A 144,179-nucleotide genomic window follows, 5' to 3' on the forward strand; every position below is an offset into this window, starting at 1 on the left:
TTAAAACGAAAGAATTAACCAACTGAAGACCCACTTACCTTATACAAGATTTCACGGCGGAGAGGAGAAAGAAGAAGACTGAAGAAGGCTCTGGGGAAATTATCTCCTTTCCCAAGTGATTAATACCCTTTATAAATGGAAAATAAAAATCTTCCTTGAAAAATGACCATAATACCCTTATTACTTTCAAACTTTGTTATTAAATCCAACATCAACACTTTTCATTTAAGTCACCAACTTTTAGTCTTTTCTGAAATTAGTCACTAAATTTACCAAAATTCTATTTTGGTCATTGACCCGACTTTTGGGATGTTACAAATCTCCCCTCCTTTAAAAGAATATTCGTCCTCGAATTTTCACTGCACACACAATAAGAACATATCGTCTAATGTTCTTATGTTGTTTCATTACTTAATCTTTTCGTTATTTAATTCTTCAACTACCTTTTTCCTTTATACATCCTATCATGTCAATTATCATATTACCAGTAGCATCAATTCTTATCACTCAAATTCATAAATCAATCAAATTCCTTATCAATCTTTAATTGCCTTGCAATAATAACTAACTTTTATTCCATCATCACTTAATTACTTCATAAACTTCCTTAATACATATTAATCATTCCTTATTTATCTGACTAAGTCTGCTTGACCAAACATAGTCTTTATCATATCTGATTCTTTAAACTTTATCATTTCATTTCCTTATTCCATTATTCCTTTATTTCGTCAAAATCAAAATTTCCTTATACACAAATCATATCTTTTCTTTCATGCTCACGTGCTCTTTTCCTATCACTTATGCTTATCTCTGATTACTGATCTTTATAACCTCTTCGTAACTTTGATAATTAACACTCTTTGCACAAATCTTATTCTTTGTAAAGTCCTTGTTCGCATCACAATACACATATCCTTAACTTCCTTCAAACATATTAATCCTTATCTCTTTCACTATATCACATTTACATAATCAAATACATAACCATTTACAAATTTACACCATACTCTGTTAGCTTAACCTGACATCATCTTTAATCTTTTAACTACATCATCACTCAACCTTGTCAGTCCGCAACAGTTCTTCCAATCATATACACTCTTTCCGGTTGAAATTAGCTCAGTATTAATGTATTTAATTCATTCAACTCACATTCTTACTCCTTCATAATGCAAGTTTCCTAAATTCAAACTCAAGCATTTCAACTTCCTTTATCTTATAAACCAATCATCAATGTACCCATTCTTAAACTCTTGTAAAACAATACTTATATCACTTGATCCTTTTTAAAATAATTTAACTTTACCTATTTTCTAGCAGAACTTTTAATCCAACTTTCTCTTCTAACTTAATTTCATATTCATTCTTAACTCCTTATTTAATCTTCCAGTACCAGACTCTACTATTCAAGTGTATATGTCTTTCATCAAATTTGATCATTTGATATGGAATACACGAATTCAAACCGTGTATGTAATTGAAAATCATAATCTCTGTCTCTCTTCAATAGTGTTTGATTTTTTGTGAGATACGAATTCTCTTAATCCTTCTGAGATCTCTCTAGATCTTTAACACAATTCATCACTTCTTGGAAAGAACAATTTTAACACCAATAATATTCTTTTAATCTAGGCACAAGCCCTCCATACTTCACTTACATACATCATTTTCCTTTAAATAACTTAACAATAATTTCTTCGACTTATCAAACTATATTCATTTCCTTACACGTTACGATTTCTCCTGTTTCCAAACTCAAACAATCTAACTTTCTCTGTCTTATAAACTGATTGTTGATATATTGATTCTTAAACTTTTCTATTACTCTTTAACTTTCCTTAAACATATGAATCCTTACCTTCTTCACTATGTCACATTATTATGATCAAAATATACAATTGTATTCAGATTCACATCATCTTTGGTTATCTTATACTAACAATATCTCAAAATCTTATAATTCTAATACATTTTTCATCACATAATCTTGTTAGCCAATGATAACTTTCCTCATCTAGAATGCAAACCCTTATCGTATTCATATTCTTGCTTAAACATAATATTATCCCTTTTGTCTCAAATTCATAAACTCTATCTCCATATCTCTTATACTCTTGTCACTGATGCATATATTCTTGAACTCTTATACAAATACTCACCACATCCTTTGATCTGTTTAACATTCTTATGGTGACACTTGTTCACCATATTTTATCTTATCCACATACTAACAAAACTAATCCATATTGCTTTACCGATTCAAAATAATAAAGATCTTCTATCATAATTTTAATATGATTTCAACTTTCTGAAATTAACCTTTAATCTTATAAGACACTTTCTGAGGTTTCCGCTCTTCATCTTGCCTGGCCAGGGGCAGGTGAATTACTATCACCATCAGATTTGTCACTATCGATTTACTTTACTTTGACAATTTCTATAATCAGTTCCTACTATATCATACAAATCTTATTCTATTAGCAAGACAACATACTCCTTACACTATCAGATCAGAAATTTTCACTTTTAGTTGACATGTACACATTTTTAAACCTCATTAGACTTCGGTTTAAGCCTAGAATCGGCTAAACCTTAGCTCTGATACCATTAAATGTAACACCCTCAACCCGTATCCGACCTGGATCCGAGTCCTAGGTGTCACATTGATTTTTCAAAACATTTTCCTTTACAGGTGGATAAAAATTCAACTCACTATTCGATAAAATTAATATTTTTCATTAATTGACATAGCTTGGTTTAAAAAAAACATATCAGAGCTTATACTATTCAAATCTTTATACTATATTCCAACTACATTCTAATAAACATAATACATATATTTAATATGTTTCTGATCCGATATTCGTAAGGAAGATGATGACCTGTCTTGCTCCTCTTAGCTTCTCTCTTCTCGCTTCTGTAACCTATGTGTGAAACAATCACACGCTAAGTCTATGACATAGTGAGGCTTATAAAACATATAATATAAACTAAACTTCTAACAATGCATATGAATAATTAATGCTATTATAACATACATCTTCATGTACACTTCATAAAATGAATACATATATACACAAACCTTATAATATCACATATGAGTTTTACTATTTCATATTCTTATAATCATTTACTTTACACTACTTAGCTTAAATCACATTCTACTATCTTCATTTAAATTGTTTACATACCTTATTCTTAATCCTGTAATTTTGATCGCAATCCTACATATCTTATCTCTCCTTTCTATATATTTCTATTTAACATTTCACCCATAAATTCTCGTTACATATTCTAATATCCTAATTTCTTATATTATCTGAATTCATTCCTCACCAAATCTTCATTTAATAAACATACATTTGCATAACTTATTGTCATTTGATTCCTCTGGTATTCTCATATGATTTCTTAGATTCTTATACTAAATTTCATACCCCTTACTAATTTAGCAAGGTTAGTTCACAGTTCTATTTTAAACGTATATATCTTCCTACACAACTTATCTAATATTCTTTTATACTTATTTATATACCTTTTTCCTCAATTAATATATTATATACTTTGTTTCAATTCTCATTAATCATATAGTTCACCACTTCATTATCTATGTATATATATACGTATATAGCGTTCACTAGATTTCTCATGAAATTACTTCTAACATATCATATAATTATATTATATTCACTTACATTCCCATATACCATATCAACATATTTCACATAGAACATATCATATATGCAATAAATGAAACTCATCCATTCACATACAAATGTTCAATCACATATGATAATTATGTTAAGTTTCTGTATATTATTTCTTTATTGACCCATGTACATCTTGGAGAACTAAAGATATGTGAGTTCATTGAGGTTGTGCACTGATGTTGTCACCACACCTCGAATAAATTCCCACTAGGGGCACTGTATATATTTATCCCAAAGGACCACTATGTCCCGAAGGACCACTATGTCCCGAAGGACCACTATGTCCCGAAAGACCACTGATTTGTCCCAAAGGACCACTATGTCTCGAATGACCACTCCTTAAGAACCATACACATAATGCAATGGACCAAAAAAGTGTATCGAAGTACCACATATATATTCCACAGAATTACATATATATCTCGAAGGACCACGTAAAACCCTCGAATCTTGGCATGTCAACTATACCTCTAGCTCTCATGCCACATAACATGGGCATCATTATTATGTTTACCATATATTCACATAGCCATATCACATAAACATAGGTTCTTATCATATCACTCATATCATATGGCTTATCTCTTGAAATCTTGCAATCATATCACTTATACTCTCATAAATCATATCTACCTGGCTTATTATATATATGTTCACATGCTTTAGATTACTTCAACTTCCATATATCCATTCAATTCATTATCACATGATTGATATCTTAATCACATAACAATAACATACATTCACACATATCATACCACATATACAATAATATATCACAATTATGCCCATATCAATAACATGCTTATATGTATCCTATTATAGGAAATAGACTTTTCGCAAGTCTTATTTCCATTCATCATAATATACCAACTAATACGCACTCACCTTAGCCTTACCTACTTTGACTCGATCCTAATCTTTCGATTATTCCGGAACAAGATTACGTTCTAAATCTACATAGTAATACATTGATACATATCAGTATACGGATTGATATATTCTAAACTATCACTCCCTATGCTAAAAAGAAAGCTATTTTGATCTTTTAATGAAGGTATGCATCGATGCACTACACCATGTATCGATGCATCCCTTGACGGGTACATCGATGCACTATCTATGCATCGGTACATAAATCCCATTCGATGTTTGTATTTTAAGGGGGTGCATCGATGCACTAATTGCATTCTAAGTTCATTTATTTGAGAGTGCATCGATGCACATTGAAGATGCATCGATGCACAACACCCATAAATTCCATTTTATGCACGAAATTCATTCTCTTTTTATCTCAACTCTTTATCTTTCACCTCCATTAATATTCCTAACTTTCATACACACACATAAACTCATTTCTACTCAATAATCACTTCTTTAAACTCAACATCCTATCCTTTATATGGCATTCAATAATTACACTCAATTTCCAACATGTTCTAAATCTAATTCTAACACTTCATATTCCTTAATTTAAGCATCAACAAGTCAAATTCATCTTCAAACTCTATTAACTCCTTCTATTTCAAATATTCACTTAAAAATCATTTTTCTTAATTTCTCATAACTTGTTAATCTTTGAGTTTTAAGCCACCTAAAGCTTTCCTTAATCTTTCTTAACATCCCAAGAATCAAAACAAGCTTTAAAACGAAAGAATTAACCAACTGAAGACCCACTTACCTTATACAAGATTTCACGGCGGAGAGAGGAGAAAGAAGAAGACTGAAGAAGGCTCTGGGGAAATTATCTCCTTTCCCAAGTGATTAATACCCTTTATAAATGGAAAATAAAAATCTTCCTTGAAAAATGACCATAATACCCTTATTACTTTCAAACTTTGTTATTAAATCCAACATCAACACTTTTCATTTAAGTCACCAACTTTTAGTCTTTTCTGAAATTAGTCACTAAATTTACCAAAATTCTATTTTGGTCATTGACCCGACTTTTGGGATGTTACAAATCTCCCCTCCTTTAAAAGAATATTCGTCCTCGAATTTTCACTGCACACACAATAAGAACATATCGTCTAATGTTCTTATGTTGTTTCATTTACTTAATCTTTTCGTTATTTAATTCTTCAACTACCTTTTTCCTTTATACATCCTTATCATGTCAATTATCATATTACCAGTAGCATCAATTCTTATCACTCAAATTCATAAATCAATCAAATTCCTTATCAATCTTTAATTGCCTTGCAATAATAACTAACTTTTATTCCATCATCACTTAATTACTTCATAAACTTCCTTAATACATATTAATCATTCCTTATTTATCTGACTAAGTCTGCTTGACCAAACATAGTCTTTATCATATCTGATTCTTTAAACTTTATCATTTCATTTCCTTATTCCATTATTCCTTTATTTCGTCAAAATCAAAATTTCCTTATACACAAATCATATCTTTTCTTTCATGCTCACGTGCTCTTTTCCTATCACTTATGCTTATCTCTGATTACTGATCTTTATAACCTCTTCGTAACTTTGATAATTAACACTCTTTGCACAAATCTTATTCTTTGTAAAGTCCTTGTTCGCATCACAATACACATATCCTTAACTTCCTTCAAACATATTAATCCTTATCTCTTTCACTATATCACATTTACATAATCAAATACATAACCATTTACAAATTTACACCATACTCTGTTAGCTTAACCTGACATCATCTTTAATCTTTTAACTACATCATCACTCAACCTTGTCAGTCCGCAACAGTTCTTCCAATCATATACACTCTTTCCGGTTGAAATTAGCTCAGTATTAATGTATTTAATTCATTCAACTCACATTCTTACTCCTTCATAATGCAAGTTTCCTAAATTCAAACTCAAGCATTTCAACTTCCTTTATCTTATAAACCAATCATCAATGTACCCATTCTTAAACTCTTGTAAAACAATACTTATATCACTTGATCCTTTTTAAAATAATTTAACTTTACCTATTTTCTAGCAGAACTTTTAATCCAACTTTCTCTTCTAACTTAATTTCATATTCATTCTTAACTCCTTATTTAATCTTCCAGTACCAGACTCTACTATTCAAGTGTATATGTCTTTCATCAAATTTGATCATTTGATATGGAATACACGAATTCAAACCGTGTATGTAATTGAAAATCATAATCTCTGTCTCTCTTCAATAGTGTTGATTTTTTGTGAGATACGAATTCTCTTAATCCTTCTGAGATCTCTCTAGATCTTTAACACAATTCATCACTTCTTGGAAAGAACAATTTTAACACCAATAATATTCTTTTAATCTAGGCACAAGCCCTCCATACTTCACTTACATACATCATTTTCCTTTAAATAACTTAACAATAATTTCTTCGACTTATCAAACTATATTCATTTCCTTACACGTTACGATTTCTCTGTTTCCAAACTCAAACAATCTAACTTTCTCTGTCTTATAAACTGATTGTTGATATATTGATTCTTAAACTTTTCTATTACTCTTTAACTTTCCTTAAACATATGAATCCTTACCTTCTTCACTATGTCACATTATTATGATCAAAATATACAATTGTATTCAGATTCACATCATCTTTGGTTATCTTATACTAACAATATCTCAAAATCTTATAATTCTAATACATTTTTCATCACATAATCTTGTTAGCCAATGATAACTTTCCTCATCTAGAATGCAAACCCTTATCGTATTCATATTCTTGCTTAAACATAATATTATCCCTTTTGTCTCAAATTCATAAACTCTATCTCCATATCTCTTATACTCTTGTCACTGATGCATATATTCTTGAACTCTTATACAAATACTCTCACCACATCCTTTGATCTGTTTAACATTCTTATGGTGACACTTGTTCACCATATTTTATCTTATCCACATACTAACAAAACTAATCCATATTGCTTTACCGATTCAAAATAATAAAGATCTTCTATCATAATTTTAATATGATTTCAACTTTCTGAAATTAACCTTTAATCTTATAAGACACTTTCTGAGGTTTCCGCTCTTCATCTTGCCTGGCCAGGGCAGGTGAATTACTATCACCATCAGATTTGTCACTATCGATTTACTTTACTTTGACAATTTCTATAATCAGTTCCTACTATATCATACAAATCTTATTCTATTAGCAAGACAACATACTCCTTACACTATCAGATCAGAAATTTTCACTTTTAGTTGACATGTACACATTTTTAAACCTCATTAGACTTCGGTTTAAGCCTAGAATCGGCTAAACCTTAGCTCTGATACCATTAAATGTAACACCCTCAACCCGTATCCGACCTGGATCCGAGTCCTAGGTGTCACATTGATTTTTCAAAACATTTTCCTTTACAGGTGGATAAAAATTCAACTCACTATTCGATAAAATTAATATTTTTCATTAATTGACATAGCTTGGTTTAAAAAAAACATATCAGAGCTTATACTATTCAAATCTTTATACTATATTCCAACTACATTCTAATAAACATAATACATATATTTAATATGTTTCTGATCCGATATTCGTAAGGAAGATGATGACCTGTCTTGCTCCTCTTAGCTTCTCTTCTCGCTTCTGTAACCTATGTGTGAAACAATCACACGCTAAGTCTATGACATAGTGAGGCTTATAAAACATATAATATAAACTAAACTTCTAACAATGCATATGAATAATTAATGCTATTATAACATACATCTTCATGTACACTTCATAAAATGAATACATATATACACAAACCTTATAATATCACATATGAGTTTTACTATTTCATATTCTTATAATCATTTACTTTACACTACTTAGCTTAAATCACATTCTACTATCTTCATTTAAATTGTTTACATACCTATTAATCCTGTAATTTTGATCGCAATCCTACATATCTTATATCTCCTTCTATATATTTCTATTTAACATTTCACCCATAAATTCTCGTTACATATTCTAATATCCTAATTTCTTATATTATCTGAATTCATTCCTCACCAAATCTTCATTTAATAAACATACATTTGCATAACTTATTGTCATTTGATTCCTCTGGTATTCTCATATGATTTCTTAGATTCTTATACTAAATTTCATACCCCTTACTAATTTAGCAAGGTTAGTTCACAGTTCTATTTTAAACGTATATATCTTCCTACACAACTTATCTAATATTCTTTTATACTTATTTATATACCTTTTTCCTCAATTAATATATTATATACTTTGTTTCAATTCTCATTAATCATATAGTTCACCACTTCATTATCTATGTATATATATACGTATATAGCGTTCACTAGATTTCTCATGAAATTACTTCTAACATATCATATAATTATATTATATTCACTTACATTCCCATATACCATATCAACATATTTCACATAGAACATATCATATATGCAATAAATGAAACTCATCCATTCACATACAAATGTTCAATCACATATGATAATTATGATAAGTTTCTGTATATTATTTCTTTATTGACCCATGTACATCTTGGAGAACTAAAGATATGTGAGTTCATTGAGGTTGTGCACTGATGTTGTCACCACAGCTCGAATAAATTCCCACTAGGGGCACTGTATATTTATCCCAAAGGACCACTATGTCCCGAAGGACCACTATGTCCCGAAGGACCACTATGTCCCGAAAGACCACTGATTTGTCCCAAAGGACCATATGTCTCGAATGACCACTCCTTAAGAACCATACACATAATGCAATGGACCAAAAAAGTGTATCGAAGTACCACATATATATTCCACAGAATTACATATATATCTCGAAGGACCACGTAAAACCCTCGAATCTTGGCATGTCAACTATACCTCTAGCTCTCATGCCACATAACATGGGCATCATTATTATGTTTACCATATATTCACATAGCCATATCACATAAACATAGGTTCTTATCATATCACTCATATCATATGGCTTATCTCTTGAAATCTTGCAATCATATCACTTATACTCTCATAAATCATATCTACCTGGCTTATCTTATATACATATGTTCACATGCTTTAGATTACTTCAACTTCCATATATCCATTCAATTCATTATCACATGATTGATATCTTAATCACATAACAATAACATACATTCACACAGATCATACCACATATACAATAATATATCACAATTATGCCCATATCAATAACATGCTTATATGTATCCTATTATAGGAAATAGACTTTTCGCAAGTCTTATTTCCATTCATCATAATATACCAACTAATACGCACTCACCTTAGCCTTACCTACTTTGACTCGATCCTAATCTTTCGATTATTCCGGAACAAGATTACGTTCTAAATCTACATAGTAATACATTGATACATATCAGTATACGGATTGATATATTCTAAACTATCACTCCCTATGCTAAAAAGAAAGCTATTTTGATCTTTTAATGAAGGTATGCATCGATGCACTACACCATGTATCGATGCATCCCTTGACGGGTACATCGATGCACTATCTATGCATCGGTACATAAATCCCATTCGATGTTTGTATTTTAAGGGGGTGCATCGATGCACTAATTGCATTCTAAGTTCATTTATTTGAGAGTGCATCGATGCACATTGAAGATGCATCGATGCACAACACCCATAAATTCCATTTTATGCACGAAATTCATTCTCTTTTTATCTCAACTCTTTATCTTTCACCTCCATTAATATTCCTAACTTTCATACACACACATAAACTCATTTCTACTCAATAATCACTTCTTTAAACTCAACATCCTATCCTTTATATGGCATTCAATAATTACACTCAATTTCCAACATGTTCTAAATCTAATTCTAACACTTCATATTCCTTAATTTAAGCATCAACAAGTCAAATTCATCTTCAAACTCTATTAACTCCTTCTATTTCAAATATTCACTTAAAAATCATTTTTCTTAATTTCTCATAACTTGTTAATCTTTGAGTTTTAAGCCACCTAAAGCTTTCCTTAATCTTTCTTAACATCCCAAGAATCAAAACAAGCTTTAAAACGAAAGAATTAACCAACTGAAGACCCACTTACCTTATACAAGATTTCACGGCGGAGAGGAGAAAGAAGAAGACTGAAGAAGGCTCTGGGGAAATTATCTCCTTTCCCAAGTGATTAATACCCTTTATAAATGGAAAATAAAAATCTTCCTTGAAAAATGACCATAATACCCTTATTACTTTCAAACTTTGTTATTAAATCCAACATCAACACTTTTCATTTAAGTCACCAACTTTTAGTCTTTTCTGAAATTAGTCACTAAATTTACCAAATTCTATTTTGGTCATTGACCCGACTTTTGGGATGTTACAAATCTCCTCCTTTAAAAGAATATTCGTCCTCGAATTTTCACTGCACACACAATAAGAACATATCGTCTAATGTTCTGTTGTTTCATTTACTTAATCTTTTCGTTATTTAATTCTTCAACTACCTTTTTCCTTTATACATCCTTATCATGTCAATTATCATATTACCAGTAGCATCAATTCTTATCACTCAAATTCATAAATCAATCAAATTCCTTATCAATCTTTAATTGCCTTGCAATAATAACTAACTTTTATTCCATCATCACTTAATTACTTCATAAACTTCCTTAATACATATTAATCATTCCTTATTTATCTGACTAAGTCTGCTTGACCAAACATAGTCTTTATCATATCTGATTCTTTAAACTTTATCATTTCATTTCCTTATTCCATTATTCCTTTATTTCGTCAAAATCAAAATTTCCTTATACACAAATCATATCTTTTCTTTCATGCTCACGTGCTCTTTTCCTATCACTTATGCTTATCTCTGATTACTGATCTTTATAACCTCTTCGTAACTTTGATAATTAACACTCTTTGCACAAATCTTATTCTTTGTAAAGTCCTTGTTCGCATCACAATACACATATCCTTAACTTCCTTCAAACATATTAATCCTTATCTCTTTCACTATATCACATTTACATAATCAAATACATAACCATTTACAAATTTACACCATACTCTGTTAGCTTAACCTGACATCATCTTTACCGCAACAGTTCTTCCAATCATATACACTCTTTCCGGTTGAAATTAGCTCAGTATTAATGTATTTAATTCATTCAACTCACATTCTTACTCCTTCACAATGCAATTTTCCTAAATTCAAACTCAAACATTTCAACTTCCTTTATCTTATAAACCAATCATCAATGTACCCATTCTTAAACTCTTGTAAAACAGTACTTATATCACTTGATCCTTTTTAAAATAATTTAACTTTACCTATTTTCTAGCAGAACTTTTAATCCAACTTTCTCTTCTAACTTAATTTCATATTCATTCTTAACTCCTTATTTAATCTTCCAGTACCAGACTCTACTATTCAAGTGTATATGTCTTTCATCAAATTTGATCATTTGATATGGAATACACGAATTCAAACCGTGTATGTAATTGAAAATCATAATCTCTGTCTCTCTTCAATAGTGTTGATTTTTTGTGAGATACGAATTCTCTTAATCCTTCTGAGATCTCTCTAGATCTTTAACACAATTCATCACTTCTTGGAAAGAACAATTTTAACACCAATAATATTCTTTTAATCTAGGCACAAGCCCTCCATACTTCACTTACATACATCATTTTCCTTTAAATAACTTAACAATAATTTCTTCGACTTATCAAACTATATTCATTTCCTTACACGTTACGATTTCTCTGTTTCCAAACTCAAACAATCTAACTTTCTCTGTCTTATAAACTGATTGTTGATAAATTGATTCTTAAACTTTTCTATTACTCTTTAACTTTCCTTAAACATATGAATCCTTACCTTCTTCACTATGTCACATTATTATGATCAAAATATACAATTGTATTCAGATTCACATCATTTGGTTACTTATACTAACATATCTCAAAATTATAATTCCAATACATTTTTCATCACATAATCTTGTTAGCCAATGATAACTTTCCTCATCTAGAATGCAAACCCTTATCGTATTCATATTCTTGCTTAAACATAATATTATCCCTTTTGTCTCAAATTCATAAACTCTATCTCCATATCTCTTATACTCTTGTCACTGATGCATATATTCTTGAACTCTTATACAAATACTCACCACATCCTTTGATCTGTTTAACATTCTTATGGTGACACTTGTTCACCATATTTTATCTTATCCACATACTAACAAAACTAATCCATATTGCTTTACCGATTCAAAATAATAAAGATCTTCTATTTTAATATGATTTCAACTTTCTGAAATTAACCTTTAATCTTATAAGACACTTTCTGAGGTTTCCGCTCTTCATCTTGCCTGGCCAGGGCAGGTGAATTACTATCACCATCAGATTTGTCACTATCGATTTACTTTACTTTGACAATTTCTATAATCAGTTCCTACTATCATACAAATTATTCTATTAGCAAGACAACATACTCCTTACACTATCAGATCAGAAATTTTCACTTTTAGTTGACATGTACACATTTTTAAACCTCATTAGACTTCGGTTTAAGCCTAGAATCGGCTAAACCTTATCTCTGATACCATTAAATGTAACACCCTCAACCCGTATCCGACCTGGATCCGAGTCCTAGGTGTCACATTGATTTTTCAAAACATTTTCCTTTACAGGTGGATAAAAATTCAACTCACTATTCGATAAAATTAATATTTTTCATTAATTGACATAACTGGGTTTTACAAAACATATCATAACTTATACTATTCAAATCTTTATACTACATGCCAATTACATTCTAATAAACATAATACATATATTTAATATGTTTCTGATCCGATATTCTTAAGGAAGATGCTGACCTATCTTGCTCCTCTTAACTTCTCTTCTCGCTTCTGTAACCTACGTGTGAAATAATCACACGCTAAGTCTATGACATAGCGAGGCTTATAAAACATATAATATAAACTAAACTTCTAACAATGCATATGAATAATTAATGCTATTATAACATACATCTTCATGTACACTTCATAAAATGAATACATACATACACAAACCTTATAATATCACATATGAGTTTTACTATTTCATATTCTTATAATCATTTACTTTACACTACTTAGCTTATATCATATTCTATTATTTTCATTTAAATCGTTTACTTACCTTATTCTTAATCCTGTAATTTTGATCGCAATCCTACATATCTTATCCCTCCTTTCTATATGTTTCTATTTAACATTTCACCCATAAATTCTCGTTACATATTCTAATATCCTAATTTTTTATATTCTCTTAATTCATTCCTCACCAAATCATCATTTAATAAACATACATTTGCATAACTTATTCTCATTTGATTCCTCTGGTATTCTCATATGATTTCTTAGATTCTTATACTAAATTTCTTATCTCTTACTAATTTAGCAAGGTTAGTTCACAGTTCTATTTTAAACGTATATACCTTCCTACACAACTTATCTAATATTCTTTTATACTTATTTATATACCTTTTCCTCAATTAATATACTATATGCTTTGTCTCAATTCTCATTAATCATATAGTTCACCACTTCATTATCTATGTATATATATATGTATATAGCGTTCACTAGATTTCTCATGAAATTACTTCTAACATATCATATAATTATATTATATTCACTTACATTCCCATATACCATATCAACATATTTCACATAGAACATATCATATATGCAATAAATGAAACTCATACATTCTCATCCAAATGTTCAATCACATATGACAATTATGTTAAGTTTCTGTATATTATTTCTTTATTGACCCATGTACATCTTGGAGAACTAAAGATGTGTGAGTTCATTGAGGTTATGCATTGATGTTGTCACCACAACTCGAATAAATTCCCATTAGGGGCACTGTATATTTGTCCCGAAAGACCACTATGTCCCGAAAGACCACTATGTTCCGAAGGACCACTATGTCCCCGAAGGACCACTCCTTAAGAACCATACACATAATACAATGGACCAAATAAGTGTACCGAAGTACCACATATATGTTCCACAAAATTACATATATGTCCCGAAGGACCACGTAGAACCCTCGACTCTTTGCATGCCAACTATACCTCTAGCTCTCATGTCACATAACATGGGCATCATTATTATGTTTACCATATATTCACATAGCCATATCACATAAACATAGGTTCTTATCATATCACTCATATCATATGGCTTATCTCTTGAAATCTTGCAATCATATCACTTATACTCTCATAAATCATATCTACATGGCTTATCTTATATACATATGTTCACATACTTTAGCTTACTTCACCTTCCATATATCCATTCAATTCATTATCACATGATTTGATATCTTAATCACATAACAATAACACACATTCACATATATCATACCACATATACAATAATATATCACAATTATGCCCATATCAATAACATGCTTATATGCATGCTATTATAGGAAATAGACTTGTCGCAAGTCTTATTTCCATTCATCATAATATATCAACTAATACGCACTCACCTTAGCCTTGCTCGCGTTGACTCGATCATAATCTTTCGATTGTTCTGGAACAAGATTACGTTCTAAATCTACATAGTAATACATTGATACATATCAGCATATGAATTGATATATTCTAAACTATCACTCCTTAGGCTAAAAAGAAAGCTATTTTGATCTTTTAATGAAGGTATGCATCGATGCACTACACCATGTATCGATGCATCCCCTGACAGGTGCATCGATGCACTATCTATGCATCGGTACATAAATCTCATTCAATGTTTGTATTTTAAGGGTGTGCATCGATGCACTCCTTATGCATCGATGCACTCCTTATGCATCGATGCACTAATTGAATTTGATGTTCATTTATTTGAGAGTGCATCGATGCACATTAAAGATTCATCGATGCACACAACCCAGAAATTCCATTTTATACACGAAATTCACTCTCTTTTCATCTTAACTCTTCATCTTTCACCTTCTTTAATATTCCTAACTTTCATATACACACTTAAACTTATTTTTACTCAATAATCACTTCTTTAAACTCAACATCCTAACCTTTATATGGCATTCAAGAATTACACTCAATTTCCAACATGTTCTAAATCTAATTCTAACACTTCATATTTCTTAATTTAACTATCGACAAGTCAAATTCATCTTCAAACTCTATTAACTCCTTCTATTTCAAATATTCACTTAAAAACTCATTTTTCTTAATTTCTCATAACTTGTTAATCTTTGAATTTTAAGCCACCTAAAGCTTTCCTTAATCTTTCTTAACATCCCAAGAATCAAATCAAGCTTTAAAACGAAAGAATTAACCAACTGAAGACCCACTTACCTTATACAAGATTTCACGGTGGAGAGGAGAAAGAAGAAGGCTCTGGAGAAATTATCTCATTTCCCACGTGCTTAATACCCTTTATAAAGGGAAAATAAAAATCTTCCCTGAAAAATGATCATAATACCCTTATTACTTTCAAACTTTGTTATTAAATCCAACATCAACACTTTTCATTTAAGTCCCCAACTTCAAGTCTTTTCTGAAATTAGTCACTAAATTTACCAAAATTCTATTTTGGTCATTGACCCGACTTTTGGGATGTTACATTTAACATATTATTTTTTTATTATTATAAATTATTATTATTATTATTTACAAACTTTGGAACCATTACTCGGACCCAATTACATGAAACCCTAGCCCAACACCTAAACTAACATAATATAACCCTAACCCTAATTTGCCTCTTCAGCTTTCGCCCAAGCCAATGTCGTCACCGTCCAGTATCTTTTCACCTTCTAACCGTGCCAATCAGAGAAGCTGCAATTAAGCTGAAGCCACCAAACTGGATCTCATCAAATACAAGGCAATTAAATGGCCTCACCTACTCGATTGGGAGGCCATCCCCTGCGTGGTTGGTTTCCATCATCAACAACCATGCACAGTGGATATCAGAAACAAGTGGGATTAGATGCTTTTTATTGTAAAAAATAGCATAAAATCTTTGTACAAAATCGGGTATAAAACCCAGACAAAGAAAAGCTCGAAGGAACTTCTTTTTCCCCCCTCATTTTTGAAAAGCAATATAAAGAAAAAAAGTTGAAGGTAAAAAGCTTTCTTTTTTTATTTTCTAGCATATTTCGAATATAAAAAAATATAGTAATAAAAAGGAAAGTGAAAACCTTTACCAGTTTTTGTGGGTCTCGTCAGAGTTGTGGCTACGCCGGAGTAGGGAAGTCGAGAGTTCGGGTCTTAGTTTAGGGGTATTTAGTCCTTATTTAAGCTTTTTTTTTGCTCTAACTTTGGTTTAGGGGAGTAGATCGGGGTGTTTAGATTTTTTGGGGGTTTTTTAGGAACTTCGACCATCGTGAGCGTTGGCTGGAGTGGTGGTTAGAGCAGTGGTGTAGGTTTCCAATGGGGTCACCAGTGATAGGGAGAAGAGAGAGTTAAGAAAAATGAGAGATTTTTTTGGGGGTTTATTATTTACAAATGAAAAAAAAAGAAAGATGTGTTATATAGTGAAATTTTAGGGGCTAATTTGGCTTTAATCCCTCTAACTCTGTCGTGTATTTATGTTTTGGTCATGTGTAGTGTCTGTTTTGCAATTATGTTTGATGTTTGTGGCCTTAGCTTGTAATAAATCCATTTTTGGGTTGTTGTTTTTTTCGATTTAATAGTCGAGGATAATCATGCTTTAGTCCCTATGATTTTAGCGTGTTTTTACATTTAGATCATTGTCCTAAATCTTATCATTTATGTTTAATTTCAATTTATTTCAATTTATTTCAATTTATTTCAATTTATTTCAATTTAGTCACTGTAAGCTTATTATTATATTTCGGGTAAATTACTGTTTATGGCTATTAATTTCACGTTCACTACGTTTTGGTCCTTACCACTAATATCAGTTCAAAATGCTTATTTAGGATTTTAATTTCTAATATTAATTCTATATTCGAATGTATCAGTATTTCAGTTGGTTTGTTTTCATGAAATACAATGGTATTGACCCATGTTTGCCTTTTTGTTTTTTTATCTTTATTTAGTACCCGTTTGTTTCAAGTTTATAGATTTACTAATTTAATATTTTTAGTCTTTATATTTTTCAATTTGTATTCCTAAAGTGTGTAAAAAAATTAAATTCTAAATATATAGTACATATTAATATATATTGTATATATTTTTATATATGCATATTTTAAATATTATTTTCAACATTTTAGAAATTTCATGAGATTCTGTGTTAATTATTCGACTAACCTATGGATGACCTTTAAATACCTAGAGTGCCCTTTCGAGGGTTATTCGAATAAAATGATGTTAATGTTATTTTTTTTATTTACGTATATTTATTATATATCGAGTCAATTAGTTATATTTTAATCGTTTTAAATAAATCTTTCATTTATATATTTTATTTTTGACACGATTATCTTGATAAGTAAATATTTATTATGTATTTTATTTACTTTAGCATGTTACTTTTTCCATTAGTTTATTTATCTATTCGTTATTTCATATGAATATCTATTTTATTTTATATACGTGTCATTTGTTATTATTGCACCCATAAATTATGCATTCGATTACTCGTTCTCCAGAAGAATGCAAGGCAATGTTGTCATGTGACATGAGTTAACAAAATTACGCCAACATAACTGGATTTTAATTTTTTGTTAATTCACGTAGCAAGAGGACATCCTTTTTAAATAAAATCGAGTGTATTAAACCTTTTATCGAGTTAAATATTTTGAAAAAATGAATTCACTCATTTTAAAAATGGTCATTGAAATAAAAAGGATAGTAATTTAAATATTGAGTTCAAATTTGTAAAATTTCACCATTTTCGATGACGTATAATCGAGAGGTACTAATCTTGGACGTTGTGGGGTGCTTATCCTTCCCCATGCGCAACCGACTCTTGAATCCTTAAAAATAAATTTCTGATTAAAAGCATATCAATTTTCATCTTAAAATGATTTTATTAAAATTGCTTTTTGAAAGACGTTTTTGGGTATTCGACCTACCTAACCAAAAGGTCGATGACAACTCTAATTTTAAATCAAAAATCACAATTTCTCAAAAATAAAGTCATAATTATTTCCAATAAAAAATATTTCGAGGTTATAACACTTGTGTGTTACGATTTGGCCCGATTTGGTGGCTTTTTGAATGGATTCTTTTCTTGTTCGCCGACACGTGATCTTCACGTGTCACATTTGGCCATTTGGTGATCTTCGAGTTTTTGGAACATTCTGGGATTAAATCTGGCTGTTGGATTGGGTCAGATCTAACGGATCAAACCTGCCTGCTCGAGTTTCATGAAACTTAGGGTTTTCATAACCCTAACTATCTTGATCTCCACCGTTGGTTTCTCCCCTAATCTAATGGCTAATATGTGTGCGACGCTAACATTATCTTTGGAAACCCTAAGGTGATGAGTCAGGCACATTAAGCTTCTTGGCGGGCCTACTTATTGGATCTTTGACTTTTGTCGAATCTTGGGCCATGATTTGAAGTTGGACCGCACCTTGAAAACAAAAATAAAAGAGAAAAATAAATATATAAAATAAAGTAAATGAAATAATATATATAATATATATTTTCCAAAAAATCTAATACATTTTTTAAAATATATTATATATTTTTTAAAAAATACAAATTATATATTTTTCGAAAACTATATAATACTATATATTAAAAAAACTATATTATATGTATATATATATATTCAAAAAATTATATTATATATATTTTTAAAAAACTATATATTATATATATGTTTCAAAAACAATATATATATATATATATATATATATATATAATATTATTATTATATTTTCTAAGAACCACATATTATCATAATATAAATATTGTAAATATAAAAACCTATAAATAACCCTGTACGAAAAAAGGTGTATACAAATTCAAGAAAAAAAATTAAAATTAACAAATGCATCTAATTATAAGTTATTTTTTATCATTTAACTATGGAATATTACATAGTTGTCACTCAAATGTTTGAATTTATTTTTTGTTACCCAATTAATTAATACAAAAATAATATAATGATTTTTAAAGTTGATATAATAATATTTTTTTTAATTTGGTATACTATATTATTTTAGTCTTAATCATAAAAGAGTTAATTCTCGTCTCAGCATCTGCACTATATCAATTTAATCCAAAAAATTCAAATTATTTCCTTTGAATAAAGAGTTCATATTGGTTGTAAACACTTAAAGTGGTGGCGGTTGACGTTGACAAGTAAACGACTATCGAACCATATAAGCTTTCTTTCACCCACATCAGTAAATGTTAATATCAAGTGATCGATTTATTATAAATCGATAATATTAATGATAAAATAATTAGTTTTGAAACTTTATTGGAGAAAAAAATTTGCTCAAATATTATTAATCATTTGTGTAATTTAGCCAACGCTTTTTATCTCTATAGAAAAATTTTCAATTTAGTAACGTGTTGGGCCAACGATTTGATTACAGAAAGGCCCAAGGCAATGGTAACATTAGTACACGGTGGAGCAACACGAGAAAGAAGAAAACCCCAAAACCCCATCGTTTCCCCTTGACTTAGACGTCGTTACCAGGAAGCCTCCCATTTCCTTGCTGAAAATTCAAGCAATGAGTTACGTGCAGGAAGCTCGTGAGAATCACATTAAAAAAAAAGTTGAAGAAGGTAAGATTCGATCCCCTAAAAGAGGAGAAAAAAGAACTAAAACCATTTCTCATCAAACCCCTGTTTTTGTTTTTGTACGTTTTTTTTCATGAAGAAAAGGAAGCTTTGGTTATAATTGTGAATTGTGTTAATTTGGGTTTGTTCAGCTTTGAGGAGCAAGATGAAGCGGAAGGCACTAAAAGAATGTGATCAGTACACTTCGAAGTATGCGCAATGTGCTGCTGGGAAGACTATTTCTATTGTACGGCAATGTCGTAAACAAGCTAAAGAATTGAACAACTGTCTTCGTCAATTGTAAGTTATTTACTCTTCTCACACACACATTTTGAATGATTTATCTTGAAGTTATTTTCTTAAATTTTCCCGTCTCTGTAGTGGTATTAACTCCCTTTTCTTTTTCTTTGTACTGCGCTTTGTGCCTTGACAAGTTTGGTTTAGAAATGTGATTGTTGACTTGCAGGTTTTATTGATAATTTGGGTTGTTGTTGATTGCACATCTATGTTAGCCCACTGTTTAGAAATGTGGTTTAGAATGTTGTTTAGGGTTATCGAAACAATGGGTTCCGTAGACACTCATTTTTGTCCGGAGTTATTGTGTTTTTTTATTATAGTTTGTAAAAATATTTTTGACAAAATATAATATATAATTTTTAGAAAATGATTTTCGAAAATTTATATATTATATAGTTTTTGAAAATATTTTGAAAATATATATAATATATAGTTTTAAAAACATTTTGAAACCGTTTATATATTATATAGTTTTTAAAACATTTTGAAAACATATATAGTATATAGTTTTAAAAACATTTTTTGTGAAATTATATAATATATAGTTTTAAAAATATTTTTTTTTGAAAACTTATATAATATTTTTAAAACGTTTTGAAAACTATGTAATATATAGTTTTGGAAATTTTTTTAAGTATAATATATAGTTTTCTAAAACATATTTTTGAAATATATATATTATATAGTTTATATCATATTATTTATTTTATTTTATTTTATTTTATTAATTTAATTTCATATATTTTTTTTTTAGGTCCAAAAACGGGTCTAGAAACGGGTCCAAATCCAGTCAGACGGGCCTGATCCAGCCCAGAGGTCAAATTAGGGTTCCAGCATATGTCACAGCGCCACACAACAGGGGACCGTTGGATCAACAAAGAGATCAACGGCCAACATAGCAAGGGAATTAGGGTTTGTTTAACCCACAAAGAGCTATCAGCCGCGGCCGATCTTGGACCGTTGGATCTGACCCAATCCAAAGGTCAAGATCAAATCAAGGTTATCAGAAGCCTGAACGCCACCACACACCGGTCACCGAGTTTTCCGGCCGAGGGGATCGGGACTGACCCATCCCGAAATCCCCGACCAACCAACCACGATCCCGAGATCGTCGAGACTCCCAACGGTCGGTGGGGGTTATAAAAACCCACGACCAACACAGTACAGGGGGGAGAGGTCCAAAATACATCATCAACAGTACACACAGAACCCATCAGGGATCGAACCAGTACCAAACCACAAGCAAACCAAAATCAAGTCCCACAAAAAACTGAGGATCAAGACCCACGACGAACACAGTAAACATCAACCATCACACTACGAACCGAGAACCCACAACTACAGAGAGATATCAACAGTACCCAACATTGGACAGAAAACAAAGCAAATATCAAATATATAAACTCAAAGGCCGAAGCCCCAACAGAAAATCTAAGCAAGTAAAAAACCGAGGCAAAGCAAAGCAAAGCAAATCGAAGAACCACCAGGAAGGCGACGATTTCTCGCCCCAAAGGGTAAGGATTGAGGCTTTCAAGGCTAGATCTACTCCGATCTAGTGTCGTTTTCACTGTTTCGAGGCCAGATTCGACATCGGGGGGTTGAGAGGAGGCTATCGGTTGTGTTTGGGTTAGTTCCGGTCACCGGCGCCTCCGTGCGCCGCCGCTTGCAGTCGCGGCTCCGCCACCGTTTCCTCTCTCCGACGAGGGAGGGGAGAGAGAGTTATGAACTCTCCTTTTTTCTTTCTGGAGTGAAGAAGAAAATGAAGAGAGTAAAGGAAGTGGGCCTCGTTTGGATTTAAGTACTAGAACCAAAACGGTGCCGTTTTGGCACCAGATGAAACGGCGCCGTTTTAAGAGGGGCCATTGTGCAATTATGGGATTGTTAAATTCCCTCCGCCGTCCCTAATGGTTTGAATCGCATTTCAATCTAGTCACCATTTGTAATTTTGACCCTGAATTTGTAATTCAATTAATTTGGTCACTATTTATTTTTATTTTTTTTGTGAATTGGCTCCTAACTTTTTACTCTCTTTTTTTTTGCAGTCCATTTTAATACCAATTTAGCCCGTCAATTCCATTTTTTTTTTGGTCCCCCTAAGTCTCATTTTATTTTATCGCTATTATTATTAGTATTTTCCTTCATATTTTTTTTATTTATTACTTTTAAACTTTACCCTTTCTTTCCCTTTTACTAATTTTAATTTTATCTATCATATTTTTCTATCCTCTTTGACTTATTTATTTTTCACTTATTTTTTTTCTCCCCTTTCTTTGGACTTGTTATTATTTTTTCGATTCATTTAATATTTTTTTGTTTTTTTTCTAACAATTTTGTTTCTTCTTTTAGAAGAATTTCAACCGATCAAAGGTAAGTAATTCGAATCGAGTTTTTTAAATTTAAATTTAAATTTTTCAATTTTCGCATTTAAAGACAACCGGAAAATTAATTGGTACCGAAAGGGCGGTTCAAGAGTGCTAATCCTTCCTTGACCGTAACCGACTCCCGAACCCGACACGTTTCCGGTACAACGCAGATCAGGTAAGATGGTGTCCGACCCACCTAAATTTATTTTAAAATGGTCGGTGGCGACTATAACCCGTTGAATCCAAGTTGAAGCCCAATTCCGGGCCCACCCGAAAGACGGTTCCAACAGCTTGGCGACTCCGCTGGGGACCAGGTAAGTGAGTCAGGCCGAAATTAATTTTTGGTTGTTTTTTTTATGTGAAAATGTTAAATTTTAATTTTAATTTATTTATTCGATTCCAATTATTTATCTTTGATTATTTGTTTCAAAAATAGTTGTACTGATGTTTTTTAATGATTTCAGATTTTTTTCAAAATTGTCATCTTTAAGCTCTAAACCCGAGCTCCAAACCCGTTTTAAGTGGGGGTGAAAGCGACGCATTCGTGTGAATTTATTCACCGCATATGCCTAGCAAGTAGCCTTCGGGATTCATATACCTTATGTCTTCGTGTGAGTTTATTCACCGTGCGGGCATAAAGGAATGTTTCCTCTCGAGTTTAACTTAGTCTACACAAGCCTGTGATGGGTTTAGGACTAAGGGTCTGGTAAGCCCAAGGGGGCACCAGCAAGGAGAACTCGGGTACCGTGTTTTAGAACCTAAACTGGGAGACTTTGAAGGAGTTAGAGCCCACCCCAAAACCTCATTTCAAACCCTAGGATGCTGGAATTATTTCCTGCTTTACTTTCTGTTCAAAGCATGTGAACTAGAAATTTATGCGGTTAGGACTTGTTCAAAATCAACATGCGGGATCATGTCCGGGTAGGAATAGCATGTGGGGTAGATATCATGTGGGGGGGGACTTTTCATCTTCATTTTTTTTATTATCCTTATCTCACTAACTTTTTTTCTCCTTTCATTTATATTCTTTTGCATTTTTTTTGATCATTCGCATCATTAAAACGAGGTGTTGATCCACCAAAAATGTGTTTGTTAAACGTAGTATATTAATGGACAAAGGGGTTATAATACAACGAGATAAAAAGCTCAGAAGTCCAACCGGGATAAAGAATACTTAGAGGCAAAGGTTGCAGGGGCAAGACGAGGAAATGGTTGACCCGGAGAATCCTTTCAAAGGAGCTGGAACGGTTCGACAGGATGTTCAACCGGTGAAGAAGCGGAAGACGAATCAACTTGCCAGAGGCTGTGCGGGATCTATACCATCAAAAAGTTTTTTGTCTCTTCAGACGTAACATTTTTGTCCCCAATAAGGATTATTCAGAATAATAGGCACATTTTTCGGATCAATGCCTCGGACATTTCATGCTTCATGCATTTAAACATTTTGCATTTTGTTCATTTCTTTACATTCACATTAACTATCTTCACATTATTCATCAAAAAATGAGAACACTTCGACCCTATGACATATAAGGAGCTTTACCAACAGTTGTTCGACGCACATGTGGTGTCACCATATCCAGAGAAATCCATGAAGCCCCGTACCCCAGGTAGTATGATGAGAACGCTCATTACAGCGGAGTCCCAGGGCGCACTATCGAGAATTACTCCACAATCAAGAGAATGATACAGAAAATACGTAACAAGAATCGGATCGACTTCAACAACTTGGGGGCATCCAAGTGAGGAAGACCATTTCATCATTTGAGACATTTTTTGAATTTGTTTTTCATTTTTTTTTCTCAAGTTTTTGTAAGGACTTTTAAATAAATTTATGTTACTTTAAAGATGTTAAACAATGAATTACATTTGCAAACTTGCAATTCTTTGAATATCATATGAACTAAGAAACTCTGAAATGGTTCAAAATTACATATCTTTGACGAAGTAACATGATTTAAAACAAGGAATTTGACTTTACCCAGAATATACACTCAAACACCGTACACTGCTCTTGTAATTAACCAATATAACATTTTCCTTTCATAAGGTGCGGACAACATGGGGCATCCTTTTGCATATGACATTATTATACTTTTATTAAGCATTCAGTGATGATAATGATCTTCACAGATGGAATAGTCGAGTAAGTGAATCTAGTTTAGGTCAGTTGCTTGAAAATTGAACTCTAAAGATGAAATTTTTTACTTTCAACAAATACCTAGACTATAAAAGGTTCCTCTTGACAATCTTAAGAAATTAAATCCGTAAAACTGAGCTATTCCACTAAGGCAATCGGTTACAGAGGAAACTCGAAAGCCCTGGCTTTATGAATAGATTGTATTCAAACCATGACATTGCTCGGACACTTGGCAATTCGGTGTTTGCTCCACTGCTTTTGTCAGGCCGAAGACTTTGTGATGAGATGAACCCTTCAGTTAAACCTGATAAAAGTGATTATAATGTTAAGCTGTCCCTCTAAAGTAATTGGTTAAACGCCCCGACTTTATGGATTCAGCTAGCCAGACAATGGAAAATTAAATCAAATTTATCTGAGCAAGAAATTTTCGGTAATGTTGGACTAAGGGAGTTAAGGAACACCTGTTATAGTCGACTACACACGAGCACTCAAGAATTTCATTTTTAGACCGATATTTTTGCACTGCCTTCGTTAGAGGAGCCTACAAAGCTTGAACAAATGGAAGATTTCAGAGGACCGAAATAAAAGGTCTTGTAATTGATCATGCTAGTTGCGTCATTTTTTCCGCACCCAATTGAAATACCAAAGCATATTTCGATATTTAAAAAAATGATATTTTGGGTTACCAAAACCTTAGAAAGGAGGCTAACCTAAAGCCAACTCATCCATTTAAACATTTGTCAAAGATTTGTAAATCTGAAAGCATTAAAAGAGCTCTTGATTCCTTTGATATTTTTTGAACTCACATTTACAATTTGATTCAATTGCGAACAATATTTTACGACATTTTATCATGTCTCTCTCCTAAAACAAGAAAAAGGAGAAAAACATTTTCAAGCAGAACAGTCTCAGATATGAAATATCTGTAAAGCCAAAGCTCGTGAAGTAAATGGGGCACGATCCATTCCAAGGACTGGATTGACAGACAAAGCTCGAGACTCCATCAAGAAGATAACACATAATTCATTCATATTGCATGCATCTTAAACATACTTAGGTGCATCACATTCATCATTTTAGCATACACGTTTTTGCAGCTTTTAGAGTCAAGTTTTGACTTCAGGATGAAGGATACTAGATTCTCAAGCGCCTTCAAAGAAGGATGGTGGTTGATTAAATCTGCAGTAAGAAGCTACACCTCAACCGACTTGACATCTTAGAACCAATTTCAGATAGGTTCGAGAACCAGTTCAAAACAAATCCAGTTCGACACAAACTCAACCATGAGCACGAAGAAAATTGGACTCCAGACAACGCAAGTTCAACTTCACGACGAAGGGACCGCTGGTTGTCAATAAACAACTTCCCAATTTCAGAGCCAATTTCAACTTCACAGCGAAGGATATTGGACTCCAGACAACGCATGTTCAACTTCACGACGAAGGGACCGCTGGTTGTCAATAAACAACTTCTCAATTTCAGAGCCAATTTCAACTTCACAACGAATGATATTGGACTCCAGGCAACGCAAGTTCAACTTCACGACGAAGGGACCGCGGTTGTCAATAACCAACTTCTCAATTTCAGAGCCAATTTCAACTTCACAACGAAGGATATTGGACTTTAGACAACTTAAGTTCAACTTCATGACGAAGGGACCGTTGGTTGTCGATAAACAACTTCTCAATTTCAGAGCCAATTTCAACTTCACAACAAAGGATATTGGACTCCAGACAACGCAAGTTCAACTTCACGACGAAGGGACCGCGGTTGTCAATAACCAACTTCTCAATTTCAGAGTCAATTTCAACTTCACGACGAAGGATATTGGACTTTAGACAACGTAAGTTCAACTTCACGACGAAGGGACCGCTGGTTGTCAATAAACAACTTCTCAATTTCAGAGCCAATTTCAACTTCACAACGAAGGATATTGGACTCCAGACAACGCAAGTTCAACTTTACGACGAAGGGACCGCTGGTTGTCAATAACCAACTTCTCAGTTTCAGAGCCAATTTCAACTTCACAATGAAGGATATTGGACTCCAGACAACGTAAGTTCAACTTCACGATGAAGGGACCGCTGGTTGTCAATAAACAATTTCCCAATTTCAGAGCCAATTTCAACTTCACAACGAAGGATATTGGACTCCAGACAACGCGAGTTCAACTTCACGACGAAGGGACCGCTGGTTGTCAACAAACAATTTCCCAATTCCAGAGCCAATTTCAACTTCACGGTGGAGGATATTGGACTTGGAACAATACAACTTACTTGGATTTCAACTTCACGATGAAGGATATCCAATTCCAGGCTCAGCTTAACGACGAAGGGTCACCCGCGGTTTCAACTTCATGACGAAGGGAATCGTGCACACAAGCAGCATTAATCTCTAGATTGGATTTGAACTTCACGACGAGGGGTATCCAACTCAAAGAAGGAGTGTCTGCCAACAAAAGACCTTTGAGTTTGACTATGCTCATCTCAATGGCACATCATTTGCAGCATAGCTTAAGTCGAGAAGGGCTATCTGCCAAAGACCCCCGAGTTCGATTACACTCAGCTTCGAGGGCACATCATTTGCAGCACAACTTAAGTCGAGAAGGGTTATCTGCCAACCAAAGACCTTTGAGTTCGACAACGCTCAACTCAACGGTACATCATTTGCAGCATAGCTTAAGTCGAGAAGGGTTATCTGCCAAAGACCCTTGAGTTCGATTGCACTCAACTTCGAGGGCACATCATTTGCAGCATAGCTCAAGGCAAGAAGGGTTATATGTCAATAAAATTACCGAGTTCGATTCCATTCAGCTCGATGACACCTCAATCACACTACTGTCCGGTTGTAGTCGAGATTTTCAAGTCAAGGAAAAGACCTGGGTTAGCCGTGCCTTAGTGACAAGAAGCCATTTTCCGGCAGCATAGCTTAAGTCGAGAAAAACTATCTGTCAACAAAGACCTTTCGAGTTCGATTTCATTCAGCTCGAGGGCCTATCAACCACATGATGGAGTCAATGAACTACTTTCCAGTCGAATTTCCAACCAGAGTCTTTAAACCGAGGAAAAGACCGAGGCGGACTACAACGAGAAGCCACATCCCGATTCAAATCCCGAACTGCGGCTTCAATTCTATATCATTTCGAGATGGACTCGACTTCGCGACGGAGGAGCCATCCGCAACCCAATTCGACAGGGAGTTATTCCTAATTCAAATCAATTTTCAGCTCCACCGAGCGAAAATTTGTGTCATTTTATCTTTGTCCTATTTTTCATTCCACGAAAAAAGGACAAAGAGGGGCAGCTGTAGACTCATTTTCGCCCGGAGTTATGTTTTTTATTATAGTTTGTAAAAATGTTTTTGACAAAATATAATATAATTTTCAGAAAATGATTTTCGAAAATTTATATATATATAGTTTTTGAAAATATTTTGAAAATATATATAATATAGTTTTGAAAACATTTTGAAACCGTTATATATTATATAGTTTTTAAAACATTTTGAAAACATATAGTATAGTTTTAAAAACATTTTTTGTGAAATTATATAATATATAGTTTTAAACATTTTTTTTGAAAACTTATATATTTAAAACGTTTTGAAAACTATGTAATATATAGTTTTGGAAATTTGTTTAAGTATAATATATAGTTTTCTAAAACATATTTTTGAAATATATATATATAGTTTATCATTATTTATTTTATTTTTTTTATTAATTTAATTTAATTTCATATATTTTTTTTCAGGTCCAAAAACGGGTCTAGAAACGGGTCCAAATCCAGTCAGACGGGCCTGATCCAGCCCAGAGGTCAAATTAGGGTTCCAGCATATGTCACAGCGCCACACAACAGGGGACCGTTGGATCAACAAAGAGATCAACGGCCAACATAGCAAGGGAATTAGGGTTTGTTTAACCCACAAAGAGCTATCAGCCGCAGCCGATCTTGGACCGTTGGATCTGACCCAATCCAATGGTCAAGATCAAATCAAGGTTACCAGAAGCCTGAACGCCACCACACACCGGTCACCGAGATTTTCGGCCGAGGGGATCGGGACTGACCCATCCCGAAATCCCCGGCCAACCAACCACGATCCCGAGATCGTCGGGACTCCCAACGGCCGGTGGGGGTTATAAAAACCCATGACCAACACAGTACAGGGGGGAGAGGTCCAAAATACATCATCAACAGTACACACATAACCCATCAGGGATCGAACCAGTACCAAACCACAAGCAAACCAAAATCAAGTCCCACAAAAAACCGAGGATCAAGACCCACGACGAACACAGTAAACATCAACCATCACACTACGAACCGAGAACCCACAACTACAGAGAGATATCAACAGTACCCAACATCGGACAGAAAACAAAGCAAATATCAAATATAAACTCAAAGGCCGAAGCCCCAGCAAAAAATCTAAGCAAGTAAAAAACCGAGGCAAAGCAAAGCAAAGCAAATCGAAGAACCACCAGGAAGGCGACGATTTCTCGCCCCAAAGGGTAAGGATCGAGGCTTTCAAGGCTAGATCTACTCCGATCTAGTGTCGTTTTCACTGTTTCGAGGCCAGATTCGACATCGGGGGGTTGAGGGGAGGCTATCGGTTGTGTTTGGGTTAGTTCCGGTCACCGGCGCCTCCGTGCGCCGCCGCTTGCAGTCGCGGCTCCGCCACCGTTTCCTCTCTCCGACGAGGGAGGGGGAGAGAGTTCTGAACTCTCCTTTTTTCTTTCTGGAGTGAAGAAGAAAATGAAGAGAGTAAAGGAAGTGGGCCTCGTTTGGATTTAAGTACTAGAACCAAAACGGTGCCGTTTTGGCACCAGATGAAACGGCGCCGTTTTAAGAGGGGCCATTGTGCAATTATGGGATTATTAAATTCCCTCCGCCGTCCCTAATGGTTTGAATCGCATTTCAATCTAGTCACCATTTGTAATTTTGACCCTGAATTTGCAATTCAATTAATTTGGTCACTGTTTTTTTTTTGTGAATTGGCTCGTAACTTTTTACTCTCTTTTTTTTGCAATCCATTTTAATACCAATTTAGCCCGTCAATTCCATTTTTTTTAATTTTTTTTGGTCCCCCTAAGTCTCATTTTATTTTATCGCTATTATTATTAGTATTTTCCTTCATATTTTTTTTATTTATTACTTTTAAACTTTACCCTTTCTTTCCCTTTTACTAATTTTAATTTTATCTATCATATTTTTCTATCCTCTTTGACTTATTTATTTTTCACTTATTTTTTTCTCCCCTTTCTTTTGACTTGTTATTATTTTTTCGATTCATTTAATATTTTTTTTGTTTTTTTTCTAACATTTTTGTTTCTTCTTTTAGAAGAATTTCAACTGATCAAAGGTAAGTAATTCGAATCGAGTTTTTTAAATTTAAATTTAAATTTTTCAATTTTCGCATTTAAAGACAACCGGAAAATTAATTGGTACCGAAAGGGCGGTTTAAGAGTGCTAATCCTTCCTTGATCGTAACCGACTCCCGAACCCGACACGTTTCTGGTACAACGCAGATCAGGTAAGATGGTGTCCGACCCACCTAAATTTATTTTAAAATGGTCGGTGGCGACTCTAACCCGTTGAATCCAAGTTGAAGCCCAATTCCGGGCCCACCCGAAAGACGGTTCCAACAGGTTCCAAGATGTGCCATTTTACAATGCAAGCATTTTCAAATCCTTGCATAAGTTTTATGGAATATATCCTCTCTATTGACTGAGTTTGTTTGAAAATGCTATGAATTGTGCCAGAGGAAACTGCTTTTCTTAATGATAAGAAGCGAAGCTCCTTAGAAAATATAATTTCTTTGTTGTTTAGGTTGATATTTAAGGTTCGGCTCTTGCTTTCATCTTATTTGTTGTTTAGGTTGATATTTAAGGTTCGGCTCTTGCTTTCATCTTATAAGTCTAGTGACAAATTGGTTCCCATACAATTGTTTTAACCACCAGGATATTAATGGCTCATTATTGTTAATGAATATTATATGTTTATTGATATTACAGCATCTAGGTGGGAATGTTGACCTTGGACTTGGATGAGTGCAATCTCAAGTTCAACTGCACAGGCTTAGAGCTTGAATCTCAACTCGTTTCACACGTCTGATTCAAAATGTGGTATCATGATCTGAGATTATGGATGCTGCCATTAAAACATGCATTGCCTTCAAGAGAATGAAATATCTTAACTGAGGAACTCAATCCACTTTTGCTTGGTTCACAAGCTCGTCGTAGATTCATGCCTAGCATTAAGTTAAATGTTTAAAAGAATATTACTTAACAAATTTTTAATGATAATTATTTCGCACACCTTGAAAGCAAAATCAAACTTCAGGTTCTGGTTTTCAAATCTTCAAACTTTATCTATGCATAATTATCTTGCCCTATAGAAAGAAGATGTCTCATGGACATTTTCTTGTTTTTATGTCTGTTAATCGTCTGCTAGTTTAACTTATTTAAGCGATCCCTTTATTTGTAAATTTATTTGAATAAAACTTCAAGGTAATAATGCAAGGAACCTATGCAATTTTAGTAGGCTATTTGTAATACTCTAATCTACGCTTATTCTGATACCCCAAACTACATTAGACGTAAGAGTGAATGATAACACCCATATAAGAGATCAAGTCTCACAAAACAAATCACTCGAGTTTAAAGATTAAAACTTTTTCGGTCAGTGGCTTTCTGCCCAAAAGCTGTTTGACAGCTTATGCTTGGGCCCTGGGCACTAACTGAATGCCAATTGTTACGCTTTGCGCCCATGTCATAAGTGTCTTTTGTGTGACTTTGTTGTCATTGTCAATATGTGGCCGTAAGTCTAAGTGGCTGCCTGGGGGTGCACTGGACAAGTGGGAAATGAAAAAAAATATCCCAATTCCTCTAATCAGTGTAGTTGATAGAAATTAGGTTTCACATTTTCCATGTTTGTATGGAAAGTCATCATGATGTTAATTTAGAATGACAAGTGTTTATTTTCCTACCCTTTTTGTTGTTTTGGTTTCCGTTCTCTTTATCACTTAAAGTGCTTGTTGAGAAAATCAAATCCAGAAAAAATGCACATATATATGTGCCTGTTAATTTGATGATCAACAGGCACATGATGCAAATTATGAGGAAGGCTTGCTGTGCTCTGAATTTGACAAAAACTAAGTTTAACGTTTTTGTCTTGCAGCACCAATGATGCTGTGTTGGAAGAAATGAAGAAAGAATACATGCTTCATGAAAATCAGAAAGGAACTTCAAGAGTCTAAGCTCATTTCCCTTTCCAGTGCTGGGCTACAGAGCCTTGCAATCAAGTATTCGGCATACAACTTATTTGTTTTAATCCATATGGTTTCCCTGGAACTTGTATCTTCTGCATTGATTAAATGGTGGACCTATCTGGAACTGCAGCTTGAGATGATATCTCTAAAGCAAATGTTGTTTGTTAAGAGTAAATTATCTTCTGTGTTTGTTTCGTCCCATGCATTGTATATAACTGACTGGTCAGAGTCCGTTGTTGCCCATGGCCATCCATCATACTTAAATGCAAATATACAAGTTAAATAAATACTACTTTGGTTCTATAGAAAGAAAAAGGAAATGAATTTTGAGAATGGTTAGTATAACAAGAAAATAGGAAATAGAGAATAAAATTAAGGGTAATATATGCTTTAGGTCACTATAATTAGCATAATTTCTATGTAAGTCACTTTTTTTTATCAATGATCTTTTTATTATAAATAGATTGACTTATTTATGCTGCTTTAAAAGTTGTCTTAGTAGAATAAGGTGTTATATCTTTTTGGTAATGTTTAGGGTTTGATTATTAATATTGTGAATAGAATAAATTAAATTAGAAGGATAATATTTATAATGATTTCCCTAATATTCGATCTTCGATCTGGAATAATTAATTATATCAAATATCAATGAATATACCCATATATACATTTTTATATCTCATTTTAATACAAGTTTTTAACAAAATAATGTTAATAGTGGAAATTTATTGATATAATTTAATGAAATTAAAATCTTAACCTTCAAAAAATTATGAAATTGGTTTCATTTTAGAGCTCATTCAAAAGGTTTCATTTTAATTATGTATTGTTATGTGATCATAATTTTTAGTTATTATTTTTTCAACTATCTCATACTCAAAGAAAAGTAAGGGTTCAAATTCTGACAATTGTAAATGGAGTAAATTAAGTTTGGAGAGTTCTCCTTGCCTCTGTTGTACTCGATCTGGATTAGTCGATCAATAAATCAGATATCGAATGTTATATATATATATATAAAAGAAAGGTAGTTGGAGAAAATAAAATATGAGTTATATTTATGTTATAAAAATTTATCTAATGTATAAGTTATGTCCACTTTAATTTAGATAAATCTGTTTCTTGCAAGTTTACAAGTTATATTTAGGATTTATAATTTAGGGTTAAGGTTTTAATATTTAATTTTTAGGGTTCAAGTTCAAGGTTTATAATTTAGGGTTAAAATTTAAAGTTTATAGTTTGATATCACTTGAGCAAAGTCTCGAGTTCGAGTTATTGTGTATGTAGAAAATCCTTGTTAGAAGACTCACTCACCAAAGTTAGATGTGCGACACAGATCAGTCCAGATTAATTAAGACAAAACTTTAGAACTCGAAGGGCAACCAAAAAAAATAGAAAATTTAAGCAACTTGTATAGCAAATAGTACCACTTACTTCACCGATAAAAAACCTATAGTTATAATAATTGACTTATAAAAATTTTCGACTATATAACCCTTATAAAAGAGTTCTCTAATTAGATCATAATTGATCTTTTGAAAGTTGAACTAATCAAAACTATAGATAAGATAATAAATTAAATTTAAATAATACTTATTTGAGTTATTCAATTAAATAGATTTATATAATATAAGTTCAAACTAAATTATTTCGAAATATTTTCAATCTATTTAGGATATCATGATTTAGGTTATATTACATATAAGTTTTATTTAAGTTAAACCCTAAACCCTTATGTTATAAAGTTCAAATTATTTCTTAAGCATTTTTATTTAATTTTGAACTTAAATTTAAAATACATATAATAGACTGTGAATCAGGATATAAATTTTGAATTTTTTTATTTTCCTTTAAGTTTTTTTTTTTTTAAATTTAAAGGTAAATTGTCGTTAGAATCTTTTTAAATAATAGATTTATTATAGAGGGATGGAATTTATCCATTTGATAGTCGAGGGACTAAATTGATATAATATCTATAAAAATGACCTAGCAGGTGATTTTACCAAGATTAATCGTTTTTCATTCGCAGTATTCATGTTTCTTCTAGTTTATAATATGGACTATAGTTTGGAAGAACCGTCTTTTAATTCTTCTCGTTCAGGAAAAAGAACTGGAGTGGGTTTCCATTACTAGTTCCTGCATTGGCTTCCTTGTAAAAAATAATGGCGAGGAGGAATTACGTGAGAGAGAACGTTCCTCTCTCACGCTTCGGCGTCCTGGTAGCTCAGCTTGAGTCCATCGTTGCTTCCGCATCGCAGAAATCTCCTGATCCTCTTCTTTGCTTCGATCTCCTCTCCGATCTCCTATCCGCCCTTGATGACGAGCCCAAGGTCCTTTTTTCTCCGGATCTAACCTTTTGCTATTTCAGTACACAATTTAATTGCAGAATTTTATCTGCTTGTGTTCCTTTTTTAGTTAGTTGTTCTGTTTGTTTATTTGTTTTTTTTCAGTGAAGTTTAAGTCTTTTAAGATTTTATTTGCAATTTCTTAGGAAGCTGTGCATTTTAATTTGGTCAGAAGAGATTTAGTTATGGATATTTTTTTCTTGATATAAGTTGGAGGTCTCATTAAAACCCCTTCATGCTTTTCGGAATACTATCAAGTATCGAAAAAGAGAGGAAGGAGGACAAGAGTACCTCTGATTTCATTAGCACACAGCAAACATTATAAGAAAGGAATATTACAACAGCTTAAACCTCTCCTAAACCAGAAAACCCACTCCCTCTTAAGGATCTGGTAGGATTACCAAGATATACACCTCCCCCTACACGATCAACGCTTACTACCCTATCCCTTGCTTTGCCAGCTCGTCTGCTTTAGCATTTACACTCCTCTTAACCCATCGAAGCACAACTGCCCTTTCCATATGGATGCTGCAATGCCTGTTACCAACTCCGAGAAGGGAACAGACATAATATAGGGTCTTTTACCCAATCCACTGCTACCTTACTGTCACTCTCCACAATCAACCTATTCTTCTTGCTTACCTCTATTTCCATGAACATAGAGATGCCTTGTTTGATGGGTAATAATTCTGCCATGATAGAAGGTCCTTGCCCAACAGCCTTTGAGAAGGTGGCTAGGCAGAAACCACTCTGATTTCGAAACAATCCCCCGATACCTCCTCTTCCCCACGAATGTTCCGTAGCCCCGTCGATGTTGGCTTTAATAAAGCCCTGCGGTGGTGGTGACCATCTCACAAGAGTGCCGGTAGTTACTATCGAATTCTTAGCCAGAGAAGGGTCACTGACCAGACAGTGAAAAGATAATTCTGGCAATGGATGTAGCACCTTAAACCATGATACAAGATGGGTCTTTGCTAAGGAATAATTACAACACTGCATCTAGGTGGCAGTTTCGAAATATTATCTCATTCCTTACTTTCCATATAGACCAAATTACCGCAAACGGAATGAATTTCCAGATTGCACTTGACTTAGCAATCGCTTCATTATGCCAAGAGATTAGGAAGGAAGAAATCGTACCTGGGAACACTGTTAAGGTTTCCCAATAACTCATGATCCGATTCCAAACCACCCTGCAGCCTACAAAGAGATGGAAAACCGTCTCTGTTTCTTTCTTAAATAAAGGACAAACTGAGTCTGTTACATCCCTTACCCCTCGCTTCACTAATTCCGCTTTGACAGCGATTCTTCCGTTCACCACCTGCCAAAGAAAAACCTCCACCCTTGGGGGGGCAATTCCCATCCATATGAATTTGCTCCATTCAATCTGGTTGTTCCACTCCTTAGTGAGTGTGGCTCCAAATGATTTCACTGTGGATTGTGATTATTCAGATTCATATAGAGATAAATAACTTGCTTCGGTGATGTGTTTTTTACTTTTAAGTTCAATGTAAGCGTAGTAGAAGGTGTCTCATGTTTGCCTTCTAGAAATTTGTTCTCAGATTTGAGTTATGTTTGGAAGTTTATTTCTTTTGAGTGACGTTTTATTTTTAACTTGGAAATATTAAATTTCAGGAATCTATTTTGTTGTGGCAAAGAAAATGTGAGGATGCCTTATATTCCTTGCTTATTCTTGGTGCCAAACGTCCTGTGCGACACTTGGCATCCGTAGCAATGACAATGATGATATCAAAAGGAGATAGCATTTCAATATACTCAAGAGCAAGTAGTCTCCAAGGATTTCTTTCTGATGGGAGGCGGAGTGAGCCACAGAAAATTGCTGGTTAGTTGAAGCTGCAACTAACTGTACCGTGCTTATATCATGTGTTTTTTTTAGCTAGAAATGACAAATATACTGTGCTTTCATATAAATTCCTGGTTAGTTGAAGCTGCAACTAACTTTGTTGTGCTTATATCATGCCCTTTTTGACAACAATATTGCCTTTCTAAAAGAATACTTTTCAACAAGAACAAAAAAAGCTAGTATTGACAATACCTAAGAAATCAGAAAACAATCTTAAAATTCAACGAAGGAATAAGAATGTCACTGTTATTCTAATCCCAATTTAATAAGACAGTACTCCACTTTTTTAAAAGCTTTATAATTCATTTACATTTGTATAATATTGTTGCCGATAGGAAGCAATAAATTTAACGAGGCCTCCACTACCTATAAAAAAAAAAAATCCTGCTTTCCATAAAGCTCCTTTTGGACATGCCAACTTTTCATCAGATGTTTTAAATAGGTTATGTTTAGCATGCCTATTGTGATGTGGTTTTTTTTTTGATAGAAGATGAGGCCTCATAAAAACCTCCTTTTTACCCTCCATGTTATGAAAGTAACATGAAGGGTAATGAAAGGAGGAAAAGAGCACCTATAATTATATAAAACAGAAGAAAAGTACATTACCCACTCTTAAAACAAGATAAACCTTCCCAGAAAGCATAAGACTTAAAAACCACTATCAGCTGGAAAGCGTAGACACAAATTACATAATACTGAGAACAAAAACCTGCAGAAACAGAATGAAACATACACTCCAACTCCTCAAATACAAAGGCCTATTGTGATGTGGTTATCATCCAAAATGTTCATTATGCCTCCAACTGTACTTCAGTGTGGAGGGAGTGCCTAACGGCACCACAGGTCTTGAGTCTGGTAGGCCAAACATAGTGAACCTCTTTTGTTTTCAGTTTTTTTCTGAGTATTTTGTTTAATGATGAAAATACCCATGTTCATTGGGATTATACCATGAGAAGTGAATAAACCTGCCAGTGACAGGGTCGGTTTCTTTTTGAGTGCTTTGGTGTAGCGAGGATGATAGTCAATTTACTTAGAGGTGCCAAAATACTTGACTTCTGTCATTTGTATGTTTGTTTATATAACTTTCAGAACTTATATTGGATCTATATCATAAAATTTGAATACTAATGAAGAGATGCCCACTGACGCATTGAGTTTTGTGTGTATACTGTCTATTATATAAATATAGTATGTCTTTTGCTTCTGACGTTGCAATGTTCTTTACAACTTAATGTTCATAATCAATAAATTTTCTCATTGAAGGATTGCTTCTCATAGTCTTAAGATTTTTAGACTTTCAAATTGTTTCTTGTGTTATGAGCGTTTGTTTTAAATTTTGTAGGTGCTGCACAATGCTTGGGCAAGTTGTATCAACATTTTGGGAGAAGAATAACTTCGGGTTTGTTTGAAACAACTATCATTGCTACAAAACTGATGAAATTTCATGAGGTATATTTTTTTAATATGAATTCTTATTTATGTAATTTATTGAGGGTAAGTCCTAAAATTAATGTGAAAATACCAGAGAAATGATCGAAAGGGAATTTTCCATGTTTAATTGTTCTACAAAGTCGTTTCCCCCTAATATAGGCAAGACTTATATATCTTAAGTTGTATGTGCATATTGCATCATGCTTTTTTTTTTGCACGTCTAGCAATGTAGGGATTCTAGTGTCATGAATGTCCCCCCGTTTCCCTTAACAAAAACTAAGCAAAAGAAGTTGATATCTGTGGCCTATAGTGTTATTTTGGTGAAGAGAAACAATATCTTTAGGCAGTAAAGCCAAGATGTGTTTGGATGACATGGTTGCCGGAGTATATGTTAGTTAATTTTTGCTATATTGTTATCAAGAATTTGCTAGTTGAAATTTGGTTGGTGTTAATGTTATTACCACATTTATTCCTGTGGCTTTAATCTGTTTATATTGAATTTTAGGAGTTTGTGAGACAAGAGGCTTTGCTCATGCTTCAGAATGCTTTGGAAGGCTGTGGTGGTAGTGCTGCTGCTTCAGCATATACTGAGGCATTTCGTCTCATTACGAGATTTGGCATTGGAGACAGAGCATTTATTGTTAGAATAGCTTCGGCACGTTGTCTGAAGGCTATTGCCAACATAGGGGGACCTGGTCTAGGGGTTGGAGAACTTGACAGTTTAGCTACACAATGTGTCAAGGCAAGTGTTCTTCTTTGTCATCTTTTGCTCGTTGCATTTTTTCTTATTGTATTTTCTTGATCTCTTTGAAACTGGGGTTGTAAATATATGTGTTCTTTTTACTGCTGTTTTCACTAGGCTCTTGAGGATTCAATAACTTCTGTTCGGGATGCATTTGCTGAAGCTCTGGGCTCATTAGTTGCACTTGGAATGAATCCCGAGGCACAGGTAGGGATATGCCGGGTTTTGATTTTTATTTCCTATCTTCACTTTCGAGTTCATTTAAAGTATCATCATAACTCTTGCTAGGTTCAACCAAAGGGAAAAGGCCCTTTTCCTCCACTGAAGAAACTAGAAGGTGGTTTGCAGAGGCATCTGGTTTTACCCTTCACAAAAGGTATGCCCTTGTCTAGTTGGCTGTGATTCAGGCCGTGTTATTAGCCTTAGATTGTTTATCTTGCCAATTTTTATTTAAATAAATATTTTTGGGTTAGTTTAGTCTTGTTTAGATTCCAATATAGCACCCTTTGGTGTTTGAATATTTTGTTAAGGGTAATAACATTTTATGATTTAAGAGTTGCTGCTATGGTTGAGAAGCTTTGCAGCCTTTTTTTTATAGAAGTTGGAGGTCTCATTAAAAACTCCCTTCTTATTCGTCTACATACTAAGAAGTATGTTAACGAACATAGGAAGGAAGAAAAGAGTACCTCATATTTCATTGAATAAAACGCCTCATTACATATGAAAACACGAAATACCCTCAAACGAGGATAAAAGCCATTACAAAAAACATAATCACCTAAAGCTCTCACCTTCTCGACCACAAAAATCAAGAGGCAATCACCCTATACCTAAGATAAACCTCCATCAATAGGAAAACAACCCAACATTTAATGACATAACATACATAAAAACAACACCTAAAATCATTAAACCAAAAACATCCGCCTCTGAAGGGAACTCCACAAAAATACCATGTATCAAAATCACCAAAAAAATCAGCTCGATAAATTATCTTTAATGAACCAAAACCACACTACCTTCCCTTCAATCAATGTTTCCTTGAAATGGCGAGAGCGAGAGAACGAGAGAGCAGATATTCTGATGGCAAAGATGGAGAGGTTCTTGGAGGGGGTTCTTTGATAATCTTAGTAGGAGTGAGCAGAAGAACTTTAGGGGAACATTTTTTTTTTTTGATAGAAAGGCCCCATTAAAATCCTCCTTCAATCCCTCCATGTTATGAGAGTAACATGAAGGAACAACGAAGGAGGAAAAGAGAGCCAAGAAAACTTTTATTCATAATAACCAGATTACAAGCTTGAACAAACTCCTACACTTCCAACGGAAGAACATAAAACTTAACACAAACATCCAACAAAACAGGGAGGAACAATCCTGTTAAACACAACTATAACCAAAATCACCCTATCCCATCTTTAGCAAGTTTATCAGCTTCCCAGTTTGCCGCCCTTGAAGTATGCCTAAAAATAATATCCTTTCCAATCAAAAGTGAAATTATGTCCTTCACCAAGGATAGATGCAAATGAGGGGTTAGACCCGGATTCTGAATCCACTTCAGAGCGTTAGAAGAGTCTGATTCCAAGATAACTCTTTGATTTGCGACAAAATCCAACTCCTCCATAAGACAAATCCCTCTTTTGATAGCCAACAGCTCAGCCAAAATAGGAGGACCACCCCCTACTGCTTCAGAAAACCACTGAAGCAATAGACCTCTGCTATCTCGAAACAGACCACCAATACCTCCTTTTTCCCAACCCGAAACCATCGCTCCATCAACATTTAACTTTAGAAACCCCTCCGGTGGAGGAACCCAGCAAGCAGGTTGAGAGCAAACCTTTCTTGATCTACCAATCGAGTCAGCAATTTTCAAGTCACCTACTAGAGAATCTAGGGAATACCCACATCCTTGAATGAGCACTAAACCAGGAAGCCACTCTAAATCTAACAATGAAAGATAATCTGACCAAATCCAGCTTGCCTTTCTGAAAGATAATCTCATTTCTACATTTCCATACTTTAGGGGAACATTTTAGTTATCATGGAAAAGATATTAGGGTGTTTATTCCTTTTATTAACAACAGACCGAATTACAAGGATTGTACGTTTGCTTTTGTCCATTTTGCAAGCAAGAAGGATCTGTACAATGCGGTGGAGAAGATGAATAATGTCAGGATTGCCGAGAAAATTTCTGTATCAGTAGCTAAATATGACAAGTTATCTGAGACGAAGAGTCGTGAAGGGGCTAGTGTGGAGGGCTTCAAAAAGGTCGAAATAGGAGAGTTGAAGGGTAGAAGATTGACTTCTCCAGCACAAGGGAAAGAGAAAATGGAACAAATGAGCAAGTTCCTTGATGGAAGGACTTATAGAGACACTGTGGTTGGGGTGAAAAAAGTTCCAGAGGGTCATCAAATAAGCAGTCAAAGGAATACCAAGGAAGAGAAGAAATCTTTGGAAGTCTTTATCCCGATGGAAGAGAGATATGGTTGAAATCTTCACTTACTGGCATTTTGCAAAGATATTTTTGAAGTAGAATTTGTGCAGAAAGCCTTACGAAATGAGGCTTAAAGTAAGGTGATGAGTGGGGATATGCGAAGAATGCGTGTCTGGTAGTGTTTCAGTCAGTTGAAGAGAGAAGGATTGCAATGGAAGAAAAATGGGAAGCCCTGATGTTCTGGTTTGAAATATTGGAACCAGTGGTAGAGGAGGGGGGCATTCCATTAGCTTATTGTGCGATTTCAATGATTGGTGTCCCATTAAATTGTTGGTCGGTCCCATTCTTTCTAGCTTAGCATCCAGATGGGGCAGGTAGTAAAAATCCAAGATCAAACTGCACATAGAGTGGATTGCAGAGTGGCGCAGTTTACTAAGGGTTGAGAGTCCATATGACATTCCAGAACAGATCATCATCACTACGTATGGGAGAAAATTCATGATCAAATTAAAGTTGATGGTGCTGAGGATTTTTTTCCAGAATTAACAGATATAAAAATCCAAGATCAAACTGCACATAGAGTGGATTGCAGAGTGGCGCAGTTGTTACTAAGGTTGAGAGTCCATATGACATCCAGAACAGATCATCATCACTACGTATGGGAGAAAATTCATGATCAAAATTAAAGTTGATGGTGCTGAGGATTTTTTTCCAGAATTAACAGATATGGAGGTAGAAGAAGTTGCAGAGGAACCATGGGAGGAAAGCTCTTCGGAGTGGAGCAAGGAAGATGTGCAGAATAGGCAAGAAGAGCAGGTGGGAGTACAGAGTTGTCAGAACCCAGAATAGGATTGAGTGTTGGATTAGAAGTTCTCAACAAGGCAAAAACACAACTACCGAGGGAGGTTTGAATTTAAACATAGGTATGGAAGATACTTTTGTTTTGTGCAAAATGTGACAGAAGTAGGGGATGTCTCCATACAGCAGGAAAAGTCAGAAGAAGTTAATGAAGGGAGAGAAAATGGGATAAGTCTGGGAGGTGTTCCCATAGAGCATGAAAAAGTTTACTGCGGAAATGGGGTTATTAGGGGCCCGGATTACATTTGAGGAGTGGGCTGGATCAAGAGGAGGAAAGATAGCAAGGGATGTTGTTTTGAAACAGCAGAAATAATGTTGCCATTGTCAAACTCCAGTGCAGGTGGGGTAGTTTCCTTGTCTTCTTATAGAAATTCGGGGATTGTACCTGGGAGTAGAATGGGAAGGGGCAAATATAAACATGTTTATTCAAGATCTAGGTTGAGGGGAATAGGAGCGTTAGGTACAAGTTCGGAATATGAATAGAAATGAGGAGGGGGATGGGGGGCAGAGGCATTGGAGAGCTGGAATGTAAGTAAATGTTAGGGATTTCATTTAGAGGGGGGAAAAAAAGCTTTATGAACAAAGCAAATCATTGGTTAAGGGAGGAGCGCATGGGGGGAATTAAGGGGTGATGGATTTCAAGGTTGAATTTACTGTCTTGGAATGTTAGAGGTTTGGGTAGGAGGATTAAGGCTAGAGCTGTAAGGAGGGTTGTTAAGGAGAGAAAGCCTGTAATTTTATTCATTCAGGAATCAAAAATGGAAGTGTTGACTCCGCTGGTAGTGAGGAAAATGGGTGGTAATTTGTTGACAGCTTCGGCAGTTTCAGCAGCTGTAGGTTCTGCTGGAGGTCTGATTACTTTATGGAATGAAAAAGAGTGTAAGATTATAGAGGAAATCATTCATAGGAGGTTTGTAGTAGTTAAAGGTATTATTGATGGGTTACAAGGATCCTGTTGGTTCATAAATGTGTACGGTCTGAGTGTCGATTCAGAAAAGGAGGCGTTTTTTCGGGAGCTGTTATTTACTGGATTTGCCTTTGGTTGGAGGTCGATTTACATGGTGTAACAATATGGATATCCCAACTTATGAGAGGCTTGATCGATTCCTAGTGGATAAAAGATTTTTATCATTGTACCCTATGATAACTCAAAGACTCCTTGAAAGGTCTGTTTCAGATCATAACAGCATCTTGCTGGAAAATAGGGGCTGGAATTGGGGCCCTAAACCGTTCAAATTGTTTAATTATGTCTTGAAAGAAGATGGATTTTGTAGGATGATGGAGGGAGAACTGGTCAAGCTTTGTAATGTGGAGAATAGACAACCAATCTACAGTGTACTAAAAGGAGTGCAGGATGCAGTGAAGAATTGGTCTGGGAAGGGTTATCTTGAGATCCCCGGGAGAATAAATAGGTTGGAGAAAGAAATTCAGGAGATGGAACTCAATCTGCAACAAGGTCTCTCCATGGTGTCTATGAAGAACCTAGTGGAAGCAAAGAAAGAGCTGTGGGACTTGTATAAAAAAGATGAATTGATTTGGCTTCAAAAGTCAAGATTGAAGTGGAGTTTGAATGGGGATAAGAACACTAGATTTTTCCACCAGTGTGCAAGAGGTAGAGGAAGGAGAAATGGTATCAAATCCATCAAAGTAGATAATGAAGACATCTCAGATCCAAAATTAATTAAAGCTTCGGTGGTACACTTTTTCAAGGGGTTGTTTAATCAGGAAAATACATTGGAAGTTGAGGAGATGGACTTGGATTTTTTTACAGCTATCGAATCAGCATAGTATGGCACTCGAGAAGCCTTTTTTTGAAGAGGAAATTTGGGGTGTAATCGCTAATTCGGATTGTAATAAAGCACCTGGCCCGGATGGACTGAATTTAGGTTTTTTTAAGAAGTTTTGGTCAAGTCTGAAGGAAATTTTGCTGCTGTTTTTTAAAGATTTTTATGAGGGAAAGGAATGGGACATGGAAACCAATCATTCTTTCCTCTCTCTTATTCCCAAGAGGGACAATCCAGAAGGGGCTTGAAGACTTTAGGCCTATTAGTCTAGTTGGGGGTTTCTACAAAATTCTCTCAAAAGTTCTGGCTAGAAGGTTAAGCTTATGCATTAATGAAGTTATTAGTCCTTCACAGTTCGCTTTTATACCGAGGAGGCACATTTTAGATTGCTCGTTTATAGCAAATGAAGGCATTGATTGTTGGAGGAAAAAAGGATTGAAAGGAGTTGTTTTTAAGGTGGATTTCAAAAGAGCTTTTGATACTGTTGATTGGAGGATCTTGCTGAAAATAATGAGTAAAATGGGGTTTGGAGCTAGATGGAGTTCTTGGATGTACAAGTGTGTTTCAACAGCTTCCATTTCAGTTTTGGTAAATGGCACACCTACGGAGAAAATTCACATTACTAGAGGGCTAAGGCAGGGCTGCTCGTTATCCCCTTTGTTGTTCAATTTGGGAGGGGAATTGCTACATTAATGTTGGTAAAAGCAGTGAATAAGGGGTTGATTCAGCGCTGTTGTTCTTCATTTCACGTTTCAGAACTGTTTCTTGGTTTGAAACATCAGTTAAGGATGTTCATTTTCATTTTGATTCTTTGATGGGGGATTTAAAACTAGCTGATCAACATGTCAATCTGAATAAGAGGTATCTTCCTTCTTCTAGGTGGAGTCCTCCGATAGGGTTCTTAAAAGTTAATGTTGATGGTGCAATGGTCAAAGGTTGGGATAAGGGTGGAATAGGTGGCTTGACTAGAGATGGCAGAGGGATGGTGCTTGGATCTTTTTCAGAGAAGGTAGGGGGAGGTCCTCCCTTACACACTGAGCTTTTGGCGTTCAAGAGAGGGTTGATTCTTATTGAGGAAGTTGAAGCTGATCTCTTTTTCAAATCAGAGGATCATTTTGGAATCGGATTCTTCTAACGCTCTGAAATGGATTAATAATCCGAACCTTAGTACTACTTTGTTTCATTCCTTGGTAAGGGATATAGCTTCTACTGTGGAGAGGAAGGGTATCATCACAAGGCTCATCTCGAGAGCAGCAAATTGGGAAGCGGATGTATTAGCTAAAGCTGGTATAGGCTGAACTTACGTTTTGTGTAATGGTTAAGGTGTTATGCCTTGGTAGTTCCTTTTTAGGAGTTTCAGGGTGTGTTTTGTTTTCAGATTTATGGTTTTCTGTTTTGTAAGAAGTTGTTAGCTGTTGAGTAGTGGAGGTGTATTATTGTTCTAATTAATAAAAGTTAGAGGCACTCTTTTCCTCCTTCCAATGTCCTTCATGTTATGTTTGTAACATGTAGGATAAGAAGGGGGTTTTTAATGAGGCCTTATTTTATCAAAAAAAAAAAAAATCAATGTTTCCTTGCCACTTAATTCAGAACTCTTTTCTTTGTCTTGCATTTCTTATCATTGCTTCTTTCTCATGAACATGTCTTTTGAACTGTCAATTGTCTAACATCTCACATTTCTTACAAATTGATTATTTGCAGCAAGCGGTTCTCGGTCAAAGGAAATTCGAGTTGGCCTTACCTTATCTTGGGTGTTCTTTTTACAGGTACACCTATTCACAATTATTTTCTTGCTCCATCTCCCTTAAAATGCATGTCCTTTTGTCTTGGCTTTCAAAATTGCTCAACTAGAATGGACTAGCTTTTATCATCAGATAAGAAGTATGCCTAAAAAATTCCTATCTTAAGGGTTCTCAAATGATGATTTGAAGTAATAATTTATTTCTTTGAATTTATTCTTGCAGGCAATTCATTTGAAGTATCAGTATCTAGATACTGAGCTTCAAAATTATGCTTTGAACATTTTGGACTTGCTTTGTACGGATGCATCTTTTGATGCCCATGCAGTGGTATGTAGTTGAGGAAACTGGGTTTAATAGATTTTATGTTATTCTTTGTAATTATATCTAGAAAACGATATGCCTTGATTCTGATATAACTCATTATCATATCTCAAGATTCTTGTATTGGGTGATAAATTGGATCAGAAAAGCATTAGACAATAAGCAAAATCCAATTGAAAAATGCTAATGCCCTGTTTTACCTTTATTGTTTTCTCGTACACCCGATGTACTTATCTGTTATTCTGTTTGATATTTTCTTGTTTCTGAGTATGTATATATAACCAGAATTAAGTAATGCTTGTATATAGAGGTGCATTTGAGGGAAGATTTAAGCATGTTAAAGAAACTGTTGCAATATGTTATCACGTTTCACATCTGTTGTTTGTTATTTGTTTATCTATCCTTTTAATGCTTGTGCGAAATTCCTGTTTCAAATTTCTTTCGTTATGTTTTGAGGTTTGGTACTGGCACTCAATTTAGATAATCTGGTGTTGTATCACTTTTAAGCTTTTGGTAAATTTTGAAATTTCTTAGTGGAGTCTTCTTTCTTTGGAAATTCTTGTATTTTGTTCTGTAGGAATGGAATTATTAAAAGTTGAAGCATTGCTAAGTTTTGAATTGTGCTAAGTTTATCAAACAGAATTACGATGTGGTATTGTCATTTCCTTCAAAAGCTAAAGAATGTTTCCTGTTTTATGGAAGGCATGTGTTCTTTATATCCTACGTGTTGGTGTAACTGATCAAATGACAGAACCTTCTCAAAGGAGCTTTACAGTCTTCCTTGGAGAGCAGGTTTTGATTCGTATTCCGCCTCCTTTCTTCATGAAGTTTTCTTTTTTCTTTTTAATTTCCCATTAAGTTATTTATTTTTCATTTGTTTTGATGATGTGGGGGTTGCCGGGCACTTGCAGCTTCAATCTTCCGAAGCCAGCCCTTCAATGAAAATTGCTGCTTTGCGTACCCTGTCATACACTTTGAAAACTCTAGGAGAGGTACTCTTGTTAATGCGAAATTCTTCTTTCTTGTAGCATTTCTTTAAAAAAATTGTGTAATAAGTTTCTAACATATGGTTATCTAGTGCTCTTATGGGATGAAGTCTCCATGTTGATCATGATGTGTGCATATCTATTGTTTCAAAAGTTTTTAGTTTTAGTCATTCTATGTTCTACATCATACCTATGATTTAACTAACATATTTATGAAATCATAAAGTTTGGAGTTTAATTGCATTTTATGTATTCCTAACATTAGTTTAGTTGCTAACATGCTCTCATCGTCAAGTTCTCTAATCTTGTTTTGTCAAATAAGGTGTGGATTTTTGGAAAATGAAATTTACTATCATGAAGTACAGATATGGTCCATTTGGATACATTTTATTGATATAAATTGTGGGGATACATACAAATGAAAAGAACTAATTGTGTCATTTTTTCATGGACTCAACACTTTTGGTTAAAGTAACTTGTCCAACATAAAACATCGCTGACAAGCATGGAATTGGGTCAACTTCAGAAGGAATGCTAGAAATACAGCATGCCATCTGTAGACAAAACATCGTAGTTGGCAGTATATTTGACAATCAGAGAGAGCAATTGGGAAGGTAGGTGGGTTTCGGGATAAATCATTTTGGGCTTTGTCTCTTTTAGGTTTCAGCCAGGTTGATGGAGATCAGGTTGCAGGTTGATTTGGGTTGTGTTTTGCTCTCTTTTTTTTGATAGGATTAGAAGGCCTCATTAAAAACCTCCCTCATAGTTGTCTCTATTAAGGAGACAAGTAGCTGAAGGAGGAAAAGAGTGCCTTAGTATATTAATAACCAACAATTACATAAGAACCAAACATTACAAATAATTGCCAATTCAAAGAAACAACCAAAGAAACCAAAAGCACAGCTCCTAACAATATCCTCCACAGTCACTAACCAATTCCTGACTTAGCTAGACAATCAGCTTCCACATTCATACCTCTGCTGATATGCTTAATAATAACATTAAAGCACCACTGACTTCTGAATTTCTGAAATAAAATCAACAAGGTGAACCGGGCAAAGATCCGGGCTGTTGATCCACTTAACTGCAAGAAGCGAGTCACTTTCTAAAATAAGATTTCCTTTGTCCCTCCAAACTGAATCAAAAAACACATCTACCCCGGTTTTGATTGCATAAATCTCTGCAAGAATAGGAGAACAAGGTCCTAAGGCTGTAGAGAAGGAACCCAACTTGTTATTACCAGCATCTTTAAGAACTCCACCAATACCACTCTTTTTCCAGTCAAAGTTGACAGCCCCATCAACATTCATCTTAAAGTAACCGGAAGGAGGGGGACACCATTTTAATCTTGACAGTCGAAAGTTGTGTTTTGCTCTCTGATAAGCTCTTTGTTTAAGTTTGGCTTTGATTGTATGCTTATTATACTTTTGGTCCAGGCTTTTCTACTTAGTCAACGAATGGAGCCAATGTAGATTTGCTTTGGTTATTTAGTTAGTATTTGCTGTCATTTTGTTGTCCTCTGAAATTATTAGTTGGGCAAAGAAAAAAAAATCTAAAGCTAGTATGCTCGTCTGGGTGGTGCAGTTTAGCTGCTTAAATCTTATAACTATTAACATCAATGTATTTTCAGTCTTAGCCAATGTGGTTAAGTGGAAATAGATCATTTCTGGGCTGGGAAATTTTCTAGAGCTATATTTATCCAAGTTGCCTTTTTATGGTTGCTTATGGTAAGATGAAGGGAAATACAATAATATAAAAGAGCATCCTAATAGATTGCAGAAGACGTTTAATTTCCTCTCTAAAATGATTCTTTCGCTCAAGCTAACTATGAAGCTCTCAAAATGAAGTTGATTGAAATTTAATTGCTTTTATTCTATCTCTCCAGATTCGAGTAGATGGTAGCTACCTGTCGAAATTTGATTAAAATCTTTGCAATAAACTATGACAAGTGATACCTGATTTATTTGTTTTTAATGGGGTGCATAAATATGATAATATGCCCAATTCGTTTGGTTTGCATGTTGATTTGTGAAGAATGCTTACTTCTTGTATGATTTTGTAGTTGAGTAATTTGTTGATGAACAAAAATTTGACATGATAGAGTTTAAAAAATCTGCCACTAGTATGTATGGACATGTTAACATTGTGAATCCGATATTTCTTTATGTAGGTTCCACATGAATTCAAGGAGGTGTTTGATAACACAGTTGATGCAGCAATTTCTCATTCTTCCCAGCTTGTAAGCTCTTTATCACATCTCTTACATATTACAAAAGTTTAAACATATTTGATTTGCTTTCAGTGATTCTTATAAGTTATGAATTTGTACTTGGTTCTCTATGTTTGGATATCATTGAAATTGTTAGAAAGAGCATTCATCCATCTCTCGTGAAATTAAATAGAAATAGACATGCATACATATTGTAAAGAGACTTTCGCTTCGGCATTAAATTCATGCATGGGAAACTAAATTCTATTTTTGTGATATTTAGCATACTGTTCTAACCAGCTGCTCGTCATTTTTACAATGTATAACAACATTATTTATTATTTGGAAATTTATGGATAGGTACGTGTTGAGGCTGCTTTGACATTGCGTACATTGGCTGAGGTTGATCCCACTAGTGTTGGGAGTTTGATATCTTACGGAGTGACAATACTAAATGCTTTAAGGGAAAGTGTTTCCTTTGAAAAGGTAATTTAGTATTTTTGGTATTAAATCATCTGTTTTTGTGCTGTTTTGTTCTTCTGTGATTGCTGTTCACTAAATCATCTCAATCGCATGGTTTGAAATGTTTTGTAACCCCTTGTGGTTCATATAGTTTATTTATTTATTTGATAGAAAAGATAGGCCTCGTAAAAACCCCCTTCGTAACCGTCAAGCTACAAAGGTAGCTCAATGGACATTGGAAGGAGGAAAAGAGTGCCTTTTTTTTATAAGAAGTGGAGGCCTTGTTAAAAACCCCTTTCATGATTACTAGAACACCATGAGGCGTTCCAGAAATCAACGGAAGGAGGAAAAGAGTGCCTCAAATTTTATTAATTAAAAGAGTAATACAATGAATATGATTACAAATGGCTCATAATTTTGGAAATGAAGGTGAGATCGTAACTTTGTTTGTGCAAAACATACCACCTACATATCATTGGAGTGGGTTGAGATATCTATTCGGGAGGCATGGTGATGTGATGAGTTATTATATAACAAGGAAAAATGATAGAACATGAAAGCGCTTTGGCTTTGTTAGATTTTCCAACAGAGGTGACTCAGTTAGAGCAGTCCAAAGATTAAATGGTTTCTGGTTGGATATCGTTTATCAGTCAAAGAAGCTCAGTATGGAGCCAAGAATCAAATCTGGAAACTGAAATATCCTTCAACTTCCAGTGCTATAACCAGGGTAGAACAAGGAACAAACGTTAGTGGAGAAAGTCCGGAGGAACTTGCAAGGAGGAGGACTAGGCTAATTCAGGGGGATGTAGATGAGGAAGTTGTTCGAAAGCTCCAGATGTGCATCGTAGGAACGATGGCGACGGTATGCTCTTCGAGTCAGGTGGATGACAAATTACAAGCTGGTGGTCTAGGAGAAATTAAGTCCAAGTTCCTGGGAGGGAGAGATTTCTTATTGCAAATAGCTGATGAAGAATTATTCAGAACCTTGACATAGCAGAACTGGTTCATTTTAAATGAAGTTTTCTAGGAAGTTCAACCTTGGTCAGAATCTTACAGAGCATCGAAAAGAGTTACATGGATTAAACTGTTTGAATTCCGCTTCATTGCTGGAATCATAACACCTTTAAGAGGATTGCACAGCAATGGGGAGAATGTTTAGCGCTGGGAGAAAACTCATTTCAAGAATTGGGTTGCGAGGAGATGACTATTCTGATAGCAACTAGTAGGAAAGAATTAATTGATGAAGTGGTAGACTTGGAAGCAGGTAGAGACATTTTTAGAATTAGAGTAGTGGAAGTTCCCACAGTTAGAAGTGATTCTTTGTTTCGAAAGAGGGAAGAAAAAGGTGCCACTGTAGTCGATTCTGATTCACCGGCAGGAAGAAGCGTGGACTCATCGGAGGAGAAGAATTCCGAGAGGTGTTCTGAGGTAGAAGACAATCAATTATGTTGTATGGGGAACAGAGCTAAAGGTAGCTTCTTGTCGGGTGAGGATGTGGAGGAGCGGAACATAGGGGAAGAAATCATTATGGGTCTGAGGAATAATGCTGCTGGTCAGGGGAAGGTTCAAACAAAAATCGAGGAAGTGGTGGAACACGAGGAAGTGCTGGAAACGATGGAACACGAGGTTGTGCTAGAACACGCGGAGAGAGAGGCAGAAGATGACAACAGGAAAAGTTGTGAGTCTGCACGTGCTTATGAGGGATTGAAGGATTATTTTACAGATTTTCCCATGTTGGATGGTCGAGTAGAGTCAAAGGTGGTGGAGGATGTGATTAATGTGGGCCTTACAAATAAGTGCACATTCAAAAGTTCCAAGGGTGAGGCCAGGCAATACCAGAAAGCAAAGGAGGAGATTAATAATAAATATAGCTCTTTCCAAATATTTCAAGAGAATTTTACGACTCCCCAAAGGAAGACTAGAGGCTGCCGAAGCAAGAATTATCAGAGTAAGGTGCAACGCGAGGAAGGGGTGTCTGAACTTGAAGGCAAATCCCTATATGATTCTAAAGGCTCACAAGTGTTTTTGATCTCGGAACATTATGGAAGTGGAAGTATTGAAAGGTGTGTCACAATCCCTTTCTGTTGATTTTAGCTATTCTCAGAGGAAGTAGGTCGAGATAAGGTTCTTATCTTGGATCAAATGAGGGATGGGCTCAAATGTTTTATTTCTTCTGAACTAAGAAGGATTATTGGATGTTTAAGCGTGAGTTTGTGTTGATTCAAGAAACATTATGTTGTGAATAGTTTCAGGGGACTCGATTATTATTTTTGATATTGGAGTAGGAGGTTCGGATGGTCTCCGATGACATGACGAGCATTAAGGGGCAGAAAAGCGGAAAGAGTGTTTTCGAGTTTTGCTTTTTTGTACTCTTCGTGTGGAAGCTCATGGCTTTTGTGTTTGAATTTGGCTTCTATGGATTGAGTCAGCTGATTTTTTTGGCTTCTGTTATAGTTGTATTGTTTTGTGTTGTATTTCGGGTCAAGTTTTGGCTTTTTGTCTGGTTAGTCATATTAAAGTTGCTATAGCTAAGATGGTTTAGGCTGGGTTAGTGTTGTTGTGGAGGGGTGTTTTCGGCTGTTTTTGGTTTCCTGTCTATGTTGGGGGTGACTCTCTGGTTGTATCTATGTAATTTCTTATGTTTAATGAAATCTTAAGGCACTCTTTTCCTCCTTCCGCTGATTAAGGAGCTTCTCTACAAGCTCCTTTAATCAAGAAGGGGGTTTTTAACGAGGCCTTAAATTCCTATAAAAAAAAATGCATATGATTACAACCAAACTTTACCCCCATACAATATATATAAACCAAAAGACAAGAAAAAAGAAGATGAGGTTAGCGGGCTGGAAATGCTCCTCTCTGTCACTGGCAGGCAGGCTAGTTCTAATTAAATCAGTTCTAAGCTCACTCCCTATATACTTTTTGTCAATGTTCAAGGTTCCAGCTTCAGTTTACAAGACTCTAAATTCTATTATGTCAAATTTTTTATGGGGTGGTGGAGATGGGAAAAAGAAGATGCATTGGGTAAGCTGGTCCGACGTTTGTAAACCAAAAATTGAATGAGGCTTGGGGGTTCCTAATTTAAATGTGGTGAATAGGGCATTTTTGGAAAAGTGGGCTTGGAGGTTTGCTATTGAGAGGGAGGCGGTTTGGAGGGAAATGCTCTACATCAAATATAAATTGGACCCTTCCTTGATGCAGTTCGACAGTAAAGTTTCTCCTAAATTTTCTTGGATAAGGAGAGATATGGTGAGTAATCATTATAAAGCTGATTCGTTGGGCTGTAGTATCAGAGGTAAATATAGCTATAAAATTGGCAATGGGAGGAATATTCGGTTTTGGCTAGACAATTGGGCAATGGATCATCCTTTGATGGTATTGTTCCCTAGACTATTTTTTATTGCAGTGAATAAAGCAGGAAGATTATTTTAGTTTGGGGAGTTCAGTTCAGGGGGTTGGATTTGGAACGTTCAGCTGAGGAGAGAGTTGAATGACTGGGAATTTGAGCAATGGGCGAATTTGATGGCTGTTATCTCTGATTTTTCTATTTCTGCTGATGCCGCTGATGGACTGTTTTGGAAGGGGAATGGAGAAGGGGTTTTCACTGTGAAATCATGTGTCAATCTATCTTATTCGGGTTCTCCCGATTCGGAGGAAGCTAAATTTTGGAAGTCTAATGTTTGGAGGGGTCTGTTGCCTCCAAAAGTAGAGACTTTTCTTTGGCAAGTTATCTTAAAGAAGTTGGCAGTGAAGACAGCTCTGGTTAAGAGAGGTGTTCAGGGCATAAATGATACTTTGTGTTCTTTTTGTAATCTAGAAGAAGAGTCTTCATCGCATTTATTTTTTTCCTGTTCGGTTGTTTGGCCAATTTGGATGAAATTCTTGGGCTATTGGAATTTTCAGTTTGTTTTTCATGCAGATGCTAAAAAGATTCCTATTGGCTTGGAATGACTTAAAGACCAACTCTCTTATCTGGTCATTTATCCCTGGAGCTGTTTTATGTACAATTTGGAAGACTAGGAATTTTATAGTGTTTGAAGGAGGGGAAGCTGGATCGAGCAGAGATTTTCTTTCTAGCAAGGTGCAGGCTTGCTTCATGGTTTCTAGCTAAGGAAACTCATATTACTATTTCCAAGGATGATCTTATTGCTGACCCTTCCTTAGTGGATTCCTACTCGTCCCATTCTAATCGGATTTCAACCGTGTTTCCTTGGTCCCCTCCTCCAAAAGGTTTTATTAAACTTAATGTGGATGCGGCTACTTCGAGTGATTGGAAGAGGAGTGGTTTAGGTGGTATTTTGAAAGACATGTTTGGTTCGATTCTTGGCTCCTTCAAAGAGCCTGCTGGTCCGGGGTCCCCAACTTTAATGGAATTGAAGGCTATCCTAAAGGGTTTAGATTTTTATGAATCTATTTGTCATAGGTTTAAAGATTGATTATTGAGAGTGATAGTAAGGTGGCAGTTGGCTGGGTTAAGGATGTGGTCTCTTGTCCTGTTGTTTATGTTCAAATTGTTAAAGACATTATTCAAAAGCTTATTGTTTATGAAGGTTTTATTAGTTGGGTTAGTAGGACAGCCAATATAGAGGCGGATGTCCTAGCTAAGGCTGGTATTGGTTGAATTATGTTATGTTAAGGGCTGTTTCTTTCTGGTTTTGTATCTCTTGAGGGAGATTAGTTTGTATTACTTTGTTATATTTGAGTTTAATGAAATCCTAGGACACTCTTTTCCTCCTTGTGCGGATTAAGGAGCTATTTTTAAGTTCCGTTAATCACGAAGGGGGTTTTATTGAGGCCTTCTATTCCTATCAAAAAAAAAAAAAAAACAAAACCCAACCAAAACTCCCTATCTTAGCCAATTCCAGACTTTGCTAAAACGTCTGCCTCTAAGTTGGCCTAGCTATCCAACGAATAATACCCTCCAAGTTCTTGATTTTATCCACAATTTCTTTAGAAATTTAAGCATACATACTTGGGCATTTATCCAAATTCTTAATCCACTCCACACAATTTACTATCGCTCTCAATAATCAATTGTCCCTCAGAGCACCAGCTAGAAGATTCAAAGAAAATTAAGCCATATTTAATGGCCTTTAATTTCATTAAAGAAGGAGGACCCGAACCAGCAGCTTCTTGAAAGGATCCTAGCATTGTGCCGGAGTCATCTCTTAGAATCCCACCTAAACCGCTTGCCTTCCAATCACCTTGGACAACAACATCCACATTCAGCTTTAGAAATCCCACAGGGGAGGGGACCAGGAAATATGATTTGCTAGCTGACTTTTTAAAGCAAAGCATATATCTCCAAGAGATGGACCACCAATGAGGGAATCCATCGAAATGGGAATGTTAGTGAATTTTGCTAAGAACCAAGTTGCTAATATGAACCTTGTTGTGAAGAACAATTGAATCAGATCGAACATTCCCGTCTCGAAAACAATGGCATTCCTACATTTCCAAATCGTCCAAAAAATTACACCAGGAATAAAAGTCCAAATAGCCCAAGCTAAAAGAAAGCAGTATGCATTTTCATGTATGACAACTGATATCTTCCACAAATTCAGAAACCTATTCCATAATCACCAAGCAACAGTGCAAGAGAAGAATAAATGCGAGGACTCCATTTTCAACTTGCATAGAGGGCACAGTGGATCCAATATCCTAGGAACACATCTCTTTAATAATTCAACCCTTACAGCCAATTTTTGATGAACAACTTGCCACATGAAAGTCTCCACCCTTGGAGGCACTAACCTCTTCCAAAGGCAACCCTTCCAAAATTGATCTAGATCCAAATCAATGGAGCACGTTTTCATACAAGATCTAACTGAGTAAATACCATCCCCATTTCCTCTCCAAATTAGACCATCTCTCGAATTTTCCGAAAGACTTATATTATTAATTGTTACCAACAATTCGACCCATTGATCAAACTCCTAATCACTCAAATTCCTTCTCATCTCTACAAACCAAAACCAACTTGAAGTTCCAAATTCACCAAACTCCCTTAACCTTCCATTTTGATTAGTAGAAAGGGCCAAAAGGCTAGGGAAAACTTCTTTGAGGGGGATTCCATAACCCAAATGTCATGCGAAAAACGAATATTCTCACCATTTCCCGTTCTGATTCGAACTGGTTGCGAAATTTGGAACCAAAAGAATCATTTTTAAAATGATTATTCACCACCGATCTCCAAATCCAGGAAGCCTGAGCTGGTAAACTATTATTGAGTAGCAACGAACTTTGGTCTAAATTGCATTTGCTACAAATCAGCTTTCTCCACTCATAATCATTTTCATTTGCAAACTTCCAAGACCATTTCCGTAAAAGGGCTCTATTTATTAGGTTGAGATCCATCACTCCTAAACCTCCATTATCTTTAGATTTGCATACAGTCATCAAATTTACCAATGTATCTTACTCCTCTATGATCCTCCCCCCATAAGAATCTTGCCGTTATAGAATTAAGCTTCCTGATCACACTTGATGGGATCTTTAAAATTGACAAGAAATAAGTTGGGAAAGAACACAAAACAACTTTTAACAGAACCAGTTTTCCAACCAAAGAGAGAGATGCTGCCTTTCAATCAGCAAGTTTACTGTAAAAAAAAATAAGAGGGCTTATGACTCCGAATGGCCAATCCTTATGAAAGAGATGGGTTTTGGTGAGCGTTGGTGTTCGTGGATGTTAATGCGCTGACTTTTCAATCTTTCCTTCTAATGCCCTTCTTGATTGTATTATTTGTATACAGGGCTTTACTATCTTTTGCTTGACTTCCTTTGAGCTGATTCACTATTTAGTCGATGCTTTTCCTTGTAATATAAAGAAATAGTTTTAAATCTTGATACCCATCTTTCAGCCTAACTTAGAGTGGATGTTAAAGCACTGACTTTAAGCACTTATGTGATTAGAGGTCAGTAAGGGTATAGGCCTGTTTAAAGGGGCAAGTGTTGCAATAGCCACATTTTGACTACCCATCTAAATGGGGCTATAGTGTTGTTGTCACTTTTTTATTTTATTTTCTTATGTTTTTCACATGTTGTGAATGCTTTTGGGATGATTCTAAAACATAATGCAAGTATTTTTTTTTCCGTTGTGTTCAGGGAAGCAATTTGCAAGTTGAGCTTGATTCTTTGCACGGGCAAGCAACAGTTTTGGCTGCTTTAATTTCCATTTCACAAAAATTACCCCTTGGTTATCCAGCCAGGTAATATTCTTTTATAACAGTAAATTGTATTTGCCAAAATTCTGAAGTTATGCTTCTTGCGGCTAGGCCTTAGTAAACAACTGCAATCATAGTTTGGTTCCCACTCTTTTCGGTAAACTAAATGGAAAGTAAACTAACATGCTATTGTCCTTAGATTGCCCAAGGCAGTTCTTGAAGTTTCAAAGAAATTACTAACAGAATCTAGTAGAGATGCCATTACTGCGAAGATTGAAGAAGAAGCTGGATGGTTACTCTTATCATCGTTATTATCTTCCATGCCAAAGGAGGTATAGAGTTATTTCTTTTCCGGTCATATTCGTTACTTTTTTTCTATTCCTTTCTTAGATAAGAATATGTTGTAATTTTTTTGTAATGCTTATTAATATCTTACGAAGCTATTCTTGATACATCAGGAGCTTGAGGATCAGGTATTCGATATTCTTTCCATGTGGGCTGGTCTTTTCAATGGCAACCCTGAAGATGTAATTCGAGAAAGTGGAGATCTACAACCTATGATTCGGTAAGTCAGTTGATGGATGTTTTGCTGTATACTGGCTTATTTGTTTCTTATGATTAGTCAGACATCTTATGCCTGAGTTGTCTGTAATGGCTTTTATGATATGTTTCTCCCAATGCCTGAGTTGTCAAACTATCATTAGATAAAAGTAAGAAACTTGTTACAACACTAATGTTTTTGCTCCAATATACTTCATTACTCTGTCTTTAATGGATTTTATTTTTGACTTTGGTATACAGTTTTGGGAAATAATAATTTACCTATTTCTTTTACATTTAGAATTCATGTTTTTTGTTAAAACATGCCTTATTCTTTTACTATATATTCCATAAGAATTTACACTGATATATAGACATAGAGAGCCTAAGTTAGGAAACTCTAAACTAGGAGAGAGACTGATTCCCAGAATGTTTGTCCTAAAATAAAGTCTTAAAGTTAGGAGTTATAATCACTAACATATTTACTAAATCTCCAAAATCTCCTAGCTAACTAATATTCCTTAATTAGGAAACTGGAATCTGACACTCCCCGTCAAGTTGGGAAGTGGATAACATCCATTCTCAGTTTGCTTAATAACTTCTGAAAATTCTTTCCAGACAATCCTTTGGTAAGTATATCTGCCAGTTGATCATAAATGGACACATGGAGTGGATATTAGGCCACTGTCAAGCTTATCTTTTATAAAATGTATGTCAATTCCAATGTGCTTTGTACGGTCATGTTGCATTGGATTGTATGCAATAGTGATTGCAAATTTATTATCACAGTTTTATTGGACCTTCCCACTTGATTTTTAAATCTTCCAAAATAATTTTTAGTCATAATAACTTGCAAGTACCAAGTGCAATTGCCCTAAATTCAGTTTTTGCACTGGATCTGGTCATAATATTCTGTTTTTTACTCCTCCAAGTCACAAGGTTGCCTCCTAGGAAAGTGCAATAGCCCATCTGTCTGTATTTGGACTGAATCTTGGTGGGACATCTATATGAACTTCCAAACCTAGCTCTTGGGGTCTGTTTTAGTTCGTATAAAACCTTCTTTAGCCTGCATACCATCTGTCTGTATTTGGACTGAATCCTGATGGGACATCTATATAATCTTCCTCCTTAAGCTCACCTGTAAAAATGCATTTTAATGTCAAATTGTTATTTCCAGCCTTGATTAGCAGCTAATGATAACAAACATTCTTACAGTGTTCATTTTTGCAACAGGGGTAAAAATCTCAAGGTAGTATATTCTATACATTTGAGTGTACCCTTTAGCAACCAATCTTGCTTTGTACCTCTCCAAAGAACCATCTGATTTATATTTCACTATGAATACCCATCATCCCCTGGTTTCTTTCGTTTTGGTAATTCCACCAAGTCCCATGTCTTATTCTTTTCAAGTGCTTCCATTTCAACTTTCATGGCATTTTTCAATTCTCATCATTTAAAGCCTCGGATACAATTTTGGGAATGGAGATAGAGTTTAGGTTAGTAAAAAAGGCTTTATGGTTACGGGACAAATTTTTGTATGACATGAATAGGTACGTAGGATGTTTTGTGCAGGTTCTAGTTCCTTTTCTAATAGCAATGGGAAAATCATTGTCTCTTCGATCAAGATTCTCAGTAGTTTCAGTGATATTGTTATTATTGGGAGGTTTAGTAGTTGCCTCGGGTGGTATAGGAGTAGAGGATGATTGAAGCTGCACCGATGTCTTCTTTCTTGAATAAACCAGTAAAGGTCGTGTGGTGTCCTGAATCCCTCCTTGTGATTTAGGAGTATTAGGCTCTGTCTCAAGTTGTATGGTTGTGTTGGGTTAGCTGATTGGTTTGGGCTGGTTGATTGACAGGGAAGGATTGCTGGGCAGATGCTAGAAAATCGAGGAGAAAGAAGTCTTTGTCTTTATCTTATGTGAAAGAGATCTCCCCCTGAAGATAAGGACGAGTAAAGTAGTTCTATTCTTATGCAAAAGTGACATCAGCAGATACAAAGTGTTTTTTGTGGGAGGATGATAGCAATTGTATCCCTTTTGAGTGGAAGAATAACCAAGAAAGACACATTTGACTGCCTGTGGATCAAGATTCTCCTTTTTTTTTTTGAGAATGTAGATGGGCAAAGGCAACACAATCAAATATTTTAGGAGGAAGATTATTTGAGGCATTGAAATTAGGAAAAAACTTTGTTAAAACTTACATAGGGCTTTGAGACTCAAAAACCTTTGTGGGTAGTCTATTTATCATACGAGTAGCAGTTAAGACAACCTCCCCTAATATTTGGGGAACATTTTTCTGCAACAAAAAGGCCCTTGTGATAGCTAAAATGTGACCATTCTTTCTTTTATTTACACCGTTTTGTTGGGTTATGCTAGCACAAGATGTTAGAAATAAGGTAAAAGAAACTGATTGAAATAGTCTTTGGCATTGCCTGATCGAAACCTTTTAATTTAAGCACTAAATTAGGTTTTGATCATGTTGTACAAGGTTTGGAAGGTAGAGCTCACATCAGATTTTTGTTTTAGAAGTAATATTTGGACACACGGGTACAAGCATCAATAAAGGTTACAAACCACCGAGCCCTAGAAATATTTGAAATAGAAGATGGCCCCCAAACATCATTATGAATAAGAGTGAAAGAAGTAGAAGTTCTTTTATTGCTAAATGGAAAAGAGGTATGTTTGTGTTTTGCAAGTTCACGGACATCACAATGTAATTTTTTAACATTTAACCCTTTGAACAATCAAGGAAACGTAACTTTAAGGACTCTAAATTATGGATGACCAAGGTGAAGGTGATGGAGTCAAATTTAGTCTTGGTCTTAACAGATTCGGAAAGGAAAGACAAAAGTGAGAAATCCATAACACTAACTTGACTATTGAATTCTTCAAAATAGTATAGGCAATTTATTTTCTTAGCACGTACAATCATCCTTCTCGTACCTTGTTCTTGAAAACACATCGAGTGGGGTAAAAAACCACACTGCAGTTAGAATCTTTGGTAATCTTTTAAATTGATAGAAGATTTGTAAACAATTTTGGAACTGGAGGACAATTTTAAGGGTGAGGGTTTCGCTTACAACATCACCTTGACCAACCACTGTGATCACTGAACCATCAGCTACTGTTATCTTTCTATTACTAGAACAAGGTGTATATGAAATAAAGTTTTGTGAGGAGTGAGTCATGTGGTCTGTAGCTCCTGAGTCGATGACACAAGAACCTTTGTTGGGTATATCCGAGACTTAAGAAAATTGAGAAGAGGATATAGTTGAGAAAGCAAAACTGCAAGTACCTGTTGAAGAAGGTTTCTCGAATGATCCCAACAGATTCTTCAGCTTCTCAATCTCTTCTCTATTGAACTCAACAGGTGATTCTTGAGGATTACTTTCTCCATCCTACTGTGGTTGATTCCAAGTTTTTTTGGAAAACTTTTACAAGCTTAAGGACTGATTGGTGAGTGTGAAGAGGCTGCCAGAAAAGAGAGAAAAATATCCCATAATTGAGCCAAAAAAGGCTCTAATATCATGTTAAAACAAGCTTGATTCTTTTATTATATATTCCATAAGAATTTACACTGATACATATAGACATAGAGAGCCTAAGTTAGGAAACTCTAAACTAGGAAAGAGACCGATTCCCAGAATATTTGTCCTAAAATAAAGCCTTAAAGTTAGGAGTTATAATCACAACATATTTACAGAATCTCCTAGCTAACTAATATTACTTAATTAGGAAATTGGAATCCGACAATTTTCTATAATAATAGGGATTGTTTTTAGTATAATATTAGGGATTGTTTCATGAATAAGATAAGGGAGTGAAGTTTGTTCTTTTTTTTGATAGGAATGAGAGGCCTCATTAAAACCCCCCCTCATGATTAACGGACCACCAAATCGGTGTTCCTTAATCAGTGGAAGAGGGAAAAAAGTGCCTCAATTTATTAATAAAGCATACTCGTACAAATTTCTTAAAAAAATACACCTTAGACACCAACATAAGAAACAGACTCCCAGAACAAACTACTAAGAACCAAAACACAGACACAACTCATCCAATCCCTTGTTTAGCCAAAGAATATGCCTCCCAATTACAACTCCTAGGAATGTGCCTAACAATAATCTCCCTAGCCGAAATTAGAGATACAATTTTCCCAACCAAAGAACTAAAGAAAGGAGGGCTGTATTCGTCAACAAAATCCAGTCCACAGCTACTTTACAGTCACTCTCAATGATCAGTCTTCCCTCCTTAGCCCAAGCTGATGCGAGAAAAAAATCAATGCCTTTCTATATTGCTCTCAATTCTGCCAAAGGTGGAAGACAAGGGCCAACACTCTTCGAGAAAGACCCTAAAATATTACAACTAGAGTCCTTCAAAATGCCTCGAATAACACCCACTAGCCCATCACCTCTGACTGCCCCATCAACATTAAACTTAAAAAAATGAGTTGGAGGAGGAAGCCAACACTGAACGATTTTCCTTTTAACAGTAGGCGAGGGAAGCTTATCTGCAATAGTGGGATCCCCAATAAGAGAGTCAACTTGAATATTAACATTCGGGAACTTTTCTAGATACCATTTGACCAATCTGAATCTTGAAATGAAGAAAAGAGATGATCTGTCCAGCTTCATCTTATCAAACACCACCGAATTCCTAGTCTTCCAAATTGACCAGAAAACAACACCTGGAATAAATTTTCAGATTAAAGAATTCGCCCTTAAATCAGCCCAAGAACTCAACAGAGACGACATATCTTTAGGCAGAACTGTAGAGATATCCCATAGTCTGAAAAAACAATTCCATAAATTCCCTGTGACCGAGTAGGAAATAAATAAATGCTAGACAGTTTCTTCCTGATTTAAACATAACGGACATAGTAATACCTCTAATGCAACACCCCTTCTCTTCAACTCCGTTCTGACTGCCAATTTTGGTGGGAAACCTGCCAGATAAAAGTTTCAACTCTGGGAGGAGCGAGACCAGACCAAACCTCCTTACACCAATTAAACGTTCCACTAGACTTGAGGGAAAGAGTCGACCTGCAGGATTTGACCGAGAACAAGCCATCACCCTTCTCCGACCACAAAAGGAAGTCATCCACTGAGTCGGACATTATGATATTATCAAGCAGAGATATAAGTTGAATCCAGTGATCTAACTCCCAATCACATAAATTACGCCTTGTTTGAATGTTCCATACCCAACGACTATTCACAAAACAACCAAACTCCGACACCTTACCCCACGTATTAGTTGAAAGTGCATAAATCCTTGGAAATTGATTCTTTAGACTATCATCGTTAACCCAAATATCATTCCAGAAAGATATAGACTTGCCATTACCAACTTGAATCTTGGCATGAGCTCTTAACCCGTTTCCCACTTCATCTTCTTTCATAAAATTGTTAATGATACCTTTCCAAATCCACGAGTCCATAGGAGAAACTACTCTGTCAATTGAGAGGGATAAATTACTTACATTATGCTTGCTACATATCAATTTTTTCCATTGAGAATCTTTTTCATTCCCAAACTTCCAAACCCATTTACCAAGCAATGCTCTGTTTAAAAGATTCAAATCCACAACTCCCAATCCTCCCTCTTCCAGTGGTTGACAAACGATTTTCTAGCTCAACCAGTGAATACGATTGTGTGTAGTACTCTTCCCCCAAAGAAATCTGGCCATTAAAGTCTGAATCTTCTTGTTCACCTTAAACGGCATTTTGAACAAAGAAAGGAAAAAAATCGGAAGCGAGGACAAAACTGACTTCAGCAGCACCACTCTCCCTGCCATTGACAGAGAAATGGCTTTCCAACCTGATAGTTTCGAATGATATTTCTGGATTACCAGATCCCAAATAGCCTCAGAATTGTTCTTAGCACCTAACGGTAGGCCTAGGTACACCAAGGGAAAAGAACCTACAACACAACCAGCCATAGCAGCCCATTCATTTAAGATGACATTTTCTAGATTAATGCCATAAAGATGACTTTTCGAAAGATTTAGATAAAGCCCCGTCATTATATTGAAAATCCTCGGAACTCCTAATATTTAAAATTTGAGTAGAAGAATCTCGATAGAAAAGGATAAGGTCATCAGCAAATTGTAGGTGAGTTAATTGAAAGGGAGCAGAACACCCAATCGAAAACCCTTGAAAGAGACCCAAACTAGAAGCTTTAATCAACATAAGGTTCAGGAGTTCTCCAACTATATTGAACAAAAGAGGGGATAAACGGCATCCTTGTCGAAGTCCTTTAGCCATAGAAAATTCCTCTGTAGGTGAGCCATTCAACAGAATCCAGATTGATGCCGAAGAAAGACAAAACTCTATCCATGATACCCATCGCTCGCTAAATCCCATGACTCTCAATAATCTTAGAAGAATTGGCCATTCTATAGAATCATAAGCTCTCTTGAAATCAACTTTGAAAACGACCCCTCTCAACCCTTGTTTTCTCCATAAGTGAATGCCTTCATTCGCAAGAAAGGTACAGTCTAGCAACTGTCTCCCCGGTATAAAAGCAAACTGGGACGGCTGACAATATCCTTAATGACTGAAATAAGTCTCTTTGATAAAACTTTAGAGATTATTTTGTATAAACTACCCACAAGACTTATAGGACTGAAATCTTCAATGCAAGCCGAATTACTCTTCTTTGGGATCAAAGTGATAAATGAATGGTTAACCCCATGATCCCATTTCCTTCCACCATAGAAGTCATCCACAAACTTCAAAATTTTCACCTTTAGAATAGGCCAGAATTTCTTGTAGAATCCCATCGAAAACCCATCCGGCCCAGGTGCTTTGGCATTATCCGAGGAAAAAATGGCCTCCCTAACCTCATGCTTTGAAAACTTTACCTCCAGGCTGTTCCTTTGTTCCACACTGTTTTTTGCAAAAGAAAAATGCAAGTCTTCTACTTTCAGAGTATCCTTAGAATTATACATTTTTTTTAAATAATCTGAAACAAAGGACTTAATTCAGTCGGAATCAATTAGCTCCTCTCCCGCCACATTTAATGCAGAAATGTTATTGATTCTGCTCCTGTTCAAAGAACATAAATGAAAAAACCGGGTATTTCTGTCACCATCTTTGGGCCATTTCACCCTCGACTTCTGGCACCAAATACTCTCTTCAATCCTGTGCAATATCCACAGCTCCTTTCTGAAAAGCAAAAGTTGATCCCGTTCCTACGAAGAAATCCCTGTGCGTTGGGCCTTAAGCTCCAAATCGTTAATTTTGCTTTCTAATTTTGTAATGGCTTCTAAAAATCCCATATGACTTTTGCTAGGCCACTTTCTAATCATCTGTTTCGTCCCTTGCAAGATACTGTAAATTCCCTTTCTCCCTCTAACCAATTCGCAATCTGCAATAACATTTTGAACAACATCTACAAAACCATCTTCCTCTAACATGTAGTTAAAGAACCTGAAAGGCTTAGGGCCCCAATTTTTGCAGTCTTCATCCAACAGCGTCGGGTTATGATCAGAGAGGGACTTTGGAAGCATTCTTTGTAACAGTTTAGGAAAACCACTTAAAATACTGCCACTGACTAAGAACCGATCGAGTCTAACCCAAGTCAAAGCCTCCCTATTACTACACCAAGTAAAGCTGCCTCCTAAAAGTGGAAGATCTATTAGATTAGATTGTTGCAAAAAAAAAACCTAAACAGCTCCATTGAATGCCAATTCTGTGAAACTCCACATTTCACTTCTTGAACAAGATATGCATTGAAATCTCCCCCGATGCATATTGGAAAATTAATCCTGTGAACAAAACTCAGCAGTTCTATAAAAAACTCTTCTTTTTCAGCCTCTACTGCTGGTCCATGTACGTTTATAATTGCACACTCAAAATTTGACACCTTGAGTTTTCCTGATAACGCCACAAATCTGTTCTGATTAAATTGACTAGTTACTTCAAAAACATTCTCATTCCACAAACACAACAAACCTCCTGCAGACCCCTCTGCTCGTTGACAAGAGCCTCCCTTCAACAGGAATCCCCCTAAATTCCTAAGTAACCCATTCGAACATTTACTAAGTTTCGTCTCCTGCAAGAGCAAAATGGCCAGTTTAATTTGCTTTACCAGTCTGTACACTGCTCTCTTTTTCTCCCTTTTCCCTATACCCCTTATGTTCCAAGAAATAATTTTAAGATTTGACATTTAGTAGAAAAAACATAACACCCCTCAAAGAGAATAGAAAATTAATCCCTATCCCCCGCATACCCCTTCCTCTCCCTCTTAAAAATCTCTTCTTCTAATAACCCTTGACCCCGTATAAAAGTAATTCCCAACAGATAACACACTTCCCTTGTGGCAGCAACTTCAATCCTAGCATTCAAAGAGGAATGGGAAGACTTTGCAGACAAGCTAGCATCTACCAACGAATCCCCAACCCAACTTGAATTAACCCTCCTATAAACTCTGTCATGAAAACTGATCGACACTTCGCCCTCCGAGCTACCTGAGCGAAGTGGGGCGATTCTTAACTTCCTCCGATTAATAGAACTTCTAGCCCGAGGAAAAAACTGAATCCGAAGTCTATCTTTTAACAAATCAACAGACTTTAAAACCACGTTATTAGATAATGGGCTGCCTTGAATTCTAGACCCACTAACTTGGATAACATTTTTATGCCCCAAGGTGGCCTTCTCCGTGCTTAAACCCCTTTCTCTACCATCAATAAAATCCCCCCAACTTCCTGCTGACTTGGAATCCCACCACTTACTGTCTCCCCAGAGCATACATTCTCAACCCCAATATCATTAAAAACAACATTCCCATGCTCATTCCCATTGAAAATCGTACCACTCCCACGTGGATTATCCCGGAGCCATGCTTCCACCCTATTCAAAGATTTTGACAATGCCTGGATCCCCAGTTTCCCATCCTGACCATGAACGTCCTCCCCTTGACTCCCTTCGGAGGAGTTACCCTCCCAAGGATCCACTGATCCGACCTCTTCCACCACATCTTCAAGCACCGAAAAATAATCTTCAGTTCCATCCACCTTAATCATGATCTTAAACGACCTTCCCAATGTATTAACAGAGACATGGGGAGGAATATCGAATGGGCTTTCAATCCTCAACAGCAGCTGAGCCACTCTGCAATCCACTCTACTAGCTGTTTCCTCCTGAATCTTCACCAACTTACCCCATCTCGAAGCCAGACTAGTGAAAAATGGGATAGGCCAACAATTTAATGGGACCCCGATCAGAGAAACTGCACAATACTGTAATGGCACACACTTCTCATCCATAACAGGCTCCAACCTGTCAAACAAGAAAGACAAAGCCTCCCACTTTTCCTCCATCAATACACTCTTCTCCTCCACTGATCGGAAAACAACTAAACAAGCGTTTCTTGCGTACCCCCACCTAACCACATTGACATTGAAACCTTCAGTCCTTAGAGCCCTCTGCACAAAGTCTACTTCATAGCTCTCCTTACAAATGCCCGTTAAGGACGACCTCAGCCACGTCCTATCCTCCGTTGGGATGTAAGTGTCCAAAGGTTTCTTTTCCTCCTTCTCTATAGCTGTGCATTTTCTGGCCCTCTACTCTCAGTGTGATACCCTTCAGGTTAAACCCTGACACTTGTTCTCTATTAGGTACGACATCAGGCTGCACAACCTCCTTATACGATCTATTGTCCCTGAAGCTTTTTATCGACCGACTCTTCCTCCCAATACTTGAAGTATCCTGAATCCCCTGCTTTAACAACAATGACCTTTTCCCACGAACAAGCTCCCTCCTCTTTGCATTCTGGTACTTAGCTGCCCCTATATAGAGTCTTCTCCCATCGAACCACTTCCCATTGACAGACTGGATTGCTATCTTCCTACTTCTCTCCTCTGCGAATTGAACGAAGGCAAAAGTAGAGGACTTGTAATTTGATTTCTCTAAAAATCGAGGAATGAAAATTCTTAAAATCTGACCAGAAGGGCTAAAAAAATCCCTTAACACACGCCTAGAAACTCTCTTACTTAGGTTATCCACAAACACCGTCCATTCCTCACCGGGATAACCTTTGACACTCTCTCTCACTCTCTCTCTGACACTCTCTCTCATGTTTTTTTCTTAAAATGGATGAATTAAGTGAAGTTAGTTGTGACTGCCACAATGTTTTTGAGATGGGATAACAAGCCATGTGAGGGATTTCTTTTATCATGTACTTTGCCCCGTCATAAACATGTACGTTGCCCTGTCATAAACATGTTTAAGGTGCATTGTATTCATCACTTTTGATACATTAATAATTCATGTTATATAGATTTTGGCACATCCGTATATTCATGTTGTATTTGTGTTTTTTTTTTCATGTTGTGTATTGTTTTGGTCAACTATTGGTTATATTTTCCATTTCGTGTATGTATCATGTCCTATATTGCCAAAAGGTCCCTGGAGCCTATTGAATATCATGTCCTATACTCAATTCATGTGATATTTTCCATTCCGTGTATGTACATGTCCTATACTCAATTAGGCACACGCCTGCCACAGTGTTTTTGAGATGGGATTTCTTTTATAATGTACTTTGCCCTGTCATGAACATGTTTAAGGTGCTATATATTCATCACTTTTGATACATTAATAATTCATGCTATATAGATTTTGGCACATCCGTATATTCATGTTGTGTATTGTTTTGGTCAACTATTGGTTATATTTTCCATTTTGTGTATGTATCATGTCTTATATTGCCAAATTTACTTGGGCACATAAAGATAACAAGGGTGACTATTGCCAATTGGTATTAGGTTGGATTCCCATTAAAAAATTAACAAATAGAAAGAAAGAAAAAGAACTTGGGCCAACTTTGCTGGGTTATGGAATTTTTTGTTGTTCCATCACCTGTTTTCTCATGAATAATCTGAATGAACTTCATCACCTGTTTTCTCATGAATAATCTGAATGAACTTCATTCCATCATGTCTGCTTGTTCAGGATTTGCTGGGTCTCTCTTTTGTTTTGTTTCCTTTAGAGAATGAAAAGTGGATTCATTCAAATATTTTTAAATGATAGATTTTTTTAAAGGTAAATTATTATGTTTTTTCTTTTCCTATGGATAACCTTTCCTCCTCCTTTTCTAGTGTGTGGTCTGCAGCAGTTGATGCAATTACATCGTTCATACGATGCTACATTTCATCCAATTTGACAATTAGTGGGGTTTTACTTCAACCAGTGATGCTTTACCTTAATAGGTATGACCTAATATGCTACTTTTTTTCCCATCAAACCCCTCACCCCCGCATTTATCTGATTCTAGTCTAGCATATTATTTTAATATGGAAACAGATTGTTATTGCACAGTTATGGATATAGGAAAATAAAGTTAATATGCATTGCAATGCAGGGCTTTGTCCTATATCTCTCTGTTGGCTGAAAAAGAACTACCAGATATTAAGCCTGCAGTGGACATATTCATCATCAGAACATTAATGGGCTATCAATCTCTCCCTGATCCTATGGCTTATAAGAGTGACCATTCTCGAATTATACAATTGTGTACAATTCCCTATAGGTAATTATCACTCCTCTCTTATGTGATTTAACTTATTGTGTTTTTTTTAAATGATGAAAATTCAGATCTATTTTTCTGTTCAAAACATGAATGATTGATTTTTCTGCTTGCTTTGTTCTATGACAAAGAAATGCTTCTGGATGTGAGGAAAGCACATGCTTGATGTTCCTGTTAGACAAAAGAGATGCATGTTTGGGCCCTTGGATTCCTGGAAGGTGTGTGAATTTGGTCTTCTTGCTATATTTTTCATTTTGTAAGCTTTTTCGGATTTCGTATTATCTGTTTGTTAAGCTTCTCAACACCCTTTTAATGTTTTATCTAGCTCAGGGATATATAATTTTATGGCTATTTTTATCTAGCTCAGTTGATTTATTTCTTCAAGTATATAATTAAGAGTTTACCTACATGTGATTTGTCTTCTCTCAGGGATTGGTTTGAAGATGAACTTCGTGCTTTTCAAGGTGGAAAAGATGGACTCATGCCTTGTGTTTGGGATAATGAATTGTCGAGTTTTCCTCAGGTGATTGTTTTTTCGAGTGCCTTAGCTTTGATTGGGGAGGGTAGGACTGTGTGCTGAGATCATTTTGATAGGAGCGTAAAAAATATGCTATGTTTCCCTATGTTTCTATGAACTACAATCATCTGTATGTAATCCACGTGGTAAATACTTCTGGGAATGATCTTTAAATTTTAATTAACAGAATGGTTGGAAGTAAGTAGAAAACAACACCCATGGCTGGAGCTTCAAAAGAATTTACTAGTCCTTAAGACTTCCCTTTGCATTGGAAATCTGCACTCTCTCAAACCTACCTCCTTGCTTTGGTTTCCCAACTTTGCAGCAGAAAAAAATTTCTAGTTCATAATTATGCAATCCATATGATTATCTTTTCGATTATAACTTGAGAATCTTGATTACATATGTTCTCAGTTTTTGTTTTCAGGCTAATCTTTTACTTGTGTTGAGTTGTCGTACATCTTTCCTCCATCATCAATCAGTTAGTATTACTAAGATTTTTGGTGTTTTTATTTTAATTTTACTTTTGTGTAGCCGGAGACTATAAACAAGATGTTGGTGAATCAAATGCTTCTCTGCCTTGGAACTATATTTGCCGCTCAAGTAAGATGATACAGTGTTGTTTGATGTTTATTTTCCTTCTAGTGAAATTATTACCTTTTTTTGGTGTTTGATTTGTTTTACTTGAAATTCTGGTTATTCAAATTACTTCCACATAAATCGGTCCATCCAAATGGCAGAATAGCGCTGGTATGCTGTATCTTCTTGGAATGATGGAGCAGTGCCTAAAAGCTGGGAAAAAGCAACCATGGCATGCTGCAAGCATTACCAATATATGTGTGGGGTTACTTGCTGGCTTGAAGGTGCTTGCAATCCTTATGCATATTAAAAAAACTGTGTGGGTGTTTAACCTATGATATATTTATGAACCTCAGGCTTTGCTCGCTTTACGTTCACAATCATTGGAGTTGGAGATATTAAATTTGGCCCAAGCTATTTTTAAGGTACATCTCTTATAAAAAAAATAGTGATTTTTATTGAATAATTGAGCATAGTTCCATCTTGTCATGGCTTGTTTTGATTTGATAGGGTATACTAATTGAGGGGGACATTTGTGCATCACAACGTAGGGCATCATCAGAGGGTTTTGGCCTTTTAGCTCGCTTTGGAAATGATGTCTTTACAGCCAGGATGGTCAGCTTTTTTCATGTGTTTTTTTTCTTTGCATATTCTTTTGTCAAAGCCTTTGAGAATGAGATACTGGGAAAAATACATTTCATTTCATTTCATTTATTTTTTTCGCAATAAAAAAAAGGATTAGACTTAATTGACATCTAAGGCTCACTGTTGCCAGAGTTATATGATTTTGAGTTGTTTTATTTAGTTTGATTAGCTGATCGGTGTATTTTTGTTGATATGCAGACTCGATCGTTACTTGGGGAGCTAAATGGTATAACAGATTCTTATTATGCTGGCTCAATTGCTCTTTCCCTTGGATGTATTCATCGCAGGTGAATTATTATTATTATTTTTGATAGAAATAGGAGGCCTCATTAAAAACCTCCCTCATAGTTAGCTCTTGTGAAGAGGTAACTAGCGGAAGGAGGAAAAGAGTACCTCAATTTATAGATAAACCATAATTACATAAGAGTACACCTTAAAAAATACCCGAAATTAAACACAAAACATTATAACAATAAGACTGCACACATTTGTTTTAAAAGAATTTCAGGCCTCGTTAAAAACCCCCTTCTTGATTAATGGAGCTTATAGGAAAGCTCCTTAGTCAGTGGAAGGAGAAAAAGAGTGCCTTAGGATTTTATTGAACATAAGAATATACATAAGATACAACCTGGAACACACTCTTAACAGAAACAGATAAACACAAATCAACCTTAGGACCCATAAACATCAACACTAGTTCAGCCAATTCCTTCTTTAGCTAAGGCATCAGCCTCTAAATTGGCTGTCCTATTTACCCATCTAACAACACCTTCTAATGCATTAAGCCTATGAACAATGTCTTTAATCAAAAAAGCGTAAACATCAGGACATATTTCAACCTCCTTAACCCAATCCACTACTACCTTGCTGTCACTTTCAATAATCAAATGGTCTTGTATCCTTTCTCGAAAATCAACATAGAATATCAACCCCTTTTGAATAGCTTTTAATTCCATAAAGGTCAGAGGCCCCGGACCAGCAGATTCCTTGAAAGAGCCTAAGGTAATTCCTGAGAAATCCTTTAAAACTCCTCCTAATCCGCTCTTCTTCCAATCCTTAGTAGTAGCTGCATCTACATTAAGTTTTACAAAACCCATAAGAGGAGACCAAGGAAGAATAGATACAATCTGATTAGAATGGAGAGAACAAGAGTCCACTAAAGAGGGATCTGAAATAAGAGAATCCTTTAGAATAGGCACCCCTTTATTCTTTGCTAGGAACCAAGAAGCAAGCCTAAACCTTGCTAAGAAGAAAAATTCCTAATTTTCCAAGTGGTCCAAAGAACGACTCCTGGAATGAGAGACCAAATCAGAGAGTTAGTCTTCAAAGCATCCCAAGCAAGGAGAAAGCTTTTAGCATTAGTATGAAAAACAGACTTAATCTTCCAAAAATTGAGAAATTTATTCCAAATAGACCACACCACCGAACACGAGAAAAAAAGATGAGAGAGAGACTCTTCCTCCATCGTGCAAAGAGGGTATAACAAGTCTTCAATTCCTTGAATTCCTCTTTTAACAAGTTCTGTTTTAACAGCTAGCTTCCCTAGAACAACCTGCCACATAAAAGAATCTACTCTTGGTGGCAGCTGACCCCTCCAAATAATCTTTTTCCAATAATAGACCTCCTCCGATCCCAAAGAATCGGATGAACAACGATTAACACCAGATTTCACAGTGTATACCCCATCCCCAGAACCTTTCCAAATCATCCCATCAAATTTTTCCATAGATAGAGAAAAAGTCGAGATGACAGCCAACAAATTAGACCACTGCTCTAATTCCCAGTCATTTAAGTTCCTTCGAAACTGCACATCCCAAATCCATCCTGAAGAGCTATAATCCTCAAATTCAAACAATTTACATGTTTTGTTTGTGGAAATAGAAAAAATCTAGGGAAAATGAGCAAAAGAGAATAATCCAAAGCCCAAATGTCATGCCAAAACCTAATAAATTTGCCATCTCCAACTAAAAAAGAAAACATACTTCTCAACTTGGAGCCAATGGGGTCATCTTTCAAGTGGTTATTTACCACAGATCTCCAAATCCAAAAAACTTTATTTGGGATCTTACTGTCAAACATTAACAAAGAAGGATCCATATTATATGTTGAACAAATAAATTCCCTCCAAACAGACCCCCTTTCATTTGCATACCTCCAAGACCATTTTTCTAGAAGTCCTCTATTCATCAAGTTAAGATTCAAAACACCCAAGCCCCCCTCCATCTTTGATTTGCACACATTCGGCCAACTAACCTAGTAAATCTTATTTTTACCATTTCCCCTTCCCCATAAGAAATTGGACATAATTTAGTTGAGGGTTTTAAGAACCGAGGCTGGTATCTTAAATAATGATAAATAATAAGTAGGGAGCGAACATAGAACCAACTTAATCAAAACCAATCTCCCTGCTAAAGAAAGGGAGGAAGCCTTCCATCCTGCTAATTTTTTGGTAAAATTACTGACCACTGGATTCCAAATAACAACAGAATTCCTAGTAGCACCCAATGGAAGCCCTAGATAGTCAGAAGGAAAGCTACCAACTGAACATCCGATAGTGTTTGCCCACTCATGAACTTCCTCTTCATTCAAATTAACACCAAACAGTTTGCTTTTCTTCATGTTGAGCTGTAAACCCGAAATCACTTGAAACACTCGAAGCACCCTCTTCACGTTTAGAATCTGCATTTTCGAAGCACCGCAAAAGATAATGAGATCATCCGCAAATTGTAAATGAGATAGGTTGAAAGACCCCTCATCCCTTCCAATAACCAATCCAAAAAACATTCCCTGTGCGACAACCTTTAAAATTAGTAAGTTGAGAAGTTCGCCAATAAAATTAAATAACAAAGGGGATAAAGAACATCCCTGTCTAAGTCTCTTTGCCATTGTGAAATCTTCAGTAGGAACTCCATTAACTAAAACCGAAACTGAAGCCGTGGTTACACATTTTCTGATCCAACCTCTCCACCTGGAACCGAATCCTATTTTCTCCATTACTAGAAACAGAATATTCCAATCAACCGAATATGCTTTCTTGAAATCAGCTTTGAAAACACAGCCCTTAAGTCCATTTTTCCTCAAAAAATCGACTCCTTCATTAGCAATTAGAGAACAATCTAATATTTGTCGACTTGGGATAAAAGCAAATTGTGTAGGACTAATTAATTCTGAAATATAGCTCCTCAACCTCCTCGAAAGACACTTAGAGAGGATCTTATATAATCCACCAACTAAGTTAATAGGTCTAAAGTCATCAAGGTCACCACTGTTAGAGGCCTTAGGAATAAGAGTAATAAAGGTATGATTAATGCCATGTTCCAAGACTGCACACATTCAACCAATGCCCTCCTTAATCGCAGGTGAATTATCAAAATATTGCCACATAGAATGTTGTCCCCTTCACACTATATTCATATACTTAGTGTGGTTTTTATTTCAAATGAGTGTTTTAATGTCCGAGTTCTTTTTCTGAAAAGTGGGTTCTTAGCTTCTAACTGAAAAGAGAAAATAGTTGTAATATTAATTAGTTTAATATTAAATTATTGTACACAAAATATCTTTTGTATGATGGTTGAAGTTCAGAAACTGTCTTGCTTGTAACAAAACCATTTAACAAGTTGCATTTTCTGTGGTTTCGCTTCTTAAAAGCTGTGTTTTTTATTTCATTTATTGTTTGAAGTGGCATCCTTTATTAATCATACCATGGTGTTTTGCAACATTTCACTGTTTCTTCCATGCTGAATTTTAAATACAATGCCATAGTTAATCTTATATTACTATTTTTGATTATCTTCAATGATGGTTATGTGTTAGTTTGCAATAATCTTAAATATAGAGGGATGTATGTTCTTAATAATTTTTTTATCTTTGTTGTAGTGCTGGAGGGATGGCACTTGCAACCTTAGTGCCTGCAACCGTAAGCACAATATCTTTGCTTGCTAAAAGTTCAATCTCCGGCTTACAGATCTGGTCTTTGCATGGACTTCTTTTGACCATTGAAGCTGCCGGCTTGTCCTTTGTATCTCATGTACAGGTATTCGACTTCGTGATTCTTGAATCAAGTGAACCATGCCGATATTGGTGGGAGCCTTTGTGGTTTGGACTGTCTTTTACCCTTTTTTTTGGTTTCTCAGAGTTGGGTAGTTATATTTGTTGAGAGCCCGAACAAATGAAAATTTATGAAACTATTTTTGACATAAATTCTTATTGAAGCAATGAAATATTTTCAGAGCTAGCCTCTTGGATTAGTACAATGCATCGCACATAGAAAATTTCATCAGAAACATTTTTTCTACGTTGTTAAATCCACTTAAGTTGTTAGAATCAGACTAGACATGGAGGAGAATGTTAAGCTGTGTTATCCAAAATTGAGTAAATTAAAAATATACTATTATGGCCTTATATTTAGATCTGGTCTCCCAATGTATTACCAATTGTTTTTCAGTTGGACAAGTAGCAGTGGGTGTTAGGTATATATTTTCATTGATTCACAACTTTTCTCGCTCTTTCCACATTCTCTTCTTTCCCTATTAAAATACAGGCAACACTTGGCCTCGCGTTGGAGATTTTGTTGTCTGAAGAGAATGGGAGAGTTGACCTCCAACAAGGCGTGGGGCGTCTTATAAATGCAATTGTTGCTGTTCTTGGTCCTGAGCTTGCTCCTGGCAGCATTTTCTTTTCACGCTGCAAGGTATTTTCATCTTTGAATTTCCCTTTCAATAGGACATAGATTTGGTAAACTGCCATATCCTTGAATTAGAACTGTACATATTTGCATTCGTCCTTTTCATCTTGAAGTTACTATGGACATACTATCTCTTTTACAGTCTGTTGTTGCGGAGATTAGTTCCTCAGAAGAAACAGCTACACTACTTGAGTATGTCCTGAAAATTTTATTGTTTCTATGTTTGCTCTCTGTTTTTCTACCGTGCAACCTTTTCTTGGGTTGACTAGACATTTGGTAGAATTTTATATTCTACTTTCGCAATGGATGATACTTGAGAGCTTATTAATCTTTCAGGAGTGTTCGTTTCACACAACAACTTGTCCTTTTTGCTCCACAAGCTGTTTCAGTGCACTCCCATGTCCAAACTCTTCTGCTGACTCTGTCATCAAGACAGGTTTTTTCCTGTTTATTTTGATAGTTCTCAAGTAAATAGCTTAAGTTTTTGTCAAATCTGCTACTAAGCAGGTTTTCTTTGATACAGCCTGCGTTAAGGCATCTTGCAGTCTCCACCCTACGACATCTCATTGAGAAGTACCCTGTGAGTAGTGAAGTCATGAATCTTGTTTTTATATTCCCATTTGCTAATGCCTCATCTCTCTTATCGTCCCCCAACCCCGTTTGATAACTTCTGTTCATGGTATCCTTGCAGGTTTCTGTCATTGATGAACAAATAGAAGATAATCTGTTTCGAATGCTAGATGAAGAAACTGATTCAGAGTATGTGGAGGATAGCTCTCTGAATATTAATTTGATTTTTGACCATTAGAATGTTGAAATGACATGAATGGTAGAACCCATAGTTTTCTTATGTTCGTATCATGTTTATTTCCTTGTGTTTTCTCCTCCTTTGTTAGTATTCTCAACATGCGCTGTTGCTGTCTTTTCTCTGTCCACTTTTGCAATTATTAGTTGTGTTAAATATGGCTATGTTGTCTTTGCATGTCGAACATACATTTTGTATAATTGAATAGTTTAAGTTGATTTGAGATAGTTTAAATTGGTTTCCCGCCCATTTGATCTTTCCTCTACAATTTTTGAACGAGTTGGTTTCTTATGAACTTGGAACTTCAACATATGCTAGATGTCTTCCATACACGTGTTTCTGTTATTTTTCATCAATCCTATTAATGAAATTTTGTTATTCCCTTCGTGTAATGCATCTTTTTTCCTTCCAATATCATGCTGCTAGGCCAAGAATTCTTATATATCATTGTATATAACCATTGAATTTGCAATGAATTAGTTTTTCCCTTGAAGTAGAAAAAGGAATAGTTGGGCCATAAGAATGTACAAAAGAGAAAACAAAATATCAGTAGTAATGCTCTAGCTAGTGAATTTTGATTTCTCTTCAGTGTTCCAAGGTCTTTGGTATGAGGTGATCACACTGAATTCCAAGGTTCACCAAATTGGTGATTAGTTCATTATGTTTGATAGGACCTTGGTGATCCTATGCGACTCTAATCTTAGTTGACCAAGATTCTTCAGGTGATTGCCTTGAGAATATCTAAATCTCATCTGAGAGGGCAGGAAACTGGTGTTGATTTGTGAAATTAATTATGTAATCATTTTACTTCATAATATGTGCATAAAAAGTGTACTCCCTTTCCAAAGTTTCAGTTATTTTTATGTAGTAAACTTCAATTATTGATATGAAGTAAACTCTATCCCTTTCAAAACAATCAAATGTGCGTTTAGGCAACACTCCTCCCCACTTTATTTGTTTTTGTTTATATTCAATATTTTTAGCGTAATTCATTATGACCACTGTCTCAACTTTTCTGCATTTAGAACTATTGAAAGTTAATATGTAAAATTTTAACTTTCTAATGTAACTTCCTTCCAAATTCAACTTGACAATGAAAATTTCAAGGATGAAGAGATCGAGGGAACACGAAGAAGGAAAAATGAATGTCTAAATTAGGAATTACCAATTAGTCTTGAGAAAGAGTGTCAGAGAGAGAATGAGAGAAAGTCTCAAAGGTTATCAGTCCTCCGGTGAGGATTGGACGGTGTTTGTGGACAACCTGAGTAAGAGAGTCTCTAGGAGAACGGTTAGGGAAATTTTTCAACAATAGGGTAGTGTTCTGCGAGTCTACATTCCGAATGTTACTAACAAACCGAATTATAGAAACCATACTTTTGCTTTTATTCAGCTCGCGAAGGAGGAAGGTTTGAAGAAGGTGATTGCGAATGTAAATATTATTTGGATTGATGGGAAGAAAGTATCTATCAGGGTTGCTAAATATAAAAAATAGTGGTCTCGGCTAGCTGTTAGTAGCAAATCCAAAATGCAAGAAGATACGTTGAATAAGGGACTGAATTGGAGAAGAAAACCTGGAGAAGAGTCTTTGAGTCGATTGAGGGATGAAAGATCGTATAAGGATGCTTTAATCTGCAATGGCAGGCTGATGGAAGAACAGGTGAGGAAAAAGACTAGGGAGGAGCTTTCAAAAATAGAATCAGGGAAGAGGAACGTGTGGGAGATGCATATCCCTTCGAATGAATCGGATTGGGTGAAAAGATCCTTGACAGGGATTATTAAATTTCATTTTGATTTGGATCTAGTGCAGAAGGGTTTGGCCAGCGACAGTATTAAGGTTAAGCTAGCTAAGTGGGGATATGCATGGAACTCATGCATTATCACCTTTGATTTGATGGAAGAACTAGAGGAGATGTGGTCGAACAAAATGGAAGAATTATCCTTTTGGTTTGAATGGCTTGAACCTCTACTGAATGAGGAAGGTTTTCCTATGGCCTTCTGTTTGGTTGCACTAGTTGGTGTCCCTTTATTATGTTAGAATGTTCCTTTTATGGAAAAACTTGCTACAAGGTGGGGGAAGCTGATCTGTATCCATGATTCGACCGTTACAAAAGAGGACATGGCCGTTGCTAGTATCTTGTTGAGGGTGGCCAGCCCTTTCGATATATCGGAATCAATTACATTGGGATCATATGGGAGATCATTCAAAGTTAAAATTAATTTGGGGTCGGTTTTTAGAAAACAAAATGCTTTTTCAGCAATGTCTTCAGCGGTGGCTGACGATGGTGTATAGGGATGTTGCATCGTTAGAGGAGGAAGAAGACCAGATTTCAGGAGGGGTTGGTAGATCTGATAGGTTAGCTGAGGATGGTAGGTGTAGGGTGGACACATGGTTGGAAGGGGATGATGGTGCGGGTTTCTTTGATGGCAGTGGGAGACATCAATCAATGTGGCAGGTAGGAGAAGGTCAACCTAATGGAGATAGGGTGTCAGACTTTCCAGCAGATGGTTTGAATTTTAGAGGGGATTTTGAGGGCCAGCTGCAAACTTAATAAAATTGGGTTATGGGAATCAAATTGAATCTTGGGTGGAGTCACTAGGAGTTCTGCAGCAGACTTTTTGGTCGAAACAAAAATGGGGAAAGGTTCATTGGAGGCAGGTTTCAGTGGTTCAGAGGGAAGGAAAGTGCTAAGAAGGAGGTGTTCTTCATCCCCACAACCAAACAGATGATGTCCGAGCACAGCTGCTACCACTTTCTGTGATATAGTGTACAACAACAAGTCAAGTAGGAAAAACCTTAGAGGTGATTCGGAGAAGATATTTTCTGCAGTCGATGATTCGAGAGAAAATGAGGAGCTAGAATCAACTTGGCAGGTTAGTAATATGTTAGGTGTAACTTTTAAGGGAGGAAAACTAGTTTTTACTGAAAAGTTTTCGGATATGAATTCGAGTAGGAGTGAGAAGGGTGGGATCTAATCCAACATCTTTGATGAAGGTGTTTATTAATCAGTAATGGTAGGGGTATCTTGTGTAACTTGGAATATTAGGGGATTAGGAAGGAAGGAAAAGGTAAGGGCAGTGAAGAAGGTAGTATTAAATAAGAAACCATTGTTTCTTTTTGTGCAAGAAACGAAATTGGAGTTGGTTAATCAGTCTTTGAGAAGGAAGTTGGGGGGTAAGTACCTTGGTGGGTTTGTTGAGTCGCCGGCAGAAGGAGCATAAGGAGGTATACTCACCTTATGGGATGAGAACTGGTTCTTACCTCAGGTGCTGAAAATATCATTTAGGTTTGTAGCTTTGAAAGGTATAATCAAGGAAAGCAAAGAAGAAAAAGATGATGTGCAATAAACACAACGTTAGTACATTATCACTGTCAATTAGCAATGTAGTTTCACCTCAAGATTCTTGGATTTGGAAAATGATTGTGAACAATTATTTGAAAAATGATGACATTGGAGGATGTTTGAGGTCTCATACTAGGACTCAATTGAGAAATGTCAAGTTTATTTCGTTCTGGAATGATGTTTGGGTCAATGACTCACCCTTGAAGACTCAATTCCTCAGGATCTTTGCATTATCAAATAATAAAAGGGATAAGGTGGCAGATTTCGAAAGCTTTGATGTTAATGGCTGGGTGTGGAATGTTCAAACTAGAAGGAACTTATGTGATTGGGAATTGAACCAATGAGTCGAATTAATGTTAAAACTTAATTGTTTTGAGTTATCCGATTCAATGGAGGACTTTCTTTCTTGGTCTGGGAAGGGGGATGGTTTGTTCTCGGTTAAATCCTGCAGGTTGGCATTACCAAATAATTCGGGAGTTTGTTTTTCCTGGAAAAAGTGGGTTTGGTCAGGTTTGGCTCCTCCAAGAGTAGAAACCTTTCTTTGGCAAATTTCTCACCAAAAATTGGAAGTTAAAATGGAGCTGATGAAAAAGGGGCTCTTTTGGAAGATGTCCTATGTCCAATTTGTCGAAAGAAAGAAGAAACAATCCAGCATCTTTTTATTTCTTGTTCAGTTGCAAGGGACCTTTGGAACAAATTTTTGATGATGTGGGATATTTATACAGCTTTGCCTCATGATCCAATGGTTTTGTTAACTTCTTGGTCTGAATTAAAGACTAATTAGCACATATGGAAATTCATCCTGGGGGTAGTTCTTTGGTCTATTTGGAAAGCAAGGAATTCAATTGTGTTTGATAAGATGAGCCTAGATATAACCTCTCTTCTTCCTAATGAGGTTTAGGTTAGCTAAATGGTTTCTAGCTAAGTTTCCACAAGTCCAAATTCAAGTTGATTTGTTGGCAAGGGACCCCTCTCTTGTGGACAGCGTTTTTATTCAACATGTTAACAGAAGTTTGACACAATGTTGGCATCCGGCCCCAGCAAATTTTTACAAATTTAATGTTGATGGGGCTGTTAAGTATGATGGGTTGGCTGGTGGAATTGGAGGTATTTTGAGAGACTGTAGCAGTATCATTTTATCAACTTTTTCTATTAGTGTTGGTCCAGGCCCTCCTCCTTTGGCTGAGTTAAAAGCTATTAAGAAAGGCATTGACGTTTTTCTATCTTCAGAGTGGGCTGTGAGGGGAAGACTGATCTTGGAAAGTGACTGCAAATCTGCAGTGGACTGGATTTTATTGCCTAACTCGACTCCTATTTTCTTCAGATCCCTTGTTTTGGATATTGTGTCCTTAGTTTTCGAGAGGGCAGTTATTATTAAATTTATTCCAAGGGGCTGCAATTGGGAGACAGATAAATTGGCTGAGGAGGGGATCGGTTGATTGTAAAGCTTTTTTTCCTAGGGAGTGTTAAGGATTGTAGTTTTTTTCTGTTGCTCTTAATGTATTGGTGTATGTTATTGTAATAGTTAATCTATTCAATAAAATTAGGCACTCTTTTCCTCCTTCCGTTAGTTACTCCTTTTTGGAGTAATCTAAGAGGGAATTTTTTAACGAGGCCTACTATTCCTATAAAAAAATCAATGTGTACGGGCCTTCAGTTGAATCGGAAAAAGAGGCTTTTTTGGAGTAATTACTCAGTTAAATTACTACAGTGCAGTGTCCCTTATGTGTAGGAGGTGATTTTAATGCTTATTTATCGCATGATGAGAAGATTGGGAAATCACAGAATGCAAACTCAATCAGGTTGTTTAGGGATCTTTTGTTTCAAGCAAATTTATTGGATCTATCGTTGGTTGGAGGGAGGTTCACATGGGGTAACAATAGGGAAATTCCTTCTTTTGTGAGACTGAATCGGTTTCTAGTTACGAACAATTTTTTTAAGGCTATTTCCAGACATTATACAAGTATTATTACCAAAATCCCTTTCGGATCATAATGAAGTGGCGTTGGAATCTAACAAGTTAAATTGGGGTCCCAAGCCATTCAGACTTTTTAGTTATATTATGGAAGAGGAGGGGTTTAAAGACGTTGTTGAAAGGAAAATTAAAGATTTGAAGAAAAGTAAGAGGCCGAGTATTGAAGTACTAATTAAAGAAACTAAGGAAGTGATCAAAAAGTGGTCTAATGAAAGCAAAATGCAATTACCGAGATTGATAAATAGAAAGGAGAAGTCAATTTCGAACCAAGAAGCACAAATACAATAAGGGAATTCAATGGTTTCGAAGATGGATATTGCAAAAGAAAAGAGTGAATTATGGGCCTTGTACAAAAAGGAGGAATTAATTTGGTTCCAAAAATCAAGAGCGAATTGGATTAAGGATGGAGATTGAAACTTGAGGTATTTTCATCAATATGCTACAAATAGAGGGAGGGTCAATGCTCTTAACTCTTCGGATGTGAGAGGAAAATTGATTGAGGATCCAAATCAGTTAAAGTCATTCATGTATGATTTTTTTCAAGAATGCTTATAATGTAAAGCCTACGGTGGAGGTGGAGAAGCTGGATCTGAATTTTAATAGGCTCTCTGAGGCTCAAGTCAAACTTTTAGAAAGGGATTTCTTGAGGAAGAAATTTGGAAGTAATAGAGTCATCGGATAGTAATAAAGCACCGGGTCCGGATGGATTGAATATGAGGTTTTTCAAGAAATTTTGGCCAGTTTTGAAAGACATTCAAAAGTTTTTCAAAGGTTTCTTTGGTGGAAAGAAGTTTGGGAAAGGTATGAATCATTCCTTTATCACACTTATTCTAAAGAAGTCGAATCCAGTTGGCATTGAAGATTATAGACCAATTAGTTTGGTAGGGGGCCTATGCAAAATTTTGTCTAAAGTCTTGTCAAGAAGGTTAAGGATGTGCATGGACGGGTTGATTGGCCATTCTCAGTTTGCTTTCATTCCGACGAGACAGATTTGGGACTGTTATTTAATAGCTAATAAAGGCATTGATTATTGGAGGAGGAATGGGAGGGAAGGTATAGTGTTCAAAGTGGACTTTAAGAGAGCTTACGATACGGTGGATTGGGATATTTTGATCAAAATTATGGAGTGTATGGGGTTCAGACAAAGATGGAGGTCTTGGATTTTAGAATGTTTAACTTCAACCTCAATTTCGATTCTTGTTAATGGTTCTCCTACAGAAAGCTTTAAAGTTTCTAGGGGGCTAAGACAAGGATGTTTTTTATCCCTTCTGTTTAATCTCGTGGGAGAATTTATAAATCTTTTACTTTCTAAAGCAATAGCATTGGGACTGTTCGAAGGTTTTCAGATTGGATGTGATAATTCAGCTGTTACGCTCTCTCATTTACAATTCGCAGATGACTTGATAATTTTTTGCAGAGCTTCAAAAGGTCAATTGGAAAATCTTAAAAGGGTTTTGGTAGTATTTGAGCTGCGTACAGGCTGCAGCTGAATCTGTTAAAGAGCAGGATTTTTGGTTTTAATTTACAAGATCAAATTGTTGAGGAATGGGCAAGCTCTATAGGGTGTTTACGAGGTGCTTTTTCGAAGAAATATTTGGGGTTACCTTTGGGAGCAAGGAGAAATTCTATTCATCTTTGGGAACCAATTGTAAATAAATTTTACCAGAAACTTGCAGGCTGGAAATCAAGTTCTCTATCCCTTGCGAGAAGGGCAATTTTAGTAAAATCAATCCTTAATGCACTTCCTAATTATTATATGTCGCTTTTTAAAATGCCAGTTGCTGTTCGGAAAAGCTGGAATCTTTAATGGCCAATTTTTTTTGGGGGTCCTCGGCAGGGAAAAATCGGATACACTGGGTTAATTGGTTGTAAAAAAAAAAGAATTTGGGGGTTTGGGTATCTCGGATCTAAAGATGAAAAATAGGGCTCTTCTGGGTAAATGAGTTTGGAAGTTTGGAAGTGAGAAGGATTCATGGTGGAAGAAAATAATTTGCTGCAAATATAATGTTGATAGGAGATCTATTGTGTTGGATGATAATTTGGCCCCCAGTGCGTCTTGGATTTGGAAAGGAGTTCTAAATAACCTTCGGTTGAATGACACATTTGGGTTATGTTTTCGAAATCATCTAATGTTGCAGGTGGGAAAGGGAGATTCAATTAGGTTTTGGCATGACATATGGATTTGCAACTTATCGTTGAAGACTGAATTTTCAAGGATATTTGCTTTGTCGGTTAATAAGGATGGGTTAGTTGCAGATTTTGGGTGTATTAGTAATGGGGAGTGGGTGTGGGATTTTCAGCTCGGGTGAAATTTAATGGACAATGAATTTGTTCAATGGATGGATCTGATGCTTTTGTTGAATAAATTTCGTATGTTGTTGAAGGGTGAAGATTGTTATGCTTGGAAAGGAAATGGGGATGGAGTGTTCTCGGTTTAGTGCTGCATTAGATTAATTTCAAGCTTATCCGAGTCAGATGCTTCTTGGTCTGAGATTGTGTGGAGGGGGTTAGTTCCTCCTAAAGTTGAGGTCTTTCTTTGGCAAATTATTCACCAGAAGTTGGCAGTCAAGACTGTTTTACTAAGCAGAGGTGTAAAAGGTATTGAGAATTCGAAATGCACGTTCTGTGGATTGGAGCCTGAATCGGTGAGTCACTTGTTCTTTTCCTGTAAACAAGTTTGGGAGATTTGGGTAAAATTCCTTCAAATGTGGAATGTATTTTCGGTTCTGCCCAATAATCCTAAAGGGTTTTTTTTATAGGAATAGTAGGCCTCAAAAAAACCCCTTCGTGATTAACGGAACTTAAAATTAGCTCCTTAATCCGCAAAAGAAGGAAAAGAGTGCCCTAGGATTTCATTAACCGCAAAAACAACAAAGTAATACAAACTAATCTCCCTCAAGAGATGCAAAACCAGAAAGAAACAGCCCTTAACAGAACATAATTCAACCAATACCAGCCTTAGCTAGGACATCCGCCTCTATATTGGCTGTCCTACTAACCCAACTAATAAAACCTTCATAAACACTAAGCTTTTGAATAATGTCTTTAACAATTTGAACATAAACAACAGGACAAGAAACCACATCCTTAACCCAGCCAATTGCCACCTTACTATCACTCTCAATAATCAATCTATCTTTAAACCTATGGCGAATAGATTCATAAAAATCTAAACCCTTTAGGATAGCCTTCAATTCCATTAAAGTTGGGGGCCCCGTACCAGCAGGCTCTTTGAAGGAGCCAAGAATCGAACCAGACATGTCTTTCAAAATACCACCTAAACCACTCCTCTTCCAATCACTCGAAATAGCCGCATCCACATTAAGTTTAATAAAACCCTTTGGAGGAGGGGACCAAAGAAACGTGGTTGAAATCCGATTAGAATGGGACGAGTAGGAATCCACTAAGGAAGGATCAACAATAAGGTCATCCTTGGAAATAGTAATATGAGTTTCCTTAGCTAGAAACCATGAAGCAAGCCTGCACCTTGCTAGAAAGAAAATCTCTGCTCGATCAAGCTTCCCTCCTTCAAACACTATAAAATTCCTGATCTTCCAAATTGTCCGTAAAACAGCTCCAGGGATAAATGACTAGATAATAGAGTTGGTCTTCAAGTCATTCCAAGCCAATAGGAATCTTTTAGCATCTGCATGAAAAACAGACTGAAAATTCCAATAGCCCAAGAATTTCATCCAAATTGGCCAAACAACCGGACAGGAAAAAAATAAATGCGATGAAGACTCTTCTTCAAGATTACAAAAAGAACACAAAGTATCATTTATGCCCTGAACACCTCTCTTAACCAGAGCTGCCTTCACTGCCAACTTCTTTAAGATAACTTGCCAAAGAAAAGTCTCTACTCTTGGAGGCAACTCCAAACAATAGACTTCCAAAATTTAGCTTCCTCCGAATCGGTAGAACCCGAATAAGATAGATTGACACATGATTTCACAGTGAAAACCCCTTCTCCAGTCCCCTTCCAAACCAGTCCATCAGCAGCATCAGCAGAAATAGAAAAATCAGAGATAACAACCATCAAATTTGCCCATTGCTCAAATTCCCAATCATTCAACTCTCCTCAGCTGAACGTTCCAAAACCAGCCCCCTGAACTGAACTCCCCAAACTGAAATAATCTTCCTTCTTTGTTCACTGCAATAGAGAATAGTCTAAGGAACAATACCATCAAAGGATGATCTATTGCCCAATTGTCTTGCCAAAACCGAATGTTCCTCCCATTGCCAATTATATAGCTATATTTACCTCTGATACTACAACCCAACGAATCAGCTTTATAATGATTACTCACCATAGCTCTCCACATCCAAGAAAATTTAGGAGAAACTTTACTGTCGAACTGCATCACGGAAGGGTCCAATTTATATTTGATGCAGAGCATTTCCCTCCAAACCTCCTCCCTCTCAATAGCAAACCTCCAAGCCCACTTTTCCAAAAGTGCCCTATTCACCACATTTAAATTAGGAACCCCCAAGCCACCTTCAATTTTTGGTTTACAAACGTCGGACCAGCTTACCCAATGGATCTTCTTTTTCTCATCTCCACCACCCCATAAAAAAGTTGACATAATAGAATTTAGATTCTTGTAAACTGAAGCTGGAACCTTGAACATTGACAAAAAATATATAGGGAGTGAGCTTAGGACTGATTTAATTAGAACTAGCCTACCTGCCAGTGACAGAGAGGAGCCTTTCCAGCCCGTTAACCTCTTATTAAAGCTTTGAACCACTGGATCCCATAGAATGTTGGAGTTCCTATGTGGACCTAGAGGGAGTCCCAAATATTCTGAGGGAAAAGAACCCACTGAATATCCAATCATAGCTGCCCAATCCTTAATTTCCTCTTCCTTTAAGTTCACCCCAAATAATTTACACTTCTTCAAGGACCAGAAATAATCTCAAACACTTGAAGCTCCCTCTTTACATTCAAGATCTGTTTTTTCGACGCACCACAGAACATAATAAGGTCGTCAGCAAATTGCAGATGAGTTAAATTAAAATTCCTCTCCTCTTTTCTAATGACCAAACCTGAAAAAAGCCCTCCTGAAACAACCTTAAGTATTAATAAGTTCAAGAGTTCCCCAACTATATTGAACAACAATGGAGACAAGGAACAACCCTGTCGAAGACCCTTCGCCATTGGAATTTCTTCGGTAGGAACCCCATTCACCAAAACTGAAACAGTTGCTGATGTGATACATTTCGAAATCCAACCTATCCATCTAGAACCAAAGCCCATTTCCTTCATTATTCTGAACAAAATAGGCCAGTCAAGAGTATCATATGCCTTCTTGAAATCAGCCTTAAAAACACAACCTTTTAAACCATTCTTCCTCCAAAAGTCAATCCCTTCATTGGCTATAAGAGAACAGTCCAGGATTTGCCGACCGGGGATAAAAGCGAATTGACTTGGACTGATCAAATCTGAAATGCAACTCCTAAGTCTTCTTGACAGACATTTAGAGAGTATCTTATACAATCCACCAACTAAGCTTATAGGTCTAAAATCGTCCAGACCACCAATGTTTGAAATCTTTGGAATAAGAGTGATGAATGTGTGATTTACTCCATGTTCCCATTCTTTCCCCAAGTAAAAATTATGAAAGAATTTCATAATATCTACCTTAAGGACCTGCCAAAACCTCTTGAAAAATCCCAGATTAAAACCATCAGGACCCGGAGCTTTGTTACTACCACAAGACTTCACAACATCCCAAACTTCCTCCTCAGAAAACTCCTGCTCTAAGAACTGTTTTTGCTTTCATGGTTGGAGTTGAGGCCTAATTCGGTTATTTGGAAATTTCTATCGGGTGCCGTTTTGTGGACATTCTGGAATTACAGGAATCAGATATTGTTCGAGAATGGCAAGATGGATAAAGCTAATTTATTTTTTCTGGTTGTGTATAGGGTGGCTTCATGGTTTTTGGCTAAAAACAGTGAATTCTCTATACATGTTGACAACCTTGTGGGTGACTTAACCTTGGTAGATGTGCATAGATCCCCTTCTAAAATTGGTATATCAAAGTTAAAGTGGTGTCCTCCACCACCGGGTTTTTTTAAGATGAATGTTGATGGGGCTGTTAATTTTGACTGGAGAAGCAGTGGTATTGGAGGAGTCGTAAGGGATGTTGATAACAAGAGGTTGTTTTTTTTCTCTAGAGCGACAAGACCTTGCCCTCCGACTCTTGCAGAGATTTTTGCGATCAAAGCAGGGTTAGAATTATTTATTGATTCGTTTTGGAGGGACAAGGGGATTATGATTTTAGAGAGTGATTCCTCTCTTGCTTTGAAGTGGATCAACAATCCGGATCTTAGCCCAGTTACCTATGTTGATTTGGCCAGAAATATTCAGAAGATTGTGTTGCATTTTAATGTCATTACTAGACATGTTAACTGATGTATTAATGGGGAAGTTGACTGTTTAGCTAAATCAGGAATAGGTTAGTGAGAGGTTAGGTTGAGGATTGATGAGAATGGGGGTGGTGGGTTGTTGTAATGGATGTCTTTGGATTGTTTGGTTTGTATTTCTTATGTTTGGCAATAAAATTCTGGGCACTCTTTTCCCCCTTCCAATGACTATGGAGTTTTACGAAACTCAATAGTTATGAAGGGGTTTTTTAATGAGGCCTAATTCCTATAAAAAAAATTTCAATGATGAAGTGTTACTTGATCTAACATATCATTTAATTCACTGTTCTTTTCCTTAATTTTGTTTAATGATTCTTAATGTTCATTTGACCGTTTTGTTATTTTCTTAAAAAGTTATAGTACCATTCAGTCATAATGCCATGTAGATTTTGGTCCTTGACAAGTTACCCTTGCAACAAGAGGAAATTAATATCTTTCCACCGCGGCAAGTTTATCCTCAAAATTCCTTCCTCTTTTTTCCTTTATTTTTATGTCTATCTATCAAGACATCTTTTTTCCTCTCTCTCGATCTCTCTCACAAATATAAGGTGATAGTATCACTTTCAATTGTAAAGCTGTGTTGATGAGGCTTCCTGAAATTTCTACTTATTCTTGGAATAGATAGATTGTCTAACTCTTATTTTTGTGTTGTGTTCGAGAGAGCCTGCATGCTTGTATCATTTATTTATTCATGGTTTTGGGCAAAGAAGCAAGAAAAGAAAAGAGAGCATGGGTGGGACAATAGTTGGCTTCAATGCCATTGCTAAATAGTATCTCTTTTCGTAAATGCTTGGTCTTTCAGTTGCTTCATTAATTTTATTTTACTATTATCATTTTTGTAGGATAGGGAATTTAATCCGTGGTACAATCATGCGACTGCTTTATGCGTCTTGCCCTTCATGTCCTTCCCGATGGATATCAATTTGTCGTAACATGGTGAGTTCTTTGCTTTTCCAACTATTTTGGCACGTCACCTCGAAATGCATTCTGTGTTCAGTTTATGCGGTACTTCTTGAATTTAAAAGGATGTTTTCCCAGTTACAGGGGGGGCATTGCCATTTTTTCTATTCATTTAATACGTATGATGCTTGTGGAATCCTCTTTAGAGTAGTTTCTTCTATTTGGAGTTTTCTTCTTGGATTTTGATATAGATCATCAAAATGTGTATGGGGAAGGTGTCATATTATCATTTGAAGATCGTCTTATTCAACATGGTATCATTTTCTTGTGGGAGATATTTCTGTTATCACGAGTTATGTGGTCCCTTTTCGAAAAACGAAAAAAAAAAGATTTTTTTCCGTGTAAGTGTTGGAGCCAAATTTAAAGATTCTGGTGACGGTGAGTTGGATGTTAGTTGAAAAGGGTAAAGAAGAAAAGGTGTCTTGCATGCTTATGCACAGTTGTGCTGAATGATGATATTTGCTAAGAGTTTTTGACATGCTGAATGACTGTTATTTCTTTGGAGCATGGAAAGCTATTGAGTTGTTTAGACAATCTTTCGTTCTTGTTTGGAGTTGTTTGCATAAAGTACCAGAAAAATTCAATTTTTCAGCTTTGATCAGGTCCTTGCTATGTCAACAAGAGCAACTGCTGAGATTAGTTCTGGAAATGATTCTACTAGTGGTCCAGATGGTGACTCAAGATTAAATTTTGGAGATGATGATGAAAACATGGTCTCTGAGTCAAAGAACATATCAGTTCAAGGTCATGCATTTGAAACTTCTATTATTGGTCGTAATAGAGATAAGCACCTCAGATACCGAACCAGAGTTTTTGCTGCTGAGTATGTGATTCTTCTTTATCTCTGCGTTTTACATTTTGCTAACTTTTCCCCGTCACAGGTTATGATTGTCAATGAATCAAGTAACTGATTTCGCTCTACTTCTGCTTGTTTTTCTGTACTGCTTTTTTTTTGGCAGTTGAAAAGGTTGCCAGGGATTGAACCCTGACCAATAGTTCAACATTGTACCAACTGACCTAGGGGTGAGCGTTCGATCGAGTCGAGTAAAAAAATTTCGAATTATTCGAGTTGATGAGTCCTATTTTACAACTCGGACTTGATTTGAAATTTTTTCGAGTCTAGTTTATAAAATTCGAATCGAGTGGAGTTGAGTCGATTTTTCGAGTTTCTATTTAAATTTAATTGTAAATATTTATAATATTATATTATTATTTGATTCCAATTTAAGTGACTTTCTATAACCATATATACAATACAAATATATTTCTTCATATTTTTTTTCATACGAGATATACATATATCATACAAAGTCCATGGACTCAAAGTTGAAAATAAATCCACTGATTACTAAAAATTTTGAGTTATTCGAGTTGCATTTTACATATCGATTTGAACTTGAAATTTTTTCGAATCGAGTTTATGAAATTACAACTTAAAGTCAATTCGAGTCGAGTTTTTTGAGTCGAAAAATTCGGTTTTTCGAGTCGAGTCGAGTTTTGCTCACCCCTAAACTGACCATACGGTTGTTGGCATGTAATTCTTCTTCTAGATGTTCAAAACAATATATCTAGGAAAAGCTTTTGAAAGATATTCAGTTATAAAAAATTTATGCTTGCAGAATTTCTTCTGGCATGCTCGATTTATGTTTATATTGAATGAAAATAATGTATTTAGTGGATGAATAATACTTGGGATTTGTTAAAATACTTCAAAATGGAATTTATTCTGTTGCCTTTAAGCCGTCACATTGTAAAATCTATTGAAGTAGAATTTATCTTCTACAGTTCTTTTATTTCTTCATGGAATCCAAATGATATGATTTCTATGGGAAATTTTTTTAAAGTTGTAATCTCAGCCTTAACTTTAAACCAAACCTGAACATGTAGGCATATTAAATGCATAAAATGCAGGCATGTGTAATATATTAAAAAAAATGTCGTTTTTATTTCTTATAGGCTGTCTTTATCAGTATTAAGGTTTTCTTAGTTAAATATCTTTCTGGTTTATAGGTGCTTGAGTTATCTGCCTGAAGCTGTGGGCAAGAATCCTGCTCATTTTGACCTCTCTCTAGCGAGGAGAAAAGTTGCAAATGAACAAGCCTCTGGTGATTGGCTAGTCCTCAAAGTTCAAGAGCTAATATCGGTTGCTTATCAGGTTCTAAATAAAAAATTGTTAGTTTATAGAAATCTTGTCTCTTAAAGTCATGAAATTTGATTGAAAGCTGACACTTATTTTTCTCTGAGTTATTTCTCATAGATAAGTACAATTCAGTTTGAAAATATGCGGCCAATTGGTGTTGGACTTCTAAGTTCAGTTGTAGACAAGGTTAGTATGGGGAATGCTAGTTCTAACATTTATTAAGGTAGTTTTCATTACTTATTTGAGATCTTGAATAAATATTTTAATGGCATAAAGTAAATACATTAAACTTCGTAAATATTCAATAATTACATTTTATTTTGCTGACCACGTAATATACCAACTTTATTTTAGAGACATTATATATATATATATATTGCATTAACTTTTGAAGAGTCCCCGTCTAAGAAAAGTAGGAATGGATGCGAATACAACTTATAACTTTTCATTTTTATCTTGGATTCAAATTTTAAGGATGTCTGAGGGATAAGATATTGAATGCTAAATATTGGAGTATTGGACAATGTTAATTTGTTTCGTTTTTTTGGCTCTGTATTTCAGTTTGAAACAGTTCCTGATCCGGAGCTTCCAGGACATTTTCTACTGGAACAGTATCAAGTAAGCTGATGCATCTGTTGTGTATTAGAATATTTTCTAAGAATGTCAGATCTTAGTGTGATTTGTATCGTGCAATGGATTAGTAATTATTGAAATTTTCATGAACTTTAGGCACAACTAATTTCCGCTGTTCGCACTGCACTGGACACATCATCCGGTCCTGTTCTTTTGGAGGCAGGTCTGCTGCTGGCTACTAAGGTGAGAGCATTTTAAAGACGGAAAAACTTGTTCCGAATAAATCGTGTTTATTTCTGCTGAATATGGCTGACTTAAATAGAGTTTACAATGTAACAACTTTACATAAAAAGATGCATAAAATTAGCAACAGAATAAAAATGATTCTATCTAATTAAAAATGATCCTATCTAATAACTAATAGAATAAAAAACTGATTCTATCTAATTAAAAATGATCCTATCTAATAACTAATAGAATAAAAATTGATTCTATCTAATTAAAACTGATCCTATCTAATATTTAATTTAGATATTCTCGACACCCCCCTCAAGCTGGAGAATAGATATCGATCATTCCCAGCTTGGACAGAAATCCTTCGAACATCGTAGTAAACAGTCCCTTGGTGAGAACATCGGCGAGCTGCTCTGATGATGGAACAAACGGTATGCAGATATCGCCATTTTCCAGCCTCTCCTTGATGAAATGTCGATCTATTTCGACATGTTTGGTCCTGTTATGCTGTACAGGATTCTGAGCAATACTGATTGCCGATTTGTTGTCGCAATACAACTTCATCGGTTTATCTCCTTCAACCTTTAGCTCCTCCAAGATCCTCCTAAGCCATAACAACTCACATACTCCTTGCGCCATGGCTCTGAACTCGGCCTCCGCACTGCTTCTAGAGACAACTGGTTGCTTCTTGCTCCTCCAAGTAACTAAGTTGCCCCAGACAAAGGAGCAATAACCGGTAGTAGATCTTCTGTCTGTAGAACTTCCGCCCCAATCAGCATCAGTGAAGATCTCCACTCTTCGACTTCCATTCTTCAAAAACATGATTCCTTTACCAGGACTCCCTTTCAAGTAATGAAGAATCCGGTAAACAGCCTTGGAGTGTTTTTCTGAGGGACAATGCATAAACTGACTAACCAAGCTCACAACAAATGCAATATCTGGTCTCGTATGAGCCAAATAAATCAGTTTCCCCACCAGCTTCTGATACCGATTCTTGTCCACAGGCTCAACACCATCTTCTTTTTCGAGTTTTTGATTCGGATCAATAGGAGTCGCCACTGGTTTACATCCGAGTAATCCGGTCTCTTTCAAGATATCGAGGACATATTTCCTTTGCAATATAATTATACCTTTCGAGGATCTAGCCACCTCCATTCCAAGGAAATATTTGAGTTGTCCTAGATCCTTGACTTCAAACTGGTTGGATAAGAAGTTTTTCAACGACTCCAACTCTACTGTGTCATCTCCTGTCATAACAATGTCATCTACATACAATTAAAATAGCAATTTTACCATTATTGTGTTTAGGAACGCATTCTTCACATCAAACTGTCTGAGAGTCCAATCCAGATTGGCGGCTAGTGAGAGTAGGACACGTACGGTGTTTAGTTTGGCCACAGGTGCGAAGGTCTCCTCGTAGTCAAGGCCGTATGTCTGAGTGAAGCCTCGTGCTACGAGTCTTGCCTTGTATCTCTCGACCGAGCCATCTGCATGGTATTTGATGGTGAACACCCACTTGCTGCCTACAGATCGTTTCCCCTCAGGTAAAGGAGTTAGATCCCACGTGTCATTCTTCTTCAGGGCCTTTAACTCCTCAAAAACTGCCTCTCTCCATCTCGGAACTTCTAGAGCTTCATGTATCGACTTAGGTAGTGCATCATCCATAATCCTGGTGGAAAAAGCTTTGAAATCTGGAGAGAGTTTATTATAAGATAAGAAATTGGATATTGGATGTTTTGTGGTACATGATCTAACACCTTTGCGCAAGGCTATGGGTTCAAAGAATTCTGTAGAAGGCTCTAAATTTGGAGAAGAAATAGGAGAAAGAGAAGTCGTACCTTGGACCATAGTCGAGTCCGATGGTTGGCATACCTTGGGGGCCGGTGGAACATTACTTGGTCGAGTCATCCGTCTAGAATAAACACGAAGTTCAGTAGGTGGTTCCAAGTTGGTTTTTACCTGAGTCTCACGAGGTTGTGAATTTATAGGTTGTGAAATCCTAGGATTAGTTACGGAAATATGAATTGGTTCCACTGAGCTATTTACAATCGATTTTGGCAAGGATGTTTGTTCCCAAAAACTTATTTCAGAGTCATTCTCCCCTGGAAGAGAGTTTTTGTCAAAAAAAGGTTGTTTTTCAAAAAACGTGACATCCATACTCACATAATACTTCCCAGATTTAGGATCAAAGCATTTATACCCTTTTTGTGTTGGTGAAAAAACTAGACATATGTATTTATGTGCTCGGGGATCGAGTTTTCCTCTATTTTGGTCGTGTATATGAACAAAAGCAATGCAACCAAAAATTTTAGGTGTTAAATCAATGAAAGATCTATTTTCAGGAAACATATTCTTTAGAGCTTGCAAAGGAGTAATATAATTAAGAACTCTTGTAGGCATTCGATTTATCAAATAAGACGCTGTTAAGAGTGCTTCATTCCAAAAACGATTAGGAACATTCATAGCAAACAATAAAGTCCTAGTCACCTCTAATAAATGCCTATTTTTTCTTTCAACAACTCCATTTTGTTGGGGAGTATCAACGCAAGAACTGTGATGAATAATTCCTTTTTGTTTCAAAAAATACCTAAGATTGCATTAAAATATTCTCGACCATTATCGGTTCTAAGAACTTGAATATTTGCTTGAAACTGAGTATTGATCAGTGAGTGAAAATTTTTGAAAACACTTGCTGCATCGGATTTTTCTTTTAGTAAATAAATCCACGTGACTCTAGTGTGATCATCAATGAATGTGATGAACCATCTAGATCCTGAGGCTGTTTTTACTCGTGAAGGGCCCCAAATATCACTATGCACAAGAGAAAAAGGTTTTGATGGCATATACTTTAAAGATGGATAAACAGATCTATGATGTTTTGCCAATTCACAAGCTTCACACTGAAAAGAAAAACCGTCCTTTTTTTTGAAAAGATTTGGAAACAAATATTTCAAGTAATTAAAACTAGGATGGCCTAACCTATAATGCCACAACATTATTTCATTCTCACAAGACAAGGTAGTAGAGCATCTCGGTTTCTGAACTTGTTTATCTGAAGGATTGTCCGTGACCAAGTGATAGAGTCCATCAACCTCCTTAGCATTGCCAATCATCTTCCCCGAACAAGGGTCCTAAAATTCAAATCCAGCAAATGTTATTGTAGCAATGCATTTGCAATCATGAATAATACGATTAACAGAGATGAGATTGCAAGAGAGCTTTGGGACATGTAGGACATTTAGTAATGTGAGAGATGGAGAAATAATGATAGAGCCTTTTCCAGCTATAGAGGTTAGGGAGCCATCAGCAATTTTTACCTTCAGATTACCAGATAAAGGAAAATAAGATGAGAATATGGAGGAATTACCGGTCATGTGATCTGTTGCCCCTGAATCTATGATCCAAGGGTTTGATTTAGAACCGGTTATGAAAGTTGTAGGATATGTACCTTTCTGGGCTAATGATGAAGAGGCAATATAAGATGATGGGTTAGGAGTGTTGGATATGAAATGAGAACTCATTAGTTGATACAATTGCTCTAGCTGTTCTTTGCTGAAGGCAGACAGTTCTGAGGCAAGTTTCGGCTCTTCAGAAGCATCTTCAGATGAGGCATGGAATCCCTTTGCATTACGAGAATTTCGATTGGCTGAAAAATTCTCGGCTGGCTTCCCGTGTAGCTTCCAACACTTGGCTTTAGTGTGTCCCGGCTTGTTGCAGTGCTCGCAGATTGGCCGATCTCTGTCGTTCCGACGATCGTTGCGACGTGGTGGCTGACCCGAGAACAAGGCAGAAGACTCGGTGGGATTTGGTGAGTGGCCTCCAAGCATGACTGTCTGCCGGCTCTCTTCTCGTCTGACTTCGGAGAAGACTTCTCTTGTGCTTGGTAGTGGTTCACGACCAAGAATGCGCCCTCTGACTTCATCCAATTCCTTGTTAAGGTCGACAAGGAATTCGAAGACGCGTTCTTTTTCTACCATCTTCTGGAATAGAGCCTTGTCCTTAGCACAACTCCATTCGTAGTCGCTGAACATGTCAACCTCTTGCCACAAGGTCTTGAGTTCAGTGTAGTATTGAGTGACAATTTTTTATCCTTGTTTTAGCCTCAATAACCGAGTTTTTAGTTCAAACCATTGTCCTGCGTTCCCGAGATCAAAATGGGTCTCGTTCACAGCATTCCAAATGTCATGAGCAGTAGGTAGGAAGAGATAAGTTCTCCCTACACTCGGATCTATGAAATTTATGAGCCAAGACATAATCATCGAGTTTTCTGCCTCCCATCTTTCAGATTCTTCATCTTCTTCGGCAGGTTTTGTAGTGGTACCTGAGAGATAGCCGAATTTTCCACGGCCACGAATAAACAGTTTCACAGATTGTGACCACTGTAAGAAATTATTTCCATTCAACTTGTGAGAAGTGATGGATATGTTTTGGAAGGATTCAGTGTTTAGGGTGATTGAAGGTGAGCGAGTAGAACTCATAGAGTCGATACCAGAGGTATCATCGTAGGGTTTGGCCATTTTGGCTCTGATACCATAAAGACGGAAAAACTTGTTCCGAATAAATCGTGTTTATTTCTGCTGAATATGGCTGACTTAAATAGAGTTTACAATGTAACAACTTTACATAAAAAGATGCATAAAATTAGCAACAGAATAAAAATAATTCTATCTAATTAAAAATGATTCTATCTAATAACTAATAGAATAAAAAACTGATTCTATCTAATTAAAAATGATCCTATCTAATAACTAATAGAATAAAAACTGATTCTATCTAATTAAAACTAATCCTATCTAATATTTAATTTAGATATTCTCGACACATTTATATGTTTAAAATTTGCAAAATGATATTTTATACATAAATATGGTTGTGGTGACATGTTACAATTTCAGATAATGACAAGTGGAATAATTAGTGGTGACCAAGCTGCAGTAAAACGCATATTTTCACTATTATCCCGCCCATTGGATGACTTCAAGGACCTATATTATCCTTCATTTGCAGAATGGGTCTCATGTAAGGTATGCTGATTGCAGAATGATGAATTCGCTGTCTAGAAAAGATCCGTCTCACATTGTTAGTACTACTAAAGAGTGGTGGTCGTCTCTTTATTATTTTTTCCTTGTGGTAGGGCTGTTTACAAAGACGAAGCTCTTACTAATTTACTTCTTATGTTAGATTAAGATAAGACTTCTATCTGCTCATGCCTCTCTCAAGTGTTATACTTATGCATTTTTGCGGAGACACCAAGCAGTGGTTCCTGATGAGTATCTAGCATTATTACCATTGTTTTCACGAAGTTCAAGCATTCTGGGGAAGCAATGGATCTCACTTTTGAAGGATTATAGTTGTGTGTGCTTGCACCTAAATCTCAAAAGAAATGTAAGCTGAAGTGGTTGTGAACCTGTTAATTTGGAAGATGTAGAGTACATAAACATATACACACTGGCATTTTTTCTTTAAATATAATAAATATAGTTTTTTTAACATTTCATTTTCTGGCTTACTTGTAGTGGAATTCGTTCTTTGATGCCATTCAAGCACGTCTGGTCTCATCACAGCTGCAGCCTTGTTTGGAAGAAGTTTGGCCCGTTATTTTGCAAGCACTTTCTCTAGATGCAGTTCCTGTGAATGTTGATAGGAATGGAAATTCCGAAGCTGCTGCTGAAAGTATGTCAACAGACAGCTTAGTATCTGGGTACAGTATGGTTGAACTTGAATATGAAGAATACCAGTTTCTGTGGGGCTTTGCGTTGCTTGTTCTATTCCAGGGAAAACATCCTGCCCTTTGCAAACAAGTTATACCATTAACCTCAGCTAAGGCGAAACATGATGGAGATCCTCCAGCTGAGGATATGACTTCTCCAGGGTTGAAATTTTATGAAATTGTTTTGCCAGTGTTCCAGTTTCTTTTGACACAGAAGTTTTTTGCAGCTGGTTTTCTTACTGTAAATATCTGTGAAGAACTGCTCCAGGTGGTGATTTCTCTCTCACACACACTTTTCATTTCCTGTTTATTTTTCTTTTTCTTAGGGTTCACTGTGCCTTGTTTCATTCTGCTTTCATAGTTTTTTTATCTGTTTTTGTCAGTTTCTAGATTATATAGGAGTTAAGGGGATGCATTTATTTGTTTTCCCACTTCAAATTCTTAGAAAACATATTAAAGTTAACTAAGACATTCTTTAATTCTATAATCTTGCTTTCAAGTGGCAATATCTGTGATTGAAATTGGTTTGGAAACCAATGCAAGTAGTTTAATCTATAATACTCTTTTGAGTTCATTATTTGCTGAGAGTTACTACTATCTGAAGCAGAAATTGTGTAATTATTTGACTTATTTTTGTGGGTACCTAAGGTGGTGGTATTTGATTTTGGTAATGTTGATGAAAGTAAGGAGTTTGATAGTTGTTTACCAATAAGGGCACCTTCTAGATGGTGACTACAGAATCCTTTGAGATTGATTGAATGGCTTGATTTATGATTTGACTATGACATCTTTAGTGAGAAAAGGAAAAGGCTAACTGTATAACCCTGACAAAACGAAAAGGAAAAACCACATGAAAAGAATGAACAATTTTACTGAGATTGTCTGATGAAATTAGCCTCATTAGGACAACTAGTAGACATCTAAATGTTTAATCAAATTAATCCCATGGTGAAAATTTAAGGACCAAATTACACCAAATAAAAAATGTAAAGTGATTAGACTGCAATAGTTTTGATGTCCCTATACCTTATTCCAAGTTGCAAAAAACAAATATGTGAATATGTGTGTGTGTGTGTGCACGAGAGAGAGTGTTTATATATGAATGCAGAAGGTGTAAAATAATCTCTTTTAAATCTGCATTGCAAGGTAATTTTTTTTTTTATTTTTTTGGGTTTCTCTGATCTCAGTTTAACCATTGTGCTATGGTGGCTCCTTCTATTGAGTTTGGCAATTATCTTTGACTTAATTTTGTCATGTCCAATCCATGTAGGTTTTCTCTTATTCTATCTACATGGATAATTCATGGAACAGCCTTGCGATATCTGTTCTATCTCAGGTATCCCTCGGTTCAAGTGAAAGCAATTCCAGTTCTGGCTTCAAATTTTATGATCATACTGGCCCTTTTCCTTATTTTATTTATTTATTTATTAGTTCTTGTGGAGTTGTGGGAGTAAAGCATTCACCAAACAGAAATAACCTGTGATCATTTTATGCAAGTGGCCAACTGCATTACAGTTGCTTGACTTTTGAGAATATGTTTCCTTGCTAAATTTCCATCTCTTTACCATCATCCTTGCCCTTTGATGTAGCAAGCATTCACCAAACAGAAATAACCTGTGATCATTTTATGCTAGTGGCCAACTGCATTACTGTTGCTTGACTTTTGAGAATATGTTTCCTTGCTAAATTTCCATCTCTTTACCATCATGCTTGCCCTTTGATGTAGCATTTAGCTATCCCATTTAGCCTGCATTTAGTTACCCAAATTACTGTTTTCCTTCCATTTAATCCTATAATTCCCTTCTATTATCTGGTTTCAGAGTTTTGATCCTTTTTAGCAAAAGCAATTCTCGATTTTTGTTTTTTAAAAATTAGTTGTATATGTTGAAAATTTTGAATTATTATAGAGCTGGTGCTGAGAGTTTTATTTTCTGTGTGCTTCTGCAGATTGTGCACAACTGCCCTGAAGATTTCCTTGAAGCAGAAAATTTTGCTTGTCTGGTCGTGGAACTTTGTTTGGGTTGCCTTTATAGGGTTTTAAGATGGTATAAAATTCACCATGATATTTATGTAATTTCAGTAGATGTGCTAGTGAAATTCATTGACAATTACTTTTGGCAATAATTATCTTGTTTACTGCATTCAGTGCTGGTGCAGTTTCATCTGATCAAGCCTGCTGGGAAGATTTATTATTTCCACTATTTCTCGCTGCAAAGACAATAATGAGGCGTTTTCATCCAAAAGTGTGTTTGGTGTATTTGTTCTGATTTCTATTATGCCACATGTTTTTTACTTTTGATTCTTTATCGAGATTTATCTTGGGATTATTGAACTAATTGGTTATTTTATTTTTAATTGCTTACTCATCTCACAACTGAAACACATTTGTGTCAAAAATGCAGAAACAACTGAATTCAGTAGCACTGGCATTTATGTTGATTGGTTACAAATTCATTAGACAAGCTTCAACTGAGCTATCCCTATCAAAAGTTACTGATGTTGTGAAGAGTGTGAATTCCTTGTTGAAGAAACTGATTGATGGTGAGCATTTTTCCTGTTTCTTCACATCTATATTTTAAACGTGTAATCTCTGTTTCTTCAATAGATCATTAAGATGATTTAATTGATGTATCTGAAACTAATATCTAATATTCATTGGATTTGTTGGTGAGTATTTCTGTTATTTCATTGAAATTTAACATTAGTCATCTTTTAAAACTTACTTGGGCTAAGATCTACGTTTCAAATCATATTACGTCAACAAATGATTTTTGTGCTTCAATATTTGAATTTTTATTGTATCACAATCAATGTACCAGGAAACGTCCATGCCTTCCAATCATATGGGATTCTACAAAATCTTAAGATTGAGATTGGAAAATTATATTGGAACAAAGTAGCAGCCAACAATGATGTCAGTAAATTTTTTAGGTAAAAGGGAAAATTGTTTAGAAGTAAGATGAATGATCCAAATGACATTCGAAGAATCATGTTGAATATGTAAGCCCACGAAATCAAGAATAATTAAAAGAATAAAAAACCCTTCTGTGCTTATGATGCTGACATTAATCATCTGGTTGATTTCTGAATGCCACTTTTTATTTGATTCCTCTCAAAACGGAGTACATGGTCTTATGTACTTTTTTGGGGGTGAATAACGATGGGCAAACACGCCATTCAAGAGTGAGAATTTGATTAGATTAATTTCTTTGTCATTTATATCAGAGATTATCGTGTTTTGGCTGTATACTCGTATTTTGGTGCATGGAAGCTAATTGAAACTTATATTGCAGATGCTTCTAATCTTGGTGATGATGCCATTGACCACCTGAGAAATATTTTATGCACTTCTCTAGATGAACTTGCTGATTTGACCAAGGATTGCATTGAAGGAATTCATCTACTGCATAATAAGAGATCCGACTTACGCAAACTACTGCTATTGAAGCTTGCGTTCTCTATTGAACAGATAGTTATGTTACTCAAGATAATGCATGAAATGCAATGTCTGGAAGGCAACAAAGAGAGTGATCCCGTCTATTTTTCAGTGTTTAAATTTTGCACTGATTGTATGCTTGCTATACTAACCGACTCAAATTTACAGGTGATTTAAAACTTTTTTGTGTTCAGTGTCCAGGTCTACATGCTTGCTTTTATTTACTAAAAGGTGTGAGACTGATAATTAAACACTTTTGGGGCACAGGTACAGGCTATCGGGTTGCAGGTTCTGAAAAGCGTTGTACTGAAAAGTAGCTCTATGGAAGACAACAGTCACATTATATTCATTATTGGAGAGCTGGCTGGGGTCATTCTCACCATAATCCAAAACATGTTAATGGTGCACCTGCTATTCTTTTCCACAATTTAAACCTTTTTTGTTCTAGAGTGATTATTCTGAGAATTTGTTATTTTTTGTTACAGAAATCCATGACTAAAGAATCGGTTGCTATTGTGGGGGAATGCTTACAAGTTTTAATGCTCCTCCAAACAGTTTCAAAAGGCAGTGACTGCCACAGAGGGTTCATGAATCTCTTCCTGGAAGCTATTGTTATGGTCTTCTCGGCATCAGCAGATGGTCGTTCTCAGGTAAGTTGTTCAAGCTGCTTCATCACTTGAAAATAGAACAAGTATTTCCATTGTTGTTTTAAACAATCTTTTGTTTATGATTATACTGGCAGGAAGTCAATGACATAAGAAACACTGCCATCAGGCTTGTTTCTCATCTTGCGCAGATTCCTTCATCTGCTGGTCATCTCAAGGATGTCTTGTTATCGATGCCTGAGATGCACAGACAGCAACTTCAGGTGTTTTTCTCTCTATTTTCTTCTACATTAATGACGAGTGTGTCTATTGCAATTGAAAGAAATGGAAAATGGCCACTGACATTTAGCTGAAATTTCAAGTTCGGTGAACTTCATTTACTGTCTTGTTAGATCGAACCTGATGACTTTTTGTGCTTTAAGAAACATAGATCAAGTTTTACCAATAGTTTTTCTTTATATGTTTATGGTAGGGCAATGGATTCTTTTTTTATATATAAGTAAAAGGGCCTTGTTAGAAAACCCTTTAATAACCGTCACGCTACATAAGTAACCCAACGGACGTTGGAAGGAGGAGCCCCAAATTTTATTGCTACGAAAAATTACACCATGGTTAAAACCCAAAATGAATTCAACCAATACCCACGAAACTAAACCTATCCCTCAATTTAAACACACCAACTCCCCAACATACAAAATGCAACCCAAATTACCCTATGCCAGCCTTAGCTAAACTATCAGCTTCCCAATTGAAACATCTCTGGATGTGCCTAATAATCACATTACGATCCAACACACAATCAACAATTTCCTTAACCAGAAGAACAAAAGAAGCTGGACTCGCTCCCAGATTCATAATCCACTTACACGCATTAACTGAATCGCTTTCCAAGATAAGACGACCCTTAGCACTCTACCCCGATTCTAGAAAAAGAGACAAACCAGCTTGAATAGCTTTAAACTCAGTTAATATAGGAGGGCCGGGGCCAGAAGCAACCGAGAATGATCCCACCAAACTGCTCTCGTCATCCCAAAGAAGACAAACCTATTCCACTGCACTTCCAATCACGACTTACAGCCCCATCTACATTAACTTTAAAAAAATCGGGAGGTGGGGGACTCCACGTGGACGGAGAAGACAAATTCTTCCTTAAAACTTTACAAGAATTAGCCAGAGTTGGATCCCCCACAAGACAATCAAGATGGACGGGGAAATTAGGCACCTTTGCCGAAAACCAAGCAGCCACCCTATATCTAGCTAAGAAAAACAGCTGGGTTTGGTCAAGCTTTCCTTTCACAAAGACCAACTGGTTCTGACATTTCCGTAAAGACCACACTACAACTCCCGAGATGACTTTCCAGATCTTTCACTTCGAAAATAAATCAGCCCAAGAGGCTAAAAATACCTTCAAATTATTGTGCAAAACCGTATATAAATTCCAGCAGGTCAAAAAACACACCCATAATCCCCAAGCTTTACTGTACGAAAAGAAAAGATGAGAAACAATTTCGGGTTCCACACTACACAACGGGCAAAGAATGTCCTCAACCCCTCTAACACCACGCCTTATTAGCTCAGTTTTTACCGCCATCTTTTGATGAAGAACCTGCCAAAGAAACACCTCCACTTTAGGAGGGGCAATTCCAATCCATACCATCTTCGACAAGGACGGATCCGGCTCCGACAAGCAAGAAATTAAATTTAAACACGATTTAACTGTGTACACACCCTCCCCATTTCCTATCCATAAACAACAATCATCAACGACTGGTCTAAGGCTAACATTACCCAACATCAACAACAGCTCGGTCCGTTAATCAATTTCCCAATCCAAGAGATTTCTCCTCATCTTAATATCCCAGCACCAGCCCTAGAGTCGAAAGAGCCAAAATCCAAAATTACCCCTTATTAACCGAATGGGCGAAAAGCCTAGGGAATTTCATCTTCAGAGGAACACAACACAACCAAATATCATGCCAAAAAAGAATAGAATTCCCCTTCCCGACTTGCAATTAAAGATGATTACGAAAGCATAGGCCAAACGCATCATTCGACCAATAATTATTAATCACTCCCTCCCATAACCAAGAGGACTGGGGAGATAAAACGTTATTCAGCAAAATGGATCCACTGTCCAAGTTATACTTGCAACACACCATCCTCTTCCACCAAGAATCCCCTCACACTACCGAATTTCCAAACGCACTTCCCTAGTAGAGCTCTAGTCATAATATTCAAATCGATGATACCCAAACCTCTAAAATCTTTCTGTTTGCATACAATCGACCATTTAACCCAATGGATACGATTTTTCTGAGTTGAGCTTCCCCATACAAAATTGGCCAGAATTGACTCCAACTTCCTCTGGACACTACAAGGCATCCTAAACAATGACATGTAGTATATCGACAATGCATTCAAAACAGTCTTCACAAGCACAACCCTACCAGCAAGCGATAGCGTGGTTGCTTTCCAACCAGCCAACTTTGGGAAAATTTTCTGAAGAATCGGTTCCCACAAGACTGCCGAGTTCCTCCTAGAACCGAGAGGAAGCCCCAAATACTCAAACGGAAGAACCCCAACTGTGCAACTAATCGATGCTGCCCAATCCTTGATAATTGATTCTTCCAAATTAATCTCAAATATCTTGCTCTTGGATAGATTTAACTGAAGCCCCGAGCACATTTCTAAAATGAGCAAAACTCTTTTAACATTCCTCAGTTGACCTTCTGATGCATTACAAAAATTTAACAAGTCGTCAACGAATTGCAAATGAGATAACAGAAAAGTTCTATTCGAGCAACCGATTCAAAAACCATTAAAAAGACCCAACTTAACTACCTTGGACAACAAAAGATTTAACATATCTCCCACTAAATGAAATAACAACGGAGATAAAGAGCAGCCTTGTCGAAGCCCCCTCGATATCTTGAAATTCTCTGTGGGAGAACCATTTACCAATACCGAGATAGAGGCTGAAGATAAACACGTTAGAATCCAAGATCGCCATCTCTGTCCGAACTCCATATATTCCATAATTTTCATCAAGATCGACAATCTACTGAATCGTATGCTCCCCTAAAATACACTTTAAAAGCAATACCTTTGAACCCCTTCCTCCTCCAATAATCAATGCCCTTTTTTTGATAAGAATGGCAGGCCTCGTTAAAAACCCCCCTCTTGATTAAAGGAGCTTGAAATAAAGCTCCTTAATCAGCGGAAGGAGGAAAAGAGTGCTTTAGAACTTTTATTAAAGTAGAACATTTACATAAGATTTAACAATTACACTACAAAACTATCCATAAAACAAAGCCACTCCTCCTGGCAGAAACAAACTACTCACTGAAAACATAAAAACCACATTATAAACCTTACAATCAACCTATCCCTTTCTTAGCTAGACTATCCGCCTCCCTATTGCACGACCTTGGAATCAACCTCACCGAATGAACCTTGCCAGTGATAAGAGTCGAAATCTGATAAACTAGAGGAGAGAAGAAGACAGGAGCCAAAACCGGGGAATGAATCCACTCCACTGCAGAAGAGCAATCACTTTCAACGATCAACCTACCAATAGATTCCCAACTAGATGACAAAAATATTTCAATGCCTCTTTTAATAGCCTTTAATTCAGCAAGTGGAGGAGTTCCTACGCCAACATTCTCTGAAAAAGTCAAAAGGGTACAACCATTCCAATCTCTTAAAATACCTCCAATTCCTCCACCCGAACCATCTAATCTGACAGCTCCATCGACATTCAATTTAAGGAAATCGACCGGAGGGGGAATCCATCTAAAAACATCACAAACTTTGTCTTTAGAAGGTGTAACTCCATCTGCCAGAGATGGATTACCAATCAGCACATCCTCATGAATGGAAATCTTAGGGAATTTGGCTAGGAACCATTTAGAAAGCCTGAATCTAACAATGAAAAACAAAGACAATCTGTCAAGAGGAGAACCTTCAAAAACCACAGCAGTCCTAACTTTCCAAATAGACCACAAGATGACTCCCGGAATAAATTTCCAAATAGTCGAGTTCACCCTCAACTCACCCCAGGAAATAAGAATAGAAGGAGGGTCTTGTGGTAAAACCAGCGATACATCCCAAAAACTAGCTAATTTATTCCATAATTCCCAAACAACAACGCAAGAAATAAATAAATGCCGCACTGATTCCTCTTTTTCCTTACATAAAGGACAAAGAATGTCATCTCCGAGTGGTAGACCTCTCTTAACCAGCTCAGCTTTGACTGCTACTTTTTGATGAGCAAGCTACCAAAGGAAAGCTTCTACCCTAGGTGGAGCAAATCCCAGCCAAACCCCTTTTGACCACAAATTATTACTCCCCAACACAAGGCCAAGAGAACTTCTACATGATTTTGTCGAAAACAGACCATCTTCAAATATCATTCCAAAAAAAGAAATTTCCACACCCTAATAGACATTTGAGTTTTTCTTCCGAATATCATTCCAAAAAATTTGAGAGGACTCTCATCGGCTCAAATATCATTCCAAAAAAAGATGGATTCTCCATTTCCCACTATCAGTTTCGAATTTGATCTCAGACTAATTCCTTCCGAATCATTCTTCAAGTAATTGTTAGCAATACCTCTCAAAATCCAAGAAGATTGTGGATGAGAAACCTCCCTAATAGACATTGACTTACAACTAACCTTGTGTTTGCTGCTCAACACACATTTTCATAGGGAACTTTTATCATTGGCAAATTTCCACACCCACTTGCCCAGAAGTGCCCGATTGGTGAGATTCAAATCTAGAACACCAAGACCACCACAATTAAGAGGCTTGCAAATCGTGCTCCAGTTTACCCAATGAATTCTCCTCTTTCCCTCTTTATCACCCCATAAGAAATTGGCCATTAACGAATTTAACTTATTACCGATTTTGTTAGGCATTTTGAACAATGATAAGAAAAAAAATTGGTAAAGAAGTTAGCACCGATTTCAATAAGACTGTCCTACCAGCCAATGACAAACATGTAGCTTTCCACTCAGCAAGCTTGGCACTGAGATTTCGAAAAACTGGATCCCATAAAGTCTCCGAGTTTTTCTTAGCTCCCAATGAAAGTCCCAAATATTCTGTTGGAAAAGAACCTACTGAACAGCCAATTTGTGATGCCCAATCTGTTAAAACTTCCTCTTCCATATTAATTCCCAGTAGCTTGCTCTTCGCCAAATTAAGATGCATACCCGCCATCATACTAAAAATTCTCAACACTCTTTTAACATTCTTGATCTGAGGAAGAGAGGATTGGCAAAATATGATTAAATCATCCGCAAACTGAAGATGAGACAGTCTAGTAGAATTTTCAGGTTTCCCAATAACAAAGCCTTGAAATAAACCCTTATCAACTGCTTTAGAGAGCATTAAATGTAGCAACTCTCCAACACCTTAGACAAGATCTTGTATAATCCTCCAACCAAGCTAATGGGCTTAAAATCCTCCAGGCCAATCAGATTGGATTTCTTCGGAATTAGTGTGATAAATGAATGATTCACAACTTTATCCCACTTCTTTCCCAAATAAAATCATTAAAAAAACTCTAATATGTGCTCCTTTAAAGACGACCATAATCATTTAAAAAACCCATGTTCAAACCATCCGGGCCAGGCACCTTATTGCTATCAGAAGAGGCAATTGCCTCCTCCGAAAAACTCCTCCAAAAACGAAACATGATCCTTCGTTAGCTTAGCAAAATCCAGGTCCATATCTTATACTTCTAAAGTTGGCTTCAAGTTATATGCCTCCTTCAAATACCCAAGAACACCCAATTTAATCTGATCTGGATCCGAAACAATTCTGCCAACCACTTTCAAAAACTTCAGAGCATTTACCCTTTCCCTATTAGTAGCAGCACATTGGTGAAAATATCTTGAGTTTCGGTCACCATCTTGAATCCATATTTGTTCATCTTTTTTATACAACTCCCACAAATCCTTTTTCGCTTTCACAATGGAATCCATTGACACTGAAGCAGCCCCTGTTGTAATGCTGACTCCATTTCGAAAATAGATTTTTCTAAATTCAGAATTGATCTCGACAACTTCAGGTCACTGTTATTGGACCATCTTTTAATAGCGATTTTTGCTCCCTTAATAATATTCATAGTTCCCCTCCTCTTGTCTTTCTTTACCTCGTTGATCGTTGATTCCATCATGTCTTGAAATCCCTCCATCTGGTAATTAAACAGTTTGAAAGGTTTTGAACCCCAATTAACCTCACACCTTTCCAATAAAATTGCATTGTGATCCGACGACGACTTAGGGAGTAAAATTTGAACAATGTCTGAAAAAAATCCCCATAAATTTGGAATTAACCAAAAACCGATCAAGCCTGACAAAGGAAGGTACTTCCCTATTATTGCTCCACGTGAAGCTTCCTCCTGCTAAAGGTAAATCCACCAACTTGGCTTGAGAAACAAATTCCTTGAGTAAATTCATTGAATACACGTTCTGAGTTTTTCCATCTTTCTCTTCCTGATACAAATACGAATTAAAATCACCCCCCCCCCACACAAGGAGCAATCCACTTTCCCTATAAAATTAAGAAGTTCCTCAAAGAAGACCTCCTCCTCCGAATCAACATGACCATACACATTGACTAAGCAACAAGCCTCATGACTGTCTTTGAACTTTACTTTAATTGCCACAAATTGTCTGCTAATAATCTGCTCCTGCAACTCAAACCAATTTTCATCCCACATACTCAAAATTCCTCCAGCAGCCCCTTCTAAAGGTGATGCAGCAAAACCCCAAAGATTCCTCCCTTCTAACTTCCTCAACATAGATGGACTCACCACTTCCAACTTGGTTTCTTGCAAAAATAAAAAAGAAAGCTTCCTGCTAACTACCAAACTTCTCACAGCCCTAACCTTCTCCTTCATCCCTAAACCCCTTATGTTCCAAGATGCACAAGAAAATCTTAACATGAGAAAAGAATTTAACACCTATTACAGAGTTGGGGAATTAATTCCCAACCTCCATAACCCTGTTTTTACTCAACTCTATAAACTTCTTAGCAAAAACATTTTTCCCACCCTGGAAGGTAATGCCCACCTTATTACTAACCTGCCAGGTGGAATTTAGCTCCTTGTCCACATCGAGAAATTGCACCAGAGAACCTCCCACTTCCACCACCTCTCTCTTCTTTTTCTTATTTGACCTACCGTAAACTCTATCAAAGAAAACCATCTCGGACCTGCAAACAAAATCACTTCTTGCAGATTTGCGACTTGAGAAAGGGGATGAAGACCTCGTTCTGATTAAATCCTTGGATTGCGGACTATTTATAGCACCGTCTGGATCAGCTCCACCTCCTTACAGAACCCCAATATTATTTAAGACCGCTCCACCACTACTTAACGGGTTATCAGCCTTGTTCTCGACTTCCTTAATTCCCTTCTTCTCCAGACCCAGTTGAGGGAGGGCCCACTTTCCACTTTCCTTACCATACCCATAAGGAGCTATATTTATAGCGGGCCTTGAAGGGTGAATCCTGCGAATGGGAGAAGTGGGATCATTTGATTCTTCAGAAAGGGCTTGATCACTAGAAGTTGGGTTCCAAATTTTCCTCACACCAAGCCCCTCGTACTCCCCATTAAATTCACTCCCAATATCGAGAATTTATGTTCCCCCCCCCCCCATTAAATTCGCTCAACACCCTCTTCAATGCCAACTGTTCTCCCCTCTTCAAACTACGTGTCCACCCTGTTTAGGGCCGCCTCAAATGACTGTTTATCTACCGCTTCACACACCACGTTCCGACCATTGTCCTGGTCCTCCGACGACGACCCATCATTCCAATCTTCCTCTGGAAAACCTTCCGATGCCTTACCGAGGAAATCACTTGGCTTCTTGAACATCGATCCCAACATTATTCTTACCTTGAATGATCTTCCATAAGAGCCTAAAGTAATCATCCTTGGGACATCGAATGGGATCGCCACTCTCACCAACACCCTGGCCACTGATAAATCATCTTTATTTTTGGTCGATTCCTGAATGCTGACCAGCGACCCTCACCTTCCAACCAGTTTCTCTAAGAAGGCCTCATTCCAACATAACAAAGGTACTACATATAACTCAATCAAACAGTAGGCCATCGGAATACCATCTTCATTGAGAAGAGGTGCCAGCCAATCAAACCAGAACGACAGTTCATCCTTCTTCTTGTTCCACACCTCCAAAAACGCTTCAGCCGACTGGAAAGTGATGATACATGAATTCCATGCATAACCCCAGCTAGTAATCTTCGCCTTGATTCCGTCACTGAGTAAGGCCTTTTGAACTAGCTCCATCTCAAAGGACGATTTGATAACCCCTATCAAAGAACTCTTCATCCAATCCGTCTCGTCGGAAGGGATCCGCATCTCCCACAGATTCCTCTTCCCAGTTTCCTCAAGCGTTGTTCCCCCCCAGTTCACCAACGTTTTAAGATCTTCCTTCTTCCTCTTGTTTGAAATCAATGCTTCCTTATAGGATCTATCATCCCTTAAGCTGCTCGGAGACTCATCTCCTTCTCTGGTTTTCCTCTTCTCACCTTCAGATTGTTTTTTTGCCACTGATGGTACCTTCCCTGAAGAGAGCTATTTAACAATCCCTACTGATACTCTCCTGCCATCAATCCACGTTCCATTGACATTCTCAATAGCATTCCTCAGACCATTTTCATTAGTGAACTGGACAAAGGCAGAAGTGGATGCTTTGTACTTTGGTTTGCTGATAATACTCGGGATGAAAACTCTGATAATTGTACCCTGATAATGAAAGAGCAACCTTAACGCTCTCCTTGACACTCTCTTACTCAGATTATCCACCAAAATTGTCCATTCCTCACCGGAGGAAGACTTTTCGACTTCTCAATCGCTCTCTCTTACTCTCCCATGTCAAAAAAGTACCTTGGATGAGATTGGATTATTATTCATCATTAACATTCATCCTAAACATGTTTCATGAAAACAAAGAATCCTAAACGTGTATGCAACTAGAACTAATAGGGCAATGGATTCTCAATTTTAAAGAATTACCTCATGTCTAAATTACATTGTGGACAGAAATATGCAATGAAAGTCTTTGTTGCCCTAAAGTTTTGTTTGATTTTTCAATCTTCTGCTGCATTGTTCAGAAATAATGACAACCATTATTGTTTCAGGGTGTTATTCGTGCTTCAGTAACACCGGACCACAGTGTTGCAGAAACGAAATATGTAGCACAGCCATTAGAGATTAAACTACCAGTTCCAGTGGAAGGGAGAAGAGAGGACAATGCCCTGTCATCAGCCACCAGTATGGGCACCACTGATGATGACATGGAAGAAGATGAAGATGATTGGGATGCCTTCCAATCTTTTCCAGCCTCAAACCCTGCAGCAGCTGAAACTGATTCCGCAGTTAAGAATACTGTTAAAGAATCAGACCCTGATGAGGCCATCTCTTCAACCATTACTGATGACATTCAACAATATTCGTCTTCAGAAGATCACCATAGAATAGATATTGCTAATACGGAGCATTCAGAGGTTGAAACAGAATCACTCCATTCTCTATCAACGCCTGCTACCGACCCTCATGAAAATCAAGAAGGAGAAGGGGGACTACAATCTAGATCGGAAAACATAGGTGGTCTGACTAACGACAGGGAGAAGACGTCTCCCAATCTTCAAGTTGAAGAGGTGAAAGAATTATCTGCAGAGATAGAAGAGCATGAGCAAAGAAGGGACAACCGGGTGGCATCAACTGAACCTGGACATAATGAAGATGCTGAAGAGTCGGTGGATGTGGTAGAGGATGATGAAAAGCTAAAGGAGATACTCGATAAGAAAGATGATGCTCATTTTGTATCAGATTCTCCGCCTCATGAAGGGCTTTCCGGTGATGAAACCAAAGAGGAAGCTGAACGTAAAATGGATCAGTAACAGCTTATGAAAGCTGATGAATATGTTGAACAAATGATTGCAAGGACTTGGAATCACTGAACAGCGACGGCGAGTGGAAGGGAAAAGGGAGGGGAGTTGATGGGTAGAAGATGAGTTATTTATTTGTTTTACTTTCCAATGATGTTTGTGTCAAATACGAGTGTTTTGTTTTGTATGTTGAGGCTGACAACTTATGAGCAGAGAGACAGAGTTGCTGATAGCCACATAAAGATTTGAAATCACACAGAAAGCCTTTGTAACTGCATGATCTGCCATTATCGGGGAACCATGAATCATTTTTTGTAATTTGGGTTAATTATGAAACAGATAGAAAAGACAAAATTCATTTAAAAGCATATATTATATTTTGGGCAATTTACATTTTAGGTCATCGAACTTATTTTCAACTTCCATTAAGATTATAAAATTTTAAGTCACTGTATACTAACTTCGTTAAACAAATCTAACGAAAAAAAATTTAAATTGACGCTATCTATTTTAATTTATTCCCAAATTTTCGAAAGAACTAAAGCCCTTTGAGCTGAATTCACTTGAACTTTGACCCATATTTTAGGGTTGCAACATCGTCTGCAAAATCATAATTTCTAAAATAAAGCTTCTCATGCCTATTATTATCTTTCCGACTAAGTTCGCATTCCGTTTTCCCAATAAACGTTTCATGATCAGAATAAGAGTGAAAATGGACCACGTCGACCTTACTAAAACTTACTATAATGTTTCAATGATATTTAATTGAAAATATAACCAAAAAATGGGGTTTAGGGATTCCTCGTGTTATGGAATAATGCGTTCTCTCTTTATCATTGTTAATGGAGGTAATATCAAATGAAGCACAAACTCCGTCAGATTGATCCTTTTATCACTATACCTAGAGACGATGCTAGGTTTTTAGAGCTAAGGAGACCCATACTTTAATAAAAATATAGTTTTGAGTTACAAGTCAGATTCAAATCCTTGATCTTCCCTCCTAATATTGCTTAAAATATGTTGGACACCATTTTGACAAATAATATTTTATGATATATTCAAAACTAGTGTAAGTCAGTGGCGGATCTAGAAATTAAAAAATGAGGGTCCAAAATTTTAATACTCTATTCTAAAATATTTTGGTATGCACTCTATTCTAAAAAATTTAGGTATGCAACTTTTCTTACTGTTTCTCTATTCCCATTAGCAAATCAAACTAAATTTAACATTTTTCTCAAAATAATAAGTGTACCGCCACAGGTGTAAGTGGGCCGAGGGGGCCATACACCTATGTGACTTTAGCGATATCCTTTATCAGGAGCGAAAATAGGATTTTATTTTAGGAGGGTAAACTTAAAAAAAATTAAGAGGTAAATTTATAAAATTTTAGGTGATAAAAACATACTATTAATAAAGAAAATAATTTAAAATATATGATTATTTGATTCTAGAAATCATATTAATAAGAGATGTCATCGTTTATCTCATCTTTTATTTGTTAACGACCATCTACTTTTGTCCACGACAAATGCCATGAACACCAATTCTATACTTAATGGTCTTGGTTTAATCCAAGAAGCCTCGATTCAGATTTTCTTAACCTCAACAAATCGACTGTTTTCATCTCTTAATTGGAATCAACAGACAAGGACTTGTTTGCCTCTCTTGGGAATCACATTGACCATTCTTCATAATACCTTAGCCACCCATCCATATGGTGTAGAGGAAAGAAAACTGTTTTCCTGTTTTGTGAATTAAGTGAAGCCTTTTATTAGTAAAATATTAGACATAGTTAACATATTATACATTTTTATAATTCAATGGTTTTCATAATACATTTTCCTTTTGTTATAGTTAAGAATAATATGGGGTAAATACAAGATAATATATATGTTCTAAGAGTCTCAGTCATTTGATAATGAATGTTCATAACTCACGACATAGATGGTGCTCGAACCTAAAACCTCAAGAGAGAACAATAATCTCTTAACCACTAAGGTAGCTTGATTCATGCCACAAACATTAACTAAATCGCAACATAAAACACATATATCTAAGGCATTAATCCAACAAAAAAAAAACATTGATATCGATTACTAGCCTTCCGTACTACTTGCATTGGTTGGAACTGGAACCTATTAAGATGTTGTTACATATGAAGTCCCTCATAAATGTTCCACACCCTAACTGCAACAAATTTGTTGAGACAGTTCATTGAACTAGTTGACATTTGCAAACCTTACAAGGATTCACTTACACCTAAGGTAAAACTTTTAGTTTTATACATTGTTAGGATCGTTGGATGAGCAAAAATAGACGACTGAGATCATCTCATTTTTTTCCCAATGGAATATCTTTTTATTTCTTATTTTTAATCTCAATCATCTATTTTCACTCATTCAACAATCCTAAAAAGATGTAAAACTAAAAAGTTTTACACGATGTGAACAGATCCTGCCTATATATAGGCACACATCAACTCCTAGTTGTCTTCATTTGCATTTATCTTTGACAATCTTTTATGATTCTCCTATTAGAAAAAAAATAGCTGCATTCTAAGGCTAGATTTATATTGATTCAGATAAAACAATTGGTTTGTGCTTGCTTATACACACACAAACACTCATATGTATGTATGTATGTACGTACGTATGTATTCTCTTGCAATGGAACTACACATGTGATTAAATGTATTAATGCTTCTGATCTTATTGGACCGAATCTGAAAAAAGAACAGAAATTAAAGTCTGATAGAGATGACAAAAAGCGTAGAATTTACACCAAGTAGAACCTTTTGGCTGTGTTTAAATTTCAAATGACCTATCTCCATCAGGTTCCAAAGTTAACTCAGATTTGAACAATACCAATTGCCCTTCGAATGGAAACTTCTTATTTTCTTTCAAGTTTGTACCCCAAAAGACGATTATTGAAACGAACAGCTACCATTTCATAAAAGAAAACATTTCATATCATAAAACTCTTGCTACATAAGTCTTGTCATAACCATTTTTTTATAAAACAATTAAGTTAATAAACAATTATGACTTTATTAAAAAAAATTGGTGATTTTGAATTAATTTGATAAATTTTAAATTGGAGTCGCCATCGACCTTTGGGTTAGGTATGCCGAATAACTAAAAACGTCTTTTAAAACAATTTTAAGAAAAATCATTTTTAGAAAAACATCGGTCTGCAATATCAAAGATTCAATTTAACGAGTCCGGGAGTCGATTACATATAGAGAATGATAAGCACCCCACAGCGCCCAAAAATTTGTACTTAATCGCTTACACGTTGTCGTAATGGTGTTGGAAATTATAAATCGAATATAGAGTTAAAATATGATCCATTTATTAAAGTTTAATTAGTTTGTTTCGAATTAATTATTAGGGACCGTTCCTTAATTCGAGAAGAAATCACAAGATTTGCACATCCTCCAATGGGAAGGCTATCTCGTCATTTCTCCTTTATACAAGAAATATCCTCCCTCTCAACATTATCAAAAAAACGCAACTCGAATATAAAGTGAATATTAATAATAGTATGAAATAACTTACTATTAAAAAAACATACATCGCATCATATGAATTAAAACAAATTAATTAGCACTTAAAAAATAACTTCAATTTATTTCAAGTTCACATTTCGTTCGAATATCGTATCGGATTGTACTACTTCGATCAAGCAACACTTTCCAAGCCCATTCTAAAAATTAGTGTTCTTGAAAATATTCTATTATAACAAATTCTTAAATAAATAAGCATTCAAAAGAAAATACATAAATATACAATACTAAAAAATAAATATGTAGATATACAGGTATAAATATTTAATATGAAATCACATACATAGCAATGTTTACAATAAAATATAATACATGCTAAATTGGGTACTAATATACGACAAACAAGCAATATTGGGATCGAAACACGTGAATACAAACATACAGGGAGCTAATCAGACAACGGTAACTTATTCATCATTTCTTGTGGCTTCTGTCTAGAATTTTCACCCAGGGAAGCTCTTTGTATGGACATCAAAGAACAAATCACAGTAGGAATATAAGTAGAACGCTTTGGCTTGCTAGCATTAATGCATGGGAAATCACCATAACAATCCAACTGTATGTTGTGACAATTGACAACACAGTCATATAATAAGCTCCACTGTCTCTGCTTCACCATTTTCATTATTCTCACATTTTTCTGACTCATTGATGCCTGCTCAATTCAATGATGTTGTACTCTTGGATGATACGAGCCTCCAAAAATGCCCCAACATTCATCATTTCTTGCTTCAACATTCTAAGCATGAGCTTTGTGTTTGAGAGCCACGTGTCAACTACCAAGATCCACTCTAGAGAGATTGTTTTGTTTGAAAATGTTTTTCTTATTCTTTTTATTTCAAAATTTTAAAAAATATCAATTAAAAGAATTTTGAAAAATGTTTAATCAAAGATTTTGAAAAAAATATTGCCCCTTTCTAGGTTTCACAATTGACACAAATCATAAAACAAGAGTTCATTGGAATATCAAAGAATTAATTACACTTTTAATCCTATAATAAATTATAGCTATTTGACAAGTGTCAAGATCAATGTAACACTCATAACCAGTATAATTATACCTATACATATTATAGATGTCACCCAAATTTCGAAAACCATTTCCAATTCAAAAGTGATTTAAAATTTATTTTCTTAAAATGGTAAATGATATTATAAAAATATCATATCATATGAATTATGTTTCGTTATAACAAATTTAAGGCAAAAGATTTTTTTATGAATAGTACTGTGAACAATGATGAACAGTACCGTGAACAGTAAACAATGTACCGATGCACTGCTACAGTACGTGAATAGTATACCGATGTACAAAAACTTCGAATTTAAAATGTGTATCGATGCACTACTACAGTAACTGCTACAGTAATTTCAGCAAAATATATAAAACTCATAAAAACTTAACCTTTCACCACTATAAAGTTACCATTTTGTTTCCAAATTTGTTCAACAAAGCAAATAGAACATTAATAATTACATGCCACTAAAAAAGTCAACCTTACATCATAGGATGTCTTACTGATATCAAAATATACTCCTCGATGCTTTATGTCATTTTGCACTCTTTACTCTACTACTGGCTTTTTACCTACGCGTGAAAATCATCACACGCTAAGTATATACTTAATGAGGCAATTAAAACATTAAATAACGCAATACAATTCATGCATGAATTTCAATGTCAAAATCAAAATGCCTTAAAATCATGTTATCAGCATATCCAATATTTTACCATGATCAAAATATTATAACTGAATATTAAAATTCTTTCCAATATACTTGCCATTTATTCCATAATCTCATAAGCTTATTTTCATACTTACCATTTATTAACCAATAAACCATAAACCATAAACAATATCCCAATATAAAACCCTGAGGACCCTGGTACACGAGTCAAATACCTGCCCCGTAGTGCTAACCCGAGTATGACACATAAGGTCGTGTCTACCATCTGTACTAGGTATCCTTAAGTATAGTCCCGAATATGACACATAAGGTCATGCCCACCATATACACTAGGTATCCTTTAGTGTATTCCCGAATATGCAGCCTGCTGTTGGACTCTATGGCATGCCAACTATACAATGTCCCTCAATGACTTACTTGGGCATACAATCTATTTTATTTGATCCATCCAGGGCAAAGTATATTATCAATATTTAACATTGGGCAATTCATACCCGAAAACATTCATGGTAAAATATCACATTTTCCATAATCCATGCATTATAATTTCATACTGTGACATATCAATGTCATATCAAAGTGTAGACACCAATTTTCTTAAAAGATAGAGCTAGCAAGAGTTCCTCTCCTAAGAGGACTCTTCCACCACCATATCTTTTAAAGCAACAACCACACCAACAAACGTGCAACAACCGAGCAAGGAGTCTAGTTGCATTAGGATTATATTGTTAGTTAGTTTTTTTCACTATAAATACATGTAATCCTCCCCATTTGTAAGACAGGGATTTACATACAAGATACAGAGGAAAGCATGAAAAAATACAAAGGCAAAGCTTTTGTAAACGATTCGAAAAGGAAATAAAAGGCAGCATTTTTTTACATTTCATTTCTCGCATGTGCATATTATTTTTCTTGAGATTTGGTTCAAATAACCTAAAGCGTGGGTTGCGCCGATGACCAAAAAGGGGTGAGGTTTTGAAGTTTCAAACCTAGATCTACTCCCGAGGCATGTTCATTTTTTTAAAAGTATTTAATATTCCCCCCTAAGTCAATCTTAATCTTTAATTTACCTTGAAATTTACCCTTTAATTTTACTTTTATATTAATTTCGTCTCCTATATGTATATTTTTAATTATATTTTTTATTTATTTACTATATTCCTCTCTTTTTTATTTATTTATATTATATTATTTTTATTATATATATCTTATATCATTATATATATATATATATGTATGTATAGATATATTAATTTTTCTCCATTTGCTATGTATATATATTTTTTCTTAATATTATATTTTATATGTTTTTATATATATTTTTCTTAATATTCTATTTTTGTTTTTATTTATTTATATATATTATATTTTTACTTTATTTTATTTTTTTCTATTTGTTTTCTTAATATCATGTATATCTTTATTTTTACTTGTTTTACTTAGTATTATATATTTATTATTTTTATTTGTTTTAGTAAATACTACTTTATAGGCATTATTTTTATTCCTTTTTAATTTCTTTTACCTTTTTTTACTCCATTATTATTTTTTCTTTTATCTGTGTCTTTTTTTAACATTTTATTCATTTTGTTTATTTTTATTATTATTTTTTTATTTTTCTACGTGTTTTATTATTTTCCATTTTTTCTTGTTTTATTTATTATTCTCACGTTTGCACACTTGCTATCCAAATTCGATTTTATACTCTGCTACGAATCTAACGTTTTTATCTTTTAAGGGTATTCAAATCAATCAATTGTAAGTAATTTGAATTGGCTCTGCTAAATTTTAATTTTAATTTCGAATTTTCTCAACTAAGACAACCGGCAAATTAATTGGTACCGAAAGGGCGGTTCAAGGGTGTTAATCCTTCCTTGACAGTAACCGACTCCCGAACCCGACACATTTCTGGTAAAAATGCAGATCAGGTAAGATGGTGTCCGACTCACCTAAATTCGTTTTAAAATAGTCGGTGGCGACTCCAATCCATATTTTTCAAGTCGAAGCCCAATTCTGGGACCCAATCGAAAGACGGTTACTACAGCTTGGCGACTCCACTGGGGACAGGTAAGTGAGTCAGGCCGAAATTAATTTTCGGTTGTTTTTTTAGCGAAAATTACAAGTTTAAATTTTAATTTATTTATTCGATTCCAATTATTTATCTTTGATTATTATTTTTCAAGTAAATAGTTGTACTGACGTTTTTTTAATGATTTCAGATTTTTGAAAAAGTTTCCATCTCTAGCTCTATACCCGAGCTCCAAAACCCTTTTAAGTGGGGGTGAAAGCGACGCATTCATGTGAATTTATTCACTGTACGGGCCTAGCAAGTAGCCTTCGGGATTCATATACCTTATGTCTTCGTGTGAATTTATTCACCGTGCGGGCATAAGGGAATGTTTCCTCTCAAGTTTAACTTAGTCCACATAAGCTTGTAATGGGCTTAGGACTAAGGGTCTGGTAAGCCCAAGGGGGCATCGGCAAGGAGAACTCGGGTCCAGTTTTTTAGAACCTAAACCGGGAGGCTATGGAGAATTAGAGCCCACCCCAAAACCTCATTCCAAACCCTAGGCTACTTTGTTTCATGCTTTACTTTCTGTTCAAAGCATGCGAACTAGACAAATATGCGGTTAGGATTTGTGTGGAATTAGCATGTGGGATAGAGATCATGTCCGGGTATGAATTAAAGCATGTGGGGTAGATATCATGTGGGGTAGGACCTTTTATTTTCATTATTATTATCTTTACCTTACTAACTCTTTTCAATTTTTCTCTCTTTTATTTTATTTCCATCATCTGCATCATTCAAAAGAGGTGTTGATCCACACATAAAAAAAACGCAAAGGGGTTGTAATACAAGAGATGAAAATTGCAGGGGTCCGACTATGGTCAGAAAAGACTCAGAAAGAAAATGAGGACAATTTTCAAGATAACTATGTGTCACATTCAATCAAGAAGACATGGTTCCCACAATCAAGTAAATCAAAAGTTAACTTTTCAAAAATGGGTTGACAAAGGTGGCAGGGGCAAGACGAGAAAAAGGTTACTGACCTCGAGACTCCATTCAAAGACAACAAGAACAAGATGGCAAGTCACTGTCGACAAATTCAAGAAACAAGCAAATGAACTTCGGATAATCCCTTTGATGGTGGATTTCAATGGAATTTCCGATTCAGCAAAGGATGAAAGCCAGAGATGTAGTCATTCGATACTTTTTGGGAACCAGTTTAAAAAACAACTCAACATTTTCACGGTTCATCCAGAGAGGCCGGAGTGGTTCAACAGGTTATTCAACCGGTGAAAGACGAAGGCAAATGACTAGTCAACCTGTTCCGGGTCTAGAGGATTTAGTCCGGATGTACCTTTAAATATGTTTATTGTCTCTTAAAAGATAAAACACTTTTGTCCCAATAAAGGTTATTTACAATAACAGACATGTTTTTGGATCAATGCCTCGAACATTTCATGCATTTTTGCATTTTGCATTTTGCATCTACATTTCATTTTTAAGCATTTTCATAAACATGAAATTTCTTCATGGAGAATTCGATGAAGTGGTTTTAACCACATGACACCACATGGAAGCAAGATTGTAACATCAAAAGAAAAAACTGAAATCATAACGAATGAGCTCGATCAACTGGTTGTATGACTAAGCCTGCCAAGATGATCTGAGAAAATAGTCCACATATCCTAAGGGCTACGATGTTGAAGCTGTTTGTAGTTTCCACATAGGATGCTCCAAACATTTCTTTGAGAACTATAAGGCGCTGAAGCGCGAGATCCAAAACCTGATGGGTTCAGGGGCACGGACAGCCGAAGAAGGGGCATTGCATATATCATTTGCACTTAGAGGATTGTTTTGTTTGAACACGTCTTTGATCTTTCATGTTCGCTTAATCTTTTAAACGATTCTAAGGTGGAGCAATTGAACAAATCTTAATCTTTAGTTTTTCGAATATTAAATGAATTAAGGATTCTTTTAATTCTTAAAGAATTATGGATTTTTGACACATGACAAGGTTAGACCTGTCTTATCCTGTCTCAAACTCCAAAAATAAAATACCTTGATTCTTTACCCAAAATAACTCATGGTCATTACCAAAAAGACCAAATTTTGACATTACCTCCCTTTGAAAATTTTTAACAATGCCTTTATCTTTTTGATACACCCATACCTTTCTTTGAGTCAATAAAGTCACATCATTGTCTTTTTAGACTCAAAATTGACATTTTTATACCATTAAAACCTAAGGCACTGAGTTGTTCATTTGAACATGAGCATTCTTCTAAGACACAACTTGGGGCATCTCGTAGGGAGCCTGAATATTGAGACATGTTGGGGGCAAGAAGCAGAAAGAAGAATTCACTCGAAATAATTCTACCATGCATTAATTACACTGTTTTCATGTGAATAAAATTAATCCTGAAAATCTATCCACCTGGGGATACCTTTTCTGTGAGGACTTCCATGTATGAAATGATGAACGACTTTCTTTCTTCATCCCTTCACAACAGGAGAAAATATATATCCCTTGTGTCCCCTTTTGAGCCTATAGTATTTTTCTTCTGATTCAACCCTAACCAAGGATCACCCTCCACATTGGGGGCAAGGTGGAGAAAATCTGCTCGCATGAGTGAAGACATTGATTCAGATGAGATACCGAAAGGTGAACCAAATGCCAAGTGCGAAGATTCAATCAGAATAAAAAGAGAAAAAAGAGAAAAAAAGCAAAGAGAAAAAAAAAGAGAAAAAAAAGAGAAAAAACAAAGGAAAATTGAAGAAAAAAGAAGACAATATGCATATGCAAAGATTCTCTCGATTCAAATGACGCATCGAGATTCAAACTATGAGATTGATCAAATCACTGAACCACTTCACTCAAAGATCATAGAGCATCAAATGAGATTGATCAAGCACAATCATTTCTGAATTACTGAATCACTCCACTCGAAGATCATAGAGCATCAAGAGAGACACACATACGAGAAGATTCAAATTGAGCAATATATGATTGAAGACATCAGAATGAATTGATCCTTGGTTCAATCACCCTTAAACACTTGTTTGAGACTTTTATCCCTTTCTTTCATAACCATGAACTATGACCTACGTTACGTGCCTTAAAAGTCCCTTATAATCATACATGGATTTCTAAACAGAAGAGACTATCTTCAGATTTCATCCCGCCCATTAGATCTAATCGTTATTTGCAAAAAAAGTGTAATTAATGTATGATAGAGAAAAATAACAAAGGGGGTTTAAGACGTAAATTACGAATGACGTATTGAAACCAAAGGAGGATTCGAGTTAAAAACCTAAAAAGGCGGCTCGAATATGAAAATTGGGCAGCTGAGGCGATCACACAAATTCCTTGATAAGGCATCGCACAATCCGAGTATGACCATGAAAGTTGGGAGTCGGAGAACACTTCCAGTAGAGGAGCATACAAGGTACCCCATCAAACCTTTGAACATCAAATAAACAAAAAATGCCAAACCTTTAACCAAACACAATAACCTGAGACTTTTTATCCTTTCCTTACTTAACCATTTCCCAAAAATAGCTTTGATCTTGGCACGTGTCAAATAGCTATAATTTATTGAAGGATTAACATTGTAATTAATTCTTTGATATCCAATGAATTCTAGTTTTATGATTTGTCTCAATTGTAAAACCGTGAAAGGGGCAATATTTTCAAAACTTATGATTAAACATTTTTCGAAACTCTTTTAAATGATATTTTCAGAACTTTGAAGATAAAAGAGAAATATTTTTTCAAACAAGACAATCTCTCTAGAGTGGATCTTGGTAAATGACATGTGGCTCTCAGACAGTAATCTCATACTTAGAATTAATGTTGAAGCAAGAAATGAGGAACAATAGGGGCACTTTTAATGTTGGGGCATTTTTGGAGATTCAACATTGAATATTGGTGCATCTCCGGGGATTCAAAATCCTGATGCGAATGATCAGATCTTCTGAAGGCTTTTCCTTCACATGTAGGAACCAACAGGAAAAAAATGAGATTCGGTCCAAGGAATAAAACAAGAACTCATTCATTATGCATACATTTTAGAGCATCATATTTATCATTTTTTCACATACATAAGTTTTGCAGCTTTAGAGTCAAGTTTCAACTTCAAGGCGAAAGATACTTGATTCAAAAGAGTTTGTAAAAATCGATGATGGTTGCTTAACTCAGCAGCAAGAAGTCACACTTCAACCAACTCGACATATTAAAAGATCGACATTCATCTTCAGATTCAACATTTTCAATATAAATTTTATCTCGCTTGAGACAATCTCATTTAATGCAGATGATTATCTCACTTGAGATTGCTTTTCTTAAAACAGACTTTGTCTCACTTGAGATTGTTTCACTCGAAAGAAGGCTTTTCATTTCACTCAAGACTGATTTTAAAAAAGAAGATTTTATCTCGCTTGAGATAGTTTCCCTTGAAACAAAATTTTATCTCCCTTGAGACAGTTTCTCTTGAAACATAAACATTGAAAACATTTCCCTTGAAATAAATTTCGTCTCTCTTGAGACAGTTTCCTTTGAAACAAATTTTGTCTCTCTTGAGACAGTTTCCCTTGAAACAAATTATTTGAATATGTTTTATTTGAAAAAAATTTCATCTCCCTTGAGACAGTTTCTTTTGGAACTAAGTTTTGTCTCTCTTGAAACAGTTTCTCTTGAAACAAATTTCGTCTCTCTTGAGACAGTTTCTCTTGAAACACAAAATCTTCAAATTTATTTCCCTTAAAACAAAATTTTGTTTCCCTTGAGACCGTTTTCATGAAACAACAGATATCTTTGAGATCGTTTCCTTGAAATAAATTCTATCTCTTTCGAGACCACTTCTCTTGAAGCATCATCTGAACCGTTACACTCAGCTCAGACACATACTTGAGATGGTCGAGAAGCATTTCTTAAATCAAAAATAGAATGTGCACATCATATTTGAACATTTGAAGAATTCAAGATCAGGGATCAGAACTTGAAGATTCAAGAATCAAGATTCCAGAAAGGCAACCGGAGATCGAGATTTCTCTCCATAGCCCCAAGATAACATATGTTGCATATGCATTTTAGGCACACCTAAGAGCATTGCATCCATAGAATCACATATATGCATAACTTTTTCAAGTTTTAACTAGAGTCAATTTCAACTTCGCGGCGAAGGATATTGAACTCAAAGCGACACAATTTGCTCGAGAGTAGATTTTAACTTCACGACGGAGAATATCTAACTCAAAGCTAAACTTCACAATAAAGGGGTCATCCACGGTTTCAACTTCACGGTGAAGGGAATCGTGTCCACCTGCAACATACAATACTTGGAATTCAATTTCACGACAAAGGATATTCAAGTCAAGGCTCAACTTCACGACGAAGGAGCCATCCGCGATTTCAACTCCACGACAGACGATATCGTACCCACACATCCACGATTTCAACTCCACGATGGAGGATATCGTGCCATTTGAGGATCAACTTCATGACGAAGGGGCTTCCCAGTTTCAGAGCCAATTTCAACTTCACATCGAGGGATATTAGACTCAAGACAACACAAGCTCAACTTCACAACGAAGGGGCGACTGGTTGTCAACAAACAACTTTTTCAGTTTCATTCAAAGTCAATTTCAACTTCACAGCGAAGGATATTGAACTTGAGACAACACAAGCTCAACTTCACAGCGAAGGGGCGGCTGGCTGTCAACAAACAATTTACCAGTTCCAGGGCCAATTTCAACTTCACGACGAAGATATTGGACTCGGAACAATACTACCCACTTGGATTTCAAATTCACGATGAAGGATATCCAATTACCAGGCTCAACTTCACGACGAAGGGGCCACCCGCGGTTTCAACTTCACGACGAAGGGGAATCGTGCACACAAGCAGTATCCATCTCTAGATTGGATTTCAACTTCATGACGAAGGATATCCAACTCAAAAAAGGGTTATTTATCACCAAAGACCTTCGAGTTCGATTACATTCAACTCAGAGGTAAATCAAATTTACAGCATAGCTCAAGGCAAGAAGGGCTATCTGTCAACGAAAATTGTCGAGTTCGATTCCATTCAACTCGATGACACCTCAATCACACTATTGTCCGGCTACAATCAAGGTTTTCAAGCCAAGAAGAAGATCTGGGTTAGCCATGCCTTAGTAGCAAGAAGCCTTTTTTTCCGTCAGCATAGCTTAAGTCGAGAAAAGCTATCTATCAGCGAACACTTTTCGAGTTCGGTTTCATTCAGCTCGAGGGCATATCAACCACATTGTGGAGTCAAGAGATTACTTTCCAGTCGAATTTTTAGCCAAGGTCTTTAAACCGAGAAGAAGACCAAAGTGAACTACAACGAGAAGCCACATTCTGATTCAAATCATTTCAAGATTGACTCGACTTCGTGACGGAGGAGCCATCTGCAACTCAATTCGACAGGGAATTATTCTTCAACTCCATTAAACGAAATTTTTTGTCTTTTTATCTTTGTCCTATTTTTCGTTCCACGAAAAAGGACAAAGAGGGGCAGCTGTAGACACCAATTTTCTTAAAAGATAGAGCTAGCAAGAGTTCCTCTCCTAAGAGGACTCTTCCACCACCATATCTTTTAATGCAACAACCACACCAACAAACGTGCAACAACCGAGCAAGGAGTCTAGTTGCATTAGGATTCTATTGTTAGTTAGTTTTTTTTCACTATAAATACATGTAATCCTCCCCATTTGTAAGACATGAATTTACATACATGATACAGAGGAAAGCACGAAAAAAATACAAAGGCAAAGCTATTGTAAACGATTCGAAAAGGAAATAAAAGGTAGCATTGTTTTACATTGAATCGTTCATTTCTCGCATGTGCATATTATTTTTCTTGAGATTTGGTTCGAATAACCTAAAGCGTGGGTTGCGTCGATGACCAAAAAGGGGTGGGGTTTCGAAGTTTCAAACATAGATCTACTCCCGAGGCATGTTCATTTTTTTAAAAGTATTTAATATTCCCCCTAAGTCAATCTTAATCTTTAATTTACCTTGAAATTTACCATTTAATTTTACTTTTATATTAATTTCGTCTCCTATATATATTTTTTTTAATTATATTTTTTTATTTATTTACTATATTCCTCTTTTTTTTATATTTATATTATATTATTTTTATTATATATATCTTATATCATTATATATATATATATGTATAGATGTATTAATTTTTCTCCATTTGCTATGTATATATATTTTTTCTTAATATTATATTTTATACGTTTTTTATATATATTTTCTTAATATTTTATTTTTATTTATTTATATATATATATATATATATATATATTTTTACTTTATTTTATTTTTTCTATTTTTTTCTTAATATCATGTATATCTTTATTTTTTTACTTGTTTTACTTAGTATTATATATTTATTATTTTTATTTGTTTTAGTAAATACTACTTTATAGTACACATTATTTTTATTCCTTTTTAATTTCTTTTACCTTTTTTTTGCTCCATTAATTTTTTCCCTTTATCTGTGTCTTTTTTTAACATTTTATTTATTTTTTTATTATTTTTCTACGTGTTTTGTTATTTTCTATTTTTTCTTGTTTTATTTATTAATCGCACGTTTGCACACTTGCTATCCTAATTCGATTTTATACTCCGCTACGAATCTAATGTTTTTATCTTTTAAGGGTATTCAAATCAATCAATTGTAAGTAATTTGAATCGGGTCTGTTAAATTTTAATTTAAATTTCAAATTTTCGTAACTAAGACAATCGAAAAATTAATTGGTACCGAAAGGGCGGTTTAAGGGTGTTAATCCTTCCTTGACCGTAACCGACTCCCGAACCCGACACATTTCTAGTAAAAACGCAGATCAGGTAAGATGGTGTCTGACCCACCTAAATTCGTTTTAAAATGGTCGGTGGCGACTCCAATCCATATTTTTCAAGTCGAAACCCAATTCCGGGGCCCAACCGAAAGACGGTTACGACACAAAATTATTAAAAATGACATATTATCATGCTGATATAAACAAGGTAGACTTGTCACAAGTCTTCCTAATGATGTATAAAAACATCCATGTATAATGTCATGCATGTATTGCACTCACCATGACACTTTATATCTTCAAAATATGTGTTCCTCACTATTGTCCACAATAAACCCTTTCTTATTTGGCTTGTTTCGATCACAAATCAATCATGAGCTGTATAAATCACAAATTCATAACGATACATATGTTAGTATTGTACTAACATAAAAATATCCCATAATAACTCCATAATATACTTGAAACTCATTTTCTATCAAAATATTGAATACTTAATAATTCCTTTAACATTGGAACCAACTATTCCAATTTATATAAAATAGTCCTTCACCATTGTACCACTTAAAATTTCAATAAAAAATTCCAGTATTGAGAGTTTTATCAACCAAGTACACATACAAAGGCATAATTACAATAAACACTTCCAACAATTTGAAATTTGCATTACAATCACCAAACTTTCTAAACTTCCAAAAAAAATCAAATTTTACATTCTAACACTCATTTTAATTCCCAATCAACAATTTCCAGCATAGTACATCAATTATATAACACTTACACAACAACCCATCAATTTTCCAAAATTTTTGAATTGATCCCCATACTTTTCAAATGTTACGAAATGATCCCAGAAATTTATAAGCCTTCTAAAATACTTCCTTCATCATTTCCAGCCCATATATAATTTTTTCATAATTTTACTCACTCAAACAATCCATGGTCGAAACATAAAGAACAAGTTTTAGAAAGATTAAACATGTTCTACTCATTATACATGCTTGAATATGAATCTACTACCTCACAAACATCAATATTCATCATCAATTTCATGATCCCTTATATGAACACAAACTATAGAATTTGGGGTCTTTGAACACCCACAAGATTATTATGCAATATTGGTATCAAATGATAGCGTTTTCCGCATATAGAAATTTCTATTTTACGGAATACTCAAAACCCAAATGAATTTGCTTAAAATTGAATTGAAGCTTTCTCTCTCCTTTGGAGAAACCCACGACAGCTTGGAGAAGAAGATGAGCAAGTTGGATGAAATGTTGGGTGCATTTCATAGTAGCTTACATTTAATTCAACTATAAATGAATAAAATATTCATTTAATTGAGATAAGACCAAATCACCCTTAATGAATCTTCTTATTCACCATAAAACCAAGACACCTCATCCTTATCATCTTTCAAAGTCAAAGATGAATTAATTGGACTTTAATTTACAAAATTTCCTATGAAATATTTAAAAACTTGCATTTTAGTCACTAAATTCTACAGTTTTGGTTAAATATGAAAAATTGCACATTTCCAAACCAAATTTTTCTGATCTAAAATATTAAAATAATATTTCCAACCATTTTATAACATTCTTCAAATATTTGTAAAATTCCAATTCGATCTGAATTTTTGACTCATTACCGGCTTTAACCCTTTCTAATTTTTTCTTTCCTAAAATTTCAAATCCAAAAATATGATTTCTATAAAACTCCACTCTCAAAAGGAAACTATCTATTTATGGAATAAAATTCTTTTTAGGAAATTTATCACTTAATTCCCTAAAATTTTCCAAGTTTTATACTTTGGCCACCAAACTTCAAAAGTTACATTTTGGTCACTAACCAAAAATTTGGGGTATTACAATTCTCTCCCCCTTAAATAAAATTCATCCTCGAATTTTAATACGTTTATGATGAAAACATATGAGGATATTGCTTCCTCATGTCCTCCTCTCTTTCCCACGTAGCTTCCTCGACTTTTTGATTTCACCAAAGCACTTTAACAAGGGGAATTGTCTTGCTACGCAGTTCTTTGATTTCTTGAGCCAAAATCTGCATTGGTTCTTCTTCATATATCAAATTTGGTTAGATCTCAATTTTTTCTGGTGCAATAACATGTGAAGGATCTGATCGAAACTTTCTAAACATCGACACATGAAAAATATTGTGAACTTTATCCAATTCTGGAGGTAATGCTAACTGATACGCCACCAGTCCAATTTTCTTTAATATCTCATAAGGTCCAATGAATCTTGGACTAAAATTTCCTTTGCGCCCAAAGTGAAATATCTTTTTCCAAGGTGATACTTTAAGAAAAACTTTATCGCCTTCAAGGAATTCAATCTTTTTTCGCTTCAAATCTTCATAATACTTCTGACGATCAGCTGTAATCTTGATATTACCTTGGATTATTCTCACTTTTTCCTCAACCTCCTTCAATAAATCAGGGCCAACCAGATCCCGATCTTTTAACTCGCACCAATTTAATGGTGTCCGACACTTTCTCCCTTATAAAGCTTCGTAAGGAACCATCTTGATGCTAGATTGATAGCTGTTATTGTAAGCAAATTCTGCTAAAGCCAAATACATTTTCCAAGATCCTTCGAACTCAATCACACATGCCCTCAACATATCCTCTAATGTCTGGATAGTCCACTCATACTGACCATCCGTCTGTAGATGAAATGACGTACTGAAATTCAATCGAGTACCCAATGCTTTATGCAAAGAATTCCAAAATCTTGAAGTTAACAATGGATCCCTGTCAGATATGATTGATAATGGCACTCCATGTAGACGAACTATCTCCTTGATAGACAACTCTGCATATTTATCCAAGGTGTAGTCCATTCGCACCGAAATGAAATGTGCTGACTTAGTTAACCGGCCAACTATCACCCAAATGGAATCCTTCTTATTTGATATCAATGGTAGCCCTGTAACAAAATCCATAGTAACTCTCTACCACTTCCATTCTGGAATAGAAATTGGTTGTAACAATCCCGAAGGCACCTAATGTTCAGCTTTAACTCGTTGACACGTCAGACATGTAGTAAAAATCTCAGAAATTGCTCTTTTCATACCCGACCACCAAAATCGACTCTTTACATCATGATACATCTTGCTCCCACCTGGATGCATAGTCAGTGGAAATTAATGTGCCTCAGAAAGAATATTTTTCTTCAACTCATCATCATGTGGAATATAGATTCTTCCTCGGTAATACAGACATCCATCTGACTTGATTTCAAAGTCCTTAGTCTCGCCTTTTTACACTAGTGCAATATTTTCCAAGCATCTGTCATCTTTCTTTTATAGCTCTATTATCCGATTTAAAAGCATCGACTCTATTTTTAATTCAGCCAGTAGTGCGCCATTTTTTTTCAATAATAGTCGCACATCCATAGCTCTCAAAGCTACAAAAGTTTTCCGACTAAGTGCATCTGCTACAACATTTGCTTTACCTGGATGATAATCAATGATCAAATCATAGTCCTTTAAAAGTTCTATCCATCTTCTCTATCTCAAATTGAGCTCTTTTTGAGTCAATAAATATTTCAAACTCTTATGATCCGTATAGATATGGTATCTCTCACCATACAAATAATGACGCCAAATCTTTAGAGAAAAAACTACCGCTACTAACTCAAGATCATAAGTAGGATAATTCCTCTCGTGCGCCTTTAATTGTCGAGAAGCATAGGCTACCACCTTACCTTCTTGCATAAGTACACAACCCAAACCATTATGAGATGCATCACTATACACCACATACTCTTTGCTCGATTCTGGTTGAACCAACACTGGTGCTTCTATTAAAATCTTCTTTAGAGCTTCAAAACTCTCTTGACATTTCTCAGTCCTAGCAAATGAAATATCCTTTCGCAAAAGATTAGTCAAAGGAGAACCAATAATCGAAAAGTTTTTCACAAACCTTTGATAATAACCAACAAGTCCCAAAAAACTTTGAACCTCTGTAATATTCTTTGGAGGTTTCCACTCAAATATTGGTTGAACTTTATTAGGATCAACTCTTATGCCTTCTGCCGAGACAACATGACCAAGAAAAGAAACTTCTGATAACCAAAACTCACACTTTGACTGTTTGGCATATAACTTTTTATCCTTAAGTATTTCGAGCACAATACAAAGATGAACATTATGTTTTATCTTTGTATTCGAGTATACCAAAATGTCATTAATAAAAAATACCAAAAATTGATCTAAATAAGATTGAAATACTCGATTCATCAAATCCATGAATGTTGTCGGAGCATTTGTCAACCCAAACGACATTACTACGATATCGTAGTGTCCATACCGTGTTTTGAAAGTTGTCTTTGAAACATCTTCCTCTTTAATCTTTAACTGGTGATATCCCGATCTAAGATCAATCTCAGAGAAAACAGTTGCTCTCTTAAGTTGATCAAACAAGTCATCAATCCTCGGAAGAGGATACTTGTTCTTTATAGTTTACTTGTTCAACTGTCGATAATCTATGCACAAACACATTGATCCATCTTTCTTTTTCACGAACAATACCGGTGCACCCCAAGGAGAAATACTTGGTCTTATAAATCCTCGATTCAGTAGCTCTTGCAATTGGACCTTTAATTCTCTTAACTCTATTGGGGCCATTCGATAAGGAGCTATCAAAATAGGTTTTGTACCTGGGAATACATCAATCCCAAACTCCACCTCTCTATCTTGAGGTAATCCAAGTAACTCATCCGGAAACACCTCTGGATACTCTCGTACAGTTGGAATAACTTCCATCTTAACTTCAGTAGTTCTCGTATACAACACATTTACTAAAATTGCTTGACATCCCCGTGACAATAATTTCTTAGTAGTAAAAGCTGAAATCACATTGGATAAGGGATTTACCCTTTCTCCAACAAATATTATCTATGAAACCGTTGAATCTTTTAAAAACAATCGCTTCAAAAGACAATCTACCCAACCATAGTAGGAAGATAGTCAATCAATGCTTAATATTATCCCGAATTCCTCAAAAGGTAATTCTGATACGTTTGTAGGAAATTCTACTGCTTGTATGTTTATCGTACATTCGTTACAAAATCGACAAATTTTTGCAATCTGTCCAAATGGATTGAGATCCATAATATCCCTAGAAATAGGTTCTAAAAAGATTCCCCTATCTCTTACCAGTTTTGTATTAATATACGAGTATGTAGAACTGGGATCAATCAATACAAAAACATGATCATCAAAGAGATAAAAGGTACCTGCTATAATCTCAGGAGCATTTATATCATCATCAGTCTTGATGTGACAAACTCTTGCAGTAGTCCTGTTTTCACGATTAGATGCAGCCTCAGATGTACCAGGTCTACCTCCTTTTCCATTTTTGACCTTCTGAGGTCCTTCTACAGACTGATCTGGGTATAGCTCTGGACACTCCCTTTTAAAATGACCAGGTTGTTTACAATGAAAACATTTTCCCTCAGCAAACCAACACTGACCTGAATGCCTTTTCCCACAACGTTCGCATTCTGGAATAGGTCGTACTCCTGAACCTCTGGTACCCATTGAAGCTGCCTGTGTCTTCTTGGACTTTCCTCTAGACAATCCTTTTCTACCCGTGGATACTGAGGAAGCATAACATTTCTACTTCAGGCCCTTATTGCGTTTTGTAAAGGGTGCAGAATAAGAGCTTCCAAACCTTTTGTTTGTTCGAGCCTTCTTTCCCTCTATGTCTTCAAGGTCAACTTTTTCCATACCTTTAACCTTGTTTACCGCTTCTTGAAAAGTAGTAAAATGATGAGAAACCAGAATTCTCTTATACTGAGTATCCAATCCAAAACTTTGAAGCAAATCGACTCAGCTTGTGAAACTCGCATTCGTACTCATAAACTGTTCTGCCGGATTGCTTTAAGTTCAAAAACTGTTGCATCATCTCATTAACAAACACGTCCCCAATATACTTTTCCTTGAATTGCCTCAGAAAGAATTCCCATGTGATATGTTCAGTGGAAACTCGTGCTATGACAATATTCCACCACAAACTAGCTTACCCCATCAGTAGAGACCCCTTCTAATTTTCCTTGATCATCACAATGAATCTTGTTGAGCATATTCTTGACATCATTCAGCCAGAAGTCAGTTGCCATCGGATTAGCATCCGAATCACCTCAAAATTTAGGTGCTCTCATCTTCCTTAGTTCTTTCGAAACAGACACTGGGGTCGACGATTAATAATATTGTCTAGGGCTTGTAAGAATAATCCCCGATCTTGAACAGGCATATCCTGTTGATTCAGATTAGACGCCTCTACATTCGGTTGAGCATTGGGTAGATTATTATTCACCTCATTACTCCCACTCTGTACAGGAGTAATATGCTCGCTTACCCAACTCGATTCTTGATGATCTGACATCTGAACACAGTCAAAATCATCGTACTTTAGTAAAGAGTAACTTTACTCCTAATAAGCATCATCACAATATATATACAACTATTTGTGACTTTTGACATCTTAGTGGCACGTATACACCTTTTAACTTAAAATAAACTCGATTTAATCCTAGAATCGGCTAAACCTGTAGCTCTGATGCTAATAAATGTAACACCCATAACCCGTATAATTATACATATACAAATTATAGATGTCACTCGAATTTTGAAAACCATTTCCAATTCAAAAGTGATTTAAAATTTATTTTCTTAAAATGATAAATGATATTATAAAAATATCATATCATATGAATTATGTTTCATTATAACAAATTTAAGGCAAAAGATTTTTTATGAATAGTACCGTGAACAGTGATGACCAGTACCGTGAACAGTGAACAGTGTACCGATGCACTACTATAGTAACGTGAACAGTGTACCGATGCACAAAAACTTCGAATTTACAATGTGTATCGATGCACTGTTATAGTGCATCGATGCACTACTACAACACTGCTACAGTAACTACTATAGTAATTTCAACAAAATATATAAAAATCATAAAAACTTAACCTTTCACCACTATAAAGTTACCATTTTGTTTCCAAATTTGTTCAACAAAGCAAATAGAACATTAATAATTACATGGAACTAACAAAGTCAACCTTACATCATAGGATATCTTACTGATATCAAAATATACTCCTCGATGCTTAATGTCGTTCTGCCTTTTTACCTACGCCTGAAAATCATCACACGCTAAGTATATACTTAGTGAGGCAATTAAAACAATAAATAGTGCAATACAATTCATGCATGATTTTCAATGTCAAAATCAAAATGCCTTAAAATCATGTTATCACCATATCCAATATTTTACCATGATCAAAATATTATAACTGAATATTAAAATTATTTCCAATATACTTTCCATTTATTCCATAAGCTCATAAGCTTATTTGCATACTTACCATTTATAAACCAATAAACCATAGACAATAGCCCAATATAAAACCCTGAATACCCTGGTACACGAGTCAAATACCTACACTGTAGTACTAACCCGAGTATGACACATAAGGTCGTGTCTACCATCTGTACTAGGTATCCATAAGTAAAGTCCCAAATATGACACATAAGGTCGTGCCCACCATATACACTAGGTATCCTTTAGTGTATTCCCGAATATGTAGTCTGCTGCTGGACTCTATGGCATGCCAACTATACCCTGTCCCTCAATGACTTACTTGGGCATGCAATTTATTTTATTTGATCCATCCAGGGCAAAGTATATTATCAATATTTAACTTTGGACATTTCATACCCGAAAACATTCATGGTAAAATATCACATTTTCCATAATCCATGCATTATAATTTCATACTGTGACATATCAATGTCATATCAAAGTTATTAAAAATGACATATTATCATGCTGATATAAACAAGGTAGACTTGTCACAAGTCTTCCTGATGATGTATAAAAACATTCATGTATAATGTCATGCATGTATTGCACTCAACTTGACACTTTATATCTTTCAAAATATGTGTGCCTCACTATTGTCCACAATAAACCCTTTCTTATTTGACTTGCTTCGATCACAAATCAATCACGAGCTGTATAAATCAAAAATTCATAATGATACATATGTTAGTATTGTACTAACATAAACATATCCCATAACAACTCCATAATATACTTGAAACTCATTTTCTATCAAAATACTCAACACTTAATAATTCCTTTTAACATTGGAACCAACTTTTTCAATTTATATAAAATTATCCTTCACCATTTTACCACATAAAATTTCAATACAAAAATTACAGTATTGAGAGTATTATCAACCAAGTACCCATACAAATGCATAATTACAATAAACACTTCCAACAATTTGAAATTTGCATTACAATCACCAAACTTTCTAAACTTCCGAAAATAATCAAATTTTACACTCTAACACTCATTTTAATTCCGAAACAACAATTTCCAGCATAGTACATCAATTATATAACACTTACACAACAACCCATCAATTTTCCAAAATTTCAGAATTGATCCCCCAACTTTTCAAATGTTACGAAATGATTCCAGAATTTTTTAAGGCTTGTAAAATACTTCCTTCATCATTTCCAACCCATATATAATTTTTCCATAATTTTACTCACTCAAACAATCCATGGTCGAAACTTAAAGAACAAGTTTTAGAAAGATTAAACATGTTGTACTCATTATACATGCTTGAATATAAATCTACTACCTCACAAACATCAATATTCATCATCAATTTCATGATCCCTTATATGAACACAAACTATAGAATTTGGGGTCTTTGAACATCCACAAGATTATTATGCAATATGGGTACCAAATGATAGCGTTTTCCGCATATAGAAATTTCTATTTTACGGAATACTCAAAACCCAAATGAATTTGCTTAAAAATTGAATTGAAGATTTCTCTCTCATTTTGGAGAAACCCACGGCAACTTGGGGAAGAAGATGAGCAAGCTGGATGAAATGTTGGGTGCATTTCATAGTAGTTTACATTTAATTCCACTATAAATGAATAAAATATTCATTTAATTGATATAAGATCAAACCACCCTTAATGAATCTTATTATTCACCATAAATCCAAGACACCCCATCCTTATCATCTTTCAAAGTCAAAGATGAATTAATTGGACTTTAATTTACAAAATTTCCCATGAAATTTTTAAAAACTTATGTTTTAGTCACTAAATTCTACAGTTTTGGTTAAATATGAAAAATTGCACATTTCCAAACCAAATTTCTCTGATCTAAAATATTAAAATAATATTTCCAACCATTTTATAACATTCTTCAAATATTTGTAAAATTCCAATTCGATCTGAATTTCTAACTCCTTACCGGCTTTGACTCTTTCTAATTTTTCTTTACTAAAATTTCAAATCCAAAAATATGATTTCTATAAAACTCCACTCTCAAAAGTAAACTATTTATTTAAGGAATAAAATTCTTTTTAGGAAATTTATCACTTAATTCCCTAAAATTTTCCAAGTTTTATACTTTGGCCATCAAACTTCAAAAGTTACATTTTGGTCACTAACTAAAAATTTGGGGTATTACAATTCTCTCCCCCTTAAATAAAATTCATCCTCGAATTTTAATACATTTATGATGAAAGCATATGAGGATATTGCTTCCTCATGTCCTCCTCTCTTTCCTATGTAGCTTCCTCGACTTTATGATTTCACCAAAGCACTTTAACAAGGGGAATTGTCTTGCTACGCAGTTCTTTGATTTCTTGAGCCAAAATCTGCATTGGTTCTTCTTCATGCATCAAATTTGGTCGAATCTCAATTTTCTTTGGTGCAATAACATGTGAAGGATCTGATCGATACTTTCTAAGCATCGACACATGAAAAACATTGTGAACTTTATCCAATTCTGGAGGTAATGCTAATTGATACGCCACCAGTCCAACTTTCTTTAATATCTCGTAAGGTCCAATGAATCTTGGAATTATTTTTCATTTGCCCCCAAAGCGAAATATCTTTTTCCAAGGTGATACTTTAAGAAAAACTTTATCGCCTTCAAGGAATTCAATCTCTTGTAGCTTCAAATCTGCATAAGACTTCTGACGATCAACTGCAATCTTGATATTATCTTGGATTATTCTCACTTTATCCTCAACCTCCTTCAATAAATTAGGGGCAACCAGATCCCGATCTTTTAACTCCAACCAATTTAATGGTGACCGACACTTTCTTCCGTATAAAGCTTCGTAAGGAGCCATCTTGATGCTAGATTGATAGTTATTATTGTATGCAAATTATGCTAAAGGAAAATACTTTTCCCAATATCCTTTGAACTCAATCACACATGCCCTCAACATATCCTCCAATGTCTGGATAGTCCGCTCAGACTGACCATCCGTCTGTGGATGAAATGTCGTACTGAAATTCAATCGAGTACCCAATGCTTTATGCAAAGAATTCCAAAATCTTGAAGTGAACCTTGGATCCCTTTCAGATATGATTGATACTGGCACTCCATGTAGCCGAACTATCTCCTTGATATACAACTCTACATATTTATCCAAGGCGTAGTCCATTCGCACTGGAATGAAATGTGTCGACTTAGTTAACCGATCAACTATTACCCAAATGGAATCCTTCTTATTTGATGTCAATGGTAGCCCTGTAACAAAATCCATAGTAACTCTCTCCCACTTTCATTCTAGAATAGAAATTGGTTATAACAATCCCGAAAGCACCTGATTTTTTACTTTAACTCGTTGACACGTCAGACATGTAGTAACAAACTCAGAAATGGCTCTTTTCATACCCGGCCTCCAAAATCAACCCTTTACATCATGATACATCTTGCTCCCACCTGGATACATAGTCAGTGGACTATAATGTGCCTCAGAAAGAATATCTTTCTTCAACTCATCATCATGTGGAATATAGATTCCTCCTCAGTAATACAGACATCCATCTGACTTGATTTCAAAGTCCTTAGACTCACCTTTTTCCACTAGTGAAATCTTTTCCAAGCATTTGTCATCTTTCTTTTGTAGCTCTATTATCCGATTTAAAAAAATCATCTTTATTTTTAATTTAGCCAATAGTGCGCCATTTTATTTCAATAATAGTCGCACATCCAAAGCTCTCAAAGCTGCAAAAGTTTTCCGACTAAGTGCAACAGCTACAATATTTTCTTTGTCTGGATGATAATTAATGATAAAACAATAGTCCTTTAAAAGTTCTTTCCATCTTCTCTGTCTCAAATTGAGCTCTTTTTTAGTCAACAAATATTTCAAACTCTTATGATCCGTATAGATGTGGCATACCTCACCATACAAATAATGATGCCAAATCTTTAGAGCAAAAACTACCGCTACTAACTCGAGATCATGAGTAGGATAATTCCTCTCGTGCATCTTTAATTATCGAGAAGCATAGGCTACCACCTTACCTTCGTAGTTAAGTACACAACCCAAACCATTATGAGATGCATCACTATACACCACATACTCTTTTCCCGATTCTGGTTGTACCAACACTGGTGCTTCTGTTAAAATCTTCTTTAGAGCTTCAAAACTGTCTTTATATTTCTTAGTCCAAGCAAATGAAATATCCTTTCACTAAAGCTTGGTCAAAGGAGAACCAATAATCGAAAAGTTTTTACAAACCTTTGATAATAACCAATAAGTCCCAAAAAACTTTAAATCTCTGTAACATCCTTTGGAGGTTTCCACTCCAATATTGCTTGAACTTTATTAGGATCAACTCTTATGCCTTCTGCAGAGACAACATGACCAAGAAAAGAAACTTCTGATAACCAAAACTTACACTTTGATAGTTTGGCATATAAGTTTTTATCCTTAAGTATTTCGAGCAAAGTATGAAGACGAACATTATGTTCTATCTTTTTCTTCGAGTATACCAGAATGTCATCAATAAAAACCACCAAAAATTGATCTAAATAAGGTTGAAATACTCGATTCATCAATTCCATGAATACTGCAGGAGCATTTGTCAAACCAAACGGCATTACTACGAACTCATAGTGTTCATACCGTGTTCTGAAAGATGTCTTTAAAACATCTTCCTCTTTAATCTTTAACTGGTGATATCCCGAACTAAGATCAATCTTAGAGAAAACATATGCACCCTTAAGTTGATCAAACAAGTCATCAATCCTCGTAAGAGGATAATTGTTCTTTATAGTCACCTTGTTCAACTGTCGATAATTTATGAACAAACGCATTGATCCATCTTTCTTTTTTCACGAACAATACCGGTGCACCCTAAGGTGAAATACTTGGTCTTATAAATCCTTGATCCAGTAGCTCTTGCAATTGGGCCTTTAATTCTCTTAACTCTGTTGGGGCCATTCAATAAGGAGCCATCGAAATAGGTGTTGTACCTGGGAATACATCAATCCCAAACTCCACCTTTCTATCAAGAGGTAATCAAGGTAACTCATCCGGAAACACCTCTGGATACTCTCGTACAATTGGAATACCTTCCATCTTAACTTCAGCAGTTCTCGTATCCAACACATTTGCTAAAATTACTTGACATCCCCATGACAACAATTTCTTAGCAGTAAAAGCTGAGATCACATTGGATAAGGGATTTATCCTTTCTCTAACAAATATTATCTCTGAACCCATTGTATCTTTTAAAAACAATTGCTTCAAATGACAATCTACCAAACCATAGTAGGAAAATAACCAATCCATGCCTAAGATTATCCCGAATTCCTCAAATTTTTGCACTATGGCCCAATTGATTGATTGCCACAATATCCCTAGAAATAAGTTCTAAAAAGATTCCCCTATCTCTTACCAATTTTGTACTAATATACGAGTATATAGAACCGTGATCAATCAATACAAAAATAGAATCATCAAAGAGATAAAAGGTACCAACTATAATCTCAAGAGAATCTCTATCATCATCAGTCTTGATGTGATAAACTCTTGCAGTAGTTTTGCTTTCACGATTAGATGCAGCCTCAGATGTACCAGGTCTACCTCTTTTTCCATTTCTGACCTTCTGAGGTCCTGCTACAGACTGATCTGGGTATAGCTCTTGACACTCCCTTTTAAAATGACCAGGTTGTTTACAATGAAAACATTTTCCCTTAGCAAACCAACACCGACTAGAATGCCTCTTCCCACAATGCTCGCATTCTGTAATAGGTCGTACTTCTGAACCTCTGGTACCCATTGAAGTTGCATGTGTCTGCTTGGACTTTCCTCCAGACAATCCTTTTTTACCCGTGGATACTGAGGAAGCATAACTTTTCTGTTGCTGGCCCTTATTGCATTTGGAAAAGGGTGCAGAATAAGAGCTTCTAAACCTTTTGTTTGTCTGAGCCTTCTTCGTCTCTATATCTTCAAGGTTAACTTTTTTCATAGCATTAACCTTGTTTTCCGCTTCTTGAAAAGCAGTAAAATGATGAGAAACCAGAATTCTCTTATACTGAGTATCCAATCCAGAAACAAATCTATCAATTCTATATTTCTCAGTTGGAATAAACTCCGAAGCAAATCGACTCAGCTTGTGAAGCTCGCATTCGTACTCATAAATTGGTCTGCATGATTGCTTTAAGTTTAAAAACTGTTGCATCATCTCATTAACAAACACGTCCCCAATATACTTTTCCTTGAATTCCCTCACAAAGAATTCCCATGTGATCTGCTCAGTGGAAACTCGTGCTACGACTATATTCCACCACACACTAGCTTGCTCCATCAGTAGAGACACAACCCCTTCCAATTTTCCTTGATCATCACAAGGAATCCTGTTGAGCATATTCTTGACATCATTCAGCCAGAAGTCAGCTGCCATCAGATTAGCATCCAAATAACCTCGAAATTCAGGTGCTCTCATATTCCTTAATTTTTTTGGAATAGACACTGGGGTTCGATGATTAATAATATTGTCAAGGGCTTGTAAGAACAATCCCCAATCTTGAACAAGCATATTATATTGATTCAGATTAGACGGCTCTACATTCAGCTGAGCATTGGGTGGATTCTGATTCATCTCATTACTCCCACTCTGTACAGGAGTAACATGCTCGCTTGCCCTACTCGATTCTTGATGATCTGACATCTGAACACAGTCAAAATCATCGTACTTTAGTAAAGAGTAACTTTACTCCTAATAAGCATCATCACAGTATATATACAACTATCGGTAACTTTTGCATCCTAGTTGTATGTATACACCTTTTTAACTTAAAATAAACTCGGTTTAGTCCTAGAATCAGCTAAACCTGTAGCTCTGATGCCAATAAATATAACACCCATAATCTATATAATTATACCTATACAGATTATAGATGTCACCCGAATTCTGAAAACCATTTCTAATTCAAAAGTGATTTAAAATTTATTTTCTTAAAATGGTAAATGATATTATAAAAATATCATATCATATAAATTATGTTTCGTTATAACAAATTTAAGGCAAAAGATTTTTATGAATAGTACCGTGAACAGTTATGACCAGTACTGTGAACAGTGTAACGATGCACTGCTACAATAACGTGAACAATGTACCGATGCACAAAAACTTCAAATTTAAAATGTGTATCGATGCACTGCTACAGTGCATCGATGCACTACTACAGTAATTTCAACAAAATATATAAAACTCATAAAAACTTAACCTTTCACCACTATAAAGTTACCATTTTGTTTCCAAATTTGTTAAACAAAGCAAATAGAACATTAATAATTACATGCCACTAACAAAGTCAACCTTACATCATAGGATGTCTTACTGATATTAAAATATACTTCTCGATGCTTGATGTCGTTATGCACTCTTTACTCTACTACTGGATTTTTACCTACGCCTGAAAATCATCACACGCTAAGTATATACTTAGTGAGGCAATTAAAACAATAAATAGTGCAATTCAATTCATGCATGAATTTCAATGTCAAAATCAAAATGCCTTAAAATCATGTTATCAGCATATCCAATATTTTACCATGATCAAAATATTATAACTGAATATTAAAATTATTTCCAATATACTTTCCATTTATTCCATAAGCTCGTAAGCTTATTTGCATACTTACTATTTATTAACCAATACACCATAAACCATAGACAATAGCCCAATATAAAACCCTGAGGAACCTTACATGCACCGTAGTGCTAACCCGAGTATGACACATAAGGTCGTGTCTACCATCTGTACTAGGTATCCTTAAGTACAATCCCAAATATGACACATAAGGTCGTGCCCACCATATACAATAGGTATCCTTTAGTGTATTCCCGAATATGCAGCCTGCTGCTGGACTCTATGGCATGCTAACTATACCCTGTCCCTCAATGACTTACTTGGGCATACAGTCTATTTCATTTGATCCATCCAGGGCAAAGTATATTATCAATATTTAACATTGGACAATTCATACCCTAAAACATTCATGGTAAAATATCACATTTTCCATAATCCATGCATTATAATTTCATACTGTGACATATCAATGTCATATCAAAGTTATTGAAATGACATATTATCATGCTGATATAAACAAGGTAGACTTATCACAAGTCTTCCTGATGATGTATAAAAACATCCATGTATAATGTCATGCATGTATTGCACTCACCTTGGCACTTTATATCTTTCAAAATATGTGTGCCTCTCTATTGTCCACAATAAACCCTTTCTTATTTGACTTGCTTCGATCACAAATCAATCACGAGATGTATAAATCACAAATTCATAACGATACATATGTTAGTATTGTACTAACGTAAACATATCCCATAACAACTCCATAATATACTTGAAACTCATTTTCTATAAAAAAACTCAATACTTAATAATTCTTTTTAACATTGGAACCAACTTTTCCAATTTATATAAAATGGTCCTTCACCATTTTACCACTTAAAATTTCATTACAAAAAATTCCAGTATTGAGAGTATTATCAACCAAGTACCCATACAAAGGCATAATTACAATAAAAACTTCCAACAATTTGAAAAACTTCCCAAAATAATCAAATTTCACATTCTAACACTCATTTTAATTCCCAAACAACAATTTACAGCATAGTACATCAATTATATAACACTTACACAACAACCCATCAATTTTCCAAAATTTCAGAATTGATCCCCCTAACTTTTCAAATGTTACGAAATGATCCCAGAATTTTCTAAGGCTTGTAGAATACTTCCTTCATCATTTCCAACCCATATTTAATTTTTCCATAATTTTCTCACTCAAACAATCCATGGTCGAAACTTAAAGATCAAGTTTTAGAAAGATTAAACGTGTTCTACTCATTATACATGCTTGAATATGAATCTACTACCTCACAAACATCAATATTCATTATCAATTTCATGATACCTTATATGAACAAAAACTATAGAATTTGGGGTCTTTGAACACCCACAAGATTATTATGCAATATTGGTACCAAATGATAGCGTTTTTCGCATATAGAAATTTTTATTTTACGGAATACTCAAAACCCAAATGAATTTGCTTAAAAATTGAATTGAAGCTTTCTCTCACCTTTGAAGAAACTCACGGCAACTTGGAGAAGAAGATGAGCAAGTTGGATGAATGTTGAGTGCATTTCATATTAGTTTACATTTAATTCCACTATAAATGAATAAAATATTCATTTAATTGAGATAAAACCAAATCACCCTTAATGAATATTATTATTCACCATAAAACCAAGACACATCATCCTTATCATCTTTCAAAGTCAAATATGAATTAATTGGACTTTAATTTATGAAATTTCCCATGAAATTTTCAAAACTTGCGTTTTAGTCACTAAATTCTACTGTTTCGGTTAAATATGAAAAATTGCACATTTCCAAACCAAATTTCTCTGATCTAAAATATTAAAATAATATTTCCAACCATTTTATAAATTTCTTCAAATATTTGTAAAATTCCAATTCGATCTGAATTTTCGACTCCTTACCGGTTTTAACCCTTTCTAATTATTTTTTTACTAAAATTTCAAATTCAAAAATATGATTTCTATAAAACTCCACGCTCAAAAGTAAACTATCTATTTATGAAATAAAATTCTTTTTTGGAAATTTATCACTTAATTCCCTAAAATTTTCCAAGTTTTATACTTTAGCCACCAAACTTCAAAAGTTACATTTTGGTCACTAACCAAAAATTTGGGGTATTATAATCAATGCTATATTTGAGGTATGGTTAAGTAAGGAAAGGATAAAATGTCTCAGGTTATTGTCTTTGGTCAATGGTTAGGTGTTCTCATTTCTTTGATATTCACTGATCTGATAAAGTAGCTTTTATGCTCATCTATTGAGGTGTTCTCCGATTCTCAACTCTCATGTGCACATTCAGGTTGTGCAATATCCTGTCAAGGGATTTGTGAGATCGCCTCCTATACAACAACTGCACAGTCTTTATATTCGAGTTGTCTTTTCAGGTTTTCAACTCGAATCCTCCTTTGGTTTCAAAATGTTATTCAAAATTTTACATCTTGAACCCCCTTTTTTATTTTTCTCTATCATGCATTAAAGATTTTAGAAAATATTTTGTAAATAAAAGATTAATCCTGATGGACGAGATGAAATATGAAGATAGTCTCTTCTGTTTAGAAATCCATGTATGATTAGAAGGGACTTTTTAGGCATATAATGTATGTAATGGTTCAAGGTTACGAAAGAAATGGATAAATAGGCTCAAACAAGT

General features: G+C 35.5%; 2 protein-coding genes across 5 annotated transcripts; both read left to right on the forward strand.

Moving 5' to 3' along the window:
• The first annotated feature begins 20,196 nt into the window (after positions 1–20,196).
• On the forward strand, positions 20,197–32,602 carry LOC120171023 (uncharacterized protein DDB_G0275933-like). The gene is made up of 3 exons (XM_039178838.1): positions 20,197–20,407; positions 20,554–20,701; positions 32,380–32,602. The coding sequence occupies exons 1-3, from the start codon at positions 20,353–20,355 to the stop codon at positions 32,456–32,458; spliced, it is 282 nt and encodes a 93-aa protein (XP_039034769.1). The 5' UTR covers positions 20,197–20,352; the 3' UTR covers positions 32,459–32,602.
• Positions 32,603–34,563: 1,961 nt separating this feature from the next.
• On the forward strand, positions 34,564–111,486 carry LOC120171075 (protein SWEETIE). Of its 4 annotated transcripts, XM_039178875.1 has the most exons (49): positions 34,564–34,797; positions 36,448–36,655; positions 38,019–38,125; positions 38,613–38,849; positions 38,967–39,056; positions 39,138–39,225; positions 45,624–45,688; positions 45,887–45,991; positions 46,688–46,777; positions 46,897–46,977; positions 49,142–49,210; positions 49,541–49,666; positions 56,744–56,847; positions 57,002–57,134; positions 57,261–57,367; positions 68,443–68,553; positions 68,706–68,873; positions 69,002–69,088; positions 69,300–69,393; positions 69,922–69,990; positions 70,128–70,250; positions 70,323–70,391; positions 70,477–70,581; positions 70,810–70,898; positions 74,488–74,644; positions 75,152–75,301; positions 75,438–75,487; positions 75,632–75,731; positions 75,819–75,875; positions 75,987–76,054; positions 88,682–88,775; positions 89,402–89,622; positions 90,810–90,954; positions 91,057–91,125; positions 91,501–91,557; positions 91,669–91,755; positions 96,642–96,770; positions 96,928–97,131; positions 97,263–97,724; positions 98,727–98,792; positions 99,404–99,501; positions 99,603–99,699; positions 99,853–99,997; positions 100,750–101,060; positions 101,160–101,294; positions 101,378–101,542; positions 101,635–101,760; positions 110,671–111,180; positions 111,211–111,486. In XM_039178875.1, exons 1-49 carry the CDS (start codon positions 34,630–34,632, stop codon positions 111,430–111,432), a joined length of 6,618 nt encoding a protein of 2,205 aa, XP_039034806.1. In that variant the 5' UTR covers positions 34,564–34,629; the 3' UTR covers positions 111,433–111,486. The 4 variants fall into 4 exon arrangements, with proteins under 4 accessions (XP_039034806.1, XP_039034804.1, XP_039034805.1 ...); XM_039178873.1 differs by having other exon boundaries at positions 110,671–111,486; XM_039178874.1 differs by having other exon boundaries at positions 99,859–99,997; positions 110,671–111,486.
• Positions 111,487–144,179: the final 32,693 nt, after the last annotated feature.

The sequence above is a fragment of the Hibiscus syriacus genome, unplaced genomic scaffold (genome assembly GCF_006381635.1).
Source record: "Hibiscus syriacus cultivar Baekdansim isolate YM2019G1 unplaced genomic scaffold, ASM638163v2 tig00111810_pilon, whole genome shotgun sequence".
NCBI lineage: Eukaryota > Viridiplantae > Streptophyta > Magnoliopsida > Malvales > Malvaceae > Hibiscus > Hibiscus syriacus.

Excerpts from the sequence above, each read along its gene's own strand:
- LOC120171075 (XM_039178873.1), top strand. The coding sequence starts at position 34,630 with ATGGCGAGGAGGAATTACGTGAGAGAGAACGTTCCTCTCTCACGCTTC. Across the intron at positions 56,848-57,001 it reads CCCCTTGGTTATCCAGCCAG|ATTGCCCAAGGCAGTTCTTG; the intron begins GTAATATTCTTT and ends TATTGTCCTTAG. Across the intron at positions 97,132-97,262 it reads ACCTAAATCTCAAAAGAAAT|TGGAATTCGTTCTTTGATGC; the intron begins GTAAGCTGAAGT and ends GCTTACTTGTAG.
- LOC120171023 (XM_039178838.1), top strand. The coding sequence starts at position 20,353 with ATGAGTTACGTGCAGGAAGCTCGTGAGAATCACATTAAAAAAAAAGTT. Across the intron at positions 20,408-20,553 it reads TAAAAAAAAAGTTGAAGAAG|CTTTGAGGAGCAAGATGAAG; the intron begins GTAAGATTCGAT and ends GGGTTTGTTCAG. Across the intron at positions 20,702-32,379 it reads AACAACTGTCTTCGTCAATT|CACCAATGATGCTGTGTTGG; the intron begins GTAAGTTATTTA and ends TTTGTCTTGCAG.